Source organism: Pholis gunnellus (assembly GCF_910591455.1).
Source record: "Pholis gunnellus genome assembly, chromosome: 2".
Taxonomy (NCBI): Eukaryota; Metazoa; Chordata; class Actinopteri; order Perciformes; family Pholidae; genus Pholis; species Pholis gunnellus.
In genome coordinates, this window is record NC_136536.1 from 14,134,957 (window position 1) to 14,254,124 (window position 119,168).

Here is a 119,168-nt window from a genome sequence, read left to right on the forward strand (position 1 = left end):
GAGGGGAGAGAGCAGGAAAGGGAGATAGGAATATGATAGCCTATCATTAACAGACCAAATAAATGGAAGGGGAAATCTCAGGCTAAACCACTGCCCTCAGTCGTGAAGTTTATAGGCGATAGCCTTATTGTTTCGTCTCCTGTGGCGTTTCAAAGACCTGCTATGCCTCGCCAGAGAAGGTGTTTATTGTTGCAGATAAATTGTCTAATGTGTAGCATCCACTGTGGTTCACAGACCCTCAAACCCCATGTGAGGCACGATCCATATAAGAGCTCTGCATGAGAGTTTCTCTTCAATGTAAAGTAAGCTGACATCTTATGTAACATCCACCCTGTTGATAGGTACATTATTTGTCTTTTCATTCAGATGTAGTTTAGAATAATGAGAAAAATGCAGTTTGTGTCTCACATTTTTCCAGGAAATGAACTTAATGAACAGGATTGAGCTCAACATAACACTTCACTCACGGACACTCTGATGATGCTGCATCAAAGATCTCCCCCTTACTGTCACGTGATGCGAGGTAAAGGAGTCCCCCTGTGTAAAAGAAAAGGCACGGATCAATGCAATATTAATGTATCAATCAGCACCAAGTTATCAAGCAGCAGCTGAGAGAACAGCAGTGCAGCCCGTGTAAGCATGACCCTCAGCTATATGATCCCTGCACTGAACTCCCTATCTTCTGTTAGAGATAATATATATATATATATATATATATAACGAATATAGACTCAAACATTTATACCCCTCCTCCCCGGGGTAATGCCGGAGGAGAATAGCTAGTATGAGTTGAGAGGTCAGTGTGTGTGCGTGTGTGTGTGTGTGTGTGTGTGTATTCCTGCAAGGACATTCCTCATTAATACGAAATGACTGCATCATCCCAACATGCCACCAGCTTTTTTAAACTGACCAAAATGGCCAAATACTTGCCTCTTCCATCAGCGCCTTTATCTCATTATGTCAGGCATCTCAAAGTCTTTGTACCTTTTAGGCTGCAGATACAAGAGCAGAGTTTCTCATGCTTCAGGTTTGGCACCCACATTGGATTGATAGAAAAGTGGACTTGTCGAAAAATGTCCTTTTTAACAACAGTAAATTAAATGTTGAAATGTATCAATATTTTTGTCTAATACATCTGCAGCTACAATCCTAATCTGACAATATAAATTAGATAAATAAATAATAATTCAGATTTGACAGGTTGTTACAATTGCTGGGGTTATAAGAATTTGAGACTTAAAATAAATAAGGTTTTAGTCTAGAAAAGGGTTGAGCAACTCTACACTGGAGGTCTTATTGAAAGGCTCCTCATCATGATAGCGTAGAGACCTCGCTGCAGTGCTCAAGTCTGACACCTAGTGGCCAATGCATGGAAGTACGTCACATACAGACACTTGCAAAAATGTAAAGCAATAATTGAAGGTATGTCAATCAAACAAATAAAGAGGTGACTATCTTTCGAAAGGAAATGATCTAGTGCGTGTAGCGTATTTCTACCATCTCCTGGTGTTCAGACAGCAATGACTGAGTGCATTGACCAGATCTGAACAACTGATAACCATTTAACTTTAACAAGACCAAGTTGATGGTTTAAGTTGTTGATAGATAAGTTGAGATGGAAAAGTTAGTCTTCAAGGTGAATTGTCAGGTGTAGCAACTGCCCTCACAGGTTAACCTGTGAACATTGGAGAAATAATAGCTAACCTTATATTATCTTGGACATTACCTTTCATTATGGCTTCTGCTTAAGTGTTAGTGTATTTTTAACAGAGATTTAACACAAACCAGAGAGGTAATTTGCAAAGATCAAACATAGTAAAACATTTATTGAGAAGATGTTAAACAAATAAACAGTTACCCACTCAAGAAACCACAAGAACTAGATGATTTAAACTTTCTGCAACTTCTCATTGGACTAAACTGTATCTGTTTTTACAATTTCAACCATACAAGCAGTCAAACAAAACCATGATGTGATATACTTAAATTAAAAGTTAAATCATACATGACGAAGCCAGAGCTTGTTATTCATTGCAGAGTGAGACTCAGAGAGTGCAACTGAAATGTGAAGCCTGGTTTTGTCTTTTGATTTAATTGAATGGTCTCCTGCATGGTAACACAAGCACATTGGACGAGCCTGCCAACAGTGCGTACTTACATGGTTCAGCTGGGTGGAGTGAGGGTTTTTTTGGGGGGCTGGAGGATGTCATCTGAGTTATGTACTCTGCTGAACCTGTTCATCCCGTCCTGAAACAACGTGCATAGCAGTCATCCACTTGAGGCACAGACTGGCTGTGGCAACGTTAATAGTGCTACCTGGCTTACGAACACAACACTAGACATACCCACCACAGAGCAACAGTTTTTGTTTCCTCCCCTACAATTCATGTAAACGTTACGCTTCAAGCTAAAGCTAATTAGCTAGCTAAAGTCCCACGTGCCCGTGGCGGTGGGTGTTGTTGTCAGTAGTTCTGGTTCCTTTTGCACTCGCAATTGATTCGTATACAACAAAATATCTGTGACACCTTATAAGTTACACGAGTTTACAATATGCATTTGTTAATGTAAATATTTGCAATGTGGGACATATTTGAATGACTTAATTATCTACGCCTTGTTTTGCTACCCTGGCTATTTATGTCCAGTCTAAATATTGCAAAATCACAACATTTTTCAAAAGACTTCACAAATGCAGAAAAACATTTGACAAAACGACATTTGTATCTCATTGAGAATAAAAGACACACTGCATGTTAGGTGGGTAGGCCCACAGGTGAGCTGGTGGAGAAGAAGTGTCCCATGGGAAAAATGCATGGGACAGAGAAGGGTCTGATGGGACAAGATGGAGCTTTCTCAACCTATTCCCCCTTTCGAGAAAAGGCCTGACTCCAATATTATTCAATATTTAGGTTATAAGGAAGACAGAAATCTAACCCTTCCTGTTCTGGTCTAAGATGGCACAAGACCACCAGCATCACAGATCAGGCTGAGCGGAGTTTCTTACATCAGGCCCGATCCTGGCCTTGAATACCCTTAAATAGCTTCATACGTTGTCCTTTGTACCAGAATATAAGATTAAGAAATCACTGCAAAAAAAAAAAAGCAGTATGTTGCATTTCATCAATACAGCAACTATAGCACATTATAGTTTGTAATAAATTAAATACAACCTACGTAACTGTTTTGTGTTTTACTGTAAGGTTCTTACTAGACACATGTTCATCCAAATACCAGCCTGGGAGACACTGCAGCTGTATATACTCAATGGCTTATATCTCAAATGAACAGTACAGTTTAGAAGTCATTGTCTTGACGTCAGACACCAAAACACCATTTCTTCACACCTGCTACCGTCTGAAGAAGTGAGAGTGGGCTCTGACATTTGAACCCTCCAGAGAGCACATGTCAAACGTCATCCTAGTTCAGATCAGCTTTGATTCAGACCCCCCTAATGAGGAAGAGGATCATCGGCTGTGGGAGGTGACCTACAGTAGATGTCACACCCGGACACCTGATGTCTTTATAAGATGACAGTTATCAGCAACTTGCAGTTTAGTCCACTCTCAGTTTTTCTTCAAAGTGTAGAGGGGTTTGTCCGTGGCTTCATCAATATTTCACTGCATGTGCTCCAGACAAGCAAGTACAGCACTTCATTGGACACGTGTCACTGTCAAAGGTGAGTTTGTTTTTCTTTCTTAAGAAATGCAATGTTTTTGTATCTGATTGAGGAGGATAAACAGTGTGTTTGTGCTCTTGGTTATGTGTTGACTAGGCGACCCAAGGATGAGCCTACACGTGTGGTATATGTTGGTCCTGTTTCTCTGTCCGGGCACTAAAGAGATGGTTGTCGACAAAACCAGACCAACAAGGTGTGTAGTCAGTCTCTGTCTATATAATTGGATACTGGCATGTTCAGACGTTTAGCAGAATTTATATGATTCCACACAATAGAGGCATTCTGATAAATCAATATTTGACAGAAAATGACAGCTCCAATACATTTTACTGTCGCCATTTCTACTGAAAAATAAACTAAATAAATATACTCAAGTCTGTGAAATCTCTATATGAAAAAGGCAACGTGCCATTTAGCACTGAAATCGACTGTGAATTAAATAACTTACCCTCATCAACACCGCTTTTCTTAGATGGCATTCCTATCAGATGGAAAAAGGACGAAACATTATCCGAAACCTGAAAAGGCATTCAGAAGGGACGTTCACCAGCGACTTCACCCACTATCTTGATAAGATTAAGGCGAAAGATTTTGTGGAGTGGCTGGCCAGCATCAAACGAAAAGGGTGAGCTGGAAACAACATTTATACCATTATATACTGTCAAGCTGTTACAATGTTTGAGAAGCATATTAGCATAATATTTCCCCTTTTACTAGTAGAGCGACTAAACATATCTGTGTAATTCTCCATCAAAGTAAAAACGGTTCACATGTTGTGTCAGTGTTTTAGATTGGATGCATGTTGTTTTTTTGTTTGACTTCAATTCCTTAATTCTTTACCTGCAGGTGTCATGAAGAACTGCTCTGCCTTGCAGCAGAAGTTTAAAACAGCCCAGATTACATGTGTTGAAGGCTTAATCCTTCTTTACGTCATTCAGCAGCATAAAAGAAGAAAAACATAGAAAATAATGGTCCGTTTTTTTATTCTATTTATTCTTAAATAAAAAGTACATTTCGCACTTTGCTGTTCCCAAATATGCAATAAAGTGAAGAAAAGTCATCAAGATGTTTAATTTTGTATCTCATCTTGCATGTTGTTTAGAAATGTCCATCTACGGGCTTACTGTTATTTAAAATGCAGTCATGTTCAGATTCCGACACCTTACAGAGAATGCAGGCTTTATTTATTTTTTGCCTCTTATTTTTGATTTTCTCTGCAGTATGAATAAACTAAGATGCAAGATGAAAATAATAACTTGAGATAATCGATTGAGGGTCTTTTTCTGAATGCATTGTGAATTCACTTGTATGTTTTTCATGTTGTGATGCACACAATGTATTTTAAAGTTGTTTAATGAAATGAAATGAAATGAAAAGAAGGGGCAGTATTTAGGGATCTGTATTAAAAAAAGGATACGTTTGATACATACAGGGGGCTGACCAGAGGTGGGTGCTGTTGTTCAGCAAATCAGAAGAATCAGCCGGCCTAACACCTCAGTGATTAACAGGCTGAATTTGGGAATCTAAAAAAAAAAGTCAGTGTGTGGGTGTAAAGGCATCTGTTTGGTTTCTTTTTACAGTGCAGACTGTATATAGCATGCACTTTGTTCACAACACATGTACATTGTTGCACAATGTGGTTACGCAATCAGGCAAGCAGAAAACAAAGTAAGTAATGGAGTTAATGTTTAGAATGAAGGAGAGCTGGTGGATTTAAGGTAGGTGGAGAGAAACTGGGATGTTACTGATGTGTGGTGGTGGTGTAGGTTTTAACTGTGTGAATAATTAATTGGTCGGGGGTTATTTATGTATCTCATTGAGAAATGTGTGTTGTATGAGGGGGCAACTGTGTGTGTGTGTGTGTGTGTGGGGGGGGGGGGGGGGGGTTCTTGGCTTCAGGCCATAGTCATGATTAAGAGCTCCCTTTTTTGAGCTCCAGAGGGAGACTTGGGGAGGAGGGGAGGGAGAAAAGGAGAAAGGGAGGGAACACCAGCAGAGCACCAAGACAACCCTCTGATATCAGTGAAGGGTTGAAATGGGACCAGATAGTAGGAAACCCCCCTTTTACTGCCGGCTATTTGCACTTACTGCCTGTCTGACATTTACCAACAGGACTGCAGCAAAATGGGACGAACGAAGCATCTTAGCGTTGCAATGGATGAAGAGTCCTTGTAAATTATGTAAAGCTCTCATTAGTGATTAAAGGACTATAATAATATTCAGTGTCGCTATCGTGTGTATAAAAAGCCAAAGCGTCGCCTTGAACAAAAGGCTAATACTGGCAAAGGAAAACTGTGACACGTGTAATCGTTATATTTAGCCACGTTCCAGATCTACCCACAGAGAAACCACATGCTATGTGGCAACATGCTTCAGAAGGAGGGGAGGTGGGGTGAGAGGAAAGCGAGGAGGGGAGGAGGAGAGGGGAGTGTAGGTGTGGCTGTCTAAGAATTAGGTCGAGCTGCTCCGTATACACTAAATACAAATATTAAGGCTGGGTTCACGACAACCTGCGCTCTCATCTTTCCATCCCTGGGCACATGATGTCCGTCGGTCCCGGGAGCACCTCCAGCACCGGGAACATCTCCTCTGCACAGCGCCGGCTGCCGTTGTGGTTTACCCACGCTCAGATGTCGTTAACGAGCCTCAATTTTGGTCCGATTTTTTTTTTTTTTTTTTGAGCGTGGGAGCCGGTCTCCTAGGCAGCCGTGCATGGGCACAAACTGATGGCGGCACTGGGCCAAACTAGGAGTGTGCTGCTGACTAAGCCTCGACTGCTGCATTAATTTATCTGCACTGCAGTGCTCCACCACCTCCCTTCCCCTTCTCTTTTCCTTACCTCCCCCCTCCCCTCCCCTCCCCTCCTCTCCCCTCCCGAGTCTCCCTCTCCCTTTCCACCTCACTGCACTCTCGCACAACCATCCTGGAGCAGCGACACGATTTGGAGACGGGTGTCGCGAGTCAATAAGGAGCAGGTTCCTATTTGCCTTCATGTGTAGATGATAGATAGCAGAGAGTCACCTAGATTTGAAAATATCATACAAAAGTGAAGTCGAAATGAGTCCATGTGACTTGAAGGAGGGAGAGGAGCTAGGGGAGACAACATTTTGTGGTGTGACAAAAAAAGGAAAGGGAGGGTAGTCCATAGAGAATTTGCCATCTATTCAGTGTCTGAGGACAACTCCACCTACTCTCCAAAAAGGGTTTCTTATCCTCCTCCCAACCGAGAAGCACAAACAGATCAATATGGCCCAAATGGCTATTTCAGCTCTGTTCTCATGAGGTCGTGAGGGTGACAACTGTAATATAATACCTCTAGGCTATTTACTTTACAGTAGACCACAAACAAGTACATCACAGTGCAGATGGACTGCATAATAATGGGGCTATAGTCCGCCTTCTGCCTGTGAGGGGAACGTTAACATGGGGCTCTTAACAAATTCAATAAGTCCATTACATTTGAAAGGCTGCCTTTCATGACCCGGTTACCACAGCGCCACTCAGCTCCATTTCACAGGATGTTTTGTAATCCACTTGCAACCACAGACAGCACCACAAAAGTAAAATGATCTGCACAAAATGAATGGAGACCACTCATTAAACTGGACACAATGAATCTGAAATAAGCCTGAAGGAAAGTAGAGATTGTAAATGGAAAACCAACAAACAGGTTGTAACTGGAAGGCTGCTTTATTGGTAATAAAAAGGTTCGTGCTCAAATGAAGACAATCTTTCATATATTCTTACCAAGAGTCCAAGTGGTTGTGCAACACACCATCATATTGTACTGTATATCCTCTTTTGTCATGGTGTCAAATGATAACAGTTTGAAAAGCACTTTTCAATTTTTCAGCAAAAGGAAGAAAAAAAAGCCCATAATAAACCATGCTAAAAAAGAATGAGTCCTGTAATCAAATATTGATACAAAAATAAATTTCAGATGGAGTCAGAAACATTGAAGAACTAAAACAGAAATATAGAAGGCAAGCTGCTTTTTCACAAGCCAAGTGGGTGACACACGTAGCACTAAGAACAGGACATTTTTGAGTTAGCTGTTTTTCTGTTAACATCACACACTGTTGAATATTAAGATGAAGTGGGGTGTCTGGATGATCCTCCGGCAGTATTTTTGACTCGACATCCCTGATAAATGTTGTGCTCACCCCCCGAAACCTCCACCCTCCACAGTTTGGACAGTTTTGTTTCTTTTATTTTTTTCACTGTGAAAATTGACATCCAAATTTGCAGAAAAAGCAGAAAAAAGGCACATGCCATTGAGTGGAACACCGGAAACAAACTCATTCAACAAAAGAAACGTGAGGATGAGAAGCAGGTACATGTTTGTATGCATGTTGAGCTGTAATGGCACTGATGTGTGGGTATGGGGAAAAAAGGCCCTGGAGGTAGGGACCATCTCTGGGAAGAGTTCACTGGTAAAGATGGTGGGCAGTGAGGAGTCACCTCTGTGGGTGGTTGTGTCCGTGACTGTGGGTGTGTCCTGTATACTCAGTGAAGGTGACAGATATGACAGTAAGTGAGAAATGTGCTGGTAACATTATCCTTTCATCATGATCAGGCTACAATCCATGGCAAGCAGTTCCAGTAACATCGCACATGAGCTATTCCCCAACATAGAAGGGTGCTGGAAACAACCAGTTTTAGACATCCACTGAACGTGTTGCACATAAATCAAATGTGACAAACAGTGTTCTTCTGTTTTCTGTATATACATATAGACATATATGTATACATGTATATATCTTTTGTATTATATAATATCTATATTTCATTCAATTTCCGTCAACAAAGTGAAAAGTGTCTCAAAAAATCCAAAAGGTAACAAATGTGACAAAGGGCATAGCTGGAAGCCATTCTATATTATTGTTATTATTCATTTTTTGATTATTAGTAGTAACAATTTTAAAATTCCTTATTTACAAAAAAACACAACAAAGCATGCCGATAAAATAAAAGAATATAATACAATATTTATAGTTTCTCTCAAAAAGTTCATTCTTTTTCAGCAATTGTGCCATTTACATCATAGCCTGCACTGTACATATATATGTTTTTGTGTTTTCTTTTTTGACTTTTTTTTGACTTTTTTTTCTTCAAGTGTGAATGTATCATTCTAAAACATTACATCCAAGATGAACATGGATAAATTGGATGACATTACCCACTCCTCCTGTGGTTCTCATTGGGAATGTATTTGGTTTCAGTGTGCAGCAGCCAAACTGATTTGGAGACCTCATATTGTAAACAGACCTCAGTTATTGTTACAGACAGGGGCTTCTGGTACAGGCAGTGTTAAACACACCAAATGGCAATATTGGTGTGACGAAGGATGTCAGATTTATGTCCAGTCATCCACTTATAAATAGGACCATCACTCCTGTGTAGAAAAAGAAATGGCAGAAACACCTAAGGAGGCAGTCGTGTCTCGTCTACCACTTGACCTCAAGCCTCAGGTTTTTTTTATGAAAAACACCCACAAAGCTTATTATACAACATAGCTGCGTCGATGGGAGGCCTGCTGATGGATAATCTTGGCAAGTGTTTGCATTTCTACCTTCATCTCCGGCTAATTATTTTTGAAGCGGGTGACAGTACTTGAAAGCCTGCAAGTATGTGAAAAGATGGTGCGAGTCTGGGTCTAACACCACACAGTGTTTAAGAGGTCCCACAAAAGCACAATGATACACTGACAAACATGGGACTTTCAGCACTCCGACTCAGACCAAAGCACTGTTCTCTTCTTCTACTCTTCCTTTTGTTTCCTGTTGTCATGGCAGTCAACCTAAAACCCTGAAGGGAGGGGCTCTACCTATCTATTGGTCCACGTTTGAGTTATTTATCATCCGTCCACCTCCCTGAAATATTAGACAAAATCCCTTTGATTCCACAGTCCAAAACACAAGCCCTTCATAGCCATCCACCTTTCATACATGCTAGGCACGACAAGGCATGTCCGTGGGACAATTCTCTGCTAACTCTGCTGTTTCAGATGGTCAGTGTCACTCTCACTGATCGAATCCTTTTCTGAGGATGATTGCATCACAAGGACCTCAGAGAAAGACTTCAAGGCTTTTTTTTTCTAAAGCTGGCAACTGAAATTGTCCAAAAAAGCACTACCTAAAACATCATTCACTGGAAAATTCTGATGTGGTCTGACAGAGTACAAAAGAGGAACTTAAAATGAAGGAATCATCTATCTAAATGCAGTTTCAGTTTTTCCACTAGCCCAAAACAAATCAACAAAAAGAGTATCAAAACAAAAAATAAAAACATATTTCCGTCCCTACTCCTAGAACTACAGCAGTAGAGGGGCTACATATTGACACTTGAGCACACTAGACCCTCACTGGTGACAGTTATGGATTCCTTTGCGTGAAACATCACCTGCTCTCAGTGACGAAACAGGGACCACAGATAAGTAAGGAAAGTGACTGTATGACGGATGTAAGTAAACAAAGAGATATAAGCCCCAGATTTGGATCAGGGCAACTGCCATGGCCCTCCAAATCTGTGCATCCTCATTGTGAGGATATTCTCCTTCCTAATACTCATACACTCCACACTCTTTCTATACTACTAACATTCAGAGCAGCAAAAAAAAACATTTCTAGTTTGTGGTGTTGGCTGATCCGACTGAGACTCTGCCTCTGAGTGCTTACATCCTTCATTCACCTGATATTTGAATGAAGGGCTGAATTAAAATATTCGTCAATTGAAAAGCAAAACTAGTGAAGGGCAGGATCATACGACGATCATTCCCCCAATGTTCTGTAAATCATTATCCAGAATCTTCATCTTCAATTGTACTTAATTCCACAGTGGACAGCCTCAAACTAGTCAAGCCACTGCAGTGGTCTGAGAATTAGTGTCTTGTGGGACTATGAATACTCATGTATGATTCCTGATCAAAACATGCCTTCATGCAAGTAATGTCTATGCATTGAACGAGCACAATAATTATTATTTATCTGGAACTCGGCCTGAGCAAGTCTCCCTCAGCAAAGTCAAAACAATGACTAATGACCACTACCCAGTCGGTGTGAAAGCCCATGGAGAATGTGTCTATTACAATGGCAGTACAGTATAACAAAGAGGATATGAAAAGACTAGTGACATGGGTTGAATGTTATCTTTTTTTGCTGCTCAAATAATATAAAGATGCAAGTATACTCAGCACAAACAAACAAAAAAACAATATTTTTCAACGGTTCTGGGTTTCCCCTTCATTCCTAGCTAGTGTTTTCCTTCTTAGATAAAACTTGCTTGGTTGATTATTGTTTTCTTCTTAATCAATATGGTAAACAGTGCTACAGACCCTCCTTTAGACTGCAAATACAGTTCTAGTGGGATCTGTACGATCCAGTCCCGTAGCATTGGAGCTTTGCTGCGGGGGTCCACACTCGGTGGTGGCAGGGATTTTGCAATTCTTCGATCATCTAGCAGAGATTTCTGTGCCTTGGCAGTTGGTCCCCAAAGAAATGTGTGTCACTGGCCAGCACATTGTGAGTCATTTTGTACTTGTTCCTCATTTCTATGAACTTGGTCATTATGCAGCAATGTTCCGTGGTAAACTGATTGTGTTTGGTTCAGCTGTCTTTTACGACATAAGAAACCACATTGCCTCAGTAGTATTGAGTCTGTAAACATTTTTCTTTTTTTTGTATGTTTTTTTTTTTTTCTTACTTGCAAATGATCACTTTTTCTACATGTTGTTGGGTTTGGGCTCAGAGTCTCATCTCCCTCTGTTTTATTGGATTTTGAGAGTCACTAAACCTTAACACTTGGATTCCCACTCATCTTTTTGGTTTTTGTCCTCTTTCCTGGCCCACTCGTCCTTTTTTTCGTCCTGCTTTTCCTTGTCAGGTTTGGTCACGCTGTCGTAGGAGGGGAGAGAGGCAGTGGATGGCGTGCTCTCCTTCTTCTCTTGGTTGGTCCCGCCATTCTCAAATTTATTGTTAGTAAAAGTGAAACGCCTGAAGATGATGCCGCGCCGGATGAGGTGGATGCGGTAGGCATTCTGGATAGTTCTGGCAGAGACATCCTCCTGTTTGCGGCGAAGAGTGGTGGTGATGGGTTCATACGACACCTTGGAGGGGTTGGCTGCCACAAAACGCTCCTCCATCTGTTCTCTCAGCATGTCCAACTCACCACTGTCACCCAGCACTCGCTTTGTGAAGGCAAACAGGATATCCAGGCAGTGAATACGATCGCCGCTCACCATGGGCATGTCCATGGCAATTAGTTCTATAGTGTTGGGCTTTGGCACACGAAGTGGGTGCTCCAGTGTGTCTGCAAAGTCAGACAGCTTGGCAAAAGTAATGAACTGAGAGGCAGTGGGGTCAAACTTCTCCCAGATCTCGTAGAAGGTCTCAAAGTCGTCCTCACTGAGTGGATCAGCACTTTCCTCTGTGGCCACGCTGAAGTTCTCCAGGATGATGGCAATGTACATGTTGACCACAATCAGGAAAGAAATGATGATATACATGACAAAAAAGAAGATTCCCACTGAGGGGTTACCACAGTCGCCCTTCACGTTTGTACCAGGGTTCTCCAAAGTGGGATCACAGTCTGGTGGGTAGTTGAGGATCGGCAGTAGCAAGCCGTCCCATCCAGCTGACGTCGTGATCATGAACAGAATGATCATGCTGTTGCCAAAGGTCTCAAAGTTGTACAAGTCGTCAATTCCAGCTCCATGTTTTACGTAGCCAAAGTTAGACATGCCAAAGATGGAGAAGATGAACATGACCAGGAAGAGCAATAGGCCAATGTTGAAAAGGGCTGGCAGTGACATCATCAGAGCAAAAAGTAAAGTCCGGATGCCCTTAGCTCCTTTGATTAGACGGAGGATACGGCCTATACGAGCCAACCTGATCACCCTGAAGAGGGTTGGTGACACAAAGTACTTCTCAATTATATCAGCCAGGAACATGCCTGAAAGAAAAGAAAGGAAAATAGACAGAAAAAAGAAAGAGAATATCATCAGAAAAAACAACAGACTTGTTATTCTTTAGTTCCTTCCTTATTGCTTCATGTCATCCACCTCCCTCACTTACCGACAACAGACAGAATGACCACCACCACGTCAAAGATATTCCAGCCATTGGTGAAGTAATAGTGGCGAAGGGCAAAGAGCTTTAGCAAGAACTCTGTGGTGAAGACTACAATAAAGATGAAGTTGACCCAGTAGAGGACGTTCTCCGTTTCGTCTGTCTGATCGTCTGTTTCAACCATCATGGTAACCATGTTGAGGCAGATGAGAATCATGATGGAGATGTCAAAGACCTGCTGTGTCACAAAGTCAAACACCATGCCCTGGACCTTGTTCTACAAAGAGAGAGGACACAAAGAGGGAAGAAGTTGAGATTTACCGAGGTTTCAACCACAAGCATCATACTTTGAATAATCTGAACTCAAATAAAGTAACCCAGAGAAAAGAATATATACCTGTGGTCGAGGAATAGGTTTTTGTGGCTTTTTAGACCCCAGTTTTTTCATGGCATTGTAGTACTTTTTCTGTTCCTCTGTCATGAATATATCCTGACCTCCAAAGTAAAGGGAGGAACAAATATTTGGTTATAATCACATTCTGACACTAAAACTGAAACTCCGAAAGCAAAATAAAGGTTAAGAAGACATAACGTGTCTTATCTTTTTCTTCTGCTGGTTGAAGTTGTCAATGATCACACCGATGAAGAGGTTGAGGGTGAAGAAAGACCCAAATATGATGAAAACCACAAAGTAGATGTACATGTAGATGTTGACTTCATAGTCGGGCTGGTCTTCCACCTAGGAGGGAGGCACAATGTTGAAGTTAGTGTGACTTATTAACCCAATTTTAAGAAACAATTTCACACTTCGGGAAATATGATTATTTACTTTCTTGAGTTAGATGAAAAGATCGATCATTCTCATATCCACTCAGTAAATATGAAGCTTTCAACAGCAGCCTCTCCTATATTCACATATTAACACCTATTGTCTTATTCTGTACAAAAATCAAAGGTCCTGGTGAAGAAATAAACTCTTGCTTGAAGTCAGTCGAGACTAGTCTCTAAGCTAAGTTAAGTTAGCGAGCTGCTGGCAGTAGCTTCATACTCTTTTAATCTAACTCTCAGCAAGAAAGTGAATAAATGTATTTCCCAGAATGTTAAACTCTTCCTTTAAGAGCTGTGTGTTAACAGTCTGGCATACAGTGAGAGAAATAAGCATTACAATATTTATTGAAGAAGCAATGAATATACCTCTCTGGAATCCACAGCCGCGTACATAATGTCCATCCAACCTTTGAATGTGGCCTTTCAAAAGAGAGACATTACTAAATAAAATTGTAAAAACACAAAATTGTAAATTGTAAATCAAAGAAACTCAAACCGAAACTGATGCATGTCCTGTAGTACAGCTTGTGCATGGAAAGAAACAAGTATATGAAGGAATGGAGAAACACCGAACAACAGTTTCAGAGTGCTGTGAAAGCAAATGGAGTTTGAAGCAACAACAGACCCTCCGGTGAAGCACAGAATGAAAAGGAAAAAAACAGAAAGGTGCATCGGAAAATGAGAAAAGAAACCACGTTAGCATGAAATAAGAACTGGAGTCAGAAAGAGAGGAGAGGAGGAGTGACACTCTCACCACTTGCAGCAGGGCCAGGTAGCCGGCTCCCACATTGTCAAAGTTGATCTTGACGTTCTTCCACCTGACCTCGGTAAAGTTTTGTTTCATGAGAGCCTCACACTGAGTCTTGTTGTTGACCACGTCGACGGAAAAGTATTCCTCTGATGTCTGATTGAAACAGTAGTAGTACTTGCCCGCAAACAAGTTGACCCCCATGATACTGAAAATCAGCCAAAAGATGAGGCAAACCAGCAACACATTCATAATGGAAGGGATGGCACCCACCAAGGCGTTGACTACCACCTAGACCAGACCAGGGAAGACAGGATATGACATGAAAACCAGGAAACAAATGCAGCTCTTTAAACCCCTTCGATAAGACACGACATACTGTTATGGCGTTACACTGAGTACTTTAAAGAATTGTTCAAGCTTTTGTTACAGGTGGCGTTAATAAGAGCAGTAGTTCAATCCTATTGTGATTTAATGTAATGTAGTCCAAAATATGCAATGCCCACTACTGTGATACACATACTGAAGTGTGGGAAATCAATAGGAGGGAGAGCTGCATGAGTCCATTTCTAGTTAGAGCAGCACTGATGTGACTCTGAGATGCTCTTTGATCTGTGGGAGCATGCAGCTAGAAGTGCTAAAGGGATACTCAATCTCTCACACACACACACACACACACACACACACACACACACTCATTATACCAATATTTTAAAAAATCTATAAGAATCAAATGACTACGATGTAAAAAGTACAAAATACATCATTATTTCATACTCTCATACATACATTAAACACTCACGCATCCCAGTAGTTGTTACATTTTTTTAATCTCCCCTAAGAATCACAAAACTGGTAAATGCTCCTGTTATTATTTCACCTTTAAGTATATTTCTGAAATAAATGTAAATCTCAAAATAACATGAAATAATAATTGGAGAATTTGACAGTGTTGTGAGAAATGCAGTTTATTAGCATTTCATATTTGGAGGAAATAGATGGGTATGTTTGTACGTATTTATTTAATAAAGCTTAAATGTCAGTAAAAAATGTATCACAAGTGTTTGCCATACCACTATGAAGTGTCCACTCTTACCACCCCAACCTTAGACAGTCAATATTCTTAATCTTACTGACCCTTTCCCATAACTAAGTTAAACAAAATAACACTACACCAATAAAATAGAAATCAATTTAAGTATAATAGTTCCCACCATCCTAAACTCTAGACCTTTCTAGCAATCCAATTTGACTTCCCGTAGATTTATTATAGCCGGTAATAAGCTCAGCACATAGTGAACCGCTCACTACCAGTGTTAGGCAGGCCGACCAGCAGCTCTCAGGCAGACAGCTGAGCATGCATGTCTTTGGCAGACTCGTTTTATGGAGCCATATTCCCTCCTCATTCAATACAGACAGGGAGGAGCTCTAGAGCAGGATTTTCTCAGCATGTACACAACCTCTACTGGCTGAATCAAAAATGTGTGCACACTGGTAAAATATTGACGTAAAATGCTAAAAGTAAATGACTTTAGGAGGATGTTTTTCAAATACAATTATAAGCCTAAAAAAAACACTAATTCCTTCAGTGTTGCCATTGCACTTGCTGAGAAAATGACTCTTTGCTCAATCTGAGACACAATTGAACAGCTTTCAAAAATTCTGTGTTTTGAAAAAGAAATTAGGCCATGCTGTGTGGAAAGCATTCTCAGAAAGAGGGAAAATGGCTTTCAAAAATGCATAATGTGCATCGGCAGTTATAGTACATGCGTGTTACATGGTATTGTGCAATCTCAAGAACCGCTCAACTCAATATATAAATAAATAGAGAAATGTGTGGATAGAGAGATGGCGGCTAAAGAGATAACGGTTAAAGCTTTGCTTGCTTGTGCGTCTGACGAGCTATTCTGATATTCACATGGTTTGTATGGGTGTCTGACAAATATCTACAGCCCAATATTGCTCTATAATATGAGTTGGCCTTCTCATTGTGAGGAAAGGCCATTCAAGTGATTGGGGTTCAGAGGTTTAATGCTTTAATAGATGAAACTATCAAAATTATTGTCATCTTTGGTGCGACTTAAATGTCAGCAGGTTCGTCAGGAAAGAGGGGATTTACTGAAAGGGGGGTAAATATGGCTGGAGATGTTGTCATTCCTGTACAATGCATTGCTCAAAAAAGTACGACCGAGATTACAAAGCAGCATTATGAGAAAGAGAGCAAAGTTCGTAGTCAGAGCAGCCAATAAACATTGCATGTTAAGCAGTGTAATGTGTCCAACTGAAGCTGTACTGCTCTCTCGGCGCTGTTGAGTTGCGTTGTCCTCTGCAATGCGTTGCACCGTAATACTCAACCAGCGGGGATATAAACGTTTTCATCATTCTAACTCTCCAGAATCTCTTTCATACGGTGTCATCTCTCCATTCATGTACTTCCCTATATATTTATTTATTGCGTTGACCTAAAATTTTCCATTTTCAGATCAAACAAAATGGTAACTCAATTGATGAACATAGACATTATAGTAGAAAATTGATACAGTAGGATCAAATTCTTCTATTTGTTTCCCTTTGCGTGACTGGGCCACCCTCACCTCTCTTACACCCAGTGAATGGGGTCATTCATAGGGGCACTGGTATTGGCATTATTATACTCTACTAAAGCAAATGTGCCATGATTTCCAACCCCAAAAATGACATAACAATTAACAGGTCTATTTCCTATCCCAGAATTACCAATCAAACCTATAAAATGTCAGTGAGACGTTCATGACAGCATCCATAAAGCCTATCCAGGGCCTAAAAGCATTGATGTCTGCTCATGTGCAACGGCATCACATTTTAGTCGCTGGATATCTCGTATGAATGAGACTCCTCAATACATTTAAAATCAGTGCACCCACTAGATAATTGCACAGGCCTTCTTCTCCTGCTGGTCTGTCATTTTTGGGACATTTTTGGGACATATTGTCATTAAAGGGGCAACACATTGTCGGGTTGAGAGTTTTGTCCGAACGCTGTAGTCCAAGTCAACCTGTGGGCCACCACCCACCCAGACCCAAAACTCAAAATCAGAGTTTAACTGGGCCCGTTGTTGCCTCCCAGTTTCACTTCCTGTGGGAGTGGAAGGCAACAGGAAGCCAGGGCCTGCTGTATGCACTACAGTATGTGGTGCCATGACATGACAGCATTAATGCCTTGAGTGAAAAGGCAGCCTAGCATATTTGCAAAGCTTCTGCCTGCATTCCCAAAGGAAAGATTATACATTAAGTGTTTAATATTGATGAATGAATTTACAGCAATAACCTGCCACCAGAATGGACTGTTAGCAGATCCATCGGTCAGATGGTACGACCCAAAGTGCTGCAGGTGGCAGAAGCTCAACAAATATTTTCCTCCCAAAGCCACAACACTGTGAGTGTGTGGTTTCTGTCTCGGTCCCTGATGTAGAAAGATCCTGGACAAGCAGGAGTGTGGTGACCCTCCAGCGGTCCGGCCCAGCCGAACCGTGTCGAGGTGGAGTGAGTAGTGGAGGGATAACAGGGTGTGGAAGAAGAGGAGGGGGGAGGGTGGGGAGGTGTGGATGCTGCACAGTGCTGCACATGTGGGGCTGAGGAGGAGGTTATGAAGGGGCAGAGGTGAAGAGAAGAAGCTCAAACTAGAAGACTAGGGAACCAGTCCAAGAGTAGTGAGTAGTACAAGAGAAGGAGATCAGGAGCGTTAGAGAGAGAGAAAGAGACAGGGGGGGGGGGGGGACTACGGGTGACAACAACCAGGTGCAACCTATTGCTACCACCAGTCACAAAGATAACCAATCAGATATTTTAGGAAGAGACAGCTGAAGCAACCAGAGGTCGCACGTGATTTCGGCTCTGTAAACCACGTCGATTACGAGTGGGACAGATTCCTCTGAGTGGTTGTTTGGCAGCCGTCCTGCATGCAGAGTTATGGTGTGACTGGTTGAGCAGAGGTTTTGGTGTCCTGCAGTTCCCTGGTTCCTGCTGGTTGTTCTCAATGCCAGATGCATTGGGATATGATGTGAGTTGGGGAGGGGAGGGGAGGGAGTTATGTGGGGGGGGGGGGGGGGGGGGGGGGAAGGGGGGGGGGGGGGGGGGGGGGGGGGGGGGGGTCTTAATTGATAGCAGTGGTTGAGAATCAGGCCAAATGAAGAGCTAACTGTTGATTTGAATGCTATATGAAATGGCTTGTAAGTTTGCTTCGCTTTGACCAATTTCGCATTCACTTTGGCCAATCAAGGAGAAACAAAGTAAGATGCAGTAACCAGAATTTCTAGTTTGTCACTTATGTGATGAGGCAGCTTTGTGAAAAAAATATTTCTATTGCACTTTGGGTAATTTGTATTATGACACAAATCAATTTCTGAATATTTTTTTTTTTGTTTAAGAAATTCAATTGAAATGTACGTTGTTCCGCTGGCAATACAACTTTACTGTTACTTTACTCAGTCTCTCAGCTGCATCATGACTTGTTCCTTCGCTCTAAGAAAAGCATGGTACAGGATTGCGCATGGAAAGGTGACTTATTAGCTTTCATTTCCTGGTGGTAAAAACAATCCCCCCAAATTTTGGAGTTATTTGTCCTCTTAGTTTGTTTTTTAGATCAGTTCTAGCATGCTTTAAACTGTTGAATGGGCATGCGGAAGGATCAGCTGCTTAGCTTTGGATCTTACCCTCATCCCTTCAAAACGTGACAAGGCTCTGAGGGGTCTCAAGGCCCTTAGTGTCCTGAGTGATTTAATGGGCCCTAGATCGGAGTAGCCCAGCGCATTAGCTACAAGGCTGACTATAGACACCTACACAAAAACAGAGAAGCAAAAGAGGTTCCAAACTGTTAGAAGTGAGAATATTCACTCGGGATAAGAGACGGCCCTGGCATAGGCGGAGAGTTGCTTGACATACACACATAAATCTATGCATGTATATGCATGTATAATATTGCATTTATACATGTATATACACTGAGAGAGAAGGTAAATGTTTAGTATAGGTCTTATGTGTGTAGTATTTTTAGTAGCAGTGCGCCATAGGGATAGGGCATAGGCATAGGGTTTGTCTGTTATTTGGGGCAGTTGACGAGAAGTGAAAAGTCCTTTGTACCTGCAAGAAAATGTGTGGGTGAGAGAGAAAGAGAGGAGATAAGAGACATAAGACTCAAATAGAGGGTCAATTAGGCAGAAAAGAGTGCTACATGATTTAGTAAAAATACAAGTGAAGGGACTGGGAAAGCAGAGGAAGAGGAGTTGGGGAGGGAGGGAAGGAGAGAGGTTAACCTGTAGAAGCTGATAAAAACCCAACAGACTTGAGAGCCTTACCCTTGCCCCTCTAACATTGTCTCTCCATGTCGCTCTTGGGCTGAGGCATAAAATCCCATATAATTTAAGACAGACAAACTAATGGAACCTAAGAGAAAGAATACAAGTAAACATGTACAAGTGTGTCATTTTGTCATTTTCTTTCTCAGGCATCAAATCAAGTTGTCACACAGCATTTAGAGTCAAATAGGAGAGCCACAGTCACATGAACCACGCACAAGAAACGGGGATGGAGGTTAAGGGCAGACCGGATATAGTTATTAGCACTTGATGGCACTGAAAGGACAAAAACACACAGTCGAGTTACAAACAGTTAACAATAACAGCACACAACCTCAAAGAAACTGGTGCAGCCCCTCTCACATCCGGCAGCAGCCACAGAGGCCTTGCTGCAGCCAAAGAACACTTCCTAGTGTGTTATCATTCGTTAAAAACACTCACTAAGTCCTTACATTATGTCATTCATTCCCAAAACTGTATATAGTACCATTCACTGCAACATAGTAAATATGCAATACTCTTATCGCCATAATAAATCAACGTCAATTTAGGAGTTATGGTTTGAACAGAATACAGAATTGCATTGTTAACAATAGAGGAAATGGACGATGGGGATTGCGCTCAATAAGCTGCGCTAATGTTCTTCAAGGTGTTGTTAGAAGTGCAGGAAGAAATTAGCCTTGATGAAGTCACCTCAAGTGTGTTAAGACGGCCATTACAGACTGTCTGCTGCACAGGGAAGCTTTGTAATGAAGGATTATTTGGCTGAATGCTGATTAATCTAGATGCAAAATGCAAGAGTGGGCAGTTATATTAGAATTAGGTCAAATAGAGAGAAATTTGCTTGTTCAAGAATCAGTGCATGATCACAGGAACTGCATCCTCAGGAAGTCTTTTCATTTTTTTTCTTCACTGCAATCCCATTCTGGATGCTGGAGGGCTCAAACAGGGGGAGTACCAGTTCCTTACAAATAAGGAAAAATATCAACAGTGAACACATGTGAGCGCCTCCAACCAGCCACCGACACCAACCGGTCAAACTCACCCCAAGAAGTACACAACATCCAAAGCTTACCAAAGTCACGGAGGGAGGTTTATAACAGGCAAAATCTTCATTTTGACTGATGCCATTATCCACATGAATTAAAAGAGACCGACTTTTCAACCATTTAAGGGTGGGATGCATCAAAACTATGGAAAAAACAGCAGATGTGGCAGCATGGATTCAGACTTCTTACTGTACATGGGAATGTTCATCGGGTCCAGGATGTCCTGGACAGGGCTTTAATTAGATGTTGTTAAGATTTCTCCAAGTACTTACTCTTTGGCACAAAGCGCTTATTTAAATCAATAACCTTGCCTCTCGAATAAGTTTGCAGCTGCGCAGGTGGGAGACAGTAAAATAAAGATTTTGCCTTGATCTACGCTAGAGTGTTTGGGGTAATTGTCACCTTCAGCCTGACCCCTTGGAAAGCCCCCCTTAGGGGGAGCCTGGCCTCTGGCCCCCCCGCTGGGCCAGCTGTGTGGTAGTGACCTCAGCGCCTCAACGTCCTTCTCACAGAGCTCTGCAAGGCAAGGCCAATGACATCTGGGGCTGTGATCCCATGATGACGACAGCACAGACCAAACAGAAATAAACCAAAATAAAATAAAAGGAAAAAACACAACAAAACAATGATAATAATCTGAGTGAAAAAGAAAGATGAATGGAGTATGACACCTACCACATTCACAAACGCACACCTCAGTACCACTATTACACTACTATCACCTATCCTAGCTATTTTGTCGATTTAAACAGCCAATATAAGATTCACATGGACTGTTCCATCTATGATAGAATACTCCTATATATTCCTATATTCCTACAATGTAAGCAAAGTATTGAAAATATATTACTTAGCAAATATCTGGTTGTGTTCTCCAGTAACTATGCTGTAAACTGAACAACACACTTTCTGACATTACATTGTGCCATAATCAAATGGGTAACAGAAAATACAGAAACACAAGGGCAATGAGGAGGAACACACTCACACAAAGAGTCAAGCACATCCACAATCAGAAAAAATACAGGCCGGTCTAATGATGGTGCCCCCCTCCCCCCTTCTGAGTCCATGGCAATGATTTCACCTCACAACACAGGACGGCAGAGAGGCAGTCAGGCCACAACACAACCCAGACTCATCAAGCACAAGTCTTTTTCTTTTTTTTTTTGGAGGGGGAGCGCTAGTGAAGACCAAACTTACCGCCGGCCGCCTGTCACCCACCATCATTACATCTCAGCACAATGTCACCACATACCTGAGGTTACACTTTCAAGAGGGAATGAAAGGAGAACAGGGAAAGAGGGGAGGAGGCGAGGAGGGTTGTCACTCTCCGTAACATGTTCACGTGGCGCCCCGCACTGTCCCAAGTGGTGGGCTTGACAACACACTTACAGGCAGGGATTCTACGATGGCAATAACCAGAATCAGCAAACGGTGGTGTGTTTTTTAATTGCTACAGGCTCTATGTGTGCTGTATGTGTCAGCCGTGACAATATGGTTTAAAAATAGCTGCGTACTGAATCTTTAGGAAGTCTTAATAAACTAATGTGTTATTGTGTTATTGTAAGCCTTAAAAAACACTAAAATATCTAAATGCGTGAATGTAGAAAATGAAATGTACATTGTCTGTGGTGTGTAATAAATGAATGCATGTTTGCTGCATGGAGTCTGGGATAAAGGAGCTTATAATACATCAACATGGCAACCTCTGGCCATTGATAGGAGTCCATTCATGGGTATTGGCTGAGGTGTTGGACACTGCGGAGAGGCGGTTATTTCAAGGAGAAAGACAGCAATCAGGGAAATTCTTATTCTATCCCAATTTTGCCAGCATTTATGTAAAATACAACTGCTTTAAGCTTATAGCTACAAAAATGGTCCTCTAATTGTTTCCAGTCTAAGGTTATGTTGTCTGAAAATAGTCAAAATAAGGATAAAAAGAATTTTTCCCATTCCAGTCTTTCAATCTTGAATGACACAAGGAGCAGAGAGAGAGGACATAGGCACATATCAAACATCTTACAGGTCAGAGACACAGGCGGAGACCTTTAACACGCTGCATTGCTCTGAGCATGACTTGAATGTAATATGGTTGTAATCAATGAGCTTGGTTATTGATTGACTCATTCTTGAAATAGACAGACTGAAGTTCAGTCTTGTAAAACACTGTCCTTATAGCATGAGTGAACCAACAAAAGAGGCTTCTTACTGTAAACAACATGCTCTCTCACCTAATGTAGGCCATTAAGCAGATATTCAATTATTACCTTGACCACTCAGACCTAACCACACCCAACAGACAATTATAGGGGCAACACTTAGCATTATAACAACATCATATCCTGCGTCCATATAGTATATGTACTGCATCTGACGTGGTTATTACCAATCTAATGAAGCAAAAGACAAATTCTTACAGCAGAAATTAGCCTTAGCTCTGCTGCGTAATAGACTGCGTTTATCTTTGTGCCAGTATGTTGCTGTTGGACCACTGTGTGGTGGAAGACCAAATAACTGCTCTTCTTCTCTAATCTACTTCACACAATAGAGGAAACAAGAGCTGGACTTACATCCACAATGAAGAAATCCAGCCAACACCAGGCATTGGTGAAATACTTGACAAAACCGTAGGCGACCCATTTCAGCAACATCTCCAGGATGAAGATGTAGGTGAAAACCCTGTCGGCGTATTCCAAAATGATCCGGATGGTCTTCCTCTGCTCGATGTACACATCCTCAAAGGCCTGAAGAGAAACAGGAAACATTTGTCAGCCACGACAAAGACGGAAATATTACACCTATTGATATGATTCCACTCATGTATACAGCACGACAGTCCGCTCATTGCTGATCGCTAATGGGGATCTACTGAATAAAAATAAAAAAATCTTTTCCGCGTGAAGTATTCCACAGTTAAGGTCGGGGAAAGAAATCGAGAGAGCATAGTATGGTGATATTTTGTGTGGCAATATTGTATCGATACACAAACGCCAAGTATCGATCTTGTACTATATAAACTATTAATATTGCAATCAGGGACGTCGGGACTCACCGATTTGGCCATAACTGCAGTTATATAAGTCACGGTTTCGTGACCATAAGAATTTAAGAAACTACGATATCTATGGTGTCCCGATTCCTGCATTTTGTCTGAGTCACGCAACACGTGTGTGTTTGTTTCATGTGTTTGAGAGAGTCTTGCCACTCACCTAAAGCGTGCTGTAAACCAGAGGTATTCAATTAAAATTCAGCGAGGTCGATTTAGAGGGAATTTCGTCATGCAAAGGTCTGGAACATCACAATAATGTCTAACTTGGGAAATGATTTAGTCCCATATATATTGAAGTAGCCTAGAAGTTGTATCAATGTCTGTATGTAGTCAACAACTGACAATAAAGAAAGTTTGATTGAATAATATCTCAACAATTTCTATTGTCGGATTTCAAATTGAACTGGATGTATTATAAATATTACATAATCTAATAATAAATACATTTTCTTCTCTCATTTTACGTAAAATAAGGGCGGGATTCAAAAAAATGGAATACATAAAAGAAAGCTTTTGAAAAATGTAACTCTTAAAATAAAGTAATTCATTTTAGAAAAATGAAGTTAACTAAATTGTCCTGCAGCTTTATATTCATTTCATTCAAGTGTGAAGTGATGTGATTCTGTCCATTTTTGGTTAAAGGCTCCGGTTTCTTTCTCTAATTTTCCCTTTTTGGAGCACACCATGTGAAAAATAACATCTCTGACCCACGAACCTCTACAACTGTGTGGTCTCTCTCCCCGTCTCTCCCTTGTTTGTGTACATGTCACTGGAGTTGCGAAGCTTATCGGAATACACATATGTGATTGGCCGAGTTGCATCACGTGAGATGGTTTACAACGCATGTAATTGGTCGGTGTGTTTCGTGGACCGCTGAACGAGTGCCGTAAAGGCTGGAAAAGTTGCGTCGCTTAAAATAGAAGCGCTCCGTCAAAATTTTATAATTGTCAATTATCTATCGGTTATAAGTGCAGGGTCCAGATACAACGGCGTCTGGGTCTGGACCCGGACCGCGGTCCACCTAATTGTGTCCCCTGCTGTAAACATTTCAGAGGATCTTTTATCCGCCACAAAGTGTCTTAAATCAGCAGTGAAGGAGCATTTTGGATTAAGAAAATGACCAGTTTGTCATGTGAACCCTGGATTAATTACACAATTTAAGCATCATAGTGTAAAAAAAAGTTTTACTGCTGATCGTTATCTGCCTAGATTAAGTATAAATATGTGATCAGGAGATTGGCATTAATGCTTTCTAGTCGCTAGTCTGATAATGATTCATGTGAATAACAAATCCTTGTTGAAATCAGCAGGAGGAGAGCGTTAGTGATGTTGACAGCAACAGCCGTTAGGTATGGAGCAGAGCCGTATGGAGGTTCCATTGTGTTACACTGTGGTGCGTTCAAGCTCCATCATCAAAAATGAGAATTGGACGAAAGTAAATTATTACGTGATCATGATGTGTTCAAATGTCTTGTAAAATGTAGTTTTTGGTGTGAAACTCCAATAAATACAGTTGTTTGAAGGAGATTTGTTTTACAGAAACATGAATAGATATTAGAGAGGAAATATGACCTGTTTAACTTCCTAATACTAGCTCTAAGCAGCTTATAATACATCACTAAAATTACTAATGAAACCGTGCTGCTCTGAGACTGAGAAACAAACCATCACTGCCATACTGAAGACACACACTAGTGCCTGTGAAGTACCTCCATATTTAATGAGTCATCGTTATTCAATCTTTATCCAGTTTGGATTTTATATTGCTTTATGTTTCATTTTTTTATAAACAGACTTGTAGAAGGCCTCCTTACCAGGGCACCGCTGCTGAGGAGGATCATGAAGATGATGAGGGTCTCAAACCAGTTATGCTCCACAATCAGGTAGCAGGTTTTTCGCAGGAGCCACCACCTCTTCCACCAGCCCGTAGTAATGTCAACAGCACAGCACTCAAACTTGGCTACGCATCCTGAGGATACACAGGAGGAGAAACGGCATTTGATACGGTTAGATAAGTTACAGTCCTGTGTCTAGAATTCAAATTCAAGTCTTTAAATGGATATATGGGTTTTTGAGGAATAAATAAATAAGAGTCTCCATGGGTGAGTGATCCTTCATAAAGAAACTATCCTTTACCCGTATCATTGCCCTATACTTTTCAATGAGCTCAATGGAGTCTCTGTGCTATGGTGTGTAGGTAATGGGTGCCATGGGAGCAGTGGTCTCACCATCTGTCCAACACGCCTCTGGTTCCAAGTATTCCTCCACCGGCTCCACCACCACCACCTCCTCCACGTCTGGCTTGATGTCAATAGTGCTGCCCTCCGACGAACTGGTGTCATCCAGCTGCAGCGATGCAGACATATAAGCACACACACACACACACACACACACACACACACACACACACACACACACAGATCCAGATACACAGAGAAACAAAGGAACGACATTTCAGTGATTCAGAAAAATATCAGTTTTAAGCTAAGGAACCGCTAATTATGAAGAAAGCTGGACTCATGAGGAGCAGTCTGGACCTGTCAGTCTATAAAAGGAAAAAACTTTGAGGACTACTAGATCAGATTTTTTTTTCCATATTGAAATGGACATTATAACAATCTTGAACATCACATATTGGTGAATTGAACACTGACATGGCATATCAAATGGAAGATCATCTGCTCTGAAAGTTTTCTTAATGCATTCTATCAAAAGACATACATCAGCAGATATCCATTTCGTCTGCACTGTCTGCCTGCTCCAGCCACTCTAGATGACTCGATTGAGTAATAGAGTTATATTAATGTCTGAACAGTGTAGAGTAGCCAGCCACACCCATGGCTTTACTGTCCTGAGAGAGGAAATTGCACGGTGTAGAGGAGTTGAGGACTATAACAACAATATCTACATGTTGGTATTCTAAAAGTAAAATAAATGATTTATTAAGTTTTGTTGTTAAGTATGCATTGCTTCAGAAGTGAATAATATATTGTAATCCTCGAACTGACCTCTTTGCTGTTCTCGTTTTCTGACTCGCTGCTGAAGTCCTCTGTGTTGAGGTTTTCAAAATCAGACTCTCCCACCGCTATCGGCACGCAGACGGTCAGGTTTGGGTTGTGGATGAACGACATGTGGTCCTCATCGATCATATACTTGCCCACACTGCTGCCAATACCGCTGGTGGTGCCGTTACCATTCTTGCCATAGTCCAGGTCACGGTTGATGTCCACCCCGGTGTGGTTAGCAATGCAGTTCAGCTTCTTGTCATACATGTCATCCAAAGCCTTCTGCTCGTCCTCCATCTGTGGTTTCTTCAGCATCAATATCCGCATCTTCGCTTTTATCCATGCAATGCCTATCTTGATACGCTTGACGGATATCTGCAGGTTGTTGGGCTCACCGTCGTCATCTGTCGCAGCCAAGTTGTCAGCACTGAATGAGCTCAGCAGCAAGGCAAGGAACAGGTTCAACACCTTTGGACACAAAATGAGAAATCAGTAACTGGATGTCGAGAGCTCATTTTTCCATCTCTGACCACAACACAATTATTTAAAGATGGGTTGGAGAGCCAACAGCCTGCTGTTTCTCTAAAAGAATAAATGCACACCCTTAAAGTCTGGACACTCACCACCAGGTTACCGATAACCATGACCATCATGAAGACAATGAGGCACATGCCCTGGCCCGCCACCTCCATGCAGTCCCACATGGTCTCAATCCATTCACCGCACAGCACCCGGAAGACGATCAGGAAGGAGTGGAAGAAGTCATTCATGTGCCAGCGGGGCAACTCACAGTCAAGAGAGATTTTACACACACAGTCTTTGTAGCTCTTGCCAAACAGCTGCATGCCCACCACAGCAAAGATGAAGACGATGATGGCCAGCACCAGAGTCAGGTTCCCCAAGGCTCCCACAGAGTTACCGATGATCTTGATCAGCATGTTGAGGGTAGGCCATGACTTGGCCAGCTTAAACACTCTCAGCTGAATGGGGTGGGTGGAAAGAGTACGAGGGATATGAATTAGTCACACAACATTTTAGCTTTGCTAACTTGCTGCTTCACTTCAGTGAAGTAAAAACATTACAAACATACAGGTATGTTGCCTGCAAGCACACACAGTGAATAAAGTACATCTCTAAACTACACAATTTGCATATTCCAAATGCTAAAATGATAACTCAACATGCTTTCTTTATTAAGAGAGGAACTAATATGAGCATTTACCAATCGGAATGACCGCAGCACCGACAGGCCCTCAACGTCAGCCAGAGCCAGCTCCACTAAACTCAGTGTCACAATGAAACCGTCAAAAATGTTCCAGGCCTCCTGGAAGTAGTAATATGGATCCATAGCCACAAGCTTGAAAAGCATCTCCCCTGCAAAGATGCCCGTGAATACCTGGCAGGTTGGAAAGGGAACAGATTTGAACAAATGGATTTGGCTCAACACCATATTTCACAAGAGAAGTGAGAATGTGAAATATGATGGGTGGTGAAATTTGTGATAGATATTGTGATCCATTATCTGAGTTGTGTGCATTATACATGTTAAAGAAAAATGTAAATCATCCCTATGGTAACTGCATGCTAATGAATTACCAGTTGGATAAATCAAATTATTCAAAGAGGCAGCACATCTAGCGTTGGTGTTATGTATGTGTCAGCTGTATTCAGAGGTTATCCTCAAATATAGCGCTTATTTAATGAATAAACACACGTCTGTGTGTGTGTGTGTGTTGTGTGTGTGTGTGTGTGTGTGTCTAAGACAATGACTCATTGCATGAAAGTGATAGACACATTTCCACCTGTGCCACACAATGGCTTTAATTATTGATTAAATTAATACCTTTCCAAAAGTGTGTATCCAAACACACACTACCACACATTGAGACTTGTGTCATTTGTGACACACCTCGTTTTAGGATAACGGGACAACATATATGAACAAATGTGATACTGAAAAGTAAACTTGGTGCCAGAGCTGAGATTTACTCAATGTTAAAGTGAAAATGGCCAGGTTGCGTTATCCAAGCCATGATTCAGGCCCCATTTTAGAACAGCTCATCGATCAAGCTCCATGAAATATTAATGCAGGCCTCCCACTAGTCAGCAAACCAGCAGAGAAGCAGGCTGGTCCCACTGAAACAAACAGCAGCTCAACACAACCAGAGGAGAGAAAGAGAGAGAGCAGGAGAAGACAAGGGAACACGAGTGTGTGAAGAAATGAGAAATACATGGATGCAAGAAAACAGCAGGGGGTTTGAGAATGTGTTTTTTTTTCCCTTTCAACTCTGAATCAGCAATGAAAGAGCTGCCAATTACGGTCCTAAAAATAACAGCTCCCTGTGAGCTGCAAAGAAGAAGCAGAGGAGATTCTTAACCGGGGAATCAGAAAAGAAAACAGAACAAAAAGATGGGCCACTCACCAGATTGCCTACAGACAGCATGTCTTCAAAGTCGGGGGTCATGGGGTAGTGCTCCATGGCCATGAAGAGGGTGTTGAGCACGATACAGATGGTGATGGCTAAGTCCACGAAGGGGTCCATGACAATCAGGTTCATAATCTCCTTGATCTTAATCCACTTGGGGGAGCACTCCCAGATCAGGAATGTGTTAGAAAACTTATACCAGCATGGCGGACAGTTTCGCTGAGACTCCTCCAGTTCTGAAGACATAGCGTGGATCACACATCAAAACCAAACATACCTGCGTGCTTGAGCATTCCACATGCAAATGGTATCAAATTATAGACAAAATTGTATGCATTGTATGTATCTGGTACTGTTGGATATGCAAAGCAGATAAGCAGGAAATTCATGTCAAACTAATCAACCAATGAGAGCAGCCCTAGTTAAAGAATAATGAGAGAGCAGGTTAAATAGCTGGGTTAAAGTGGCAGTACCCTCCACTAGTGTGTTGGTAATGACGCTCATGACACTGTTGGCCCGCTCTTTCCGCCCAAAGGAGGTATTGAGCTGGTCCACAGACACCATCAGGGAGCCCGACAGCTTCTTCTTCACCTCAACCTCAGTGGTCGGCTGTCAGGGGGAGAGGAAGAATCAAGCACCCATGGAGAGGACATGAACACCATCCCGAATCACCACCGGTGGCCGGCGGAGGGAAGTGCACAACAGCATTGGCAGGAAAAAGTAGTTGATGATCAGATTTTTGGGGTGGGGGCATGTTTCAATCTTTTCTATATCAATGCTGGTTTCAAGGAAGATGTGTGTATGCTGTAAATGCATGCAGGTCTCAGCCAAAGTGGGAGCAGTGGTCTCGGGCTACTTGACCTAATTGTGTTTGAATGTAATTAGCTCATCCCGATTAAATAATAAATGGATTGTGCGATATTGTGCAAGGAGAACTGCCTCTGCATGAATGCATTTTCAGTCCTGACATGCAATAATGGAGGCTTTGCTGCCATTGCAATATAATCATTAGGTTATATATAAAAAAGGTCTCCCAAATCTGGCCATAATAATGGTACTTGCAAATTGATGCCACTGTATCTTCCTACTTTGAAACCATACAACTTATATTGCAACCATCAAGTCAAGAGCACTGTAAAGAGATCATATGGAGGCAGATAGTTCAGATCCATCCAGTTGTCATGCATGAGCATGCTCCAAGTCAAAGAGAAGGAGAGGAAATTACAGACACCATATCCATTGTTCTACTGTTTATGTCATGCTTGTTCTAATTTTGGATTTTAAATCTACCATGCTAAGTAAAATGAGGCAAAACTAATTCACTAATGTTGACCAGGGAGATTTTGGAAAACAGAGAAAGGTAAAGACAGACAAGGACAGCAGCCCTCCTTTTTTCTTGAATTATACTGTATATATCTACGGTCTGATAGGATGGTGAGTGTTACGTGTGTATCTGCTTTGGGATATTAACAGCGTATAAGTGAAGCAGATAAAATGTCTGTGGCTCTATAGTGCTGGTCCCCTCTGTTTCCTCGGCCTCCTACTGTAGATCTACCCACACAGGCTAGCATAGGACCTGGATGCCTGGAGGAGGAACACATCAACACACTAGAGCATGTTAACTCATCATTATATGCTGTTTGTTCACAAAAATTGTGTTTCATTACAAGAGTGTGTTAAACAGGAACTTGATGACATACCACACAGGAAGTTCTGTATTATATTAATCAAGCTTTGATGTGTGTGCCCAAATCTCACCTGCCAATGCATGAAGGATAATAGTATCATGTCTGTTTAATCAGTGCCTGTGTAAAAGTGTGAATAGGGTGCATGTATCAATAAGTCATTTGATATGAACATTCAAAACATTAACATTCATCGTTCAAATCAAACAACAAAATTGCCTGGAAGTCACTGATAGACCCAGTTCCACTAACTATCAGGTTGGCTATAGTATATTCACTATAAAACATATCTATTTCTCCATTTCTCTTCCATCCTTTGTCTACTGTCGGAGGGCAGCATACATTGCTGGGGGAGGGGAGGTGCGAGCGCTTAGCCAAGAGATACATACGAACTTGCAAAGATGACAGAGTAGAAGATAGAGAGCAAGAAAGAAAAGAAACGGACGAGAGGGGGGCCATGCCTAGTCAGGTCTACTCATTGACTTCCTTACACTGTCGTCAGGAGCTGCCTTATCTATTTTCACCTCAGGCAGAAGGCGTCCACCGTGCCCAGGGCCGATGAGCGACACCACGCCGTTGCAATCCACCGTGCTGTTCCTCTTCCCGTGATAGCCGCTGTAGCTGTTCCGCCGATAAGGGCTGAACAGGGAGCCCCGGCGCTCCTCGCACTCCTCCACCGTGCTGTGTTCATCGTCGGCAAACTCGTTCTCCGAGCCCACGTCCTTACCGCGGCCCTTGAAACTGAAGATGCTGCTCTTGCTGTTGTGGCGGGACAGGAAAGGCGAGCCGGGTATGCTGAGGAGGGACTGGGGGTAGAAGAAGGATGTGGAGAGGAGACATTCGTGTGACTGATGTAGCACTGATGTGTTTCTGAATCACAATTGGTTGCACCATCATTTTTATGCTGTTTGTCATCATTTCTGATGAAAGGCAACATCTGTGGGTTGTGGGAAATGTCATTCAACCAGGACGCTTTTCCCTAAGGAGGCATATTCTGTTGGAGCAATCATGTGACTTAATAATCAAGAGGAAAATACATAATTAGGTCAGTGATAGCCTACACTGTCAAGGTCACACACACACAAACACAGAGGACAGAGATACAGGCAGCTGAAACAACATGGAGAGGAACATGAGTCATGACAACATCAATCTGAGCTGCTGCTAGAATTGATCCGAATATTATTATAGCTGCACACAGAGTATGCTAGCTAAATTGGAATCACCTTTTTTTTACATCAATCCTCTGTTAATAGGGCCAGTGTGCCTTATCTTATTTGGTAAATCCTGCACTGTAAAACACATTATAAGAGCCAGTGGAGCCCTAGTGGAGCCCTATGCAAAGCTGCAGGATTGCGCCCTTTGAAACATTCATGTAATCACTGTGAATAATTCAGGACCTGGACATGTGTTTCTATATCTCTGGCCATTATATGCTCCTCTGTATGTGAGTTCGTACAAGCGCATTGTACAATAGCAGCACTCTCAATCTAAAATATTCCTCACCTGACAGTCAAAAAGTACACATTTAAAGCCACATTTTTTCACAGACATTTATTTTTTATTCATAGAGATAAAAAGCATGTCTATTCCAATTCTGTGGCTCTGATATGATGGAATGTTGTTTGGTTTATTTTTGTGTTTGACACTAGTAATTATCACTCAAAAAGCTGAAAGGGTCAGTTTACCTAAACTATAAGTGGTATCTAGACATGCAGATAGTTTCACTTTTATTTGCTTAGGGTTTTGTCTGTGAGATTTATGCCAGCAACCACTTACTCTGAAAGTAAGTACAATGTGTGGAACTCAAAGAATTCAAAAAGCACACCGAAAACTCAATAAGATGCATTTCCAGAGAAAACGACCTGGAGAAATTTCAAATTATCTGCACCTTAAACAGTTGAATAGATGTTTGTGTAAGTGTTTTTCAACCGACCCTTCAAATGATGCTGAAGGCACATTATCCTTGTTTTCCTCACCTGGTTCATAATGGAAGACTTTCGACCCAGGCGATTATCAGGGAAACGGAAGCGGCTCCTCTTGCTGCCGTCGTCCGACTCTGACTTGACAAACTTCTCACTGTCGCCTTTCTCCTTCTCCTGCTCTTTCTGCCGCCACTTCTTCTTACGATTGCGTCGCTCTTTTGCACTCTTGGAGCTGAGCTTTGACATCTCAGAGGAACTGCATGACAGACGCCCTCCTCCATCATCCTCCACTGCGTCCTCCGACACTGTACCCGCAGAGGTGGCCATGGCAGCCACCTGCAAAGAAACAAACGTGAAGGAAGTCAGAACAAAGATATAACAAGACTAAGGAATCATTTTGTGCTCCATTCTGCAGAGGGCAGACCTGGGCGTCTTCCTGTTGTCTCTTGAGCTGCTCCAGCATGGCCTTGAATTCCTCCTCTTTCTGCAGGGCCTCTTCCATGGTGGCCTGGTTCTGCTCCTCGTAGGCCATGGCCACCACAGCCAAGATCAGATTCACCAAGTAGAACGAGCCCACGAAGATCACCAACACAAAGAAGAGCATGTAGGTCTTCCCTGCCGCCCTCAGCGTCTGTTGGGAGGCAGTGCAGCAGATGTGAGGGTAGAGGAGATAGAACAGCAGAGACATTCATGACTTAACCTAAAGCCCTGAGTCAAGCACATCTTTCACAGTGACTCATCAGAAATAAACAGAGTCAGCTGTTAGTGGGGGAAAAGAGAAAGGGCACACAGGCCTGCTTGGGCATTTCTGGGTGCAAAAAATCAACTCAGCGTAAACGTCTGTGACTTCCTACAAATAAATGCCTGTTATATGAGTGCTAACGTGCTGAAATTAGTTAGACTATCATCTCGTACAATGATGAATCGATACAAAACCATCTGTTCCTGGTCCACACAGGAATAATCCTATACCCTGTGCTCGTTAAGGTTCTCAGCATGAGTCCTAGGTTGTGCTATTCCTCAGGGAGAGCCATGAGATATGCATTTTGACCTACTTTTCCATGCACACTATGCAAGCCAGTGCACAGCCAAACAATTTCTATGGACTGGGATGCTATCCCCAGTAGAGATGGTAAACCTGAGCTGCAGAGGCACGGCAGAACAAATGAGAACATTCTGAAAAAATCTTGAAAATGTTTTTTATTATTAGTAGATGATGGTAACCTTCGTTTTAATGCAGGTTTAGTTAATGAATCTACATTTTTTTTTATTCACAAAAGTATTTAATAGGTGAAACAGAAGGACCCCACATTTTAATTGTATCATTCACCAGCCTCCTTTGGTTCCCCTTTCTATTGTCATCAGGGAGCAGAGCAAAAAAAGAGAGCGCCTACTGGGATAGAAAAGTGAATTTACCTTAAATATAAATTATGAATGTAGTTAACATGTAGTGCTGGGAAGTGTATACAACACATTTCCAAGAGAAGTCAAAATGATTGTCTTTTAGTCCCACAACAAATCCCATGTTGGCAGGTTAAAAAGTCCTCAGTTGATAAGATCTCTGCTCTGCCACATTCATTTAATTTAATTTTTGATAAAGAAACATTGAACATCCTTCCTAAACAAGGCTGCATAATCATGATTCTGAAGATACACTAAACAATAGAAGTGAGAGCCTGTAGTTGGGAGCTGACTGTCAAAGATAGGAGCAGAAATAGAAGTATGAGCTGCAATGCTCCCATCAGGTCTCATCTCCCTCATTGGTAATACCGTAATCCTGAGCTGTTAATATTTCATACGTCCTTCCTTTTACTCTGCATGTGCTCTGTATGTGGAGGCAGGAGTGTGTCCACAGACTTTGTGTGGAACAGGCTGACAGACAGGATAGAAGTGGTCTGACTACTGTATGCAGATGAGGTGCTTCAAAGTGGGAACAAGGGAAAAACTAGAGGCAGAATGATCCACCATTTTCTGTCTTTCACATAAACAGTATGCACGACAACACGCATTAGAATAAAGAATCAATGGAGGCGCTGAGCTTGGTTCAGTCTTTTCTGCAGAGAAACCCAAGACTCAGAGGATATCTACTACCTCGCTCTGAACTGCAATGATGACTGAGCAATCAATACAATTTTAATTATTGATAAATCTATAGAGTGTGTTTTTACCTGATCGAAATGTCAAAAAATAATGAAAATAGCTTCACAAGTTCTGAGAACGTAATGTGACGTCCTCAAATAGCTCGAATGGAAGGTCTAAGACTAGCGGGTGTTGTATGTTGTACAGATTGTGTGATTTTGGCCATTGTAAATTAAATCAAATTAAATTGTTTTGTGTGTGTGTGTAAAGCTGAAAGATACTCTATTTGCAGTGATATAAAGCAAAGATGAAGCAAAAGCAGCAAATTTCACATTTGAGGAGCTGGAACCAGCAAATATTTGGCATTTTTGCTTAAAAATAAAAATCACTTACAATCAATTAATCAACTAATCATTTCAGCATCACTATGCAAAAGTACTGTTTAAAGGCAGTGGTATTTGAGAACTTGTATGTGTTGTATATGCCTCCTAAAAGCTAAACTTGTTGACACATTAGCTTTACCAGCATGTAAAGGTTTTCCCAGAAGTCCTGTGTCATGAGTCGGAAGAGAGCCAGGAAGGCCCAGCCGAAGCTGTCAAAGCTGGTGTAGCCGTAGTTTGGATTCCTCCCAGCTTTCATGCATGTGTAGCCCTCCGGGCAGCGGCTGTGGGGTGGCGGAAGAGGAAAAAAAGAGAGAGAGAGAGAACGGGGCACCCAGCCCGAAAATGACTCAGCACTATTTACTTATAATGTAATCTGACTTCAGGCACATAGAGGAGCAACAGCAGGTCTTTGTGAGGATCAGCAGCATTCGGAAGAGGGGAGAGAAGGCAACTCACCCAGAGTCGGAGCTGTTCCCACAGACAAGAGCATCCAACTGGCCAGGCAGGAAGTAGAAATTGGCTGGGGAATAAACAAACAGCCATAATGACTCATTTCACTCACATTCTGACGCAGCCACAGTTGTTTATTCTGCAACGGTCTGTACATCCATTCAGACCAATTTCTGACTTCAGTTTGCACATACATTTTCAATTCAGCGCAGTTCATTTAAAACCAACTCTTTTTGTCCTCCCGGTGCCAAAATGACATATTGTTTCGTCGTTCCAGCATATGGGCTGACTCATACTCTTAGATCGCTGCCAGCTCACCATCAGCGAAGCCTGGTCTCTACTTACTGTCGTTCATGATGTAGTCTTTCCAGTCGAAGTTCTTGGTGGTGATGTTAATTGGCCAGAATACACACTTGTGGCGCAGGTTGCCCATGAAGAGCTGGAGACCGATGAGGGCAAAGACGCTCAGGCAGAAGACAGTCAGGATCATCACATCCGAAAGCTTCTTCACAGACTGGATCAAAGCGCCCACAATGGTCTTCAGGCCTGGAGGACAGTCGCGTACATAAACCACACAGTGATGCTGATACCACAGGTATGAATCTTTGGAGTATCTACTACTACTACAACATTTTTTAACTAATACTGCTAATATGTTAATCCCTTTTTGGGATCTATCACTGGGAAATATTCAGTTTTGACTGGATTGAGGTTGAAAGCTGGAAGTCGCAAAACTGTCCTGCTTTCATATTCAATTTTATGAAATATATATTTATTACATTTGTAACAATTTCTTATGTGATTTTACACCTAAATGTTCATTTGTAATTCTATTGACTTCCTGTGCTTACAATCTGAACAAAGGTTGGGATTTATATGAATTAAACTTAATATTTAAATTGTTTTACATATAGGTAGTAATACATTTTGGACAAACTGACAGATTACAAACATAACATCTCTAGAAACCAAACAAACAGGAAATATTTAGGAGCCTTCCCACTCCTTTCAGATTTATCCAGACAGAAAATATTGTAGCAGATATCAAATCAAAAAGACTGTTTAACGGAAGAAAATTTGTATTTCATTGCCAATGATGGACAAAGTGAACAAGAGGGGGAAGACTGTAGAAAAGTGAGAGGAAATCCATAAGGAAGAGAGCACAGCAGCACAAAGAGGGGCCATGAGAAGGACAGAGGCACAGGCAGGGGGGCTGGAAACCACATGCAGGTCATTTAAACTCCAAGGCTGAACAGGAACTATTCAATGCCAGTGCCAGTGTGGGCACTTTCTTGAACTGTCTTGTATAAGGTGTCATTAGGAAAGCACTGACTCCCCATGCCATGACCCTGCAGTCTGTCTCATTCACACCTTCGCTAAGACAAAATAGGTTTACCTTCTGGAACAGGCATCCTCGCTCTGGCAGTGTTTACATGGGTCCACAAGGAACTCAAATGTGCTCTCTACAGGTACAGTGGGCTTTACCAGCTGTACATACTGTATCTTCTTGCAAATTATGGTCTAAACTATTTATAAATGATTACACATTTGGAAAATCTAAGCAAAAACTAAATTTGCTTGGCAGAGTCAACTAAGAAAAGCATTGAAATCAAAACAACTTTTCTTATCTAGAAGTACATGACAGGATTTCATCGAGCAAAATAAATTAACAAAGTATATTAAAATATCAATTGTGGTATTATATTAAAATGCCCACATAACTTGTTTTAATCTTCTGAAATCATGCCCTCACCTGCACATGAACTATTCTCAGACGAACTAAAACCTCCCAATAAAAGCTACATTTTCTCCACTCCAGTGCTACAGTCCTTCATGAATTATTGGAATAGTTAAAGGAATAGTTCAACGTTTCGAGAAATGCGCTTAATCACACTCTGGCAGAGAATTAGATGAGAAGATTGTTACCACTCTTCTGTCTGTCTGTTAAACATTTCTCTACAGCCAGCAGTTGGTTAGCTTAGCTTAGCATTAAGCCTGGAAACAGTTAGCCTGGCTCTGCCCAAAGGCAACCAAATCAGCCTAACAGCACCTCAAAAGCTCATTAATTAATACGCTATATGTTGTTTGTATGTAATTTATACAAAAACAGAAGTGTAAACACAGTTTTACAGGGTGCTATGTGTTTCTGAACCAAGATATAGTCCGGCACATAACCCATCTTAAAAGGGTAACTGACATTTTGACGTTTTAGTATTTGTACAAATTACACAAACTAGATGTTCATTATTGAATCTTAGAGGAGCTGGTAGATGAATTTTACCTTTGGACGTAGGCTGGTTAGCTGTTTCCAGTTTCCAGTCATTGTGCTAAGCTAAGCTAACCGGCAGCTGGCTATAGCTTCATATTAACCATCCAGAAATGAGTGGTATCGATCTTTTTATCTAACTATCTGCCAGAAAGCGAGTAAACATATATCAAAAAATGTCAAACTATTCCTTTAAATACAGTTCAAATCCAAATTTCATCCCCTTTTTGTTTGCACTTAAAGGATTTCCTTTTCCATATTTCCAAATGAATATGCTGTTAAAAAAAAAGCCGTCCACGGTGGTTCCGTTGAGTAAGCACGACATCTGTTCCACATCCTCTATCAATGGATAGATAGATGTGTGGTCAGTGTCACTCAAAAAGGTCAAGAGGTCATTCAACCATCTCCCTCTGCGTCCCCAACCTCTGCAATGTGAGCACAGTTTCTTTTTCTGTGCAGTATATCACTCAAGTAGGTTGTAAAAAAGAGAGAGGAAAAGAAAATCGATGATCAAACTAAAAAACAAAGAGAAGGCAAATCAAACTTTCAATGCCATTTGTCAGCCAAGCTCTTGGTACGCTAATATTGTAAAAGCAAGTGACTGAAAAGCATCATGCAGCATAAGAGATATGTTCACAAGCTAGGCTTGGCAGTCTTCATACATAAGTAATCGGTGTATTCTGTGGGATCTCTCTAAGAGCTATGCCATTTCTCATATGAACATCAACGTACAGTATAAGGTTTGTTTTTTATCCCAAAAAACATGGAATCCTTTATTTCCAATTAAATCACTAGTTGTAAATATGCAACAAAATTACTTTTAATTTAACTTGAAGGATTTCTGGCAAATTTGAAGCTTCAGAAGCTATGATCTAGTCTTAGCTGATAAATATACCATGTATATTCACCTGATTTTATTGTTTTTTCCTTAAAATGAGAGGATTCTACAAACAATTGCTACAGAACAGGGCATTTGCATATTCTTAAAGCTGGTGATAAAGGAGTGAGTTAAAGCTATTTCTGAAGACAAACACAGCTGCCTTGGAAACGGGCCTCATAATGAGAGTGCTACTGGGGCAGCAGAGAGTGCAGACACTTTGGAGGGCCCTAGAGGAGACTGCAAAGCCTATCAAAAATGTATTAGTACCATTTTTGATAATTTTGGAGGAAAAATAAATCAAAAAATGGTTGTCTCCAATTCTTTTGTTGTTGCTTAAATCATAATTGTAATCATAATAATAGTGAGTAGAAAAGAAAGGGTGAGAGGATCAGCCTTAGTGTTTAAACTGAGTCTCACCTGGAATGACAGAGATAGTTTTCAATGCTCGGAGAACTCTGAATGTTCTCAGCGCAGATACATTGCCCAGGTCCACAAACTCTGTTATATATCTGAAACAGGGGAAGGATCACACACAGAACAAACACGATGACAATAACCACACACGCCAAGAGCACAACACCACCGAACCAGGAGGAAACGCCACTCACAGAGCCTGTCCACTGAGGAGAAGGGTGGAAGGTAAAAGGAAAGAAAGACACACACACCTAACACCGACCCCGCCCAACCATCCCCCGCCCCGTCCTGTCTTACCTGGAATTACAGAAATAGTTTTCAATGCCCTCAACACCCTGAACGTGCGCAGAGCTGAGACATTGCCTAGGTTTACAAACTCTGTTATATACCTGCAGGATCAAACCACAGTTACAACAGCTTGTTATTTACATGAAGATATGAGGTGGAAAGGTAAATTCACACACAGATGGGCTATGTGACAGCTCTACAACGAATGGAGATGTATTCGACATGGTGGGGATCATTAATGGGTATGTATTTCGTCATGTAGAGGCAGGTAAATCTGTATTATAAAAACTGGGTGATATATAGTCGACGGGGAACTCTGGGCCTTAGATTGAATGTTGCAGACTGAAAGAGAAAAGGTGAATGAGAGGGAGAGTTTGATGACAAGAGGAAGATAAATCGGATGAATGGGATGGAGGTGTGGGTGTTTGCAGTGAGGCCGCAGAGTGTCGGATGGAAACCTTCAAATTCCCAAAGAGAAAATCTCAGATCAATGGAGGAAACGCAGAAGATGGGTTATCAGACAGAGAGAAAGGAAAGAGCAAGAAAGACAGAAAGATGAACAGTCATCTGGAGCACAGAAATTTCAATTTCTTAACCCACCCTCTTTAACAAAACAATGACTATATTTGTGCACGTGATTTCATTTCTATAATCCACTGACAGTCTGAATCACAAGAGAAATACTTACGCCATCGAAATGACCATGAAATCCAGCCAGTTCCATGGATCTCTAAGGAATGTAAACCCGTCTATACAGAATCCTCGTGCGCAGATTTTTACAAGAGACTCAAATGTATAAATTCCTGTGAATGTGTACCTGCAAGGAAAGAAATGTTGACAGAATCAGTTCACCAGGCTGAATCAAAGCTCACTCGCATCTATAAGTCTGAAGTCTTTGAGGCTGTTTAAAAAATGGGGATAAGTACAGGATACATTTGGCAGGTAGCATGCATTTAATGTGTTGGGTGAATATATATTAAATGTGTACTTACTCTACTTGTTTTGACCACTCGGGCGGATCACTAAAGGTCATGAATATACAGTTGGTCAAAATAGTACACATAATGATCATGCTGAAAAGAGTGAGGAGCATGTTAAGGAAAATATGGATTATAGAAGCAATCACAAACATCATAAACCTCATCAAACCTCATTGAAAATGTAAAACAGCAATAGGAAATATCTACAGTGCAGTATGTATCTAATGTGATTTCTGTGGTCCAGTGAACCTCAACATCCCTCAATGCAAAGTGTTAATGTCATAAAACCTTCTCATAGCACTTAACAGGAGCTGGTTTTCTGTGCTCGCAACCACATGGGCCATTATTTTACCCATGAAATATTTAAATGGTATATATTTAGTGGAAATACAATGGCATGAACAAAGCAATAAGATGTTTTAAAGCGGCAAGGGTTTCAGTGCAGAGAGGAAACAAGGAAAACCTCAGCTGGCTTTAAGCCTACATGAAGCCAGAAGTTCATAACAGCTGTGGCTTGTGGCTAAGAATAGGAGGTAAATAGAGGGACAAAGCAAAAATAAGCATTGCTCAAAGTAAAAAAGGGTTCACTTTTTGTTATCAGTCACAAAGGGGAAATATCTACATTGCAAATAAATGTACATTTATCATGGTGGGGGGTGGAGAAAGCAAATATGCTGTTAAAATGTGTCACCACATTATTACATCTTTCTTTTGTTATACTTCCACATTTTGAAAGTTATTGTTCTGAGGATGTTTGGACAAAAATTGCTCTTGAATATTTTTTGCTTAACAACATTTAATTAACAAGCTCTACACTGAGACAATGTCAGCTGAAATAAAGTAATCTTTAAATAAAAAGATAATGCTGTTGTGTACAAACATACAGCACATGCATCGAATAAATATGTGATTTATTCCTGTTGGTATTTTATTGTAATAAAAATGTGTTGTCGCTTGGTGTTTTTGTATCAAAATCCTGTTCTTCTTCTCTCTTTTGCTCTTTTCCTGTAGCCTAAACTTATGATATTTTTGATGACCTAGCATTAGCATTAGCTCGGGGGCTCAGTTGTTAGCAGAAATATATCATGGTAGGAGGAGTGTGTTTGGATCTCAGTTGGAAAAAACACTATCTGCCATTTCACTGTGACTCAAGTTGTGACTGTGGTAAAAGTAGATGTGCTGTCATTCATTTGACGTTGGACATGGGAGCTGTAAAGCCTGACGATAGCATTGTTGATATGCTATTAGTTCCTACCTAACGTCATACCAGTCTTTATCCTCTCCTGTGGTTAAAGTCACAGGAAACATCAATTGCAGTATGAGTGGAAAGACAGAACATATCATCATGAATAAAACACATGAACAGGAAACTCTTTTGTCTTCGCCGTTAAGACACCATTTCAAAGGATATGCATGTATCAAAATTTTAATAGCTACTCGCCTAACCGGATTTAAAGGATTTATGAAGTACAAGGCAGATGTGGCACTAAAACGGAAGATTGTCTTCCCTCTATTTAGCACTATAAATGTCTGTGGGGAGAGAGAGAGAGAGAGAGAAAGAGAGAGAGAGAGAGTATTAATCACTTAACAGTCAGATAAAAATACACATTTCAGCAAATGCACAATTAGTATAGATCACTAATACATTTACCAAAAGCAACTGCATTTGATTCAAAAACAAATATGTCATCATTTTTACACATAGCAAGCTTCTTCTCTGCATACACATAGTGTATGTCAGTATACATTACTCATATACGTATGTAGATAATATGTAAAAGTTAATATGTGCATTTGCTCTTAATGTAAGTTGTGCATATTCTGTCACATAAAAGGATCAGAACACATTTGAGCAGAGTGAAAATGGCTGCCAGGATGTTTCTGATGTTGGTATGTTGTCCCAGTCACTCGGTGCCGCCCTGCACATTACAGCTTTGGTGGTTTCAAGCGGAGGAAACAAGCAAAACCGAGAAGGGGAGGACAAGCCTCTTTCTGTGGATAACTTCGTAATTGTTTAAATAAAATATGGCAATTTGCATGAAACTTTAATGAGACTGTGTGCATTTGCAGAAGTGATATGGGCCCTTGTGCTTTTAACAAGGCAACCCTCACTACATTAAGCCCTGCAGAGCTGCCAACTCACTGCTGAAGGCTGGAGACAGTGGAGTCAAAAGAAAGAAGAGGAGGAGGAACAATGGGAAGGGAGAAGTACAGTAAGAGGCCTCATGGTCACGTGACTGCATGTCATTTGTGCACTTCGAACAGAAATTAGGCACATGTGTAAAATGTTGTGAACAAGAAACGTAAACATCTTAAGAGAGGAGCGTGGAACCGAAACGAGGAGGCTTTCTTCCCGGAGGACGAGACACAGTTCTGTCTCATGACCTCCCAGATATTAATTTGACAACTCAGAACAAGCCAGTACAAGCTAGATATTACTCTCTCGTTACTGTTATAGGTCAGAGCAGCAGCCTCTCCCAAGTGATAATACTCTCAAATATACTTTAAACATTCCCAGTCTGCACCATGGTCACCCGTAATGACACGCATGGATGTGTCCCAGTTGCTGGTGGCATGAGGTTTCCGTTAAATACAACCATTTCACACATGTGTTGTGTACATATGCATGACAAATATACACATAAACCCATGCATGAGCACACACATGACCTGACATGTGCACACAAACCAGAATGCACAAAGCTCAAATATGAACAAACTAGGTTTATATCCACACACACACACACATGACTGCTATATATGCCGGGAGTCTTTTTTTTTTGTAACGCATGATTAAACTGCTGCAAAGCTACTGAAAATTTCATAATCCAGAGCTGAGCAAAGAGGAGAGTCCGAGGAGAGGAGAGGGAAGGCAGAAAAACGGGGGAGATGGAGAGCGAATGAAGCAGGCAGGCAGGCAACAACTGTGGCAGCAGCAGGCTGAGGAGAAGCAGGGCGGAGGGAGCCAGAGCGAGGGAGCTGGGCAGAAGACGGAGAAGAGGGTGGGTGGGGGGATGGGTGGGAGACAGAGAGAGGGGGAGAGAGAGCGGCTTCAACACAGACGCTCCAGCCATCAGGCATGGCTGCAGCATCTGCATCCACGAGGGCCACAGCAGCAATTCAAAGAGCCCCCTTCTTTCCACCTGTGTGGTAAATGGTAAATGGAGTGCATGTTATGGCCCGAGAGTCTCACATTCACACACACACACATTAATACAGCTGTGGCATAGGGCTCAGCTGCCGTGCTAGCTGCTAACCTGCTCATGTTTTCCCTGTTACTGACATTTTACATCCACAAAGTCTGGTATATTTGTGGGAGAAAATATGACTTTCTATGTGCAACGATCTGGACACATGCTGATATGCTCCCTACACCACGATCTACATATCATGTTCTTGAAGATTAAATGCGCTCTATCATTACTTTATCATGGTCCTTCATCTTTGACTTTTGAGATAATATCACTGTAATTATTCATCTTTAATCCACACAAAGGAGGTCATGATGAGCAGATATTGTTGGTGGGGAAAAGCATTCATGTCCCCGATTTTACTCGAAATAACAAATATTAGCACATCCCGTGAAGCTCTTGTTCTGTGAGAAATGGCTCATTTTTTTGCACCTTCAGGTCTTCCCCCAGCAAAAACACATTTCAGAGAGCCTGGCTACAGCAAAAAGGAGAGCAAGTGTGCTCATGCATCCCTGCACAAGTCGTCCATTTCATTCCTGTCCTCACTTCATCTCTCCCTCCCTCCCTCCCTCCCTCCCTCCCTCCCTATCTCTCCTCACCTTCTCCTTGAAAATGATCTGTTCCGCCGGCCTTGTACATTGACACCGGGCTCGAGGTGGCCTGGCTCAGCTCAGTGTGGCATGGCCCTGCTCCGACCACCAGCCAAGTGGGGAGGGCTGAACGCCAGCCTGCCAGCCCTCTGTACCAGCTAACAGACAATCTAAAGGAGCCACAACTGAACATTTGTGAAGAGGAAGATGAACTGCTTTCCTTTACAGTTATTCCCCCGCCCTCCCCTGAGAGAAATGCATCCAGAACCGGCCCGCCGCCTCTCAGTGACAAAGACATACAGAGCAACGTTCCTCCATCAAGGTCACCACCTGATCTGACGTCACGGCCGCTCAAAGCTGCCAGAACCACAGAAGAATCGGCTCGCTTTGGCATTAGAACAAGACTAGATCCAGGGCCATAATTAGATTTGCCTAAAGCTGAGAGCTGACAGGACTGCTGGTAGAGGCAAGCGCAGCAGAGACAAGGAGCCAAACACAAGATGCACAAAGAGCCATGCATGACTCGCATTCATCTGTGACAGTAATGCATGGACGTGTGTGGAGAAAAGGCGAGTTGTGTGTCAGTCAGTGAGTTTTTTTTAACAGTCCCACGTATCGATGGAAATGTTGATGTCATCTGAATCGTGTCTCCTCCTGGTGCTCTGGACTGGAGGGTTACATAACAGTCAGCGTGCACGGTGTAAAGACAGGGAGGTATGAGACAGAGGCAGATGGAGAGACAGATACTGTGTACCTGAATGCGCGCACGCACACACACACACACACACAATATCAAACAAACCCGTTGAGCTAATGATGATGACTAAATAGATTCTCACAAGCTTGTTTTTTTCAGGTGGGACCTGCTATATTTTAATGTACTCTGTGTGGACAGGCACTGAGTTATACAACACCACAAAAGTGCAGCAGTATTTAAAAGAATATGTGATTGGAGGAGACCATTTTGAATAGAAATGCCAATTTTGTTACATAATTCTTTGTTAAAAATAGAGCCCAAATGACGTTACCACGGTAGAAGATTTTGGCCTTACTCTCAGTCCTGTTTATAAACACAGCAGCATTAAACTGACCTCAGTTCACTTAGCAATGAATTAATGCGTAAGTAAAGATGGCCATTTTATGATAAGATTTCTTGCTGATTTCTAAAGAAACAAAAGGGTTCCTACTGTTAAAACACAGAATACAGAAGCACTACCTTGCATAGATGGCTCAGATTTTCCAAAATGGCTTCAAATTTCAAGGAAGTTTTGAACTTTTCCTCTCCTCCATGGTCTTGGTTTTATTATTTTTATTCAGAGGCCGACTGGTCCGACAAGAGCAAGACACAGTGATCTGACATAAATATAGTCTCGTTTAACAGTTTTGGTTGACAGGGACACATGATTCAGGGACTCTCAAAGTCATCCAGCTGTCCTCACACTGAGCGTCAGGGCTGACAGAAACCCCAGAGAGACACTCGTCTCATCAAAGACAACCAGAGTCCTCTCAGCCTGCTGCTGCCGCTTTTCTCTCCTGCCACGAGTTTAATTTCTTTAGCAATTAGGAAAGTCTGTCATGTGGAACAACGGTCTTTCAACAGTTACTGCTTCTGACCTTTTCCCCAAAGCCCTGCGAGCACATCGGAGCTACAGCAACGGCCCACTCAACAGCTCGAGAGCTCGACGACTCTCACACTCCCCAAAGGTCTTCAAGTAGGAAAACATAATTACATCCTGCAACCTAATCATGAAATTAAAATAACTGTAAACACAGCACACGCGTAAGCCAACCGTCACAAACCAAACAACGTCTCGTCTTTGTCTGAGTAAACTCCAGCCATAATGTATGACTCACCTCTACGTCATGAGGCTACGTCATCTACTGACCATTGTGTGAGAAATGAATTAGTATGTTTGGACTCGACTCATATAGACTATCTGCATAAGCATCAAAATTGGTGTGTGTGCTGACTAATTATAGGGAAAACTATCACCAGGACCACTACTATGTTCTTGTTGCCGTCCCATTTCAATGACAACCATCTTGATCTGAATATGTTCTAAATGATCTCCTTGTTTGGCTATCTATCAAGATGCTACACAAGCAAATAAGTAGCTATGACTAATGAAACAGAAATGACTAAATCTGGAAAAACCACACCTCAGCTGACTTTGCTATCAAAATTAAGAGAGGCACAAGAGACGAGTTGTGATGTAATGCAATGTAATCCTATTCTGCCAATATAGAGCTAGTATTAGAGATGCTGGGCACATATACAGCTGTCATGTGAGAGTTTGGACGCCTGAGTTAGAGGGACAAATAGCATTCGTCAATAGGACTGGGTATGTTGTGATACCAATACTTGAGAAATATAGATTCTTTTTTCTCTACACATTTTGTTTTTCAGTGACCAAAAGAGGCCAAAGTTCTTAAAAGATCAACTTTATCTAACCACAAGCTGCCTGCAAAAGAAAATGTGAAAACAATGTAATTTAAACAATAAGTAAACAAGACTTTGAATCTGACCAGACATTAGATGCCAGCTTTGGATACTCATTTTGGATTCTAATAGAAAGTAGTGAGGTTTGACACCCAGTCCTAGTCAGAAACATCCTTTGGTTTAAACAACTCTAGTCCATGTGGGTTGATAACATCACTACGCATGATATGTGTGTGTGTGAGTGTGTGTGTGTGTTTTTGCAAACTCACTCTCTGAGACTTCAGGTAGAATGGGTCCAGATCCTCTAGTGGTACCGCCACCAGTCCCTTAGGGATGTCCCCATAGATGAAGGGCAGGCTCTTCCCAGCCTCCAGGTCGCTGTTGGGCTTGGGCTTGTTCTCGTCATCATCGTCGCGGTAGCTGTTGTCCTGCTTGGGTGGCTTCTTGTTCTTCTCCTCATTGATGCGCAGCTCAATAGTCGCAAAAGATTCCAAAGTAAACTTCTTGAAGCTGCCAGGTCCTGGCGGTGGAATAAGGGGTGCAGCCATGTTTTCATCCTGCAGCTACCTGGTCTTTAGGTTTGTACCATCCACAGTAGCAGCTCTGCAGGAGGCGCAGACAAGAGGAAAAGTTAACCAAAATTCCAAAATATATTTTTTTAAAGACCTATCACCTGTTGAACAAGTGACCAAATGCATGAGGGCAGGTCACAAACACCCAAATGCATGCATGTTTACGCAAACACGTTTACAGATTTTCTTATGCCGTTTTGGTGTTAAAAGTAGAGAAAATCCAAAATATGTATATGCAAATATGTCATCCCGCTTGTTTCAGAATATTAAAAAATTGACTATAGATAACCTAAAGTACTACACAAAGTGGCTGCCTGAATGTTGTATCCTTGCCAAATTATCAATTTATAATACTCCCATTTATTAAATTGCTCGTTTTTCCTTTATCCAAATTAATGTCGATAAGAAAACCCAGGACTACAACAAGGAGACATCCTGTTGAGAACACCATGATAGTGTTCTCTACAATGTTTGTACATTTGTCAATCCACGAGAAGTGCTCAGTAGCCAATGAGTGGAATGTTTACTTCAATCCGTCTCCGACACTCGCCACCTATGGACAAGTATTCATAATGTCTCGCTCACTCTTTCAATAACAGGCAACCAAAAGCGAAAGGCTACGGTAATTATAGTAAAGTGGAACATCTTTTTCATGACATTAAGTTATTGAGCTCCCTCATCCTACAGTCTCTTCCTCCCTTTACCTTTACCTCAGTTAAGGTGAACGTAAAACACGAACAGACTTTTTGTTTAAATGATCCGTCAACATCAACAGAGAAAAACCAGAACAATGATACATGTGATACATGATATGATATATCTAACCGGCATCTTAACATATGCTCAGTGACTTGGGAAGAATGATAATCGTGTTCCTTGTTGCTATATTTTCTTCTTTGCTAGATATTTTAGTTTTGATGTGAATCTTAACATCTTACAGGGACTTAGAAAAAAAGCTAAATGTATGTATTTTACATATCTGAGACATTTATCAGTTATGCCAGGTCTTATGTTGAGGCAACAACAGTATATAGTAAAGGTGTAACTAATTATTAGCCAATAGTTCCCCCCCAATCTTTGAAACAATGTATAGTTTCTGCTTTTAAGCTCTGACAACAAAGACCCATTTAAGGATTTTTTGAATAGCTGTTGAAACGCTAACAGACGTCCCAGCGTACCTAACGGATGTATAACTGAGTGGAGCCTTTTTCCAGCACACTTAGATGTAAAAGGGTATGATGGTTACATGACAACTGTTCAAGCTGCAGGACATTTCAGGGTCAATATACTAATGTGAGGCCGTGCTGGAGGAAAGACGAGGGAGCTGAGAGGAGTTTAGTGGGAACACAGCCACACCTGAACTTAGTCATTGACTATTTCAAAGATGGCTGCTATTTGATTTTGTGGTACCTTTCCAACATCCTATTTCACCCTTAATCCCCTTGTCCTTACACACAACCCTTTGTTTTTCAGCCTAAGGTGGTGGAGGGATGCAACAATCACCCGTATCTGAATCACAAGGCCTGTCACTTTCCTGCTTGCATAACACAATATAATTAAACACATGGCGACATGTAGAGCAGATATCACACAGCAAAGACTCCACTCCATATCGGTGGAAACAAAACACATGAAAACATGCAGCCAGGGAGCCAAGACGTCTGTTTTAAAATGGACCCCGGAACCTCGCAGTGTCTGAGCCTTCTGTTGCTCTGCTGGCGCTGTCCACTTCAGCACCACACGAGCGCGCGCGCGCACACACACACAAACACACACGAATGCATACATGCGGGGTTGATAGAGAGAGAAACACACACCCGCTCTGACTGGAAAACCGTTTTGCCAAAAATGTAAACCTTCTAGCTAAGCTCTCCCCTCGTCGCCCGTATGGGCCTGCAGTGTATCCTTCCATTCTCCTCACTGTCAGTAAGTCATGGTGACAACACTCGTCTTGGTGTGTCTCAGTCTCGTGGGTTGCACATTGCTTACATTCACGCGCAAACAGGCACATATTATTATTATTTTTTAGCATCTTTTCAGTTCTCATCTTCAGAGACGCAGGGAGACAGACTTGTTAACCGAAGCTGGTAATTAGGAAGGAGGGCCCGTGGACACCATTGCGTGCCTTTGTTTCTTAATGTATTTCATTGACTAGAAAAGTGCCGCTCGGCCACCGAGAGAAGCAGGTTATACATGCACATAGAAATGGCCCGCTACAACCAAATTGGCCAAAGCAATATTGCTGCAGTGGGTGGTTTGTATGTTGAAATTGTCACGCTGTGGTAAACGCAACGGTGGATTTGTCAAAGTCACAAGTGTGATGTCGATGTATCCAAATAAATCAAAGCGTTGTGTCGCTCTTGTTATTCAGCAAACAAAAACAAAGAAGCCAAATAAGATTATTTCGGAGATATTCGGTGCGTTTGTTTTGCGCGTTGCCTAGGAAGGATCCGCACCACACCCGCGAAGCCATGTCGGCTGTCAAATCAATGTAGGCTCTCTCTGTGCACAAGACACCCCAGAGTATGGAGCAAAACACCGGCTTAAAAAAACACACACACACGGTCCAAAAAATGAGGTTGAACATAACAAATAAGACGATTGGAGAACAGTTACGATAATGCCACGCCAAAAATCACCTGGAGGAACGTACATTTCTTGGTAATTGATGGTGGAAGGAAGGATCGGGCTACTCACATAGCATCGAAGCCTTATGGTGTTTCAAGAGCACCATCCTGTAATCCATAGGGTAGAATATATAAAACCAAAAATAGAGACCAAAATATGAAGAAGAAAAAATCTTTAGTTTTGTGGCTTATTTGGGGGGGTGGGAGGGCTGGAGCAGTCAGACGGCACCCTACCTGAAGCCTAACCTACCAGACATTTTCTCTATCAAAGGTCTAAGCAATGCCTCAGATGCTCGACAAAACAGTGAATCCGATACATTCCTTTGCGATCGACATCAACTGTTGGATACGTGTATGTATTCGTGCTCTGGTCCAGCGGATAGATGCTCAGCACGCGTAGACTCCCCCCCCCCCCCCCCCCCCCAAAAAAAAAGAAGAAGATGCGGAGCAGTGTGCAGCTCTGCGACATTTACGCAAGGATACCGACAGCGAGAAATTGTACCGTCGCCGAAAAAAAACATATGAACCCTTTTTTGAAACGACTATGAATAAAGGATACTCACTTTGTATGCGTTACAATAAATCAGGAAAGCCGTTGCAGAAGTGCAGATGTGGAAAAGATTGGGGAGAAACTGCGGTTGTCGCCATATTGCTGCTGCTATCTTCCCCCTCAGCGCGAGCTGTTACCCTGCATAATTGATGACTCTCAGCAGAATGTAAGGGAGTGTCGGCAAGAGCATTTCGTGAAAAACGTAAAAGGTCAGTTAGGCCGGCAGCCTCCAAAACTCAGCGTGTTGCTTCACAAAATGCATCTCTCTCCGGGCTCGGAGATGAGCGGGGATGAGACCGTGCACAGAAATGCGCGAGGTTCTTTCTGACTAAACGCATCGGCTCACTTTGTGTGCAGTGTGGTGAGTTTGTAAAGCATTGTGTTGTCAGGCTTTTGGGCATTTCAGTCAGAGACAACTTCCACGAGATACCTCTGACATACATATCTTTTGAATACATCATAATTAAAATCATATCACATGTAGGCGACTGCAAATAAGAATAAACGTTTACTTTGTGAAGTGCATTTATAACAATGTTAACTATAATTTGATTCCATATTTGGAAACAACAAAGTAATTGCCAACTATTTTCTTTTTTTAGCCTCTGCATCACTCTGCTCTTTAATATAACAAATGAATATGCAAATAGGCAGCTTTCAATTTATTAACCTGCCACCTGTCTTTTGTTGTCGTGTCTGTGTGCGTGTGTGTGTGTGCGCGCATGTGTGATTGTGTAAATTAATGAAAAGTCTAATTGAATAAAACTTGACTGTGAATTTTAATTCTGTAGATGTTTCTGTTGGGATAGTATCTAAGCTACAATAAAATAGTTATGTTGCTATATGTTTGTAAAGTTGTATTTTGTCATGATATACAACGTTTATTTCACTTTTGATGCACCTGCCCATGACGTCATTGGCCGGAAAGAACAGAAATAAGTTGTTTTTGTTTGTGGTAAAATAAAAAAAAGGTTCAACTAAATGGAGTTTAAAGCGCTTGTGCTGTTTGCGACTGCTCTGTGTTTGAGTGCACAGACTTCACCACAGGACAGTGAGTACACAATACATCCTGTAGCCTTTAAACAATTCATTTAAATGACATATTCAGCTACGTTGTTAAAGTGCGACAGTTACAGAGTAGCCAACAGCTAACGCTAGCTAGCTTACAGAATGTGTAATACTATGCTGCCATGGTTACTGTGTATTGGTTATCAGGCAGATGGATGAAGCGAGTCAGGATGTCACATTGTCCATAATGTAACCCACCTTAACCTTTAATCACAGAAGATGAGAAGTTGACTCTTTCTTCTACCTGAGTAACATTTAAAGTGACACTTTAAAAAATATAATGAGCATAACATCCAAATATAAAAGGAAAACTTGAATTCATTTGCAATAAAACAGCCTTGTTCAGGAGTTTTGCTTGACGGCCTTACTTGTCCCTTAGCTAATGGTAGCTAATGGAAGCTAATGTTAGCAAACGTAGAGCTAGTTAGCCTAGCTACATACTATCGTGCTGGTTTTATGACTGTACTTGTGCTAGTGTTACGTTAGCTACATGTTAGCATGTAACGTTAGACGGTGAAAGGTTGTAGGTCGAAAGTAAAACAAGAGGTAAACATACCAGACAGGAGCCATGTTTGTTGTTTCCTGCTTGTTGTCCAGAGCCAAATTCAGAAACAAGAATATTCATTTGTGTCATTAAATAAAACTCCCAGGAGAGTTTACCGGTGTGGAAGTGTCCATACTTGCCTCATCTTTTTTTGGTTTCTGGTATGTACAGCCACTTTTATTAAAAGTCAGTCACATCATCAGAACTTCACACAACTTCAATTCATGTATTTAAATTCCTTGTTGTCTGACAAACCAAAGATATATTGTTTTATAACGATGATGAGTGAATCATCACATTTGAGAAACTGAAACCGGAGAATTTGGGGCATTTTTTTCCTTATTTTCTGTTGATTGACTACTTGATTAATTGGCTAATTATATCAGAACTAATTTAGTCATTCTCTGTCAGAAGGCTCACAATGTCATTTCAAATATTACATGGAATTCATTTTGTGTGTGTGTGTGTGTGTATGTGAGGCTGTGGGCAGCGGCCCCTGGTTGCCCCCCCTGGTATGTCTCGTATAGTGGGGGGCCGGGAGGCTCCTGTTGGGGCTTGGCCTTGGCAGGTCAGCATCCAGATCCAGTCGAGGCACCACTGCGGCGGGACGATTGTCAGCAGCCTCGCGGTGCTCACTGCGACACACTGCTTCCACAGATACCTGTGAGTACAACCTGCTCTGACTGACCTGCACTCAGTCACATATATAACTCATTCTGGAGGTCATGATAACAAATATTAAACACAGACAAATCTACAAGGGACAATGGTCACAAGATTAGAAACGTAGGTAACACGGATGTGACGTACACATCACACATGTGAAGGTTCATCTTGATTTACCATGTGTGTCCTGGATGTAACCAGAGGTCCATGTGAGCAGGTGGCTAATTGTGTTATTTTGAGACAGATTCAAGCTCAGGTTTTGTGAAGAAGCAATAAAACGTGTGTTAAATGTAATGACAGACAGACAGAAGCTGGTGCGCACTTCACAAATGACCTGGAACAAACTGCTCAGTTAGAGTTTCAGACTAAGAAATGCTGCTGGGATTCGGCCTAGTTTCACCCAGCGTTGTAGCAGTGTGATTTCCATTCATTTACTTTTTTCTTTTTACAGAAGTGTTCATGTTTGACATTTTGTCCTTCTCTCAACGTGCGTGTTAGAGAGTGTAAGTGTGTAACATCATCAAGATGTTATCATGATATATTGTCAAATACCAGTTGTTTTTCATCTCCTTTCACACCACACATGAACAAGAGGTACAGTACAGTACAGTACGTACATTTTACATTAAAAGGATGGCAGGTCACAGTAACTAACGAAACCAACCTTTGTTTGACAGCTGGCTTAGTTTGTAAAATCATAAACAGTCAGATGTATTCTGTTCTCTGTCCAGAAGTACCAGCGATTTCCGTGTGGTGGCAGGACTTCATGTGTTATCCGCTCCAGGAGATCAAACCCAGATCCGCTCCATCAGTAAAGTCATAATGCACGAGAACTACGATGACGTCACGTCTGACAACGACGTGACGCTCCTGATCCTCAGCTCTCCTTTCAACTTCACTGACCACGTCCAGCCTGTCTGCACTCCTCATAACGGGACTCACGAGTTCATCCTCAACTTCAGCCACTGTTTCATCACTGGATGGGGGAGCATCTATTACAGAGGTTGGTTTAAAAACCTGCCGGCTTCTGTGAGTAACACAGATTGACTGGGAAGGAGACAGGTACCACTTTACAACAAGACACATTAACCTTTACTCAGCCAAGACGTCCTTTGGAATCTAAATCTTTTTTTTCTCCCTTTGGAGCCACAGGAGGCTTTGTACAACTGTTTTCTCCCCAAAACTTGTAACCAGACTTCATCAGTTCCCCTTTAAGGTAGAGCTGGCTAATATGAGCAGGATTACAAAGGTTTGAAAGTTACCATAATTATATAAATATGAAATCAAGTTAAAGTAGTCAGTGAGGCCTTTTATCAAGGCTTTATTACAGGTTATTTAATCCTTTATTGATGTTTTGCAGAGCAGTAATAATTTAAAATGATCCTTCTTCTATAAGAAAGCTGCAGAACATGCGGCCCAAAAATAACTTATTGATAAACCAAAGACATTTGAAAAATGAAGGGTCGACATCTTATTCTAGAGTGAAAAACCTGTGACTCGTTATTAATGACTTACCAACATTTTCAACTGCAGATTCTGTACAGCTGCAGTAGTGTACACACATTAAATGAATGTTTTTTAACTGTAATGTAGTTGTAAGCAGATATAAGGTCATTTTAAGTATTTTATTAATGTACAGCATTGTAACTTCTCCTATGTTTTAGATTATTTCAACTGTCTTTAACAATACTGTTGTTCATCTGTTTTTACACCAGCCTCCATGTGCTGGTGCTCACAAGAGGAGTCATAGTTGTATCTGCTTATATATATATTATCATTTATAAAATACTCATAGACTGCTTATGAATGGTAAATAGATATAGTGTTGCCTAAAGTACTATCTTGGTAAACCGCAGGTTGGCTGATGAACAGATTGCAGGAAGCTGAGGTGGAGCTTATTGACAGGAGAACTTGTAACATGGTCACCTGGTACAATGGCTACATCACTGAAAACATGATCTGCGCCGGGCTGGAGAGCGGGGCGTCTGATTCCTGTCAGGTGACGATACTTTCAACGTTTTTTAAACTGGCTGCAGGTTTCATTTCAACAGGACATGACTGCTGTTTGTGTTTGTGTGTGTGTGCGTGTGCCTCAGGGTGACAGCGGCGGCCCCCTGCAGTGCTACAGCGAGGACGAGGACAGCTTTTATGTGGTCGGAGTGACGAGCTTTGGGGACATGTGCGGACTTCCTCGCAGGCCGGGGGTGTACGCCAGAACCAGCAGGTTTGCAGGTTGGCTGAAGACGGGTCAGACAGCATCAGCGTCCGCCACACACAGACTGAACACAAGACTGATCGTGGATCTGCTCTGTGCTGCCCTGATGCTGCTCTAAAACATTCACACAGTGCTTCAGCAATAAATATACATAAACATCAAGCTCGTTAGATGTTTTCAGCCATGCAGAGGTCAAATCTGAACAAATGGAATTGTTTCACATTGAAAATGAATTTATTTATGCGTAGTATTATTGGTTACGTTCTATTAAGGCCTCCTTAATAAATGGTTTGATGGTTTATAAATAGGCTTTAAGCTGTAGGCAGTTATAAGAATAACTTTAGATTGCAAGGTTGTGACGTTAAATCTCTAATGCGTTTATTTTTCTCGAACAGGACACTTGCTTTGTCTTTTTGCGCTTTAAATTAAATAAGAATAGAGACTTTTCAGAGCGTCTGGACCAAAATCTTTTAACAACGGCAGACTGCATGGCACATTAGAAAGTGAGAAACCAATGAATATTTATTAATGGATCACCAAGTATTATAACTGCTTTATTACCAAATCGATGCCAGACAAATGTATTTTTCACAACCATCTGAAGAGTCCACTTCAGATGGGATATATTAGACATGGACAAGTGGGTAGGGCGTGGGAGGCTGGCACCAATCGATGCTGGTTTTATCTAAACATAAAATATTTACCATGTATTATCACCATACAATACATTTAATACATCAGGAGCAAAGATCTGTAACTGACAACAATTTGAACTAAACAAAAATAACTCAAGGATCAAGGTACTGCAAACATGTATAAACTAATACAAAGCAAAAACATGCAGTCACATTTTCAGCCAGACAAACAGTTGTTGTTGATTTATTGTAAATAGGATCAATAAAACATGCAAAACCACTAATATTGTGAAGAACCTGTCAGACAATTAATAAAGATACCTTCTAGTATTAAAGGACAATTTTCATTGTTTATTAAAATATGAAATGAGAAGTTCAAACTGTGCTGTGGTGACATCAGAGGGAGTCAATCCAATTTCATCGGATGAAGCAGTGAGACTGCCCCCTGGTGGAAGGAAGAGGTACCTTTCTGTTAATGCAGCAGCTGCTGCCTGAGGCTTCCAGAAATGTTCGGAGGGAAAAAGAAGAAAGAAAGAAGGCACAAGAAATTCTGACAAAGGATTTTTTTTTTATTTGACATGAAACACATCCAATGACAGTGTGACAGTGTTTTTTGTCAAGTAAGACATGTTGTTAGAAGTTATCGCACCATTGACTAGTTCAGAATGTCTTTGCTGCAGCTCGACGATGCATAGTGAACAGACAGTTGTTGAGGTATACATTGTGGGCCCTTGAGGTTTTCTTTTGTGTGAAAGATCCTAATTCCATTACCTCACATGTACAGTTACAGTTTGTGCTTAGAATAACTTTGGAGGTTTTGAGACGCACGCCGTTTACTAAAATAAATATTAAAATGGTGGATATGTCGAGTTGCTTTGTCCATGTTGAGTTGCCTGTTAAGAGGGTTTTCATCAGATCTCAGAGCTGGTGATGAACCATTTCAGAACCGAGCAGTGAGTGAAATGTTGGCATGGAAAAAGAACGACTTATTTTCACACAAAAAGGGCATCCAGGAAGAAAACTTCTTCGTTATGACATTGGAGGGAAAAAAAAGTCAACTTTCCCTTATTGAATAGCACCAACGTCTATCGAAAAAGGCTTGAAGGCCAACATGACATTATAAAACTTTATTAAAACTTGTCGAAGTGAAACAGTAGCAACAAAGCAATTATCACACAGCAGCTCAGAAGCTCTCATGTGCCCACAATACTGGCTCGCCTACATGTCATTAGTGTGCGTCACTGATGACAAGTGGTTTACTGACGTGTTGTGCTTTGTGTCAAAGCTGCTTTAAAAATCAATGTTTGCAGAAGTTGTGCCGTTTTAAAGAAAGACTAAATCAGGAAAATATTGATGAAACCTCTATAGAACATAGCAGATTCCAAATAATTAAAATACAGTGGTGGCGACATAAAAAAAAAAAAAGAAGGTTCATTATTTTGGGATCATTTTCTTACAAAAGACAAACCTTGTTGCACCAGTAAAGCCAAGTATCACTGTTTAACTGGACACACACTCTCTCTCCCTCCCTCAAGCACACACACACATAAAATGAAATTGGAAAAGTGCACGTTGTTCCTGCCAAAATAATCTGAAACCTTTTTTTTTCTTCTCTTTTGCGATGTGATACCATTAAATTAACAATGCAGAAAAATGCTGTCAAGTATGAAATATCGGTCAAGTTTTTATCGACAAAGTTCATATCCATGTACACATTAACACCAGTAATATTTGACCTCTAAAATACAGTATACAGACAACATCACTACCCTCATTTATTACCTTATAGATAAAGGAGGATTCGGCCATTTTTTTTTAAATCACGGGTTCCTTATTGATTGTTAATTCCTAATTCATTTTATTTCAGTGTTACAGACATTCAGAAAGAATTGGTTTAAATGGTAATGATGATATGATAAAGTCAGGACCGCAAAGGTTTTCGCAAAAAGAAGTAGACACCCCCCCCCTTTCCTCTAAAACATGAGATAGAGTGTATTATGAGTTATAAACTGGCATCCGATTCAAAGGGTGAAAAATGGTGGAATAGTCCTTTAAATACACTAATAGTACAGCTAGAAATGAGGGATTAAAAATAAAAAGTACTGAATTCCACAAGTTTAGTAAGGCAAAGTTCTGTCCTCATTCTTGATATCTTATGTACTCAAAGTGATCGTTAATGTCACCGTGATGAAAAGGCACTGACTTGCCTTCTGATGATCTACGTTTATCTAGTCGACTGTGACGCTAACACGTGAAAGATGCTCTTTGCTTTAACGCGGGAAACTACACACAGACTGAAAGCTAGCGGCTCACTTCAGTCAGGAAACTGGTCAATTATCCTCAACTCAAGGTTCAATCACCTGTTATGGAGCTTTCACTTGTATCGCACAGTCGTCTGTCTGGAGTCTGTGATAATCGCACAAACTCCTCCTTTTAGTTAAGACCACTAACCAACCCTCTGCTGTGTGACTCCATGGTTTGTTCTTTTTTTTTTTGGGCCTGCATATTGTCATTGACTGCATTCAAAATTAGCATGCGCACCTAAACACCAGGTATAGCTTCTTCTTCTTCTTCTTCTGAAAATCTGTGCATTTAAGAAATTGTATTAGTACTTCACAATCATAAGAACTATCTAACGGACTGACTCACACCAAAATGTTTCTGTCCATCAAAGAGAATATCCGGGTTTGTATGTTTTAAGAAGAAAGTCTTTCTTTTCCCACACCAACAAAAGGATTCAAGTGTATTTTTTAGGACATTTTGTAACGTGTGAATGCAAACAGCACGTCTCCAGTATGTGATTGGAGCCACGGTGCACCTGGTAGAGGAAGGTAATCTGTCAGGACCACCCCCCCCCCCCGGTAGGGCTGCACTCACTGGTGGCACTGTTTAATACTGATGTGGATTTGCTCTCATGAAAGCAGCAAACATGGGGGGGGGGGGGGGGGGGGGTCCCTTTGAGACAGGAAGCGGACTCAGAGGTGCAAGGACTTAAAGTGCAAGAGGATGAAAGTTCCAGCTCCTCTCAACAGTTTCAGTGCGCCATCCGGCCTTCAAGAATCAATGGGGGGGGGGGTTAAAAAAAAAAGAAAAAAGAAGCACACGAGGATGAAGGGTTCAGGATGAAAACCAAGGAATGGAAGGAGGGTGTAAGTATGGAACTAAAAAAAATGTCTTTAAAAACAGATATTGCAGCCATGAGGGAGAAGTGGGATGCACGGAGATAATGAAGATTACATTTCCTCCATTCGACAAGTGGATTTACTATCAGGGAGGACGGAAAATATCCGCCCCGCCCTCAGTAGATCTCAGTGAACCGGGGCTGCAGCGATTGAGCAGGTGGAAGCAAAGAAGAAATGGTTTCTGAAGGGGAAGCGCGTTCTCGTTACAGTACTCGAACTGTACTTTGCATTCCCTCATTGTTTGGTGTTGTGAATGTGTATCTGAGCTTTAACATCAGGGTTTCTACTGAATGCGCCCCGCGGTCCTTTCTCCCTCACGTCCGTTCTCGGGAGCCTGGCTCAGTTTTCTGCATTATCATCAGTCGGCGAATCACATGTTGTAGGCCACGTAGATGGGGTCCAGTTGGTCTGCCAGGAAGGAGTCTCGCAGGTGCATCCTCTGCTTCTCTCCTCTGGAGTTGATGGGGATCACCCCGGGGTCCACGATGACCACCACCCCGACGATGAGGTGGTGCTCCTCCAGGACCACGTTGGTGACGAGGGGCACCAGGTCCAAGGCCTCCTGCTCCGAGCCGCTCAGCTCCGCCACCACCACCAGCAGGTTGGTCCACGTAAACACAGCACTGAGGAGAAGGAGGCGCTCAGTCACATGCTTTCTGTGTTACTCTGTGAACTACAGGCTACGGGCTTTCTCATTGAGTGGAGAAGAAGAACAACATAATCGTGAAAGTAGAACCTCACCTTTCTGCGATGCAGCGGTGGGCTCGGGACACGGATGTCTCGATGTCGATGGGGTGATAGCGTAGCCCCCTTAACTCCAACGTTTCATCAAGAGAGCCCACCACAAACAAGGCATCGTGACGATCTGTGTAGAAGAACAAAGGTATTTGACCATTAACAGCTAACTAGGGTTAGACCATATGAAAACATATACTCTATTAGATAAATATAAATTCATAATGATAGCTTATGTTATCGATATCGCCCCCCCTCAAGACAGAAAGGCCAAAAGGAAGTGAATGAGGTCCACTTGTTTCAAATGTCCTCTCACCTCCGCTCGCATCCAGCAGCTCGGTCCTCGTGATGAAGCCCAGGTAGCCCGTCCTGGCCCACAGCGTGTGGGGCTCCCCAAAGGTGAGCTTGGTGTTGAAGTGGTCTGCCTGCAGGCTCTCCTCCCCATAGATGGTGTAGTAGCCACTGGCACTGTGAGGGCTGGTCACCCAGATCTGAACCGGCACAAAACAAAAAGTTTGCAAGTTTCACAGTAAATCCAAAATGTCAGCGTCCGATGATCCTCTGTGCCTCCATCCACTCACCTCCCCAAGATGTGAATCTCCCAGCGGGCCTCTGGTCTCCGGGTTGACTATGATGACCCTCACTCCTGGTAGGATCTAAGAGGAGAACATAAAGTTTAGAGATAATGCAACCACTTCCAATATCTCTCTGGGTCTGTGAGAGCATCTCACACATGAGTCTTTTTTAGCCAATAATCAATACTTACAGTGCCAGACTCCATGAGGGAAAGACTCTGTGGCGCTCCTCGTTCCACCAGCCTCACCCTAAAAGGACGAGGCCAAAAGACAGCCTGTCAATGATTCTGCTCCATCGGACCGACACATCAAGTTTGTTTTCACGTATGTCGGATCATGCGACAATAGCAGTTGTTTCCAGTCTTACCTGTCGTGTCGCAGCGACTTCATGTCAACGTAGACGGTGGAGGGGTCTGGTCCAGCAGTGCCCTGAGGATGCAGAGAGGAAAATAAATACTCTGATAAATGAGGCAAAAAGCAGATTTCTTCAATTTCATTCAGTAATACATATGGTTGATTAAAAAAAAACATATTTCTGTAGCGTAGAATAAAGACACATGCACATGGTGAGTAAAAATGTGACAAAAAGTGTAAGTTTTTCAAGATGAAAAACCCTTGGATTAGTTGAAATAGGGAGTGAGAGTTTAGATAACTCAGTGTATGTCCGTGTGACACCAACCTGCAGGCAGATGGCCAGGTTGACCCGGGAGCCGAAGGCGGTGCTGACGGCTCGCGGCGAAAGGCCGAGATCTTTAAAGAGCTTGGAGAAGGACTGCGTGAGAGTGAGGCGAGGACGCTCCTCTGCTATCACCACACAGCTCCGCACGCACGTCAGGTTCAGACCCCGGGCCTGGAGACACGCACGGCTAAAAGGTTATTCACACTTCTAACAGTTAAGTGTAGACTGAGCATGACGCCAACATGAACTCGGCATCAGTGGACATTTTTAGCCACAGTGAATTGAGATGTTGAGCTATGCTGAACCACGAGTACCAGATTTATGACTTAAGACACAACATTTCACATGTTGTTAACACTTAGACTCCATGTATGCAATTTATCCGTGAGAAGACTTGCAGCTTGGTTTGTTTCCAAAAAATAAATGAAAAACTATGCCTTTCAAGTTTAGACAGGTATTTATTAGTTAGCAGATAAGATTCTTGTGCAACCAATGTCACGGTGTTGACATCAGAGTAGTGACAGAAATGACATTTCAAAAGGGGTACGAGTGTGGTTCTGACCTTCAGCATCTCTGTCTGGGTTCCCAAGCCTTTGGTGCAGAGCTCCATGACAGAGTAGGAGCAGAAGGTGTCTCTGATCTTGTACTGACTGAGCGTGCTCAGCCACAGAGGCAGCGAGCTCTCCAGCTCCAGGGGAGGGATAAGGATGGACTGGTGACCTGAGTAAACACTGGGCCAAAAACACACTGGCTACAGAAACAATACCACATTTACAGGAACAGCATCCTACGTGTACTACCATATTCAGCCTGTGTGTGTGTGTGTGTGTGTGTGTGTGTGTGTGTGTGTGTGTGTGTGTGTGTGTGTGTGTGTGTGTGTGTGTGTGTTACCTGGAGAGGCACCACAGGACGAAGCCCAGGCCACAGTATGGGTCCAGGCAGATGGCTATTTGGCGTGAGGAGTAGAGCTCACACTGCAGCTTAATGGAGCGGCACAGAGTGCTGATTGCAGCATGAGACATCTACCAAGAAATAAAAAAAACACCGTATGCCGTCATCAAACTAGACAATAAGAGCAGATCCGCTTTATCCAAGTCCCTCTGGCTGAAGCAAATGCTTCACGTTTCATACCACATGCATGATGAGTGAGAGTCATTTACCTTGACTCCGGTCAACATGCCGGTGGTGGACACACTGAAGTCCAGGTAGGCCAGCATCTCAGCTGTAGGCGGTTTATAAATGTTCGGAGGCCGCTTTCTGGGGAGATCATCTGTGAGAAGAGGGACGCGGATTCGATGTTATTTTCTCACTGGACAAAATAAATCACACACTTGCACTGTTCTTACTGCTGGTGTTATTGTTTGCTATTGGGAATGCGTTGCAACCTGGTATGTTCTTGTATGTTTTTGTATTTGTCATATGCAGCATCACTCTGTTGCAACTTGCTGAAAATATATTTAGGACTACAGGGAGTAGCTTTTAGTCTCCAGTAGGTTTCCCCAACATAGTCAAAGTCAGACAAAGTGCAAACAGGACCCCTTGGTGGTCAGAAGGGGAACACGTTTCGTGGGCTCATGTTTTTGTGCTAAATCTGAGCGCTCCCAAAGATGCGTAACGACAACTGTGGTCTGCTGCTTAACGTCTTTCCTAATGCCTTCGAGCTATTCTTATCTGAACAGATCTCAACAGATCTCCAGCACCTGTATCGATGATCGTGGGCCACGTCTTGATGTTGACGCTGGCAGCAGCCTCCCTGGACCTGAGGATCCTCATTAGAGGCTGAGTGGTGAGGATGCAGGCTGCTTTGCTCACCTGCAACACCAAACACACGTATAAAAAGGAGTTCATCCAAGGATATATAATACAAGGCTTTAACAGTGACCTCTGGTACAAATCCTCCTTTCGAGGCATCACTCATATAAAAAGGCATTTAATCATTGCTATACTTTATTGATCCCTGAGGTGAAATTCCATTTTATTTGCTTCCCTCCAGGGAAATCACTTATAGGGATCAACAACAGAGGTGCTTCACTGGATCTGGTTCGGACTCAGTTACTTCTTTATGGCACTTTGACAATTATAATAGATCGCTCTAGTGGTTCCTGACAGCGATATAATATCGACAAAATAAAGTGGTGAATAGGGTAAAACAAGTAACTAATCGATATCGCCATGAATCTCCCACAGTTGATTCCTTACATGAAGACAATTATCTTTTATATAACAAGTTTTCTGAAAATGCAGATGTTTAAATGTGCAAAGTAGTAAAATAAACACCTAAATGTGTATTTTTGACGTTTTCTTTCTACTCGGCTGAAAAAATAGCCCAAAATCTCAAAATGGATTAGAGCGGTGCATGAAAAACAATATCTTTGCCTAATGGAACAACGATGGAACAAATGCAAACGTATTTGTAATACTTGTTGTTCTTGGGTAATTGTACATGAATTACTCTATTGTGCTTTGGTAACGGTTGATTGATCAAATCTGTGTAACAGAAGCCCCATTAATTAGAAAACCAGTGGTGTGCACTCACATCGATGATCATGCGGACAGTGGGGAGAGTAGCAGCCAGGTTCTGTGGGTGAGGCGGCCTCACCGTCACAGGGATCACCCCCGCATAGAGACAACCATAGAAGGCAGCTATCAGGTCAATACCTGCAGAAATAAGAGAAAGACAGAAACCTTATGAAGTCAAACACAGGCACATTAAACAGCTACTTGTTTACTGTATATCAAAGAGACAAACAACGAAATCATGAGGGGTGTGTGTGTGTGTGTGTGTGTGTGTGTTTACCTGGGGGATAAAGCAGCACCACATTGTCTCCTGTGTTGAGGCCTCCTCTCTCCATCAGGGTAGCTGTGATTTTCTCTGCTCTCTTGTGCAGCTGAGCACAAGTAGCGGTGCACACTGCCACCCCCTACAGAGAAAAGAGAGGAAGCACAGCTGAACTCACCCAACAAAATAGATCACTGCTACAACCATTATCATAAGTAAAAGAAAGACAGAAAAGTATTTTCAGATATAGTGTATGTGTGCGTGTGCGTGTGTGTGTGCGCGTGTGTGTACCTTGGCATTGAGCAGCACATATAGGACGTGGTCCGGGTCAGTTTGAGCTCTCCATTGCAGAGCTTCAGACAAAAACTGGTGCTGGTAAAGAGAGTGTGTCACCACATAAACATTAATGGTGGACTGACTCAATACATGTACTGCACACAAAGAAAAAACAACAACAACAACAACAACAACAACAAAGCTACATCTGTGGCAAATAATAATCCATTACAAAATGATCCGACAGATAACACATAAAAGCTAGTCAACACAGTGGCCCTTTATATACGATCCAACCAACAGCTAGAAATAAAAGGGATCTCAGTGACAACAGAAATATTTATTCAATTCAAACAGACTGTGTGTGACTATTTGGTGGCCTCTCGCACAGAGGCACACAACAGGAGTATGTCTATAGCATATTTTAGTGCAGGTCATGCTGAGACCATCTGCAACTCAAGCCACTAACAAGCTTTGGGTCTTTAAAACAAAAGGTCATGACAACTATGAAAAGCTTTATAGTGCCTCAGTGTACTATTTCTTTGGCAGAAATGCTTCAAGGGAACAATCCAATAGCTATTTTTAGAATGAAAACCTAATTAAATACTAAATGCATATTATACAGATTTCTATTAATGCTTTAACTATTCATATCATTCTACTAAACTCACTGCTGCTGTTATTATTAGTAGTTATAATTTGTATAGTATTAATCTGCTATTATTAGTGCTATCACTGCTCTCATTCGATGCATCATTTCTGTCATATGGATTAACTATTATATATTATATTTTGTTGTGCTATTCATTCTGACCACATGACATCTATGGCACCCTCCTCAGTTGCTCTCACTGGGGTTTCTTCCTTTACTTTTTCCTGTTAAAGGGTTTTTAGGAGTTTTTCCTGATCCAAGGACAGTCGTATGTTGTACAGATTGTACGCTGAGGCAAATTTGTGATTTGTGATAGTGGGTGAAATAAGATTGAATGAAATATTAGCCTCTTGATAAGTAGTCTCAATACGCTGAGGAACTGGCCGGTGCACAGGATTGAAAAAGACAAGACGTGAATGTAAAGAAAGTCTGTTAAAGGCAGACACCAAGTAAAGCTAACACGTAAAGTAACAAAAAAAGATCTCTGGACAAACAAACACGTTTTACAGCGGTGTCATATTAATATCACTGCCCGAAGTCATCGTCTCTCTGTGTCTCTCTCTCTCTCACACTCTCTCTCAGTCAGACAACAGGTCGTGCTCAGGTCAACAATGAATCAGGAGTCACATCATGCAGACCGTCCGCCCTGAGCACTCATCAAGCCATGCTACACATGGGAGCATCACAGTGAACACAGCGAGCAGAGGTGCACACGACAATGTTCCTAATTAATACTTTTATGGGGGATTATTATCATTATGCGTAGCAGTACATGATGAGATGGTCTTCAAAGGTCATTTATGGTAGCAGACTGTTTATAACCACTTGCGTAAAGTCTCCATTACTTACTTAAAAAGAAGGACAATGAACTGTCATTCACTAAGATGAATGTCACTTAATTTACTGCTGCGCTTTAGGTTTGGTAAAGCTAAGAGGCTGCTGGCAAACTCCCATCTTAAAAAGGTGATAGCAGAGAGTCTGTTATGGGACACTAATGAATGTAAAGTGGCATTTAACTTGATTCTTAGTGTATTTCTGTATATTAGTTTAAGTGTGTGGACCCCTGCTGGCCAAGGAACCAGCCTGGACAGTCATCTCTGTGCGACGGGCGAAAGCTGCTGCTGGTAGCCGTCGGGCTGTCGCGGCTACAAAAGCACATCTGACTGACAGAAGCAGGAGAAGCAAGGACGGGTGGGGGCCCGGCTAGATAGAGCCTTACCATCATGGTGGGCCACATACAGAGCTAAAGCCCAACCCAAGCAAAGTTAAAAGGTAGAACAACAACAGAGATTTAGGATCACACATCAGCATCCATTTGCCCCGACTGTGACAGGGTCATCTTTGAGTTGGTAAACAGATTCAGAGCATTTACAGTTTCATTTAAATAGATTTGTGTTTCATACAGAGTCAATTATACGGTATATATATATATATATATATATAGTGTGACCTATAATGTAACCTATTGTGAAATTTAAGATTATCATCAAAAATCAATCAATTTGCCGATTATTTTCTTAATTGATTAATCTTAAACATCATGAAATAACCAAAAAAAAATTCATAGAGCCCAAGATTACAAATGTCTTGTTTTGTCCGAACAACAGTTCAAAACATGGAGATACTCAGTTTACAATAATGTTGAAACAACTTCACAAATTTGGCTTTTTTGCTTAATATTGTGTGTCATTTACAGTGACCAGTAATAGGAACAGTATAACGTTTATACATTTTGTCTTAAAGTCCAGGATTTAAACTGTTGAAAAAGAGTGGTCCATTTTCATGATTCCATTATTAAACTTCTGAATATTATTCTAGGGTCAGTGAGGTCAAAGTGTGGTTCAGGTTTACAAACAGTACCTTTCGGATCAGATCCTGGTCCTCCACCACGCCCAGCTCTCTGCCTGTAGCCTGGGCGACACGCTTCCCTGCTACCAAGTTGCCGACCAGCATAGAAGCAGGGCCGACATCCACTGAACAGATCAAAGACAAGTGTGTTCAGTGACATACTTTCAGCATTGAATTAGTCATTGCCGTGATGTTATATTGCAAACGTAGTTGTGGTCTAGGGTGGACTACCTGGCTGTTTCTGGCGTGGCTTGGGCATGTTGGTAACACAGGTGTGCGGGCACAAGAGGATATTACAGGGGTGCAGGTTTCCCTCCAGGAAGTTCTGCTTGGTTTCACAGATGTGGATGCCTCCAAGGGGCGTCTTTGGGAGGGTGTTGGCCGGGACGAGAGCGAGGCAGTACAGGCCGACCTGGTGGATACTGTCGATGGCCTGGGAAAATAAAAATAGGTTATTGTTTAATGATTGCAAAGTCAACACGGTTATTACAAACTCTTATTTTACCCATCGTGCCTTTGAAAAGCACATCAGATCAAAGCAGCGACAAAATACATTACATCATCCAGTGCATTAACAAGGCAGCATTGTGGTCATGCACTTGCTAGTTAATTGTAGCAACTGCAGCTAGCAAGTGACCACTTCCTTTATTCCAAGTTTAAATCATGAAAGAGATAAAGGTCTCAAGTTGGCGTGTAGATCGTTCCAGGACCAAGGACCGAAGTGGAACAAGCTTGTTTTGCCAGCCTCTGTCCTGATAGGAGGAGCTTTAAACTGAAGCCACTTGTTTTGACTTAAGAAAGTAGGAAGTTTACCGTGTATGTGATTTTACCTGCAGTACTCGACTCATCCACTGGAAGCTGTCTTCCTCGCTGGCATCAGGCCTCTGCTCTGCCACAATCACTATCCTCTCATCATAAAACACCGTCACTGAGAACACAGCGATCCTGCATGAATGACAACAGAGAAATGAGCACTCTCTCTCACACACACACACACACATACAGCGAGAGGCCGCAGGGTGTTCAAGAGATTGTTCAGTTTGGAGGGATATACAAACACAGCAGCCATCTTTAAATATCACAAAATGATTATTGATATGCATCCATGCATCATTATGTGGTGAACTTGTACACAGACACAGAGCACACTGGCTCAGTGACTCACCTCCCCCTGTAAACTGTTTTGACAGGCTCCACTGCCAGCGCCGTGGCCACCAGGTCGTCGGCGTTGTGGCGTCGCCCGCTCACCATCAGCAGCCCCTCGATCTTCCCCACAACAAACACCAGACTGCCCTGTGGAGCAAACAGTTCAACTCAGTGAGGAAAGCCAAAGTCTCACTTTATTTTATTTTTTTAAATTTCCGAAAGGGAAGTCTTTCAGTGTGTGTGTGTGTGTCTGTCTTACCGGTCCTACAAATCCAAGCAGACCAGTCCGGGAGAAGGGAATTTCTCCTATGGGTGCTCCGGCTTGGTTGACGGGGATCACCTACAATTTAGCAGATAAATCAAAGATTAGACTGAACTGCATACAGTAAAACTCACCATGACATTATATATTAATCATAATATATTATTACATGAATAATTGTTATACTACTTAGGAGTTTAGATTAGAAGTGGTTTATTGCCTACACATATTTAAATAAAAGAAATGTAATACACAAAAATACACCCAGGGGCTAGTGAGAATAAAGACACGGCAACAGTTTCATGAAGACTGTGGCTCCATCTAGTGGATAATATAAGCATGTGTTCTTTCCCATCCATCCATTTTCTAAACCAGCTTATACTGCGCAGAGTGTAGTGAGACAGAAGCTGATCCCAGCACACACCGACATACCTCAAATGTGTTTTTGGTGACACCAGGCAGCCCGTAGTACATGGTGCCTCCAGCCCGAGAGCTGATAACAATCTCTCCTATTTCATCCGTCTTGCACAGCTGAGGAGGCCCGTCGGGTTTCACGGTGCACATCAGAGCTGAAACACAATAACAGATCACAACATTACGTATGTGTAAGTACCTGAATTCTTATAAAGGTAAGATAATGAGAGAATGTACAGTAAATGGGGCAGCTGCAATGCCAAATTAAAGTCAACTCTGGTGGCTAACCTCCAGGCATGATGTGGCCCACATCCTGAACAGTGAGAGCAGAGTTCTTGTCCTCTGTGTTCACCCTGATCACCCCGTGGCTCAGCCCGCCCATGGACAGGATGGCTCTGGCTGGTAGTGGAGCTCCTCGTGCACCAGGCCTGCAGGGAAAGCACAAGGAGAAGTGATGGTGTGAGGGAAAGGATAATAATGGGTCAAGCAGGGAGGTAGCAGAACGCCGGTAATACATTGTTGAAGTCTGCTGATAAACAAAACAAGTCTCAAAGTACAGTGGTTTCAGTGGTTTTTATCTTGAACAAGTAAGGACAGATGAACTACGAAAAGTATGATGCCATGTCAATACAAAAAGAAATCCCCCTCCTTAATTTTAAGACCCACTAAATATAAGGGACTTAATGGTGATCATTGTGTGTAAAGCAAAACTAGTTTTGCCTGCAAAGAGTATCAGAGCGTCTCATCCCGGAGCATGCGAGTATGCAGAGGTTGTACCTGCGTATGGCCACAGTCAGAGCCTCAGGAGAGGTGGCACATGGACAGATCACCTCGGGCTTCAGACCATGAGACTGAAACACATTCAGGAAGGCATCACACGACGACACGGACCCTGATAACAAACAAACGGGATAAAACACATTACCATGACAGGTTGGAATCGTCATACATATACGTTCATACCACAGTAGTTGTTTATTACAAAGAGACCATGTGACTCACATGGGTTTGCTCCATCAGCCACAATAAGCATACGGATGGAGGACAGGCTGCTGTCCCTCTGGTCCTTGTGGGCCATCATGGCCCAGTGGAGGTCCCGGCACTTCACCAAGGCCACGCGTGCTGTCAGAGGGGAAGAGGAACGTTATATGTGGTGTACTTACAGTTTGTTTCATCAAATATGTGTACATTTTGTGTACCGTTTCTGCTTGACTTTTGCTGCCATTTCCCAAAAATATTCAACATATTGATCTTGAACGTAGTAATCACGTTTAAGTGTCTACCAGGGTGGGCGGATTGATCCGAAAATATTGATACTACAGAAACCTACGTCGCCGTTTTAAAGATAGATTCTAGCGTCAATAGAATCGTTAAAAAAGATGAATCAGTTTCTCTTCTTCTTTGCATTTCATCAAAGAGTAGAACTGTTTGTTCAACGTTTGGTTACACTCTTTGCTTCACACTGCCAACACATGGTGGCTGAACAAAAGAGGATCATGTTTTGAGCTATTTCACAGCTGTGAATGACGGCGGAGGGTAGTAGTCACGAAATGCAAAGCTGTCAATATATTCACTGTTTTCAACAAATAAATGTTTGCACTTTGTTTATAAAAAACAAACATGTTTGCAGATTCAATTTACAATAAATAGAATTTTTTTTGTTATTTGTCTTTGAAAAATGTGCTGTGTTTTAATATGCCTGTCATTAAGTAATTAACAATGGAAAGCAACATTTAAGAACAAAAGACACTTTTAATTATAAAAAGCATCGGTATCTGCAAATCTGGCCATATTCTAGGGTAATGCCCACCACTGGCATCTACTTTTATCATTTGAAAATGTACAAAATCACGTAGGCAATAAAATAATAAAACTATACATGTATGGAATATAACAGTAAGATTGGACATTGGCTGAAACCTTTGTGAATGTGGACCCTCTGCACCCAGGACATGGGACATGCTTTCATGACAGCATATGGCACTGTGATGGTGTGGATTCTGTTCATGACACTCTGGGGAAAAAATACACATATTGTCAATGTCACCTTGTGCTACAAACCAAAGTTAAAAAAGTGAACTAGTCTGAGTATACAGTACAAATTGTTGCATCCGGCTCACCGTTAAGACGCCATGCCACATGCCCATATCCTTCTTGCAGTCCAACACGTTGACCAGTGTCTCCCCTAAGACAGAAAACACAAAGACACGTCAGCGAGGATGTGTGCAATCGCCAGCTAACTGTGGGAAAGATGCATGATCTCGGTAACTCAAAAAATGTTGTGGTCCATTAGAGTTAATATTCTCCCTAATCATGTTCCTTAGCTAATCTTCCTTGAAGTGCCTCTCTGCTGAAGAGCTCAAGAGCTGAGCACTCTTAACCTTGTAAAAGTCATTTAGTTTATAATGCATCCTTACTCGTCCCTTCTCATCCTCGCACACAGAAAGAGGGTTAGCGTAGGAGAGGCAGAGAAGCAGCAGTGGTGTAAGTTACTGGCACTGACCTTCACAGTAGTTACAGGCCTGCGTCAGGGCTTGACAGTGGGTCAGCATGGAGATCTTGGAAACAGCAACTCCCATCACCGTTCCCTCCTTACTTGCTTTGTACTGGTGGAAGAGACACACACACACACACACACACACACATTTAACAAAGTTAAATGAGCTTAATACCTGGAAACACACCAATAATAATAATCATAAATACATTTCATGTATAAATTGCATGTATAGCACTTTCTTTCAAACTTCTTTCTTTACGAAGGAGAAAGGCATTAATACAACAAATCATAGTAGAGATTTAAAAATGTTTAAGTCAAGAAAAGAAAAAAAAAAGCACAATAAAACGCATAAGACAACATTGAACTGTAAGGGGATTATATATTTTCAAAGTCATTTAAAAGATAACTTGTCATTTACTTGACAGATGTAGGACAATCAATCACATTCTGTGTGCTAACCAAAGTAGTAAACTGTGACTGTGTGTTCTGAAGCGTACCTCTATGTAGGCAGTGTCTGTGTTGGCGGTGGGGATGTGAGGCTGCCAGTCTTTGGACGGTTTGGTCAGATACTTGGTGTCTGTCACTACCCATTTCATCCTCGGCCATCCTGGTAAACATAATGACAAAGAAACAGAAATATTTGAGCTGACACGAAGCAGAAAGAAAGACGATTCTCTACAAGCAGAGTGACAACACATCCACCCGTTCACACACTGAAGCCCTAAATTGGCCAGTGAACATCACCCTGTTACTCCCTTTAATGAGAGACAGAGATGACATTGGTGCATTTGGGCTGGCTGACCTTTGAACTGGATGATCTCTCCGTTAGGTGTCTTGGGCAGCCCTTTGAGACACACCTCGCTGGTCAGGGCCAGACTAACACCACAGCTGCCCAATAAGAAGCCAATCTGTTGGCTGCCTGCATCCTATGGAGAGGGACAAGGGTCAAAAGACGTATGACACACATGGAGGGGCTAGTGTACAAAGACTGTGGCAAATAAAAACCACAGATGCACTCTAGCTGTCAAGATATCTATATTTAAATAAGACTATATGGAGCAATGAGGCATTGTATTTACTATACAATTAGAATAAAATTCAGAATAACTAAGACTGATTTGTATTTCTCAGGGATCGCCACAGAGGAATTCACTTGACAAGAGCGTCATCGTTACCTGTCGTGACAATGGTACCTCAATGGGCACAGGGATGACCTCAGCTAACAGGCAGCCATAGAACGCCACCCAGAACATGGCAGGGTCGCTGTTGGGATACACCAGTGCCACCTGGGAAACAAACAATAGTTATTTTCCGCGCTCCTTAATACGTTAACGTACTGAGTGGCGACTGAGGGACCCTTACCCGATCTCCAGGTTGTAGGACAGGTTCCGTCTTGGTGCCCAGTTTGTTCAGCAGTGTGTAGGCCAATTTCAGGCTGCGGCTCCATAGTTTCCCTGTGGGAAAAGAAAAGCCAATGATGATTTAAAAAATGTCCTGTTTATTTATTTATTTACCATGTTGTATAACTGAACCAAGATAGTTCAGGTCCACAACCCACTGTAGCTCCTGTAGGAGATGTACTGCACATGTAGGTGGTATTCTGCTCAAAGCCAGCACATATTCATTTACTCAAAGCAGCTCATATAAGACAAAACTCTCACATTCACATTTGGTGGACACAATATCATGAACATTAACTTTGCCGTTTACGGCCTACGTTATCATTGCTACGGGCGGAGGTGGTGCTCACCGTATGTGAGCGTGTAGAGGGGCTTGCCGGTGATGTCCAGAGCAGTCAGGGCGGGGCTCTTGGCCTGGGTGGCCCCCCAGCGGGCTAGGGCAGCCTGCAGGGCAGGGGGCCAGTTACTGACCACTCCGAGGGGCTCCCCCTTCACCGGGATGATTTGACGTCCCTCTGGCTTCGGGGTGTTGGGGTCAGGCTGGGGCACTGGACAACAGCAGAGGTATGGATAAGAGAGGGGCAGTAGATGATTAGGAGAAGCCTCCAGCATGCAACAACATGTTGCAATATAGTGTAGTTAGGTTCAAATATAGAGATGTTGTTGAACAGACTATGTAGGACGGTGAAACTCAAGCTTGATAAACGTGCTCACGTGAATAAGTGAGTCTGTATGCCTGTGATTATTTCAGTTCAACACATTTAGTTTTTATAACAAAAAGACAAACATGAATGCATATAAGCACACTTTGTTGTGTCACCTTCTACAATTTCCTCGGAGTCATCGAGGAAGAATTCGCTGAGTGGTGGTCTCTTCGGCCGTTTGAGTGTGTTCAACAGCTGCTGGATCTTAGTGGACACCCTGCTGTTGACAGGCACGCCTGGACAAACAACAAGGCAACAGCCACAGTCAGAAACCACCCAAAAAAACAGAAGCACACACCCACACATGCAATTCTACTTTAGCTCTCTCACACAGACAGAACCCTCGGCAGTAGCGAGCAGTCGGGATCAGAGTCAGCAGCAGGAAGGAGTCAAAGGGGAAATTGGTAGGAGACACAGATTGGACCATCTTTTGTGAAAATCAAGTATAGGAGGTTCTCTACGTCTAAACTTATGACACGAGACAAATATAGAGACAGCGAGACAGACGCCAGGCTGGAAAGCAAGCTGATTTTGGGCTCTTCAGCATCCCTCCCCCTTCCCCCTCCCCCGATTTATATTACCTTTTCTTTTTCCTTTTTTAAATGAAAGTCAAGACAGGGACAGGATTAATGGACCCAAAAGAAAGAACAAAACATATCTGTGATTAGCAGCATTCACAACACAGTGAAATGAGGATAACGTTGAACATGGGCAGATGCTTTATTGATTTGAACCCTCCAATCAGTTTCGTCACTGCAATGCTGTGAGCCACGCGCTCGACGCAAAACAGGAAACGTCACTCAAGTGCAATAATTAGCACGTGAAACAGGTTCGACCTCCAATCTGAAGAAGAAGATCGATAGCCCGATGACAGTAACCAAGTTCAACACGTAGAAAACTACTGGGACACCGATAACACCACCAGACTTTTATAAACATCTTGAGTGAGTGTACCGTCAGCAGTCTCGATCATGCTGGAGCGGCTCTGCCCACGGCTCATGCCCCGGACGGCTGGAGGCAGGTCCACCCTGGACCCTCTCTCCTGGGGAGTGGAGGATGTCACATCTGGAGGGACGCTGTTATCTGGAGGAGAAGAGAAGGTGAGAGTCATGACTGGGAACACCAGCCAAACAAAACACTGTTATTATTGGAGCTATTTATCAGTGAAATTTACCAATGCGTGTGATGGCCAGTATATCGGCCAACAAGGAAGCACCAGGCTGGGGCTGTGGCTGGGGCTGTGGCTGGGGCTGTGGCTGGGCCTTGGGCTCTCCATGGGAGAGGGTGGAGGACGCAGACGAGGACGTGGAGGAGCTTTGGACTGAGCGGTTGATCCAGTAATCGGGGCTCTGCAGGCTCTGAGCTAGCACTGCACTGAGAGCTGCCTTCCTGCGCAGTGAGCCCTCATCCTCTGATGCAGAAGATGTGTCTGATGGGAAGAGAAAATCCTGAATATTTAGATGGCTTTTACACTATTTAGCCTCAGAGGACACATTTATTTGTCTAGCCCTCCTTGAAAAGGGGGATATCAATAGGTAGAAGTCAGCTACAGAGCAGCATCCCTACAGTTGGCAGGGATACAGCGTCTCGCTCCAGAGACACTTCAGTAATGTGGACACGTAATTGTCCAGAGGGACAGCTACCCGCTGGGTGTGATGAATCTAGTTTACCTGGAGGTGTGCAGGTCTCTATGGGAGACTGGACAAAGGCTGAGCGTCTCTTGGTTGGCATGGGTAGCGCCATCTTCTCTTCTTTGTGTTTGGCCAGTGCTGCCTGCACAGCCTCTGTATGGATGTCTATATTAACGGCAAGAAAAAAAAACAGAGAGGGACAAATAAGTGATGTAGACAAACAGAACGACAGAGAAAAATATATTGAAAAGAGCAAGTTGATATGCATTTAATGATTTTGTTAAAGTGCGTGTTTTTTATGTCGGCCGTTTACCTGATCTGTAGCGGTCGTCCCTGGCCCCTCCACTGCGGTGTGCGCGGTGGTGTCTGGAGGCTGAAGACGTGGAGGCGCCCGGGGCCTCGGGACTCGGGCTGGGGTCGGCACTGTGACCGGGGGAAAGCTGTACATCTGGCAGAGACAGATCCACGTCTACGGAAAAGAAGCAGGTATGTGCAAAGTCAACGAAAGCACACGTAGGGCGACATTAGTAAACGACAAAGAAACACGATCTTTCGGAACGTTGCACACTCTTGCTTCACATAACGCCATTACAGCTTCGTGTAGGCATAAATATTATATTAAACTCAGAGAAGCTCTCTAAATTTAGCCTCGCTACAGAGCCTCTGAGCATGAAGTGAAATAAGGACATGTACTTGATTGATGTTACTTATACTGTTAACTCAGTACATGAAACTAGGCTAGATTCAAGCAAATATATTTTTAGTCAACTCCTCTCAGAGGGCCTGTGTGGAGGATGGTTCAGAGCGATAAGGACGCCGGGTGGGACGGGTGCGGGAGCAGGAGGTGACCTTAGCAGCTCCAAAGCTTCCCAATACCTGCATTGACATCCAGGGCGAACCCACTAACAACCATGCTAATTTAATTAAATACTAAATATAGAAATGAACCATATGAGATTTAGATTCCTGCCGTCCTTTTCAATTCCCTGTGTGCGTACTCACTTCACATGTATCGTGCAATAGCTTTAAGTCAAAACAGGCCACGGTTAAACCCGCAGGAAAGGAAGTTAAAGTATTCCTCTCTTTTTTTTTTTTAAATGAGCTTACAGTGACACATCAAGAAAGATCTTTTCGTGCCAGTGCTAATGTGCTGCAATTCTTCCTGAGGAAGCTCCACACCCTCATGTGAGTCAGCTGAACATATCATCTTACCAGCGAGCCGACTGGCTCGCAGTTGGACTGTGAAACTCTGGCACTTCTCTACTTATGTGACTGCTTGACAATAGTTAGAGCACATTGTGCTCAAGGTTCACCTCGGAGGCTCTCACAGTGGTTTTGGGTTATTCTGTGGGTTTTCTACAGCGCCGCAGTTTTCTAGAGAAGTTGTTAGATGTTACTCCATGCTTTGTTATCAATTGCGCAATTCCAATTGTAGCCACTAGAGTGCCACAGAAAGCCAGAAATTCTCTTTGACTATTTGGACAAAGAGAATTACAGTCACACGGGATATTCAGTGATGCTGAAAAACTTAAACCATTCTGTTTTTTTCTATGTAATTCTCCATACAGATGGGGGGGGGGGGGGGGGGGGGGGGGGGCATTAGCTCCAATGATACGTCCAGCTTACTGAACTCGTGACTTGATGAGTACTTGTGATGCAATTACTTTAAGTTTCCGCATCTCAGAATGACCAGCACCCAAAAAAAATGCTGACAGGAAGATGAAGATCACGCAGGGAAGAGAGAAAGAGGGCGAAGAAGTGAAATACGGAAAAGCAAAGAGCAGAAGAAGAAGTTGGCCTTACTTGGCAAATGGGGGACGTAGGGGGCCAGCAGTTTGGCTCTCTTCTTCTCATAGCCCTTCTGCGTGATGTCACCTAGGAGAGAGAACAGCGACGCCACACCGTTACGTTAGTCATAATTACCACGCAAACACAACTGCGCACACAAACATAAACCAGATGAAGTACACACAACACTCCTCTGACACACACACACACACTCTGTTTTAGCTAATACATGAGCCGGGATTGAGTCATAATAATAATAATCCTTTAAACTCAGTCCATTTACAACTAGGCAAGGAGATAACGCCATTGTTTAGCCTTACATTAGCCCCAGTGAATAAACATGATGAGTGCACAAAAACCTCCTCCAGGCAACGAAACCCAAATATGATTACGGCAACTAGCAGATAACCGAGCGTGGCAGAGAACAATGGCAAATCTGAGGGCCATCGGGAACATTTGGGATAGCGAGCGGAGCAAAAAGGAAGCCATGTGAGCCGGTTTCACATGGGACTCCACGATTTATCTCCCCCCCCTCCACCCCCGTTTCCCCACTGTACACTCAGCCCCACCCCTTCCTCATTCGGCCTTGGACCGGCAGGACTCCCACTGCTACCAGAGTTTGCTGGAGAGCAACAGAGGCAAGACAAAGTCTACTTAACCGGGACCCCAAAACACACAGTCAAACATGCACGCAAGACACACCTTATCCAGGTCACTAACACACACACACACACACACACACACACAAACAAACCCCACTACTGCAAACTCTCTCTGTTATTCTTCTTCCTCTGTGTCCAGTGATAAGAGCATATGCTATGTCAAGTGCAAATGTGCCAAAGGACCGCTCAGCCTCAATCACCTTCTCCACACTTTGACCAGCGACGACAAGGAAACCAGCCCACTCGGAGGACGAGGAAATGAAAGATAACAGGGAGGAGAGGGTTGTGGGCGATGAGGTGATAAACACATGGAGAGCGAACACAGATCGGTGGGTGTATGAAACAACAATGGAAAGAAAATGGGGGGGCCAGCCAAAGTTCAACAGCAGATTGGAGGGTGGTGGGCTGGATAAGCCGGCACTGGGGTGGGGAGTCCCATGTGTGGGTCAGATTCTGTGTGTGTTAAAGCTTTCTCACACTCCGGTCACTCTATCTGGCGTTTGCCTGGAAAAACAACCGAATCACAAAAAAAGTAGAAGAAGCTCCCTTTAGGATCGAGCATGTAGAATGGCTGTGTTTGAGTTTAGCAGACTTTTATTTCAGATCCTTCCCATACAGGAAATTCTTGAAGTTTCACAACACTGTGAAATCATGGGAAACGGGGGGGGGGGGGGGGGGGGGGAGAGGGAGGGAGCGGAGGGAATACACATCGTTTGCAGAGGAAAAACAAAAAAAAGTCAGAGAAAGTTTGAGAGAGCGCACGCATCTGATTAAATGCTGAGTGCTTTGTCATTCTCTGCATACATATCCGCACACTTAAATCTATGCAGATGCAGATGCATGGATTTAAGTGTGCGTAATCTACCAGTTTGAGCTTTTTGATACTTCCAGCACCTTATTCACGACAAAGTCGGGTGAAGCGGTGGTTGTCCTGCATCATTCTCTGCATAAGAAAGCTCAAATGGGGTGACCAGCAGTCAGCTCGGCCTTCATGCCTGGGCACACACACTGGCCTTACACTTAGTTGGGATGAAAAACACAGCAGCAAATGTCCGTTCCAGTCACTTTTTCTTTGCTTGGCCTTCTCTGAGGCCCGGGCTACGGGCTAGGAAAACACTCACAGACAGACATGCAAATACAGCAATCAGCAGCAGATTGATTGTGCTGGACTGGAACGTCATTGTTGTTGGGAGACGGGGTCCCGTCAAGCCTCGTCCTGGTGTCCCAAGTGGTGCCCGGAGGGGAGGAAGGGAGGGATGGAAAGATGGAGGGAGGGAGGGTCATTAACACAGACAGAGCAGAGTCTGTGTTAGTGTGAGGGCATAACAACAGGCGTGGACTGGCACGACCACACTGGCTTTGTAGCCGGCAGTGGGCAGAGACACCGAGGGCTCTGGGTTTGAAAGAGTGACTGTGACAGCTGCTTCAAAACAGAGGCAAAGCTGTATGTTTTGAGAGCAAGAATGTGGTGTTTTGAGTGCGAGCATGAGTAAAACAGTACAGTGACTCTGTGTGTATGTGTGTGTGTGTATAATTTGAGGTTGGGGGACAGGATATGAGCATTACCCGACCCTGGGTATGCGCTGCCAAAATCGTCTCCCCGTGTCTGTCTGGAGAAGGAGGAATGTGCTGATCGGAGAACATCAATGCTAACAGAGCCCATTGGCCAAAAACTCCTCTGAGGTGCAGGAAGCACAATATTTGTGTGTGTGTACATGTGTGTATACACAGCTGCTGCAGGTTAAGGGGTGCTACAGTACGCTACAGGAGTGAATGCTAACGGAGCCCGGAGCAGGGTTGCATTACAAGCCTTCTCTGTGAGATGTGTGTCAGTGTGTCAAACCGGCAGCATGTGCGCTTTTTTGTTGTCCGGTCATACGCTGGACCTGCTCAACGTGGTAGTAATAGTAGAGGCGGGTTTAGAGAAGCGCGTGTAAAAAATGTCTCTTCGACGGTCATCTACTTTCTGTAGGCAATCATCGTGATCCTTCCTCCTGTCACCGAGGCGTTAAAGTGCGTCTTCATCAAGCTGGTTGAGTAAATGGGGCCGACCAATGTGGCCGTTTCAGAGCTCGTTCGAGTCAAGATGACAGTGACCCTCTGACTCTTCCTTTAAAAGGGCTGCTGTTGACCTCTGACCTCAGGACGAGCCAAACAGAGGGCTGATCCTCTCACAGCTGACAGCAGAGGGGATAAACGCACACATAACAAGCATCCCCTGTCACACCGATAACTATAATAGAGAGCTACGTTATGACACAGAGGGACTTTACAGTACAAGTCGTGATAATCTGCACTGGTATTCTCCGGCACATTAACAGCCTTTTGTGTTTGTGCAGCTCATCTGTTCGCTCACCATCAACTATATATTTTAAGATGTATGCAAATCTGATGCCAAATAACTAGTTTTCACAAGTTATCATACATGTGACATGATGCTTGTTCCAAAAAAAAAAAAAGGTTCAACTTTGCCTTGAAAGAGTAAATTTCCAAACTTTCCGAGATGGATTAAGTAAACTGGTGGATCTATGATATTAAGGGCCCGCTTCATTCAGATTATGGTTTATGTGAAAGGAATCCATCTGAAACATTAGCTGTCAAGAAGCCACAGTACTTCAAAAAGGTACGAATATTATTGTCTTGATAGTCGTTTCCATTGGTTTCTCCAAGCAGCTGATATGTTGAATCATATGACCGGCTGGCTGTCGCTGACACACTTAAAATGTTTCTTAGGTCTCTATTAACAATAGACTGACTATTTGTTCTTCTCAAACAAACCTACAGAGAAACACAAAACCACATCAATGGTGAATAAATGATGAGTAATGAACAGCACACTGTCGGAGAGGGCTGGGAAGGAAACACTGAGGTTCTGGTTATATACACTGTGTGTGTGTGTGTGTGTGTGTGTGTGTGTGTGTGTGTGTGTGTGTGTGTGTGTGTGTGTGTGTGTGTGTGTGTGTGTGTGTGTGTGTGTGTGTGTGTGTGTGTGTGTGTGTGTGTGTGTGTGTGTGTGTGGATACACAATGAAACTCAAATGAACTGGGACAAATCCACACCTGAAGCACATAAAACCTTACGCAAGACTCCAGGTCATTTAGCAATGTGTGCAATTAATATTGGCAGTAGAAGAGGACTTGAAAGGATTGTTTTTGGTTGGAGTTAATAATCTGAACAAACACTTTAATTCCAGCTGCAACTATCAGCAAACAGCACTTTGGCAGAAGTCTAAGACGTCCACACAAAACTCCAAAAATAAAGCCAGTGGGCTTCCCGGCTGTTCCTTCAATCAGAGTAACACCTGCTGCAAACTTCTTTACTGCGACGCAACGTCCCCTTTGCTTCTTAACGGATATGACTTGACTCGTTTTCAATTTTGGAAAATGCTTCTTTTCCATCTGTTTTGTGGTCAGAGGACATTTTCTTGAATTAAAAGCCCACCAGCAATTTGAAAAAGCACGAGTGAAAGAGCCTTTAGTTGTTTTTAAAAGTATAGCGCTGGGTTATAGATGAGTATGGCAGTATATGAACGCCAGCAACCCGGGGACCGGATGATGAAAACACTCCCAACGGTGAACCTAAACGATCCGAACGAGGAGCCAGCACGGTTACAATAACAGTCAGAGGTCCCTGCTGGGCTAATGTGTCCTCCATTAGACAGAATGATGAGCTATTAGTTGATGCCATCAGACAGGAGAGAGTGTCGACTCCAGTTAGCACCTGCCCATCCACCAACCTGCCCGACACACACAGGAACAGATCAAAGCCAGTGAAGTACAGCAGAGGTGTTGCGTGTTGGGGATACTAAGACAAAGACACTGAGCCAGTTCCCGCTTCTCTGGTGAGGATGTGGCAACAACACGGATATTTTTATCTCACTAAATATGGTTTCTGTCACTTTCTGTTCATTTTGCAAGCAAAGACCACTGCGACTTCCTCACACACACACACACACACACACACACACACACACACACAACACCCCCCCCCCACTAGTGTGGAGTCCTGTAATTACTGTGGTCAGATTAGTCGGGTGGCATCCAGCTCCGATTAGAAGCAACATGACGGTTTCTGTCGCCCACCATTTCCTCTTGCCTCATAGTATCAGTTCCTCTCCCTGCAGGCACACACAGGTTACAGAAAAACACATGACTGTACACAAAGACACGCAAGTCAGTGAGAAGAACAACCTAGATTAGGCAGATAGATAAATAAATGTGAGACGCTCCCAGCGTTCACACGTTGGGGTTTTATCCTTATCTGTAATCTGAGATTACATCTAACCTAACAGATTACATCGCTCCGTCTGGACATGAGTGTGGACGTCAGAAGGATAGATGACAAAAATGTCTGAAGTGAGGCTCTCCTCTGGAGAGCTATTCTCTAACTCTGAGGTCACGGTCGGGTTTTTAGCCAGCGATACCGGTTTGATCTGCACAAAGCCGTCTTTGTTTTATCAGTGGTTTATTGTCTTGTGATAAATGAGATGCTAAAAATGCAAAAATCACAACTCAATCTCACGAGATACCAACGAGAGAGAGCCGGTCTCGTGTAGGGTCTTGGTGAGCACATGACGGCGAGAGGACACACAGAGCAAAACCACAAACAGAAATTCTCAAACAGTCACAGTCACAGTTCGTGCATTTACATACCGAAACACACAAACACAGGGGCTGAGAGAGGAACCAGTGTCAACCACAGCATCTTATTTATAGAGCAGAAACACAAAAACAGCAGGCTGTGCTGACAACACGGGTAAATAGCACTCGGCAGGAAACGCAAATGAATGAGTCTGACACCAGGGCCGTTTCATGGGACCTGGACATCAGTTTAAGTAGATGTTACAAGCTCATCTCCATAATTCATGCTCGTCAATGGAAGCAGTCAAGACAAGAAGAAAAATTGTAAATTCACAAACCCCGGATTTGCATTCTCGTATGTGATAATTTTTAATTTTAATACTGTGAACTCGCGCTGAAACAATTAGTCTATAAATCGATTAGTCGAGTGACAGAATTGAGAGGATTCGCTGCTTATCTTTGTCTTAGGTGATACTAAATTGAGTAGCTTTAGGTTTTGGAGTCTTAGTCAAGCAAACAAAATAACGCCTTTTATGAATCTAGTACTAAAGATTATAATAAGCCAATTTATTGATGCATGAAAATCATTAGTTGGAGCCCCACTGTGAACACACTGGTTTGATCAGGTTGTATGCATTTTAAGACTTGCTTTGTCAATTGTCCTCCTCACAGTATCGTAACAAATACAGCATTTTTTTCTTTGCTCTATGGAACTTTAATTAGTATAATACATAACAAATAATGTAAATGAACAATCTGTATTAGGTTGGCTGGTTGAAAATGACCAGAAGACTGAACATCCACAGCCTCGACTGTGTCTGTTGGGACTCCGCAGCTGAATCACAGTTATCAAATATCAGCAACAATCAGGTCTCAGTCGAGGGGATCGTTTGTTCATGTCTGGAAAGAGATTGAAACATTTATACAAAAGGCCTCTCCACTCCAGGACCAATGTTTTCCACTCCAAAAGCAGGCCTACTATTCCTCTGGGACCCAGTTAGCCCACGCGGGGGTTTTCTGGCAGACATGCAGGATGAAGTAATCTCTAGATGGAAGAAGAAATCTGCCGTCCAGCTGAGAAAAAGGCCGAGGGCGTGTAATTTCTCTCGACACAATCTCCAGTGGAAGTGGTTTGCATTTGGTTTGCGTGAAGGGAGGACTCATCAGGTTAACAGTTAACTGAACTGTCAAATCATGATTGAGGAGGGCAACATGTGGTTAGTCATCATCTATCACTGTTCATTTTCTTTTTGTCCAACTACTAAATATCTGATGAAGTAGCTGGCAGTGACTGTCCCAGCTGATTCTAAATGTACATTCAATCATACAGTTTGTCATAAACATGAACAAGACCATGTTTTCTCCGTCTTACCAGACACTGGGACAGACGCGTTTTGTTTTTGTGGTACGATAAGTATGATGAGGAGTATGAATAATATATATATATTTGTATTGTCTATCTGTTGCCGTGCCAGATCACATTGCTGCCCCTCTTACGATACAGACAGTTTATTGTGAAAAACTTAAAAGAGAAGAAGAAGCAGACTCAGATCTGCATGTTGGCACAGATCGGCTCAAGTGGAAAAACTCCCAACAGCTGACGATCAAAGATGTGTAACACCTGTGTCGGCCATCGCAGAAGGTAACGAGTTAAGGGAGTGAGCAGCACAGAGGATGTAACGAAAGGTGTGTAGTGGTACCAAAAAATGAAAGTGAAACCATGTCAGAGGCACTGGTAGGAAAGCAGCAAGGTGTGGCTTAGAGGAAACTAGAGCGAAAGATCAAGACAAAGACTCACAACAAGTACATAACACATCAAAAGTCACAATCACATATTCCTTCAGCTAAGCCTCACAAACGCCTTCATCACTGTAAGACACACAAACGCTGGCCGATTTTAAAATCAAACTCCAACTCCAACACCTAATCGTTTCATCACATCAGACCTTCCTGTACGGGATGAAAACACTTCAGCTCGATTGTGTTACTAGGATCAAAATAGAGACCGAGCTACATCCACAATCAGACTGGACGGTTAGCATCCTGAAGTTGTTTTTGCCAAAGAAATAAAACTAATGTTCCTTCCAAGCTTTTAAAGCATTCATATTCTGTTTGAGTGCAGACTGAGCACTGCCCTACTTCCTCCATTACTTCTATCACATTGTGCATTATGTCATGTCGGCTGAGACGGCACTCTTGAGCCAGCGGTGTGAGTAAAGTGGAGTCGTGAGCCGGGGTTCAGTAACAGCATTGAGAGAGCCAAACTAAAAATGTCACACGCTGATTTGGGTCGCAGCATTTCCCAACAACAGGCATGATGTACAGTCTTGGCGGCGATAAGCTGTTCTCAGAGCACATGACTTCATCAGAGCGATAAGACCGGTGAGCAACTGCAGACGGTTCACAGCCGGCGTCGGACAACGGCGGTCGGACAGCCACAAGTGGGTCGTATGTTAGTACCAGCAGAAGGTTAGAGTAGTTAGTTCTTCAGTCACACTACGACCTTAATGAGCTGTTAGCTGGCAGAGTGCATGTCTCACTGTGGGCGCACACGTGAGAGTGAGACTACCTAAAGCCAGAGGCCAAATCCCAGATCGATTCCTTCGCTCCCCTGTCGCTCACTACATCATCTGTCACTGTGCGTAGAGAATAGCTCGAGGATAATAGTGACTGGAGCGCATTAGTGGCCGAGTGGTCACAGCGCACGTCATGTAACCGCAATGTCCAGGTTTGATTCCGGCCTTGGGTCCTTTGTTGCATTCCATACCGTTCTCTCGCCACCTTAGTGGTTAAAGCACAGCTGTAATAATAGGATTAAGTAGTCAGCATTATTATTATTATTATTATTATTAGTAGCACCTCTGCTTCTTTGTACTGTGACAAGTTAAAGTCTGGTGTGAGGAAAAAGGCCTATTCCGCCGTATAACTCGACCTGTGTGAGTCACTTTGTCACTTTCTCTTCTAGCTCGTTTATTTTAAGTGTAACCAGGTCAGTAGGTCGACTCAGACTTCATTCATCGCACTGTAAATAACAGGAAGAACAAAGGAGACACTTATGTAGACCCAGGTCATCCTGGCTGGCTACCTGCATGACGGACCAGTGGGTTTTTTTTCGGCATTGCTGGTCTCCAGAGTGTGCTGAGCAGTGAAAGCGAGTCAGCGGTATCGGGTTGTACTGCGGTGGTGTTGTAGTTCAGAGACACACAGGGGTTAGAAGTGTGCAACAGATCTGGTTCACTGAGACTCACACATCAGCTGAATTGACATTCTGTCGTCCACATGTTGTCCACATGTTGTCCAGCACCAGCCATACAAACTGAGCTTGGCTTAGCAACATCCTGTCTATGTCTCATCTCTGCACCAGTGATGCTTACTTGCTCATGGGTGATGGGTTAAAATAGGGCATTAATATAAGAGGGATTTTAACCAGGCAGCTGACTCATTAGATCACTATTATGGGCTCATAACAAGAAAGGGGGGGTGGCCTGTGAGAAACATTCCCATCCTGAGGTGTTGAGTCTGGAGCTGACACTAAAACCACTCTCCACTCTCCAGACAGCTCATGGTTCCCTGACCGCCCACCGCCGCTCACAGTCATTAAACAGCCTGTCATCATGATGGGCATCTATCGCCGCTCTGAAAGTGTGGGGACGTTCAGCAAGTGTCAAAGAAAATGTGGTGTAAAATTGACCTGACAAAGCTCTGGAATACACAAACCTTTTTTGCGTCAGTGAAAACACTTCACGTGGAAGTGAAGGTGCGAGGTCACAGGGGGACGTCGGTGAGGCGGCGTTAGCAACAAGCTACTCGCTGCAACACGGGCAGGTGAGGGGATTAGATGGAGGAGTACTGACTGAAGGAAAGGCGAGAGACTTAAAAGGTGGTTTGATCCGGACACAACTTAAAGAAATGTATCTTCACTAACGCTGGTGCTTTTGAAAACCACACCGTCAGAGCTTAGCCACCGAAAACAGATCCTAAAAATCACTGCAAAGTGAATGCTTTGAAAACGTAAGTCTGACCGTTTGAACCGTAAAAACACTCATAAATGATCGCCATGTTTTTTTTTGGAGGGAATGCAGTCTTACAGGCACACTCTACGCTTTCTATGTAACCACAATGAATACCAAAATGGCCGAGTGTTTTTAGAAAACGATGTACAAATGCTATTCAGAATTGTAAACTTACAACATGTACAGTAGTATGAACATAGTTGTGTAGAGTCAGACATGACGTTCTCACACACACAGTTTAAAGAGAAAGCTCTGATGGATAATCTTAGGATATAACTTTAATTCTAAAGGCTGTTTCATCACAATCACAGCCAGCTGATTATAACAACATCCAAACCACAGTCTTCAGTGTGTCGTCAGCGTCTGTGGGAGCATGTAGCACAACACACACCTGCTGTAGATCGAAGGCCTCCCACCGATACAGGAGTGTGTCGATACACTGTCACTACTGGCTCCACAAACCATCTAAACAGAGTTTAATGCAATGCTAGTATGACAACATTTAGTCCCAATACTCATAGTAATGACGATAAAGATCACACTTAACAGCAAATAACCAATCTCAATCTCAGCCCGGTCAGAACTGTTATTCTAAAGGCTATGAACATTCAATACATACAACATTGCCCGTGCTGCAGACAGTTGAGGATTAAGAGTTTGAAGCCCCACCCATTTCTCCAGGGAGTTGAATTAAAGGGGTCGATGCCTTCAAGCCAAGCTCCAAAAACAATGTGTTCTGAGAGTGGAGATACACATCAGCTTCCTGAGGACTTCTACTTGCTGGTATTTTTTGTTCGATAACCCTTTGGCTCCGCACAAGAATAAAGGAAGAGAACTATTCAAATGTAGGGCACGAATCCAAAAGAAAATAAACACAACTAGCCAATAAGTGACCGACGGAGAGAGCCGTTGACCTTTTGGAAACTTTCATTGTACATAATACAGCAGGACTGCTTTACCCCTGAGCTCTGGTTTCCCATCAGCCCTTCCTGTGACGCAGGCCTCTGCGCTCTCATATATAGAAACTGACCAGCTGCTGAGAAAATACCCTGTGTTCTACAAAGGCTGCAATGATCAGCTGAAGAGCCCAAATAAGAGACAGAACGGGACTTTGAACATGATTTACAGGCAGCAGGTTTATGGTCAGAGCTCTGGTCATTTTTAGAGTACATAAACCCAATCATAGTTACTAATGTTTTATTACGAAAAGGAAAAAAGGTCTTTATTGATCCAAATATCAGAAATGTCCCTTTAGCCTCCTTTAAAAAAGGACTAAATCTAATACGAACCATGTTGACATAATAGTAACATGACCAAATATTCACTTAGATGAAGTACTTAAACTCATAGCATCATTTCACCAGTGATAATGTTAAGCATACACGATCTGTAGGACACATTCTAAGAACATCTAAAAAGCACCGGGTATGATGCTTTAACAATTAGCAGACCTATAGCAACTCTCTCCTTTGGGTCAGGCAGCCGGCTGATTGGCCGTTCTCATCCGACCGCGGTATTTCCCACACAACCCACGGACGTAACAGTGACCCACATGTAGCAGCCAAAGCATCTAGCGGTTGGATGCGCAAGTGTTTGCTACTGGCTGCCTGTCTACTAGCCAGGAACGTTAGCCTCGGCGAGAGAGAAATGCACACAATTAGGACTGACTCCTTGGGACTTCGAGAGGGTGGCCTCCGCTGCAAATAATGGCGGCGCTTTTGTGTCAAAGAGACGCTTGTTTTCTCCTCCTCAGGCATGAAAGCGAATTTGTCTTGCCAGCCAGGTCTATTTATATTCACAAGAGCATTCTTCAGCATTAACACAGTCACATGGCCCGCCAGGCAGCGGATAGCCCTGGCAATACGTTGGAGGGACTCTGCGTCGGCTCCCCCACAGTATGACAACAACAAAAAGACAACAAGATTTCTGTTTTGCTATCAATGAGTTCGTCATTTTAGCCTGTGACACTTTCAAATCAGTCAACATCGTGTGGTGTGTCACAGCCTGGGCCCCTGACTGAATGACTGCAGGCCACTAAAGCTCAGAGCGGTTGTGCAACGCAACGTCAGAGAGGAAGCGTCACCGTCGGCGTCAGCCCCAGCTGGGATTACAGGTCGGTCAAGCGGTGAATCAAGGTGGTTCTTGTACACAGAGTGGGAGAAAGGGTCTGATATCACAAAATCCCCAGTCATTATTCACTTACGATGAGTCACCGTTTGCATCAAAACTGAGTAAACAGCCCGGTGAGACCAGAGGGTAAAAAAAACAGGTTCTCTCACTTTGTGGTGGATGGATGTGCCCCGAGAGAAGAGAGGACACGCCTAAATACGGTGACTCACGGATTTACAACGAGCAGGGAGACTGTTGCAATACAACAAACTGTAAGGTACATAGGTAGGCCACAATATCACACCAATAGATGAAGGATAGCATTGAGTGCAACAGACTGTAGGTAACTACATTAACTTGACTACCTCCACAAGAAGGGCAGAGCTCAAAGTGTGTAAATGTCATTATATATGTTTTATATGTAGTACTGCGTACAGTTACCGTACACTAGCTGCCATATTGCCATGCCCTGCCCGACACCACATGTGAGCTAGTTCAACAAGTTGAGCATCTTCTACAGCAGAGAGAGCTGTGCAGGTCCGGAGGGGGGATGAGTGGGATGTCAATACATCTCTTGGCACCAATTCAAAAAGGAGGCCGGGTTGGCTTTTTTTTTTATTTCATTTTTTTTCTTCCTATGCATGCCTCAACTTCTACCAGGGCAGCGTAAAGAAGTCACGCTTACCAACCACACACACCCACCCACACCGCTCTGTGAGGGCGTCCTGATATTTAATGAGAGCATGTGAATAATTCAGACTACAACAGGTCTGGAGGAGGAAGAGGGAATGCGGCCATCATTAACTATTCACAGTATAACAGTATTACAACACATGCAAAACACACATTTGAACGCGCAAACACAAACACACATTAAGAAAGACCTTTGCCAAGAGTACACAACCATCTGCTGGGACCGGAGGCCCCGGCGCCGCAGCTACAAGGAAGATGATTTGTCCATTTTGGGGGATTCTGACCTAATGGGCGCTAACAGAAGAATACCCAAATATCTATATCTCTCTATAGCAGATAAATAACACACTGCTCAAAGCTCATTGAAATGCAGGGACAACTTACAGTGGCAGGTTTTAAGTTGTCTTGCAATAAGACTGGGCAACAAATTCATTTTACTGTCTATCATCAATCTTTAAAATAATGTTACAAAACGCTCATGAGGAGGTGTTGTGGTTCACAGTTGTTGCTATGTCTAAATGCATAAGAACATCCTTTATTTTTATTACAGCATTGTGTTCCAGAAAAGCACTATAAAACACAGGAAGTAGTCAAGTAGCCTGTAACTGTGATGTTCCCCATTTGCTTTGTCTGGGGACATTCTGGGGACACTTGTTGCATGTCATCGTCCCCCTTTCCACTTGCCTGCAAGAGCCAAATGCTGCGAAATGATTTGAATTCGAGGAGAGATTTCAGCTTTTCAATCAGTGTGAAAGGCCCTCAATCCTCTTTTAGACCCCCAGCATGTAAACAAGAGCTCTGCACCACATGAGCTTCAGTTTGAGGAAGTATGTCACACGTCTGTAAATCGGTCTCAAAATAAGCCCTTTGCCCGACTATTGACCAGAACAACAGTTTGCTGCGTATCCTGTTAACTCAGAGAGATACAAGATCTCCTTTCACAGTCTTCCTCCCTGGTTGGGAGGATAGTCTTCCTCAAGGATCCATCAGGCCCTGTCCTGCACGTCGTCACTGGTGGCTAGGGTCTGGAAGATGGATGGCTGATACAGATTGGGTCCATATTCGTGCCGTCATCCTCTGCTGAGGGCCGTCTCTCTTCACACAAAACTGAGACACGTCTGCTTCTGTTGCATCTGAAAGCTGGCTGGCTGGTTAACTGGCCTAGAACGGAAGCAACTGGCAACAATCTGGTCTCTCTGTCTGCACATACTGATCCCAGATGCAAACCAAGAGTAAAACGTTATCTGTTCATAGACACAGACAAGCATGTGCACCAGAGTCAGTGTTCCTGAGTTTTTAAAAGTTGCGACTGGGAAGACTTCATTTCAAGTTGTATTTTAATGGAAAAACTTGCCGATGACGACCACCAGCTACTAACTCACCGACGAAAAACTAAACTGTGTTGAATTTTGCTCGTGTCAGCAACATCAGACTACTGTACAACATGCCAGACACATGGTGCAGGATGACAACCAGGTAGAACCAGACGTGACCTTCTACCGCTGGCTCAGCAAAGAGATTGCACGGTGAGAATGGCGAACCCCTTCCCTCAGTACTACACACACACACACACAGACAGACACACACACACACACACACACACACACACTACACGTCATCCCGTCAAGTATGACCAGTCACCAGCCCCTCCCTAATCGTCCTATAAAAAGGCAGCTAATTCCAACGTGCACACAAAGACCGGGTTCAGCTGAATGGCCTAAATGGCAGCGGAGCTCCTGTCCACGGCGGCTCAGACCAGCTGAATGGTCCTCATTGTGTCCCCATGGTCACAGGGGGCTAGCAGAACTGGGTTGTTTTTTAAGAGGCCATTTGGCAGACCTGTGTTCTTATTCGAGCAACGCAGGAACGGGCATTTCCACTCGGTTCAGAGGGAGCGCTTGTTATGGAGCCAGAAAAATTGCCCATTAAGTTGATGGCATGCCACAGTCCTGAAGGCGAGAGCTGGCTTACATACACGTGCATTTAAAATATTGCAAACCTTAAAAGGTTTGGCTATCATTGCTAAGTGAGACAACGATTTACTCAACTACATTCAATACTAGCGGGCTGCAATCCAGAAAGCATTCAGCGGCTATGTCGTCAGACAATATGTGGAAAACATACAATGAGTCAACATGGCCGCCTCAAGTCTCGTATGTTTCTCAACAAGGAAGAGTTCCTGTTCAACACTACATTACCACATGAGAGTTACCAAAAATAAAAGTGATGCTTTTTACTGTAATCTATCACCACAAGCACATTTTTAGTTCAGACTCAGATGATTTAAAATACATATTCAGCAAATCAATGCCTCTTGGTGCCTGGTTGGAATCTAAAAAATGTGCTTATTAACAAAGGGGTGGACAAAATCCTACGGATTGTGATGTAATACATTCCCTGGAAAAATAAATGGACAAAAGTATTAATGATTAAAAAAACGAAACTTGACAGAAATGTCTTTTTCTGGCTAATCCAGCTAATTAAATACCTTCTTCACAGGATGGCAAAAGTCATCATTGGCCACAATACTATGAGCGATGCTAAAGGGAAAGTTACTACAGTATAAATAATGTATAAATAATATGACAAAATGTAATCTATCTATCTAAATTACACACACGTCACATCATGCCATGTCATATAAGCTTTATAATGTCCTTTGATGTAACTGTGGTAAAAGGTCAGCCTGTAAGTTTAAACCCTTTGTAATAGATGGGATAAAACATCCCAAAAGCAATATATAAGCTTTCAATATTGGCTGACATAAGCTGTAAAAGGGCATCAATGGCCCCACTCTTATAACAGTAATTAACTTGTAAATATGCACTCATATTTTTTTTAATGGAAGTATGACACGTAACAAAACCCTCAATTGCAAACAAACCATGTCTTAAAAGTCTCATTACAGGCGTGGTTGAAATGTTTGATCTGCATTTGTATTAAGATGAATATCAAATACTGCGTATCAGTTTCAGAAAACACATCACACTCCTAAAATAACCAGACGTCCATCAGCACGGATAAGTCGACACACAGCGGTCGCCGAGCAGGAAGAATGTAGCCCAGGTGCCGTGCAGGAGGACAAGGGGGATGCTGTCATTGGGATGCGACAGTGGGTGTCAATGGGTGTAGAGCAGGACAGGGGCTAACAGCTGCCCCCCCCGGGGGGGGGGGGGGGGGGGGGGGGTTGATTGCACTATGCTTTGGATGAATGAATGGTTGAGATATTCGCAAACTACAATAAATAGACACATCCATCACTCACCTAAATCAACAAGGGCAGAGCAGACATGGCGTACACCTGACACAGGTCTCACACAGGTTTGAGGGTAGTGAAACCCATGACTAGCAGCGCACGTGGGTACACCTATAATTCCAGTCATAGCAGGTTCACGCAGGTGTGTAAGGGTCTGTGTGTACATCTTGTTGATCACTGAAGTCACACGCTATGTTAATAGCTATGTTAATAGCTATGTTAATTACTGACAGTCATTCATAACAGTCTGTATCTTTATGTGACAACAGAGCAGATGATGACTGAGAGCCCCGTCATTACACCTCAACACTAGTCACAGTGACTCACAGCTTTTACTGCAATAAATCCTGAACACAGAAGTAAATCATGTCAGATTGGAAGCCATCAAGTGTTCACAGATGAATACAAATCCGCACCATATGAAGAAGTATAACCAAGATGACAGGAGTAGGGTCAAGCAGTGCTAGCCAGACCTTGCCTCTGGCCATCCAGACACACACACACACACACACACACACACACACACACAGAGAGAGACAGAGAGAGACAGAGAGAGAGAGAGAGAGACAGAGAGAGAGAGAGAGAGAGAGAGAGAGAGAGAGAGAGAGACAGAGCTTTGGTTTTTGACATTCAATAAGTAAGCGAATGAGGAGTTGTGGTACAGAAACGCGTCTTTAAATCGACGTTTTGCTTTGAATGGTTTGAGATAAAGCAGACACGAGGAAATGGATGGGAGCCTTTCTTTTCCTCCTGCTGCTTGTCATGCACTGCTAGCTCGCGTGCCCACATCCTGTGTTAGCACAGAATGAGCTAGCGTTAGAGCCTGACGTGAGCTCTCAGTCAAGTAGTAAACACTGTTAAGTGGAATAAAGGGAGGAAATGTACTGGTTTAATCGATGTTGGTTAGCACCAGACAGCTGAGACACCTTGCTAGCTTGAAAATCTGCTATAGCATCCCCCCCCCCAACACACACACACACACACACACACACACACACACACACACACACATACACACACATCGCCCCCCCTCTCTCCCCTCCGTTACCTTCAGACAGCTCCAGATCCAACTCCGCCACTTGGTCTCTAACCTCTTTGGGCAGGGCGGGCAGATCCACGCCGCGGTCTGCCATGACTTCGCCGCTAAACACGAGTGCCGTCTGGTTGAAAAGGAAGCAGCCCGTAGAAAAAACAAAAAATATAACGCCCTCCCTCAAGACACAAAACAAGCATCAGAGTGGGAGAGACGGTCCATCCGCACGGCTTGCCCCTCCGCCATACTGGGAAAACTCACCAACGGCAACGAGGGGTCACGTGACTGCCTTTACCTCGCCTGTACGGTAGTTCACTGCGTCCCAGAGAAAAAACACACACGCCGAAACTGTTGCTCCCCCTGGCGTCTCACTGGCAGAAACACACACGCACACACGCACTTTTTACTTAAATAACGCTGCACAATGTCTTCATGTAATCTTGGGCCCCTTCAGGGAATCCCTGTGGGTTCACACACAGAAACAAGTTAAACTTAATTATTTGGCAAGATAATAAAAGTGTGTGTAAAGAGTTTTCACCTTTTCAACTAGCAAGGGTGGAAAAACTACCAGAATATTTTACTTAAACCTGGATCAGGAATTAGGAAACTGCCCAGGGGCCCCAAACGGTACCAGGTTCCCTGTGTGGTACTTTGATTAATAGCACAAAACAGTAGTTGGCAAATAATAATAATAACTAATTGTTTCAGCTCTATTAGACTGTTATGGACACTTAAAGACTCAATCTGACCCTGGTCCTACTTGAGATGAAGTACTTTAAATTGTACCTAAATTCATGAAAAAATACTTGCAAAAGGCCAGTGTGGCATCGTGACTCTGGCCATTATAAAAAATAAACACACCCTTCCAACCACTTCCTCTGCAATTAAGGGCTGCTTACAAAAAGTTACGATCGTGTTGTCCTCATAAGAAACATGGACATTGTCTTATAAGGACAACAAGCTTCAAAGCAAACTTGACATAACAGCATAATTGTAGGCCCCTGTGTCACTTCTGTGACTTGAGTGCAGTATAAAAACATCAACTTAAAAGCAGGGCCATAGCAAGGATATAAAAAATACTGAGTCAAGAGTCCAGCCTCTGAATACACACCACTAACTCGTCATTTTTCTCATACTTGTATTCACCCTGGGGTCCATGTTTACATCTTGTCGATATTGTAAACAGGGGTGACCCCGAATAGTCGAATATGTGTCGATTCGACGTAAGGAGCCTGATTCAACTACCGATCTCACTGTCCAATCGTTGCAGTGAGGGGAAATGTGGTTATGAAATAAAGGATCATTCATCATTCATAAAAAACATGGCTATTTCAGAGTTCTATCTACGTTATTATCCTAGATACAGTTTGAATGTATGAACGTTTTTCTGTCAGTTTGCTACAATGAATTTAGCACCAAATGTTCTATTTACAACCACGAAAAGCAAGCCGGACAAGAAAGACAATTGATCTCCGCTACGTGTCAGTCAAAAACTACACACACAACAGTGCTGTCCATTATTCAGAAACAACAAGCGATAGTAGGCTAACATGTATCTCAGACAATAACGTTGTTGATACTATTTTTCTGTAGATACACAAAGCTTAGACTACGTACGTAATTAGTTGGGGACGCTCCTACTTGTATAGTTGTGGCATTAGAACTCGTTTAAAGGCACCATCTCTGAATACGGGCGGTGTGAGATTCATGGATTGAGTGTTTGAATACTTTCATGGTATTTATAAAACACTTAGACCTGAGGAAGCGAGAAAAACTCACTTTTTACAATATTTTACCTTTAAAGTAGATACTGAATCATTTGATCTGTCGGTCAAGAAGTTGTCCAATTTAAACACTTTGAGTTTACAAAACAACAACTAGAATGAGTCTATATATGATAAGGTGTACGTTGTTAATTGTAGAATATAACCTCAGGCTGCTACAAACCCCAAAGTACCAGAAACATACAGAAGACATGACCTCTGTGTCCTCATATTAGCTACGGCCCTGCTTCACAGTGTACTTTAAAACTACAAGAAATATTACAGTAAAGGAACCATAGTACTTATACTGAGTCATTTTGCTCCTCTCTACGTAGTCATCAGTCACAATATAATCATGAAAGTCCATGAACACTGGGTACAGACAGCTGTGAACAGAGCAGACAGTACAGAGTCCCAACATACAGCACTTCAATCAAAAACTGCATTTCTCCAGCTGTTATGTGAGATTACAGCAAATTTAGAGAAAACAAACCAAACTTTGTAAATGTTCATTAAGTATGTAGTTTCTTTAATTAAAACTGCAGCACTGTAAGTGTTCATAGTATTCCACTTGGACATGCATGGAAAAGTAAATATATTCATATAGTACAGATATGTACAGTACAAGGACAATTTTTGAAATTATCAGTCCAACAATGGGAGTGTGAAAAACCATTAATATACTATGCAACTTTCACATTGTATGTTTCTTTAAATTGCTCTTTTCACAACAATATGCCAAAAGACTTTGTTAGTTGACCAATTAAAAAATAAGTTAGAAGGACAGTCAAAAGACACGACCAAATTCATCTTTAAAGATATAACAAAATCACGTTTTGAAAGAGGACTAATGATGTTTTTTTCTGTAGAAAACCAAACAAACAAAAAATAAATCTCTGTGTTAAAGAAATGAGTTTCTATATTCATCAGTACAATCAGAAGCGTTATGACAAGAGTTGTATGGTGCTGAAAATAGCACAAAACACAAGAAAACAAGAAATGACACAAACGGTGCCAAGAACATGAATTACATGGAAGCTAAATAGGGTTTGACTTTTCATTTCAGATGAACAATCGTCTATAAGGGACTGCCAGCCAGATATAGGGCCAGCTGTGGAGCACAACAACATGTCGGGGTCTCCCATGGGACTGCAGGACTAAAGGTTCAGTCAGAGGTGGAAGGTTTTAAAGTTGCTGGGCACAGTCCCATTAATGAGTACAGTACAGAAAGGAGAAATATGACTTTTTTTAAGAGGATCTGATACCTCTGACAAAGATAACTGTAAAAAACTGTAAATGAACAGAACAGAAGTACAAAGCAACAATAAACTTGCATTATTTTTAGTGCATAACGACATGCCCTCCTGTTAATGGACAGGTATCTTGTTTTTTAAAATATCACATCTTGCAAATATATGAATCGTATCAGACACAAAGGGAAAGAAAAAGACATACAGGAAGAAAAACAAGGAAAGCAAACTGCTTGTTTAAGAGTTTATGAAAAAATATTGTGGTAAAATATGTTGGTGGGATTTATAAAGAACTATTCATTAACAGTCAGAAGACGTCTGAACTGGTTTCTCCCTCAGTGAAGATGTCTTTGCTGTATCTCTCCACCAGATGACAGGCAGGCATCGCATCGTTTAACGTCACTGAACAGAGGCTGTGGTTCAATGAACCATTCATTTTAAAAGGCTGTGAGGACTCCAATGAGTAAATCATGTTCCTCGTCGATAGATCTTTATTTGATGAAATTGACAAATTGATACAAATACATGTTTTAAAGCTCCATTGTTTTTCACATAGAGCAAATCTGCGTGTTCTTTCGGTGTTATCGGAGGCACCAATGTGATCTTAAGGCAAAACCATCAGACATCGTATGTGAGACTGAGTGTAAGTGCAAGTAACAAGCAGGGATGTACTGTCGATTTTGTCACCATGACGTCTGAGTCACAAAATAACAGTAAGGCGATTTACTTCCTGTCCCCCAGAACAGGTACAAGGTGGTCTTTGGAGATTGAGATATCTGATTTGTGGTCAGTATGGCTTAGTTTAGGTTTGGTAGAGAGCAGGGTGACTGGGTTCATCGCACTTCCAACGAGCAGCAAGGATGTGCAAACCATCCTGAGAAGTGTGAAAATAACAGTTACAGTAAGTCCAGGGCCCACACGGAGAAACACAGTCACGAGAATAGCTTCATAGAAAATGGAAAAGGCATCCACTCACAAACCAATAAACAGCACAACTGTCTGCTTTAGGGGGAACGTAAGGAGGAGGGGAGAGGTTGAAAAAAACTGTTGCTGAAACAAACTAATGTCAATCCTTTTGGTTCTGGTTCTGTGGACTAATCTGGGACAATGTGCCAATTAATAACAAGAAAGTATAGAGCTGCACATAGCTGTATCAAGAACATAACACCCTAATAGTCACATGCTAACAACCCAGCTATCAACGCATCTGTTCAGGACTAGGCACACCGCTATGTTGTGATGTACATAAATATATACGCACAGAGCTTATCACACACACAATTTATTCATTTTTGTCCTAAAGGGGAGTAATTGAGGTAAGGTTTTTTCGGGTCCATGTTGAGATCACCTTTTGGTGGAACCATTTACAAAAGGTTCGAGGGAGTATTTGAGATCCGAGTCCCCGACGTCTAGACAACCACTGCATTTTGGAGCCGAGGCTGTACAGGGACGTCTGCTGTGATGGCATGTGTGGGTGTGTGCATGGCTAACAGGTGGAGGAGCACGAGGCACAATTCCCTGCTGAAGACAGCGTGAAGCCCCGTGTGCGTTGTTTGGTATCTGATTTGATCGAGAATGTTTTATGCAACACCTAGCGTGTTAGAAGCTGTGTCCACGCGGGAAGTTCATGGCGGCATACACTCGGAGCAACGCGGTCCTACAGTCCAGTGGAGAGTGAAGGGAGATGAGCGGGGAAGCACAGAGTAGGGGAGACGAGGATGGGAGGTTGGAGTCCAGCCCCTGTAGTCTATGGCAAAGTGAACAGGAAGCTCTCTCAAAAGTCTCAGTCCATTCTCAGAAGGCTGCTGCTGAGCTTCAGGCCACAGCTCGGTGGCTCCACAAGAGGGTCAGAGAGAGCAGAGGAGCACAGCGAAAGGGCAAAGGGGAAGATTTGGACATCTACGTCGGGGGAAAGGTAGGAGAGGGGTGGGGGGGGTTCCGCTGCTCTTTTTTATCCCTGGGTGATGATTGTGAGCCAAGTCTGGGCAGTGGTGGTGGTGGTGGTGGCATCGCTCATCATCTGGCAGCAGATTGAGACTGTGCAGCCATGATAATGTGAGAGGGTCCACTCTCAGCCCTCTGCTGCTGGCCCATTCCTGCCAGCACTGACATAGCCATGGCCTCAGCTGCTGCCCTTGAGCTCAGGCCGTTGTGCCCTGCGGAGGGGCTGTGTGCCAAGGAGCTGTGCTGGATCACCGGGGCAGGGGAGCCTGTAGGCTCGGAGGGGTCTCTCATGCTCTCTTCTGCAGCTGCACAGAAAAGAAGAAGACGACACAAGGACAGATTTATACTTCAACTGGCGAAAGCATTTCACTTTTAGGAGGCTACCACAGGAGTAACATGGCATCATTTTAAAAAGGTTCACCTAAGTAGGCCGTCCTCTTCTGTAGGTTGGTCACAGGACAGTCCTTGTGGGCTAGCAGCAGCTGCTTTAAATGAGCCACCTCGTTCCGCAACAGAGACACTTCATTCTAAAGGATAAGAAAATAAGGACTTACAACACTTTTCAATAGTTCATAGAAAATTCATAGCATAGGTAGACTTACAGTACACCCAAAAGAAAGAAATGATCCCCAACACTGGGTCATGTCATGCAAAACAGAGAGACTGTGCAAACATTTACTTCCCTAATGGATTTTTTATGTTTAAAGAGTTTGGTTTCCACTACAGTACAGCTGGCAGTGGAGAAGTGGTCAAAAATCCTGTAAATTAATTTGTCAAATATCCCCTTTCTGCCTGAAACTGATGGAAAACACCTCACACACTTCAACAGGAAAGCCTGTCAACTCTATGCACAAACCAACACAGGCCTCCCACAGGTCTCATTTCATCCCCGCCCACTCACTCGAGGCCCACTCACCGACAGCGAGACGTTCATGGTGCAGAGCTCCTCGGCCTTCTTCTCCAGAGAGCTGACCCAGTGTTTGCGTTTCTGTCTGCAGCGCGATGCGGCGGCCCGATTCCTCTCGAGGAACCGCTGCCTTCGCTCATCTGGGTCATCTTCTGCCGTCCGCCGCCGCCGCCCACCTGTAGGCTGTGCTGGAGATACCTAGAGGGAGAGCAGGGTCAGGGGGGGGGGGGAGAAGGAAACAGAGAGACAGGGGGAGGGGAGCGGAAGAAAGAAAGACGAGAAAGAAAAAGGGAAGTTTGAGTCATAGCTTCATTATTTTAGTCAGAGCACATTATAGTCATCTCACTACAAGAAGTACAGCCCGGTTTTTCTTGGAACTAAAACAGTTGATATGCCAAACATCAAACATGGTTCAGCTCAGTTACTTTGGGTGGAGTTTCCAGATTTAAGTAACATTGTTCTTGGACCTGACAGTCACATTACAGTCCGGTATACCTGAGGTTGTGCAGGTGACGGAGCATCTGGATGTTGGACCAGCAGCTGGCTCTGCTCTGCCCTCTGAGGCACCATGGGGCTGCCGCCCATGGCCATGAAGCCCATGTTGTATCCTGACGGGCTCTGCTGGGACAGTGCTGCCTTCAGACGCTGCAGGAAAACAACGACATGACAAGATCTCAGTTTTTAAGACCATATTAAAATAAGCACCCGGTTTTACTGCACTTTGCCTCAAGAAATACCTGCTTCTCTTGGGGCATGAATGTAAAAAGGAGCGTTAACTCTGCAGAGCCGTGTGCCCGTGCTGACCTGACAGTGTCACACAGTTCTTATTTTTTAAGTTTGCAAGTTCAACTCTGTAGGATTAGTAGCTGATGTGAGCCGACTAAAGATGATGTTGATTACTGATATGGTGGTTTACCCAGCTGGAAGTAAGGGTTAGAAAATAACTGATTGTGGCAGCGAAGGCGTACAACTGGTCACCAGCGTATTTAAAGTTACTGTGAGGACATTTTAACTGGTTATGAGACAGCGTCAAATTAATACTGTTGACACCGTATGACCTACATAAGTAGACGTGACCATCTGAAAGAAGATTGTCTATTTCTTGCCAAAATCAACCCAAAGCTAAAGTTCCTCGTAGTAGCTTTAAGTACACAGCAGCAGTTTGACAACCAAAGCTGTCTGAAATCACTCCTTCATGAATGGTTCATTAAATCTACTGTACGCTACTTTATTTATGTTTCAGAGTGTGTACATGTATGCACTATATAGTGCCCTCAGAAACTCAAAAACTAGTAATTATGGCATGTATACTATTTTCTGAAAACAATCAAATGATGTAATGAGCCACATTTTTACAAGCAAAAATGATTGTCCCTGCACGTGTCCAAAATCTAGTCTGTTTATTATTACGGGGACAGTGGTTGAGTGAACCCATATCCATGTGTGTGACGGTGCCCCAAAAACAGTTTGCACACCAACAAAACAAGCAAGAGGGTAATTTGTGTATGTTGTGTAGTCATTGTGAACAATGACTACAGTTGAAGCATCTAAACATAAAGCTCTGTGTGTACTATGCAGTATCCATAAATCAGTAAAGATTGTGTTGTGTTGTGGTGTAAAGGCCCTGAAACAGCAGGGAGCCGGTCAGCCGTTGGCGAATGACGAACCGTTGGTGAGCATCTGTGGCCCTAGTTTTTGCAGGATGTCCCGCTCTGTTGGCACTAGTTGACCCTACTCTGCAGCTTATTGGACGATTCAGCACGTTGAATTTGCGGTGGAGCCCGTCGGCGAGAAAAAAACACTTCGGTTAGGTATTCAGCTGAAGCAAATCAGTGCACAAGTAGAGAAACGGAGGTGAGGAAAAAAAGCGTGAAGATGGAAGGCAACCTCTGCTTAGTTTCATGTACTGTAGGTATCACAACAACTGATTGTGTATCTGCTGTCCTAAGGCTTCCATTTGCCCTTCATGAATGACGAATACAGACTACCGCCACCTGCTAGCATGGAGTGATTTCCTCCGACGCCGGCGCAGAACAAGCCCCAAGGAAGAGCGCCTTTGAAGGCCAAACAAAATTACAATTTCAGGGTCAGTCACGTGATGCCATTGGGCCCAAAAAGACTTTTTCCCATCGACTTACATTTTGAAAGAGACGTCTGTGAATCATAACTTGTATTTGGTGAGTCAACTTCTCAGTGCGATCACTTGAATAGCTCTTATTTAAATCATTAGGTCATAAAGGTAAAAAGCACCTAATGCCGAATCCAGAGTTATTTTCCTTCCTTATTTCCTTTTTATACATCCATAGAGCAGAGCAGAACATACGCGCTAATTGGCCGTTGGCTGTGGGCTCTGCGGTGTGTTCAAGTGCTACTTTTTGGCCAAGAAACCGGCCACGTGATGCGACGCAACAGTCAGCCGCGGTCGCTGCTAGTTCTTTTGATGTTGGCTTGGTGGGCCTTAAGGGTTCCATAAACAAGTAACTGCAGTAAGAAGTCATATGACGAACAAACTAAGTCAGTGCCGAGGAAGGCTGGAGGGTGAAGGTGGAGACAAACGGAACAGATAAAGAGATAAAAATAGAGCGCTAATCTGGTGCTGACCATCTTGGCCTCTGAGTGGATGCTGTAGCCAGAAGGGGAGTTCGAGCCGCTGCTGCTGCCTCCCAGAGGAGGACCGGGGATTCCAGGAATGTTGGGTACCATGCTCATGGTTCGGGCCAGCTGGAGACCAGATAGGATGCACAAATACACACGTTTTCACAACTTTCTTAGTTATAAAATTGACACGGGACATATTTAGACTGTGGGTGTGCCTTACATTTATGACGGAGGGTATCTGTACTGGACCAGGGAGCACAGGCACTGCCTGACCAGAGGGAAGCATCATCATGGGGTAGTGGCTGGTTGGTGAGCTAGACAGGCAGACAGGCAGGAACAGGAAGTTCAGTCACGTTTGTATGAATAACAATTTTATATGACAAAGTTTTTATGACAAAGCAACTATCACCTTTTGGGGGAAAATGATCCACTTCAACCCCACAAAATACACACTTAGATAAAATAAATAAAGATGGAAGTGTGGTGGCTTTCTGGGTTTGAAGGGTTCACTCACAACAAAGTGGCGGTTCAACATATTGTTGGGACCAGCAGATAAGAGAATATGGGAAATGTGGACTACACTAAATGTGTATGTGTTTGTTCTACTGAAGCAAAATAGTCATTTCAATAAACGATTACAAAGAAAGACAAACATTCCTTTGACCACTGCCTCTGTGAAGGGCAGTGGAAGTTCAGATTTCCAGTTTAGTAGAATACATTTCCCAGCTGTCCCCGGGAGTAACATGAAGTATTTGTTATTATGGTTCACATTAAGTCCTTGTCTGTCTCCTAAGATCCGGAGTCTACGGTCAGATGAAATTTAGTTTTTTTTCACAACATCTGAAGTTATTCTAATGACATATTTTCAAAATTGTTCCAGATAAGAGCAACTCCGAAGCATATGAGGTAAATCTCCATCACAGGTTTTACATTTAATCGGTAGAAGCTTTCTGGGACATTTTGCGCAGTCTATGTGGAGTGTAATAGGTTTTATTAAAGATCTTAAATTGTTTATTCTCTGTGTTTAGCTGAGATTAGCACAGCATGAGACATTTCAAGGATATTACACCATCAGTGTATTTGCTTTCAAGATCCGAGTTATCAATCGGCAACATGCTGTTTAGATTAATATAAATATAAGACGTCTGACCTTTTGTAGTGTACAAGTATTCACAAAGCTATTACTTTTCAAACAGGGATTTTGGTGGAATATATAGAACGCCTGCATAGCTGTTGCCGACCCAGTGTCTAATCTGAAAATATCTGTGGTTCTCAGAAGTCAGTAGAAGGACTTTACTCACCCCAGAGTTCGATTGGAAGGTGGTGCCTGTGTGATGACAGAGGTGGGTGACGGCATGGTGGGCTGAAAGGCATCGAAGCCCAAGTGTAGTGGGAGGGAACCTGGACGCACAATAGTCGGGGTGGGGGCCGAACTTCTGGGTGGCGTGTCCTTGGAGAAGAGCAGTGGGGTGAGTACACCGTTAAGGATCCGCCCTGTTCTCTACACACTCATGTAATCCCCCCCCCCCTCCTCCCGTTCTGTCCTACCTTTCCTTTAACCAGGGGCTCGTAGTAGCTGTCCGAATCTCCAGAGTAGGATTCAGGGCTGCTTGGAGGCGAGGAGTCGACCTCTACAGGTTCCTCTTCTTTCACCTTCACGTCGGATGCCGTCTGCATGCTCATGTCCACAGCCACAGCGTTGGGAGCAGGGAGCTGAGGAGCACAGAGGAAGAGAGAGAGAGAGAGAGAGAGAGAGAGACAGTGAGTTAGCATGACTTATCAAAGATAACAGACGACATTACATTGAGAATGTAGGCTGGTATTTAGCACATAAACCAAACAACCACAGAATCAGTTAACACTATTTTGTGCAATCATTTTTCACTTCAACATTTGAGGAAAGAAAGAAGGAAGTAAAACGTTATTTTTCACAATGTGGGAGTCTTGTAGGAGATTCCGTTGGTTTCTGTTATTAATAATAATAACAACAATAACACACAAAGGCATCAACACATATTCAAACATTGGCTTTCTTACAGAGTTCTTTGCTCTCTTCTCCTCTTCGTCTTGTTCGAAGGAGCTGGCCAGCTCGTTGAACAGACCGACCTCCTCGCAGTTCTTTAGGAAGCGGGTGGGAGTAGGTGTCTGGTCTGGCAAAAGGGAACGAACAGAGGTAATTATTCAAAGTATCGCTTTCACACGCGGCATTAAATATAGAAACCCATCAAATGTGTCTTTGGAGCGGTGCTAATAGACACTGATGTTGAGCTATGCATACACAGTCAGGGAGGGGGGATATTTAACAAAGAGGTAGAGCAATGCTGTGGTTTTGTTTAGACGGTGAAACAGTACCTGCAATAATTACAGAGTCAGTCCTGGCTGGTCCAAATTTCAGTGTCATCTCATGCTTGTGTTTGTGTACAGCCAAGTGGTCCACGTTGGTAAACCTCTGGAACAAGTGGACAAGAAGAAGAGAGGAAAGATAAGCACATTATACAAAGTGGCCGCCGGGTAATGGTCTACCTGTTCTGGTGGCTTGAGGAAACAGCCTACATAACATTAACCCAGATATCATATTGCGTAATTGCGATAATCACAGACAGATAATCTGTTGGAGAGACACATGCAGCCGACACTGCACACACTTTGCAGACCATGAAGAGCACTGTCTTGGTGGTGTTCAGTTCCTTATGTCTAAAATCCCTGAATGGGCCCATTATAGCTGCAGGACATGGGCTCAAATATCTCTACACAAACTAGAATCATCTAGAAACGAAAAAGCGCTTGCATGACGAATAAAATATTATTTTAACAGCAATGAAAATGAACGGCAAGACACCCAATGGTTGAAAATATCTACGAATTGATGAGGTCTGAAAACCAGCGCTATGGCAAAAATAGCAAAAGCAAATAAGCTGACACGTCACATCAGATGCTATCAATGCAAATGTTAGAAAACATTGTTGTCAAACTAGTGTGTGTTAAAAAACCAATGAAGCTCGACTATGTTCCTTCCTGTGTGCTATTTGCTGTCAGGTATCCACAGTGGCAGCTACAGGAGCTCTGGCACTCGGGCAGACCGGACCTTCTGAAGAGAGCTCCGGCAGCCATCGGCTGAGATGCGGCGCTTCTTCTTTGGAGAAGTGGCGGAGGTGCATCAGTCACAGACGTAGGAGGAATAATCTTAGCTCTGGTACCGGCCTATTCACCGTTCGCCGCAGCCTATTTTGGGAGTTGCGTTTGCAGTTGCGAGTTCATACGTGAGAGAGTGAAGTGGAAACACAGTCAAGTGTCAGGGGGCTTATTTTTAGCTTCACCAATACAACTACATGTCTCATTTGTCTCTTTCCTCTGAACAAGGCGGCTGGATCTTGCAGAGGAAACTATCTGCAACTAATCTTCCTGTAGGAAGATTAGTTGGAGATAGCAGGCAGTTGGGATTTCCCCTCCCCACAAAGTAGATGCTGGGTATTATATTATAAAATGGGGGAGCAGTTGCTGTTGTTGTTGTTGTTGTTTGTTGTTAACTTGGTAAATGGAAAACCCGAAGCAAAGCCAGGAGTCAGTCATCCGTGTTCTATTATGGGCATGATTCAGACTTTCCTGGTAGACAACTGTTGCTTGTAAAGGGCAGGAGCAACACAGCATAGGGACATGATGTACACAAATAAATATCATCAAAGATGATGAATAGAAAAGCAGCACGTGTCTCAGCTTCATAAGGATTTGTGCAATGATACTTAAGCTGGTATAATATGTAAGACTGGGTATTGAAAACTGTCAAGTACTAAAGGATTTTAATCAAATGCGTTTGTTATTTCTCTGATCAGATAGTTACTGATGTAAATAACTTGTTTTCCATTCAAGTCCGTTTCTAGTTGGATAGCTTGTGTCTAGACAATATTTACAGCTGCACTAATCAATAGATGTACGTTTCCCAGGGATCAAAATGTATGTTTGACCAGGGCTTCATGCTGCGACCTGTGCAAGTTCAAATTTCACGTTGTCGTGTTTATTTAAGTGCATAATGATCATTATCATTGGTGCTCCCGCCCTACGTAGAGTGCGTGTACATAAGTCAAGTCAATTACATTTTTGTGGAGCGCAAAATCACAACAGAAGCTATCTAATAACACTTTTATATGCAGAGCCGGTCTAGACCATACTCTTTAATGTACAAAGTCCCAACATTCCACCATGAGGAAGCACAAAGATAAACTCCCCTTTAACACAACCGGGCGTTGAAGGCCATCTGCCTTGACCGGTTGAGTCGAGAGAGAGAGAGAGAGAGAGAGAGAGAGAGAGAGAGAGAGAGAGAGAGACAGACAGAGAGAGAGAGAGACAGAGAGACAGAGAGAGAGACAGAGAGAGAGAGAGACAGTGAGAGAGAGAGAGAGAGAGAGAGAGAGAGAGAGAGAGAGAGAGAGAGAGAGAGAGAGAGAAGCGTAGAACTCTTGGAAACAATAAAAAGAAAAGTAGCACTTTCAACCACAATGGCTAATGTAGAACCTGGGGCTGTGGTAAAGCTATGCAGTGTATTGTAGGCAAAGGTCATTGATTAATACCATGTTGTACCAAAAAAAGGAAACAACGAAAGCATGTGCCACCAGTGCAAAAGTTAGTCTGGAGCTCTGGCGTGTGTTATGAAGCGGCTCGCTTGTTGGTTCAGTCCCTATTGCTCTCGTCAACCCTGATTTCAGCTGCAGTTTGCAGCTTTTTGACTCCAAATGAATGATTATGTTGCTCTATGTAAACAGGCAACTGTTTGCCAACAAGACTGCTGTGACATCTATGCCACAGCCAGAGTCCTGCACTGTCATCAACGTCCCTTTGCCTCGAGAAGCTCCGATGTGATTCTGTTGTTTTAACTGACAACTAAATTAATAATATCTACCAATGAAATATGCAGAGCATTTATACATCACATAAACATGTCAGTGGACATTTAGAATGTTTAGTGAATGAGTCCCTAGCTGTCCATAATGTTCCGAGATGAAAATAATCATTTATTCATCCGACACACACACACGTTTCGCTGCTTTACATGCCTGTTGTTCAAACCGCAAATCCCATGTACAACAGATCGCTTCTGATCAGAGAATGGAAGACGGCTTATGAATCCCAAATGTTTCTTAAACCACATAAAACACTTTCTTCCTCCAGAGCCCAGGAGAATTAATCAGAGGATATCACACCCAGCTGAACACAGGACCAGACAGATCATTCAGCACACGAGACATGACGTTTCCTTTGTTGAATAATCACGAGTCCTAGAACACACTTTTTTTATTTTATTTGCTATGATATAAGGCCACGCTCAGACGATGCACCACGCTACTGGCATGTGAGAGCACTATTGGCACTCAGCTGAGTCACGGCCACGGCTCAAACCTGTGTCTGCAGGCGCTAGAAGTCAACAGCGACAGGTCGAAAGAATAAGTGATTACTCACTGGAGCTTCCACTGAGTCACTGTTGAAGGAGACAGCATTGTCTCACAACACAGCGTGCTAGCTAGAACGCTATCTGAAGTCTTTTCTGGGATTTTTTAAGTTTTATTCCAGGCAAATCAAGTGCCTTTTGAGGTACTATAACTTTTCTCCTTTAAATAATTTTAGAAGTACAATGCATTCAATTGTGATTAGTTGCAGTCAGCTGCTGGAGAGTGCTAATGTGGACAACAATATCCCACAGCATCACACACATGCACACACCTGGAAGCCAGGACAAGGAGGGGTAAGACTTACCTGTCCACAGCCAGGAGCACTGCACACAAAAGGTCGGTCGTCCCCCATTTTTGCGAAGAGCTTGCAGTGTAACTGTGGGAGAGGAGAAGAGGAGAACATTGCTGCTGCTTTTCTCGATTCGCGAAGTCCTGAAAATAACAACACGGGGATGCTGTGGCTTGTAGTCTTTAGTCTGAGCAGGAAGCTGAATGCCGTTTAAAAATAACCCTGGCAAAGGAGGAAAACATGCACAGAGGCGGCGAGACCAAGTTTCCCTGGTGATACTTCCTTCACACAGGGGGGGCTTCTGGTTGGCGAATGAGAAGCCGCTCACACGAGAGAGAACGACGGCTACCGTTCACACAAAGACCCCTCCCCTCTCCTTCTGTCTCATTTTCCCTCACTCCCAATCCCTCCTTCTCCCATCACCACTCCCTCTCCTCACCTCTGTAGCACCTCGCAACATGTTACCTTCTTGCACCCCTCATTCACCCGTCATCTCCAGCCTCCTTGTGTGAACTCTCACGCGACTCCACAGCACAGATATATTGAAATGGGCTGACCGTGTACCTCACTTGTACTTGTTTTTCTTATTAAATACAAGCGTTTCCTGTGTTGAGGTGCAAAGTTACTGATGGAGACCAAAACGTTATGAGTGGAGAATTATGAATAGAGAGAGGTATTTGTGTTCAGTCTAGACTAACCTCTAAACTATTGCTATTATTTTATGTATTGTTTATTACTGAACTTTGAATAATATAATGAGTTATGTCATTCAAACAATATTATATTGATGTATATCTAACGTCTAATCATGCGTAATAACACTGCTGCTCTAATAGGGCTGAACGGTTTGATCACAAAGCTTTACCATAATAAAAGTCATATCTAAAATGATCAATGTGATGATAATCATTTTCAAATACATCCCCTACATTAGATTCCCTTGTCATGCTGTCTTCTGATTCGTCCTGATTCATTACAGTATGATCACTTTCACTTTCAGATCCGGGACTTTGGGCTAATAACTGTGTGACTGGTCGTTATTCTGATTTTCAGTATATAGAATTCTTTACATTTCTTCTTTGGAAACTGCATTGAGAGTACATTTTGGTAGATACAATATATCAGTAATTCAATAAATGAACTCAATTTTCCAGCCCTATGGTATAAAAACATAACATGGACGATGTCATTAGGGTGCTAATTGTTAACACTGTAATAACAGATGCACTTCCAAAGCTTTCCACAGGACTACACAGCAAACACCACATTCTCCTCGAGTAATGCTAAGAGTTAAATACACTCATGTTTGGTTTCTCCTCCTGTTGTGTCTGAAGCTGAAGTGACATAAACTAAAGCTGTGGGAGGCTCACTGCTTCTATCAGCTGTCTCCACACATACACACACACATACACACACACACACACACACACACACACACCCCTCCCTTCACCAAACTACCCTGAACAACACTCCATGTGAAGACAAACTGTGAAGTTTAGACAACATACTTTGGTCAATGAATTTAAATCAGGGAATTGAAGGTTGATCATTAATGTTTTAGCACTCTCAACCTGCCCACAGTGACTTCTGGCAGCATTACACAAGACTGTCTACAACTACCAACATGCATTGCACCTTTATACGTAGAAACCTTTAAACAAAAGCCACTGACTACTGCAATACTCCTAAAGGTTTCTCTAAAACACATTCATGAGCCGATGAGCAGGATGGTGTTCTACCTTGATAATTTAAGACTACCCCCTCAAGATTCACGTCTTAGATGTCTGGTGTGATCAGCTTCCTAAACTTTAACTTTGCCGATGACGATACGACAGCAGCTGAACTTCTGTGTTGTTCTGACTTGTTTTTAAGCTTGCGTAATCACATTGATTACATCAAATTTCACACTGCTATTCCACGAACTGGAAGGCGACGTCGGTTTTAACGTGTTTAGTATTGTAGCTGAGTCACAGACCGCATTAACCTCTGTTGTACCTACTACACGGATTGAGCGTGTAGCCTCACATTATTGAGTGGGACAGATTATTCATTATGTTGGCGAGGCATAAATGTCTGAAAGTTTTCCCAGTGCTGAAGTCAGTATATTTTCCTCCTTCCTCCCTTCGCCGAGGACAGCTGCCCCTGAGCCAACACATGATTACTGAAGCCGTGCGCCGAAAATGCAACGCTCTCCCATGACGCCAGAGCAGCAACAGGCCCAACCGTTGTGTCTCTCAGTCTTCGACCCTCTCTGTGCAGATCAGACGGCCGATAAAGAGGAGCAGTCTGATTTTCTTCCAGACCTCCCATGCTCTGGAGAAAGGCAACAGGTTGGTGACAGGGCCCTCGCAGAGTGTTCCCAATCCGCTGAGTCTATTTGGGCAGAGATGTGTCTGCAAACGAGATGCTCCGTCTAGCTCGTTATACCGAGGGTGTGGACCGTGTGTGGGGAAGTGGACACATCTGGCGTGAGGAGTGGGAACAGATTTCAGAGTTTACATCTTACTAACGACATGCTAGACATTAACTTGGCTGGTGGGCGCAAACACGAAAAAAGTGGGATTTGATTTGGTGGGAAGTCCACCATATATTTCAGACGACGGTTGTGGAAAATACCATTTGTTTTCATATAGCTGCCCCGATCAATCTCTTCACCCTGATTAAAACTGATGGGTTGAATCTTTTCTTCAGCATCTATTGCTTGGCTTCGTGGTAAGTCCATCTATCTTGAATGAAATCTTCAAAAACTGCAGCGCTATCTGTAATCATGCGCTGAATTCACATGAATACAGAAGGACATTTCTCTGGTAATTTACGGCTTTGACTGTCAGTAGCGTCTCACTGAGAATAAACTCTGAAGGTAATTAATGAGTTGACAGTATAAGGTTTTACTACACTCAGACTTAAACTCTGCAAGACATAATAAATCAGTCTGCTAGTAACATTAGTGATGCACATCATTGATATTCATTACAGACATGGATATCAAGTTCACCTATTTTGCGTCCTTTCATCCAAGGTGACATGCAAGCAAGTCAAAGTGTCCTAATTCCTGTGCCTCTCATTGAGCTGCTGCCAAAGTCCCACCGTTAACTTGGATTTCTCCGACTCAGCAGGTGTAGGGGAATGAGTCGCAGCTATAATCAGCCACAGCCATCTAGTGTTTGATGCAGCCTGCTAGGAAACTGACTAAACAAACCGTATTAATAGCTCGTACTGCAGCCATAACTCTGGAATCTGAGGCTTGAATTGCCAGAGGGTAGGGGAGACCCCACAAAAAGAAAAAAAAAAAAAAAGGAGGGGGAGGTAGAGAGCGAAATGGTGAAATAGCAAAAAAAGTCAGTCAGTGATCGATCAATTGAAGGATCTAGGATATTTGCTGGATCACATGTTTGGTCCTGTAAATGGGGGCTGTGTGCTCCGGAGATCTCGGCTGTAGCTGGACGTGTGCAACAGCCGATATGTATTTATGTCAGCAGAGTGAACCCGAGATTTGGTAAATGGAACAAATGAAATTCTATATCTTTGTCTGCATAACTAACAAGGCCTTGAAGCTAAATCCATGTGGAGCAAGCAGACAATGCAGGAAAACACACGATGGACCGAGCCAGAGCTGTTTTCTAAAATTAAATCAAAAACACCGTGCTGAAATTATTCCTGGTCTGCAACTTTTATAAACACTTGCCGAGAGGTTTTGGCTCTAATTCAAAAGAGAAAGACGGTGTCACTTGATGTTTGGTGTCTGAAGCCTGCTCAGCCTCTGGTGCAGACATTAATTTAACTAAACCCTTCATGCTCAATCCTCTACAACACTGTAAATCTAACACTGAATCAAGAAACCAACAGTAAAATGGACACACTTCAAATCACTGGCATCTCAGCCAAAGGCACAAATTACATATATGCATACATGCTATACATATATTTTCCAAAATACATTCACCATATGTGTAACAGAGTGATCTTGTTTAAGTTGCAGCAAGGAACATTTCTGTTGCATAAAAAATGAAAACTTATATAATTACTAAGAGTGGGTCAAGATGCTTGGTTGGACTAAAGAAGGCTGCAGTTTTCTCTGGTGTAACTCTATGTGATGGAATGAGGTACAACTCTGCCAAAAACATGACCTACATTCCTAATGAAGGTGTTGACATGCATGGGGATGCGGATCCTGGGGGCGTTCAACAGCTCAAATTGCAATACTATGGATATCATTATTACGAGAGACTTTGGCTTCTTTTAGTGGCTCCTCTTGCCCAGACCCAGATTATCATCACCGCTTATTGTGCCGCCAAAAAAACAGGCAAGGCAAATGTTTTTCGTGTGGTTTCGGCCATTTAAGAAAGAGGGCGATGTCAAACACGAATTCAAAAGTTCTGAAAACTTTAGTTCCTTCTTCCATACCACGCCGACTGACCTGAAAAAAAAGTTTAGTCTTTTTCAGCCTTCATTACCGTCTGGTAGCCTTAGCCCCGCCTTTTCCCGTAACAAGACCGCCTTTTCTCTTCAGCCATTGGCTGTGAAGCGCGTCAGTCAACAGAGTCTAACGTACGCGAGGCTTAGGACCCTGTCAATAACACTGGTTAGACGAATCTGATTGGTTAAAACCCCGAAATCAACTTTTAGTATCCACGAAAAACTAATGGCTAGCTGGTGTGGCTAACGTTAACAACAGGCCGAAGGCACGTTCAAGATGTGTAATAACAGCGCTACTACCAGCTTCAACGATGACAACGAACATACATCAACATTAATGTAGTCATATCCGCAGTGAACCGGTGTAACGTTATTATAAAGGCGTTAACAGTCAAATTCACCAAAACAGACAACGTTAGCAGTTAAGTTAAGTTAGCGGACTGACACTTGAGTGCAAAGCGAGACAGTAGTGGGTCCGAATGAAACAGTTCAGACAATTAAATATGCGGAGAGTTTTGGCGACAACAAACACCGAAACTGGCGCGCCAGACGCTACTTTGTCATTGTTTAGTATAGTGGACTTATCTATGGGGGATATAAAGCGTAATAAAGTGTTTACAAACTCACCCTTGCGCCCCTCTCTGTGGCTCCCCTCTCCTCTCCTCTCCCTTGGAATTTGACACTCCCCTCGACGTGAAGTTATCGCGAGACTTCATCTCAGATCTCGTCGCCATATGTTAAGAAATGGATCCAGACGTTGAGAGGAGAAGCTTCTGGTCTTCAGACGAGTGTCCCTGAGGTTGGACTTAAGTCGCATGTATACACGGGAACACATTACGTCTGTCAGTGTAGACGCTGGATATAAATAAGCAAGTTGTGCCCTCAGCATGTGGTAGACCTGTCTTAAACTACTCTATTAAAACTATTAACCCACCAATCAGGGCGCCATATTTGGGAGCAGCCATCAATGTATATTATGTTATGTAAACATTGAGATTCATAATCAAGTCACAGAATTTAAGAAGTCAAAAAACGTCAAATATACATGAGATTAACAAACTAAACAGACACTTTACACAAACACAACAGACAATACTGAATTGGAAGCATCAAGGCACACATACACATAAAAAGTAGAAAAGTACATAAGTTGAAGACTAAACTGAAGTGACTTAAAAGTCCACTATGAAATACAAAATAACTAATGTCATGCTATATTACAATTAATTAAATAGCGGTAGTCGCTGTCCAGCATAAGGCCCTTTAATACATTTTAATAAAGTAGAATAATTTAACTTAAGACAAATGGGTAATTATTCTGTATATTTGTTTTTATGATCAAAGAATCCCCCCTAATAGTTAATCACCAATTACAAAAGTACCTCTATGAATTGGATGGGTGTGTGGTGTTTTTGTGTGACTGTGCATTTAAGAACACGTGGTCCATGATTCAGATACTTTATATTGATATGGAACTTTTTCTTATGAAGCTCATTAGAAGTTTAGCTTGTCATTGAGGGAGTTTTTCCTCATCTAAATAAAGTGTGTCATATGCTGTACAGATTGTAAAGCCTCTTAAGGCTAACTTGTGATTTAAATTATTTCCAAATCTTTGTTTTGTTGACTGTTATGTGTCATAACTCACATGATAAAAGCAAATAATTGAAACTATTGTACATATGAACATTTAAAATGAGGGGGGTCTTTTCCCCTCTCACTGTGGTTTCCTTCCTGATATTCTCACCCTATTCTCTCTCATGGAAGTGGACGTCCTGATGTGTCGGTAAAAGGCAGCATGGTGTACAAGCCTAAAACAATAGGCCAAAATGTTATAAATGGTTGAATTTAAGATTGTTCCAAATCAGCTCTTGAAGAAATGCATAATGAATTAAAGACGAGGCATCTGATGTAATCCACAGCGAGTGTTACGTAACGCCACAATTTTCCTCTAATTTGCAAATCACACTAAACTCATTCAGAGACGGTTTTAGAAGACAATAAATGTGAATTCAGAGACAAGGCTAGAGAGACCCCCAGTGGATAATTTGAGAACTGGATATGCTGAGGTTAACTTCTGTATTAATGTAAAGCTACTTCTCATCTGAATGTTTTGCAAAGTCACCACAGTTTTTACAAAGCAAATACATTTGTAACCGTGTCAAGATAACTGTAGAGTCCTGTTAAGCTGTCATTCATCGACCCTTGTTGATACATAAAGTCTTGAGTTAAAATATCGTAGAAACAGCTCCAACAGTCCCGACTGTAAATGTATAAAGTGGTTTCTCATAGTTGAGCTCTTCTGGCCCTCAGATTGTAATGACTGTGATTCAGTGTAGTCCAGCTGTTATTATGCTGTACAGCTTCGGATTACAGCTGCATTCAACCCTAATCACCAACAAAGTAGTCGCAATTTGACACATAACTTGGCCTTTTCTCTATTAATATTTATGCTGTTGTACGTGTTTTTGACCTAGCGGATAATGGTGTATATTACTTGTGCATTTTAAATATGAATGCAGCGTTGATCATCGGTTTGGTATTCAAGAGAGAGACTTAACTTCAGTTTATTTAAAGGCGCCGGAGAACCACCGGGATAAATAGCTAAATTCACGATGGCTGAATTCCATTTAGGTTTGGTTTCAGGGTCCTGCTGTTTGTGCATGTACTGGTTCACTGTCGCTTACTTATTGGGACACTTGAATATAATGGAGCCATTGTTCATGTTTTCAGTAACACCTGGGCTTTTGCTGCTACGTCCTGCTGCAGTCAAAAAGGACTATGCAAATGAAACCTCAATCTGATTAGAGACAAAGAAATATGAAAATGACACGGCAGAGTGTTCCTGTCGGGTTTCATAGCACACTACAGCGGAGCTTTCGGAGCCGTGTTTAATCATGATTTGGTAAATGTGTTACAGCGGTCCGTTTAAACAACTCCATGAGTTTAAATATTCTGTGAAGAACAATGGAGAGAAGAAAATAGAATATAAAGGCATTTACTTTCATTGACAAAGAAAAAAAAAGCACTTTTGCAGGAGTACACGGGACGTTACTTTAGGGGTTAACTCTTACAGCGGCAGAAGAAGAAGAAAACAAAACCAAGCACAGAAATGGTTAGATTTCAGACAGATGGCATAACAAACGTAAACACGCTTATTTAGTGAATCTTTAAAGGACAAAAACTTAGTAATCATTTCATTTCATGTTTCTACATTGAATTTAAAGCTAAAATGTTAGAAAAAAAGATAATGTTAGACCAGCGAGCTCCTGTGAAAACCAAAACTTTGGAAAGTTAAGACTGAAAAGATCCATTGTAAAAAAAAAAGAAAATCTTCTTGGCAACGGCATCCTTCATTAAAATAAAGCCCAAATAAATGGTAAATCACATGTGTAAGCAGGCGTGTTGACATAACTTGTATCAACACTGGAACATTTTCAGAGGCAAGATTAGTGCGCCCGGCACATTTTTGTGAAACCAATGATAATATTCTGCAACATTTGGTTGCATCTACATAACAAATACAACTGTTCCCTTCTGGCACAGCCTTTTCGGTCCTGATTAAAGTGGTGTTTTTTCCTTGGTACTGCAAAGATTATTGCATTGCAAGTTCACTAGGACGTCATTGAGAGAACGATGGCCACTCCAACGATCATATACGTGACATAGAATCCGTTCCTGAGCTCTACTTCAGGAGCTGCATCCTCTGACAGAAGTACCGGACCGCCTGCATCATTAGACGTTAGCCGCTATTCATGAATCTATTATACATTTAAATCTAATCTTACAATGAGGATAGACTCATTTTACCACCAAACTCAACATTTAAGAGAGTTTCCTCATGCTCTGTGACAAACCATAATGACATTACATTTAAGCATTCAAATGTAGCATACTTTATACTTATTGTACATTTTGCATACAAAAAAAAAGAATGAAAATAACCCTACTTAAAATGTCAAAGACGGACTGGCTCTTTGTGAACAGCTGGACACTGATCAGACTTCAGACTGCTTATTTAGATGTTGTTCAACCACTAGATAATAAAAAATTTAAAAAAAAGACTTGGAGAGGTATGTGCATCTCTCATGGGGCATAAATTTGCAGGGTTTGATAAATGGGGGCCACTGTCAGACAATATCCTATAATTCAACGGAGACACTTCTTTGCCAAATAAATGCTGCGTGATGAGCTGTCCAATTATCAGCCGGTGAGGCCCGAGAGCTCCCTGATGGTTACATCACCTCAGTCTCTCAGCAGTAAATAGTCTTTGATAGTCTCTGGTAAAGGAAGCTCTTTTACAGCAGTGGGGAGGAACTGGACTCCGAGACTCTGGCGAACGGCACAGCGCGCCAGAGAGCGAAGCGTGGGAGCCTGAGCCACCATGTTGGTCAGCCTCGCCAGCAGCTGGGGATCCTTACTCAGCTCCCTGGGAAGGGTGCCATCGGCCCGTCGGATCTCAAACCGCCCCGCTGCCCGGCACAGCAGGTCCAAGCACTCCTCCTCCTGCTCAGTGCCCAGGCCTCGGGCCAACAGGGCCACCAGTCGGGAGATAGGGGTCTGGCCCTTCAGGTTGGTCACGTGGACCTGGGCTCCGTAGTCTAATAGCACTTTGACGCTCTCCAGGTTGCCCTTCATTGCTGCCCAGCTCAAAGGCGTGTCATTGTTGTAGTCCCTGGCATTGGGACTGGCCCCGCTCTCCAGCAGGGCCCTCACACACTCTGGGTTATCTTTGAAGGCGGCCCAGTGAAGTGGAGTGTCCTTGTTTCCGTCTAGGGCGTTTGGCTGGGCCCCGTACTCCAACAGCAGCTCCACGCAGCCCTCGTCCTTCTCTGCTGCATAGTGCAGTGCTGTTCGGTTATAGCCATCCAAAGCATTCACCTGATGAGGAAACGTCATGAAAAGAGAAATGTTCTGATAAGGAGTTAACAAAACGTTGGGCCATATTTCAAATCGTGCAAGCACTGTGAGCAGCACGAAGTGTTATGTCTCAGGCGCATGAACTGTGCACTTGACGTTTTGGTCCAAGTATGTGCCGCGGCACACAGTGCAAAGGGCAGCTGAAGTGGAATATAGATCAGAGAGTGTGGTAGTTGGGCACCAAAATAACACACAGACGGGAAAAGACAATTTCAAAGTGTTGTAGCGCTGCTTAGAACACCACGAAAACAGAGCGCGAGAGTTAGAAGTTTGGTTCACAAAAAGAAAACTGGACAAAAAATATGCTGGAACTGCTTTTTACCAAATAGTCTCAATGAAAACGGTTGACTGTGATTATCTAAAGTAACAGGGACGGTGTTTCTGAAGAGACATGTTGCTGTTGAATTGTTGTTTTTGCCTTCATTGTGACAGCCAGGAGCGAGGAGGCAGCCAGGAAACACGGAGAGAGAGAGAAGTACAACATGCAACAAAAGGTACCAAAAGATGTGGCATACACTCTAACTAACCATTCACGTGCCAGGGCACTCTGCTGGCACATTTCTAAAATGTATTTTTCAATGCAATGAGCATGAGTAACCTTTTATTGTTCATGACAATTAAATTGTAATTATCTCATTACGTCAGTTCCATGTTTGTTTACTGTTTGTCTTCTGTTTTTTAATTTGAGCAACAATGCGTTTTAGCAACCCACTATTCACTTTCAAATGTCGAAGCGTTCTTGAATCCACCAACGGGGAAGAGTTATAAAATGTGCTCCTGCTCAGACTTGCATTTGTGTTCAATGTGATGCATTACTCATTAAGTAGCTGTCTGGAAGGTAGTAAAGTAAATCCAAAAATCAGTAGCGTGCGGCGGGGAATGGTTGAGTGTGTAGGAGTCATCCATGTCATACCTCTGCACCCTTCTCCAGCAGCAGCTCTACACAGTCAGCATCAGCGACCATACAGGCACAGTGCAGGGGCTTCAGTGTGCCATGCATCCGGTTCACATCAGCTCCCTTAGGGCACACGGGAGGTAAACGATGTCAATATAACTGATGACACAACAGGGTACTATGTATTTAAAGTTGGACAAGAAGAGGAGGCCTACCTTACGAATGAGATCCTCCACGTTGTCGTGTGGGAATGAGCGAATGGCTGCGATGGTGCGGATGAGCCGCTCAGACAAGGAGTATTTACTTTGAATGCTTTGCATGATGTACCACATAGTAGAGCTCATGAGTAACGGAGGACCATGGCACCCAGGCCGGGGTGACACTCGGGCACACTGAAACACATTTTTAAACAAGTTGTAGGACACAATGGAGATCCCTGGGCCTTAACAGAGCAAAATTACAATGTCAATTTAAAATTCACTTTTATCTATTATTTTTTTGGGACTTTCCCATATGGAGATATCTGTGGCAAAGTGTTTTATTGTGACAAAAAATATGTAAATACTGTAGTTAACGTCATGTAAAATGACATTGACTAGATGATTAGGTCTGCTATGACGAGTTATATGTTGTACTGGACGCACCAGTATAACATATAACTCGTCATAGCAGACCTAATCATCATGTAACTATATATTAAAACAACCTTTTAAAAAAAGTCATAAAGTCAAATTGCCACTGATCGTGATTTCGAGTTACTTGCTTGTTGATTTTAAGCTCAAAATGTCATGCATGATGACGGTCACGTAGTTTTAAAAACAAAATCAACACAAATGTATGATAGATTGCCACATTTTGACCGTTCTTTGGTTGAAATTAGAGTCGTTTATTGGCCCTTTGTGCTTCCCGTAAGTAGCTAGCATTACACGTAAACATATGACTGTCACTGTCAGCTAACGTTAGCTCACTTCACAAGAACTCCACAACTAAATGTAACAAAAAAACAACAGTGATGCACGTTTTACACCAAGTGGTGCATCTAAAACAATAAAAGAGTACTTTTATTTTTGCAAATCACCAGAGCTGCTTGATTCTAACGGGCTGATCAGAGTAAATAAAAAACCTACAAAAATAGCTACATTTTCACCCGGCAGCTAGCACCGAGTTAGCTTAGCTAGCGAGCTAACGCTAACGTTAGCGTCGAGAAGCGAAGAACGATCGACACTCGGGCCGAACAAAATCGAGTGACATTCACTGAAAATGCTTGTGAACGAGCTCTTAAATAATCATCGTATCAACCGTCGACGAATGACCGAGGAGGCTTCCTCAACGTACCGTTCCTGGTCCTCAGTGTGAAGGTCTCACAGATTACCGGACAGACTGTTTGCTGCGCTGTTCGACCTAAACACAAAGCGTCAGCGCTCGCGGCCACGCCCTCTGCCTCGAGCGTGTCCTCTGTATTCAATTACATTATATTCTAGTCATTTTGTATAGACACAAATCACAAGTTTACAATTTGTACAACATCCGACTTCCTCTGTCCCAGGACCCTCGCATCGGAACAGTTACACACATTAACACCGGGCTGAGCCGACAGTGAGTTCACTCTGCGATAACTTCACATAACTTGATATTTTCTTTGAATACCAGCTTTTACGATGTCTGACAGGAAGGCACGTCTTCCAAGAGGCACTGCCTTTCCCAAAATAGGCTTGTGTGGCTGCACCGCAGCAGACATCCACAGACATGCCGTGAATGTTTCCAGTTCATGACCATGTTAAGGTTCAGGCAGCCTCTGGTGAACAAACACACTGTACACGTTCATATTTTGACCCAAAGTCTAGTTTTAAATTTCGGTTTGGGACTATATGGACACAAAATGTCAGATATTAAATGTACACATTACAGCAGAGAAAAGCAGAAAATCCTTTTAATTAGCTTTTTTGGCAAAGCTTTGTTTTACTTTAAAAAATATTTTCATTGTGCCTCTGCATTTGACACAGTAGGTATGAGCCAGAGGGTTTGAATAATTAAAGCTGATCAAATTGGAGCTAAACTATTAGTTGATTAATCAATTTGTCAGTCTTGAGCATTAGCTCTTTTGATAAACTGTTTAAGCAAAACTAAACATGTTCTACTCCCAGCCTGTGCTGCTATTCATCGTCTCATGTGAGAAACTCAACATCTTATAAACTGGGACAGTTG

At 42.8% G+C, this 119,168-nt stretch overlaps 4 protein-coding genes across 7 annotated transcripts; 1 reads left to right on the forward strand and 3 right to left on the reverse strand.

The window, feature by feature from the left end:
- Positions 1-11,468: 11,468 nt before the first annotated feature.
- scn8aa (sodium channel, voltage gated, type VIII, alpha subunit a) lies at positions 11,469-47,297 on the reverse strand (the record flags this gene model as incomplete). 2 transcript variants are annotated; one of them, XM_079182351.1, is made up of 26 exons in its annotated part: positions 11,469-12,625; positions 12,748-13,018; positions 13,139-13,243; positions 13,343-13,480; positions 13,936-13,989; positions 14,324-14,608; positions 19,008-19,130; positions 23,269-23,442; positions 25,562-25,716; positions 25,976-26,093; positions 26,756-27,220; positions 27,376-27,732; positions 27,975-28,148; positions 29,176-29,414; positions 29,652-29,787; positions 31,388-31,669; positions 32,843-33,124; positions 33,213-33,419; positions 35,390-35,531; positions 35,707-35,770; positions 36,046-36,246; positions 39,264-39,355; positions 40,237-40,365; positions 40,541-40,621; positions 41,925-42,058; positions 47,019-47,297. In XM_079182351.1, the coding sequence occupies 26 exons, from the start codon at positions 47,295-47,297 to the stop codon at positions 11,469-11,471; spliced, it is 5,844 nt and encodes a 1,947-aa protein (XP_079038477.1). The 2 variants fall into 2 exon arrangements, with proteins under 2 accessions (XP_079038477.1, XP_079038476.1); XM_079182350.1 differs by having other exon boundaries at positions 31,355-31,669.
- A 5,091-nt stretch (positions 47,298-52,388) lies between these two features.
- LOC306708323 (transmembrane protease serine 11D) lies at positions 52,389-55,109 on the forward strand (the record flags this gene model as incomplete). The annotated part of the gene is made up of 5 exons (XM_079176129.1): positions 52,389-52,395; positions 52,590-52,773; positions 53,508-53,779; positions 54,633-54,775; positions 54,873-55,109. 5 exons carry the CDS (start codon positions 52,389-52,391, stop codon positions 55,107-55,109), a joined length of 843 nt encoding a protein of 280 aa, XP_079032255.1.
- Positions 55,110-56,182: 1,073 nt separating this feature from the next.
- Positions 56,183-92,778, reverse strand: dip2ba (disco-interacting protein 2 homolog Ba). Its single transcript, XM_079173009.1, has 38 exons — positions 92,559-92,778; positions 76,213-76,284; positions 74,723-74,878; positions 74,449-74,574; positions 73,953-74,207; positions 73,733-73,861; positions 72,895-73,014; positions 72,425-72,622; positions 72,037-72,128; positions 71,850-71,960; positions 71,477-71,600; positions 71,172-71,281; positions 70,678-70,780; positions 70,295-70,359; positions 70,095-70,188; positions 69,177-69,296; positions 68,952-69,066; positions 68,463-68,602; positions 68,193-68,329; positions 67,758-67,838; positions 67,518-67,645; positions 67,183-67,297; positions 66,584-66,785; positions 66,365-66,477; positions 63,868-63,948; positions 63,595-63,718; positions 63,334-63,455; positions 62,498-62,609; positions 61,958-62,067; positions 61,689-61,819; positions 61,360-61,528; positions 60,798-60,968; positions 60,486-60,547; positions 60,310-60,367; positions 60,125-60,199; positions 59,860-60,034; positions 59,550-59,673; positions 56,183-59,431 (listed from the first exon to the last, which is right to left on the reverse strand). Exons 1-38 carry the CDS (start codon positions 92,641-92,643, stop codon positions 59,179-59,181), a joined length of 4,758 nt encoding a protein of 1,585 aa, XP_079029135.1. The 5' UTR covers positions 92,644-92,778; the 3' UTR covers positions 56,183-59,178.
- Positions 92,779-94,820: 2,042 nt separating this feature from the next.
- Positions 94,821-118,433, reverse strand: asb8 (ankyrin repeat and SOCS box containing 8). 3 transcript variants are annotated; one of them, XM_079173022.1, is made up of 14 exons: positions 118,299-118,433; positions 117,179-117,355; positions 116,982-117,086; positions 106,751-106,822; positions 103,358-103,454; positions 103,043-103,155; positions 102,554-102,718; positions 102,307-102,455; positions 101,226-101,319; positions 101,009-101,128; positions 98,903-99,052; positions 98,417-98,605; positions 97,922-98,027; positions 94,821-97,805 (listed from the first exon to the last, which is right to left on the reverse strand). In XM_079173022.1, the coding sequence occupies exons 2-14, from the start codon at positions 117,305-117,307 to the stop codon at positions 97,573-97,575; spliced, it is 1,722 nt and encodes a 573-aa protein (XP_079029148.1). In that variant the 5' UTR covers positions 117,308-117,355; positions 118,299-118,433; the 3' UTR covers positions 94,821-97,572. The 3 variants fall into 3 exon arrangements, with proteins under 3 accessions (XP_079029148.1, XP_079029146.1, XP_079029147.1); XM_079173020.1 differs by lacking the exons at positions 116,982-117,086; positions 117,179-117,355; positions 118,299-118,433 and adding an exon at positions 111,779-111,835; XM_079173021.1 differs by lacking the exons at positions 94,821-97,805; positions 97,922-98,027; positions 98,417-98,605; ... (6 more) ...; positions 103,358-103,454; positions 106,751-106,822 and adding an exon at positions 114,131-116,029.
- Between the last annotated feature and the right edge of the window lie 735 nt (positions 118,434-119,168).

What these genes read in the sequence shown, in the direction of transcription:
- asb8 (XM_079173022.1), bottom strand. Translation starts at nt 117,307, where the DNA reads ATGAGCTCTACTATGTGGTACATCATGCAAAGCATTCAAAGTAAATAC. An exon ending in TGGAGGATCTCATTCGTAAG is followed by an intron (nt 117,087 to 117,178) that starts GTAGGCCTCCTC and finishes GTGTGCCCTAAG; the next exon opens with GGAGCTGATGTGAACCGGAT. An exon ending in CCATGAACGTCTCGCTGTCG is followed by an intron (nt 98,028 to 98,416) that starts GTGAGTGGGCCT and finishes CTTATCCTTTAG; the next exon opens with AATGAAGTGTCTCTGTTGCG.
- dip2ba (XM_079173009.1), bottom strand. Translation starts at nt 92,643, where the DNA reads ATGGCAGACCGCGGCGTGGATCTGCCCGCCCTGCCCAAAGAGGTTAGA. An exon ending in GGACGACCGCTACAGATCAG is followed by an intron (nt 74,575 to 74,722) that starts GTAAACGGCCGA and finishes CCGTTAATATAG; the next exon opens with ACATCCATACAGAGGCTGTG. An exon ending in GGTGCTGCTTTATCCCCCAG is followed by an intron (nt 63,456 to 63,594) that starts GTAAACACACAC and finishes TTATTTCTGCAG; the next exon opens with GTATTGACCTGATAGCTGCC.